The sequence below is a fragment of the Linepithema humile genome, chromosome 7 (genome assembly GCF_040581485.1).
Source record: "Linepithema humile isolate Giens D197 chromosome 7, Lhum_UNIL_v1.0, whole genome shotgun sequence".
Classification (NCBI taxonomy): domain Eukaryota; kingdom Metazoa; phylum Arthropoda; class Insecta; order Hymenoptera; family Formicidae; genus Linepithema; species Linepithema humile.
The window spans coordinates 9,567,539-9,711,717 of NC_090134.1; the positions used below are offsets into that span (position 1 = coordinate 9,567,539).

The following is a 144,179-nucleotide window of genomic DNA, read 5'->3' on the forward strand; positions in this document are numbered from 1 at the left end:
CATCGTACCCCCGCGAGCGGTTGGTAGGCGGAGATGAACCTGTAATGCACTTGAGAGCGTGGGACTGCTATGCGGGAAAAGTGCGCTCTTCCTTCGCGGATGAAATCGCGCAGAGAGCTACCGCGTTGTTAGAGACCGCCTCTTAGGCACGAGACCTTGCCGTCCTGCGCGAGGAATTTCACGTTCCAATTCATTCTGCAAAATCTACAATGATGGCAACATGTAGTTAGCATTCAGCTGAATATTTTTTCTCAATTGCTGAGAATATTTTCGTCCACTTCTCATCACATATGACGATAGAAGATCTCTCGTGTAATGATTATATAAAATTATATATCTGTAGGTTATTTCGCGGAGAAAAAACTCATGGCAATTTTATGCTAATTACTCATCAGACTTGTAACTGTGCATAATTATACAAATTTTTATCAGAAAAGATTTATAAAGCTTTCCAAAGGAGTCTTCGAATAATTTCAAATGTTCCTCGCTCGTTAATTAACATACTTCACATACTTGCAGTATGATGATTGCAATAGCTGCGAGAATCGCGTTTTTACCGTATCTTACGGAGAACGGGCAAGGAATGTGCGAGACTTATGAGGTTCCGAAAAAAAAAGAAAAAAAAAGAAACGAGCCCAAATTACAGAAAGCCGCACGGCGAAGTACGAGATTACCTGTGGGTGCCTGAAACGCAGAAAGGGGCGCGAGGGAGCTCGTCGTTGCCCCCCTTTCTTTCTACCTGCAGGTTCGCGTGATGACGGCGTGTGCCCGCGGGGGCGTTCGATTCTCTGAGAGGTGGATCGCGTGCTAGTCCGCAGCTGGAGAGTGGAAGAAAGAAAGGGAGAGGAGCCCGAGTCGGGAGTTTATCGCGGAGCCCCCGGGGGCCCGCGGGGCTCGTTCGCTACGCGCACCTTAAACGTGGGCGGAACGGCGGGGTGCCCCCGAGGTGTTTCTCACCCGCATACCTCACGTACGTGCCAGCCACCTTCTCATCCTCCCCTCGCTCTCCTTCTTTTCCCGCTTCGGCTCTTTCTGCTCCTCTCGTCCCCATTACCATTCCCGGCTTCTTCATCCTGTTGCTCCTTGTCTCTTCATCTTCCTTTTTAGAACGTCATCTTTTTCCTTCTGCTTGGCAATTACTTAGCGCGCTCGTGCTCGTATGGGATGCGAGTGTTTGATAAACATCTTTTTATCTAGCTTTGAGAATCTCTCGGGGTGAGAGATTAGAAGATATTTGTTACGAGGCTCGGATATGCGCGAGAGAAAGTAGGAATATAAAATACCGTGCCGCGAACACGTGAAATGCTATTACGCGTTTGACCCATAAAATTAGACGTTCGATGATGCGAATTACGTTCGTGTTTATGTCTCGCATATTTTATGCACATTCCAGCGGGATAGACGCAAACCGCGCCGATGAGGGTTAATTTTCACAGTTCTATTCAAGAATAACGGAGCTCGGTCGCTCGGGAGAGTCCAATTTGTTCACGGCGCGGAATCCGGCGTGAGATCCGTTATCGAGCGGGTTCGGGATTCTTTTCCGCAGACACGAAAGCCGCGTGATGCCGCCGCCGCCGCATTCCCGCGAAATTATTGCCTACTGGTAACTCTCTCGGACCTTCCGCTGCCGATGCCGGGTGTGCGCGATGGTGTCTCGAAATTGGCATCATAGAGGAGCGGTTTCAGAAATAAGCGAGGTGGAACTGATCCCACGAGGAGGAACAGACGTATCGAGAGAAACTATTTACATGGGCGTCGTGAGAGAGACGCGACGACGTAGAGTCTCTCTGGATTTCCGCGAGCGGAGAAACTTTCAGCAATAAATTAATTGAAATTACACAGAATTTATTTCCATTGATATTGGATGCAAATTTTCTAATTTATTCTTCGCATTAAGCAGAGTCAACCGTGTGAAGTGAATGACGTATGACAATAACAATCTTCTAAATAAAGACGATACAATTTTCGGTCCAAAAAGTCATCTCTGAATCAAGTTTTTTTGAATTTTTTTCGATAAATAGTTCTGATCTTTTAATGACAGATTTCTATGACTATTATTCCACGGCTATTATAATCAATTTATAATGATTTCAAGGAAACTGTGAAGATTGCACGGCGCGCAATCGTCCCCATCGACTCCGACGCGATTCTAATGAAGGAGCCTTAGATTTTAATAAGTTCCGAAGAAAAATTCCGGCGGCGCCGATGGCGATTCTACGGCTACGCGCGATCCCGTCGACCGTGCTGCCCCGAGGACGTTCCCATGAGTCGGGGGCGGCCACACCGACGCTTTCGTAGGCCTCTGGAAGATGCTGGACCCGAGAGCACCCGGGGGCCATGCCATGTTCCTCGTGAGCGGTGCGTGCAACCGCGCGCTCTCGCAAACACGTTATTACGCGAACCCTTAATAACCCACCTGAGAGAGTTAACCTCTGCCTTTCTTTCTCTTTCTCTTTCCTCGGTTCAAAGTGACTCTCGCTCGTCTCGCTTCTTCTCCATCGCTTCGACCCGGCTATCGGATTAGCTGTTTCTCCAGCGATGTACAAGGTAGCTAGTTGCCTCGATATAGCTCTGACGTCTATCGTGACTTCGCGGACATTATGGAGCTAGGATTTGCACTAGAACTATATTGTACTTGGCAATGGAAAAATCGAGCTTTACGTATCTTCTTCAAAGCGGAAGGGTCAGAGTGGAAAATAATTTTTTAGACTCTTAAATAATTTCACGTTTCTATCGCGATATCAATAGAATTGAAATCATCATTATTGCGTCTATAATAAAAATTAAACTTATTAACATTATTTTCTTTTATACAGTTTACTAGACTTCAAGATATTTTTGTAAGTTTTATCTACAAGCAAATAGAAAAAGATTATTTGTTTCCTAGAAGCCTTGACAATTTAATAAAATGTTTTGAAAAAACTTTTTAAGTGCGATAAAAGAAGTAAAAGAATTCTTTGAAGAGGAAGAATTCTTACATTTATAATTGTCGAACGCTTTTTATATACTTTTCTCATGAACATGAGAAATTGATTTCAGTGACGATAGCTGTATTAATTCGTAAAGCTTTTGCTTCACGAATCCTTATCAATGCTCGAGAAGCATTCTATTGAATTTCTATAGGAGCAGTTATTGTTCTTCGAATGGAACTTAGTTTAGAATGTTGCTGGTACGTGATCCAGACAGCAGGAATTAGGAGAATGCGAATAATTCCATTGCCGCATACATAAGTGCGCTTCGGCGCGTACGTTCGCGCCTCGGCGAATATTGAGCGACGAAGTCGCGAACGGATGAACCAGGAAGCGATGCGATGCAAGAAGCTCTTGACCTTGTTACGTCGCCAGATCAATGTCGACGGAAGGTATTTGCGCAGTTGTCACGTCATTCGTAACGCTTCCGCGAGATGAAGCTTCTCTTTTGTTTGAGTTTTTAAATTGCTATTGATCCATGCCAAAAAACTAACGTATTGACAATTCAATGTGCCAGACGAAAAGATAACAATTGTGTAATTTGTAAAGTTACGCGACAAATGCGGGCGTAATTATCAAGCTCGGCACACGTCTACTTTCCGATAAGATCTTATCGGCACGATAAAAAAAAAGTTGTAACACACAATCGAAAGTCGTTACTTTTACATCGCGTTAGAAATGCTTTACGATTTCTGCGTAATGTGGCGAAGTGCAATCAATGTTCGCGCGAAGGTGCGAAACTATTGATTTTCACAGTCGGCATGTTGCCGCTCGGCCAGTCTAGACGCGCTCGTCTTGCATCATGAAGACATCTTCTACGTCTGCCATTTCGCGAATTTCGTTATTAGGACCGTATGAGGCCGGGCCGAGTCTCGACGCCCGGGAGCGCCGCGACGACGGCCGCAAGTCCGCCGAGTCGGTGACCGGAACAACGGCTTCTCTATTGATACACACCGTCGCGTTTAGATTAGTCCGATTCCCGACGCGCCGAAGGTGTTTTCGGCTATTCGCCGGCCCGGCGAGATAGTCCGGCGGATTATCATGCACGTGCATGTCGACAAAGGAAGTTTAGCTTGTAAAGCTGATTAAACCTTAGTTAATCACAACCGAGCAGGCCGGCATGACGGAGATGGAGGTAGCACTTCGTCGGCGCGTCCGCACACTCGCTCTCCCCTCTATCGAGCATCCCTTCTCCGCAGTACGCATGGTTCTCTCTCCCCCCCCCTTCTCTCTCACTCCTCCGTGCCCCTTCCACGCGACAGATTAAATTCCTCGAGCACGTGCTCTCCCCGTAGCAGCTGGGGCGAGCGGGCGGTCCCGCGCGGCAAACCGGCGCGCGCGACACACGCTCCGCGCCTTTCATGTTCGCCCGCTGCGCGCGACATAGCAACTGAATTCGGTACTGCAGTCCGCGAATTCCGGAGATTCTACCGTCATACCTAACGGCCGCCGGAATTCCCCCCGGTGGCTGGCTCTTCCGCCTCCTCTTTTCCTTCGTCGCCTTGGACGTTGTCCGAGTGCGTGTTTCCTTTCGTTATTCCGCGTCCCCGAACGAAGCGCGTTAAAATGCGTAGCATTGTGAAGCTGCATCGCGAGATTACACAATTACATAAGTTGTCGGCTGACAATCGAGGCGTTATCTATCATTCGAATAGTTCGTCCTTGGAGATTTTAAATTCCGCAAATCGGAAGAACAGGCGCAGTGCGATGAATTGATGATTTCGATGTAACATAGGCTCGCTATAACGCTGTAACAATCGGGTCGTCGAATTAAAAGCATTCGGCAAAAGTGTTCTGATGCACAAAGCGGAGAATGAGAGCGATTCCTCGTACGCGTTTCAGCGCGAACACGCGGAGAAGCGTGGAGTGGGACGTGTAGAAGTGACGAAGAAGGGGGATATATGTCTGGCGAGAGAATGACGAAGAGAAAGATATCGGCAGAAGGAGAAGAGCTCCTCGAATAGCTGTTTTCCTGGCACATCGGCGCAGCGCCGCAGCGCCACGCGTCACGGCGAGCACCATCGCAACGCGCGGCGCCCTTACGCTGGCCATCGCGACGCGGCTACGCCGTGGCGCTTTGACTCCTCCCTGTCATCATCGTCGCGATGCTGCGCGGCGCAGACGCTCTTCTCCGTCGGCGTCGAACAGCGTCTAGCGTGCGATGACGATGGAACAGACAGCAATGTGTCGAGACACTTCAGAACCCTGGGCTGAATAATTAAAAAAAAAAAAAAAAGCGAAAACGACGAAAATGATCAATCTTGTGTTGCGTTATGTCGCGCAAACATTCACGTATGATTCGGGATACAATTATTTAATACAGGAAAAAATAGAAATCTCTAAAAGAAGAAAAAGATCATTACGAGTCTCTTGAGTCACACGTGCATGCAACGTTGATCAGATTCATTTGCAACTTTAAAATTGAAAATTTAATATAAAAAAACTTGTCTACGTAAGAAGCAAATTCATTCTTAATTGAAATAAATTCTCTTTCAGTGAGATAGATTTTGTTTTCGTGAGATTTTAATTTAAAGTTTAGTTATTGAGTTTAATTAATGAAAATATAGTTGACTCAAATTGACAAAGAATTGTACTTACAATTTTCAATTCAATACAGTTGACATAATACATGTTTAACAAAAGGCAACATTTTATTTCCTTTTGCTTTTTGGAATTTCTCCCTTTTTGGATATCAGATTTAAAAGACATTGATTCAGTTTTGCCTGTGCGCGTTTATAAAGCATTGAACGCCACCTTCTGGTCTAAGCATACACGAGCAAGCAGTAGTCATCAGTCTATCAGCACGTAAACGAACGCTAAGGGCGGTATTCATAGTCCGTTCTTATATTCAAAATCGTCTTAAGCACGGACTTATATTCGCTCTCTTCGTCACACATAGATTGTGTCTGACGAAGAGAGCGAATATAAGTTTGTATTTAAGACGATCTTGAATATAAGAACGGACTATGAATACCGGCCTAACAGTCAGTAAGATGTCTTCATGGTACGCGGCGAAACAGCTGATCTTCTTTACCAGCGCATGTTCCAAAGCTTTGACTCGCTGCTCACAATCAGTCACGTACTGTGCTGCTATCGTTAATAAGTAGCAGAGAATAGTAGTCATTTAGCATTCTACCTTCGTTGTTGATCGTCAATGACATCTTCACTAATGATACCAGCAATTGTACGGTCTTGCAAAAGTCGCGTACTTTGTTTGAAAGTTGACAGTTGTTGATAACTTAATGACACTCTTTAAGCACGTTTATTATATATATTAAAAAGTCATTTGCTTTATCGTAGACTTTAATATATTTGTCATATCATGACATTATCATTAATTTAAATATTGGTCAGTCAATTATAATTATTATAATAATTTTAATTAGATGTCGGCTCTTGATATCGTAATTCTTGGTCGTTTGTAAGGGAAATGATTTACTAAAAATTGTCTATTTATTTAAAAATTCAATGAATTACTGTATAATTGGACTAAACGCTTCTCATGACATTTATCTTTTTTTTTCTTTTTTTTTGGTAACTGTGCAACTTATTATGATATATCCCCGAGTCGAAATTTTTCTCCTATTTTTGACCAAAATGTTCAATCTAACACCTAATTTGATACTTTAGGCAGTCACATTACCTTATCTTGATTTAACCTTTGGCTCTTTACCTTATCTTGATTTAACCTTTGGCTCTTTACCGAAACTCTTCTTTTAAACCATAATAAGAAACAGTTCGTTTGCTGTCTATTTGAGGTACAAAATAGGAGCAAATACAATACAATACATATATATTCTTATATAAATAAAATCTATCAAAATCCTCCAGAATCCGTAAACGTGAAAAAATAGAGGTTGAAATTAGGAATAAAATTTCGACTCGGGCGGGTAGTCAAAAATTAGATGTAAAACATATAATCATTCTATATCATTCAATCCTGACAATTTGACAAAACTAACGAAGCGAACTTAATTTGATGTTATTATAATAAAAATGATATAAAAGTGTGATATAAAATTCAAAGTTTCTATCTTTGTTGCGTGCCTTCTGCGTCATTCTATTTATACAATAGAAAATAATTGTGATAATAAATTACATTTATGAATTAAAATTACATTTATGAATTTGTAAAAAACATTTTTTACAAAATATATTTCAATTCTAAGTTAGCGAGCAATAAAAAATAGGGATGCGTCTTGCTAACTATTGCTAAGTTAAAAGATCAACCAATCGGCGTAATATTCGAAAGTAATAAAAACGTGAGGAGAAAGAATACTGTCCCGTTTGGAATATATCGTGTCTCGATAAATCGACACACTTCTATCGTCGCACTCATTTCGCAACGTCCTGACAGTCCACGCAGTTCTCATTTAAAACGTTATACAGTTGGTTTGTCTTTGAGAGGAATCGATTCAGGATCATTCTCTAGAGCGACGCCGTTTTTCTTCGTCTGGCTATCAAGCGGGCTGTTCCACTTTTGCAACTCGCCGGTGCCGAAAATGGCGAACGTAAGTGCACCGATGCAATACGCAGCCGCCAAAGTCCAGAAAATGATGGTCCACTGCGTGTACGTTTGATTTTGGTAGGTTATGGCGCCGACCAGTTGGCTACTGACGAAACCGCCTATCGAGCTGAAGGTGTTGGCGATGCCGAATATAGTTCCGGAGAAATTGGGAGCGATGTCGAGACCGTTTCCCAGATAACCAGCCGTCACGCCGCCGTTTATCGTTAGGGCGGCGGTGAATATGGCAACTGATGCCGTGCGATTGCAACCGTAATAGGCTTGGAGCATCATGAGAATGCCGGGAGATAACACAGCTGAAAATCAGAGTTGCTTTGTTGATCGAAAATGAAATCTTCAAACTCGATTATAAGAGAATTAATAATTCATTTATATCGAAAGAATTCGATCGTATGAATCGACACAATAGATATAAAAAGTTGCAAAAACATTCGTGAAGATTTACTCACCTAATGTTGTGAAAATTTTGCGGATTGCGGTGACGGTCAATTTGTTCGTGCGACGCAAGTAATCGGCCAGAGTGGATAATAATACCGCGCAGATGTACTTGCCGAAATACGGCAATGAGGATAACAGGCCGTTCTGCGAAAATCAGTTTCATACTTGAGCAATGCATCAGAAAGAGAAAAAGAAAACGACGATATGGATGAATTTTATCCATTTTTTATTCATAATCCGTACCTCCTTAACGTTGAAGTTTAAGATGTAGTTCATGTAAGTTGGAAGCTGGTGGACAATAGTGGTAAAACCGAAGACGCTGCACGTGTGCGTTATCACGATGGCCCACACGGGTGCCGAGGTGACAATTGAACGCCATGGCACTGGCGAACGCTGCAATTAAGGTGCTGCATTAATGTCTGAAATATCGACAAGGTTTTTGAAACAAAAATAAAATAGTCTTTCGTCTTAGGAATGACAAAAAATGTGCGTGATAATAAATTACATTTATGAATTAAAATTACATTTATGAATTTGTAAAACACATTTTTTACAAAACATATTTCAATTCTAAGTTAGCGAGCAATAAAAAATAGGGATGCGTCTTGCTAACTATTGCTAAGTTAAAAGATCAACCAAACATATCAAACAAAGTTTGATACGTTTGAATCTATATGTTGCTATTCGCTTATTTTTAGAGCGGTTTTTATAAAAATAGATGAAAGCGAGTTAAAACAGACTAATAGAGTGTAACAGGCTGATAAAGGAGACTGTACGGCGAAAATAGACGCTTTCTATTGTGCTATTACTATCTTAGTGGTGGCGGTCGTTCCAATCGCGTCCTCAATATAGCGCCGTTCCTCAGCGCTGATGCGCGGATGCTGCGACGGCGAGTCGAACACCAGCAGGAACCATACCGCGCTCCATATAATGCCGATTGCGCCGGTCACGTAGAAGACCGACTCCCAGCCGAGCGAGGCGATGAGGAATCCGCACATCGGCATGGTTATCGCGGCTCCGAGCGATGAGGCTGCAAGTAACGATGCAATTTATAGCGCGGCGATTGATGACCGCGCATCCGCGATCATAAAGCGGCCGCGTCTATCTCGCATCTATATATAGTACGTATCACATTTTTCAAAGAAGACTCGAACGAAAGATTACGGCAGCGGCTTTATGCGATATGGTGTCGCGATCGCGCGGCAAATTGAATCGTGATCATTTACCCATCATGTTAGAGACGAATTTGCTACGCTCCGTCGGTGGAATCCATCGAGCAGTCATTGGCTGCATGGCAGGCCAGGTGGCACCCTGATTTTTGAACGAATTGATTTTTGAGAGATTAATCGTGCGATCGTTTGCAGTCATGCATAATCGTGCGTAAATATTTATCGATAACTGAATTTGCTTTACATAAAAAAGAAAGGAGAGACGGACGCTCGATAGATTCAGATGTCAGAATTTCACCCGTGAAATCACTCTCACGAAATGGACGCGCACATTTATCAGTGATCACAGTTAAAAGTAACAGACGAAAAATAGCGGCGTACAAGCATGAATCCCAGTATGCCTCGCGACGCGGCGATTGTAGCGTAGCCGAAGGTGGCTGCCAGCGGCGTCAGCAGGGTGATGAAACTCGAAACCAACATGCTGTAGCCGAAGACCCGTCTCGTGCCGATGATCTCCGCGAGTCGTCCGCCCGGTAATTCCGTGCAGATGTAACCCCAGAAGAAGCTACCCATGATCATGTTCACCTCGTACTCGTCCCATGGATATTTCGTCTGTTCTCGTTCCTCCTGAAGAGGTGAAATCGAAAATTCGCGGGAGTGGATTCGGGAAAGGAAGTATCTCGAAGTTGTTTAGAAAATGAAGTTCTACGGTTTAATCTCGGTGATCAACAAAGATAAGAAGAAATAATGATTTTGATTAAAGCGAAATCAATTTTTGCCAATTTATAATCAAGATCACGATTTTCGAATAGTATGAATAATTGTCCGGTAGATTTCTCGATGAGCGAAGGTAGAGCGTGCGCCTAAACGAAAAGTTCAAACACGATGTGTTTACTGTGTGCGATCACCGAGGTCATTAACCGTATAAGTTCGGGTTTATACAAGTCTTAACGAACCAAGTGCCACTGTGGGGACGCTCTTACGAACGTGGTGCCATTGTTCGTCTCGTTAACTCTATTACCGGCAACGTTGATCGGACTTGTCGATGTGAGATCGCTTGTCATCGTCGCTCGGGAAAAGCATTCATTCACCAACGATTTGTTGGAATGCGAATGTTGACTGCTACTGTTGCTCGGTATCACCATCGAGACGATTGCTATTGTCAGATTTACGCGCAGCATGTAATTCAGCATAAATCCGAGAATCACCATGATGTTCAATACGTGCCTGCATGAGAGGCGATCTGAAAATGCATTAGTAGTCATTCATCTTATGACTCGAAATCGGTAGGTTTTTGTGAAAGCAATCCTTTCTTATTATGAATTGTGGAATCAAATATCTATATTTTTGGTAACACAAAATAAAATATACACATTATAATATTTTGTATATTATATACCATATAATAATAAGGAAAAAAATATATAAATAAAAAAAAAATTATATATAAACGCACGATGACTATTAATATAAAATAATTTGCTTATGATGGATTATGTTTACAAAGATTCAGAAATAATATTTATCTCGATTTCCACGTGTATCTTATGTTTGTACTATTAGTCACGTTTATTTAATCTTATTTACATTAACATTGTTTCGTCTGACTACTCTACGATCTTTATTTATTACATATTTCTTATCGACGAAGCATGCTTGTTAAAAACAAGAGAGGACGTTAAACGCATATATATGTGAATAACAAATGGTCTGCGTTACGTTTCTCAAGTATCATAAACAATTTTTACGTAACCTAACCACGCAATCCACGTGATAATATATATTTTCGTTCGGTCCATTATCGATTTCAGCATGCCACGCTATCGTGGCTCATCTCGAGGTCATCATTGGAAATCCCGGATGTTTAAACGATCGCGCGCGATCGAGACCTTGTACTTCTTGCTGGTCGTAGCATTATACGTCGCATTATCGTAGTCCAAATTTCGAATTGCTATGCAGCTATGCAAATCGGAATATGTTTTTTGCTTGGAACTAGATATACAGGATATTCAAATTTAAAGCGATTATTTAAAAATATTTTGATTTACGTCTCGTCTAGCCGCGTCTGCTTCGCTTTGACGAGTCATCATATACATATATCGTCGGACCTCGGCCGTGAGCGACGGTCGACCATTTCCCTGTTGGCAGGTCGCCGAAATTATTTCAAGAATGAAGTGTGTGGGCCAACTTTCCCTTCTTTTCCCTTGTTTGCGCGCATTTCTCGCGATTTTGCAAGGAGAAACGTGGGGTGTAGCTCGAGATTTCGCGAAGTATTACGTCAATGGTTCGAACGAGTTTAAAAGCTCGAAACAAAACGGGCAAGTCCATATTTAATTGCGATGTAAACGGGCGCACCTCGTCCCCGATATTAATAGTCCGTTAAGCATTAAGTCGCCTTGGATCGTTTGTCTTGCACGTACATACTATGCCATACTTATGCCATACTTATGGTATTCAAAGTCGACTAGTTACTTTGCTTATCGCGAATTCGCGTTCGAGGTTATCGCCGATGTATTCGATGCTCTAATATACACACAATGAATCACCGTGTTTTTGCATCAAGTCACCGCTTACGGGCAAATCAAATTCTTCTAATGACGATTTCTTTGGCTAAATTGAAATTGATGATCATTTGATTGATTTTTCTTCAAACGTAAATGACGAGCGTTCTGTAATCTTCGAGTAATCGTCGGTTAAAGTAATCGATTGAATAATCATCGATTGAAGAAATAAGGTTTGATATAATAGAATCATAATCATAAGTTAATCTCAACTGGACTTTACTTCGACAAATTATTAACTTGATTTTTATAAAACTAATGACGAATTGCTAAAAGTTCAGGGTTAAAAAGGCGCTTCTTACGTCAATTTGTTCTAACATTCTCGGCTTTGACGCATTTAAATATTACAACAGCAAAGCGCGAGCCAAGCGACAAATAAGTCGAGCTTCGTTGCATAATCGCAACGCACGTGCTTGTTTTCAACGACGAAAGTAAGTGGTCATCTATCTGCGGGCAATTAAGATTTTTCAGATTTAAGTGGTATGCAAACGCACATGCAAAAAAGAAAGAAAATTCGGCACGGACAATTTGTGAATTGAGTATGCATTTGTCCGCGCTGGCTCTGTTGCTGTTGTTGATGTAAAATCGTGCTACTTTATAAGCACTGTACCTGATGTAACCGTGACCGTGAGGAAGGTCGAATGAAACTGCAGGCATTCTTATCGTGGGGAAATAGTGTGTGATTCATATCGGCCAATTTCAGCGATTCTATTCGAACATTCGTTAAAGCCATTTCGTTTTTCACATTTTTACATGCGACTCGTTGAATTTCGAATTGAATACTAATCATTTTCCATAGTTGTATGTTACGGTTGTATGCTATAGTTCTCAGCTGATTTGATTCGAATAAAAAAACGTGCAGTTGAAAGAAAAAATTTAATTATTTTGTAATAGTCTTTGTACTTATGCAGAAAACAAGTGTTTTTATCTATGTTAAAATAATTGCAATTCTTCCAAGATCGTTTTTTATTTGCGTTTCCAGTTAACGCACAATCATGCTCTCATTAAACGAAGAAATTTGCATTTCTATTGACATATAGACATTATCTCATTCCGCGTCATACGAGAAAATGTTATTATTAATTATTCATAGCGATACCAATTAAAAATAATTGCTCTTATTTATTATTTTTATTTTCAATTGATCTACGTGTATATATTAGCTCTCGTTCAGCTTATGCTGATGTGAATTTTTTCTTCCTATTCAATCTAAACAGTCGATTGAACGTTTTAGCGTATTAGCCATACTTGAGATTTGATCTTATTAGCCATATGACACTTTTTAGTTTAGCGTTTTGATTTTACGTACGCTCTTCGTGTATTTGCAATTACAAAGAGTGAAATTGTAGATGTAATTCGAAACTATGGGAGCGAAGTGCTCATTTAAAAGTCCAATCTGACTGATAATAATGGCACTCTCACGAACCGAGACCCGGTCCGCCTCGTACGTCGTGCTATCCACTTAAACGTTATTGTGACTATTACGCTCCCCGATCGTGTAACAACTGGGAGTTGGCCTTTTAAACTCAAAGGATACATCGTGTTTCTAGTATTTTAAATTTGTCAGTTTTTAGTACTCATTGATAACACATACGCATTCTGATAAAGCAACTTGCACTTTGCACGCGCATAAACTTGATGTTAAAAAAGTTTTCAAGTGAAATAGTACTCACATGCTAATTGCAGATAAATAAAATTTTAATTACTTTATTTATTTATTATAGTTCTTTATTTATTTATTATAGTACTTTATTTATTTATTATAGTTATTATAGTTATTTATTATAGTTTATTATAGTTCAACATAATTAATCGAATTCGCTTATTAATTAATTTTAATCATTATTTATTATAATTCATTCAAATAATTCATTCAAATAATATTCATTATATAGATAAATTCTAATGAATACTTAATTATTATTAGATGAGTCAATCAAAATAATGTTAGAAATTAATACAGAAAATTACAATTTGTTATTGAAAATAATCGCAAAAAAATGTGAAAAAATAATGATTTTAATTAATTATAATAAATAATGTAATGCCAATATTATTCATTAACATTTTATTTAAATAATAATATAGCCTTCTTTTGAATTATAACTAGCAATTCTGTTATTTCATTGGCTTTTATAAATTTGTGTAGAACTATGTTAATGTTGATTGCACATCATTTTGCGTTGGTATTGCGGGGTCAATCGTGAACGGTGCTTGGCGCCGCTAATCATAGTTTTTATGGCTAGCTTTATACTTCATCGTCAAGCCGGCTTGACTCGAACGTAGGGTCATATCGTCGATGACCTCGATATCATGACACTGGTTTTAACAGCCGGAAAAGTTGGCGGTGCGACATAATTTAATCAGTAGGAAACTAACCCTTGTGTTCGTGCAACCGGATTGAAATATTTTTAAATCCGTTTTTTTATTCAGTTTATTTTAAAAGAGATATATTACTTTGATTTACTTAATTTACTTAATTTACTTGAAAAAGATACAACTGATTGAAAATCATAAAAGTATCGTCTGATTAGCCGATTTTTTGCGCGGTGAGAATATTGACAGCTAATAAATATTTTTAAATTGCAAACGACGCACAAAGTACGTCAACGCAAATATTGAAGTGTTAAACTTTGTTTCCTCTTTGAAAAAAATTCTCGATCTTTTAAAGAATTAATTAAGCGAAACCTTAATCGCGACCTTCACCCAGAACTCAGTGCACATTTTCCCGCAAGCTATTTATATCGAGTGTGTCGTTTCGTCGTTTTGCGGAGCTTGAAACACATAGTACGCCCGCGTGCCTCATCGAAACCGAGTTTGATGACTCGCAGCTTTAATAATCGAAAAGCATTGATTCGAGTCAAGATGCGGGTTTAACGACGCAAGCGGTGTTATCAACAAACGCCGTTGCACAAATTCGCATTCCATTGGTTGAAGATTAGAGGCTGGTACGTTAACATGTGGACTATGAGCGACTATTAATATGCGTCTGCTTTTTATCGATAATACGCGAACGTTGCCGATGACACGTGTTAACCCCGGCAGCACTGGGGCGAGGGTTCGGGGCAGAAAGTGGCCAGGAATTTTCAATCGTGATAAACAGCGCTCATACCTCATGGTAACTTCATTCAGAGATTATAGATAATGCGCACAATCATTTCCTCTATTCATTTATGCTAGATGCCAGATTAGTAACGCGTTTTAATGTCTTTCCATTTTAGAAATGCATTTTCTTATACTTTATACTTAACATTTCATTAATAATATATCAGTAACGATAATAATCATATACGTGAGATGTTTTCCGATAAAAGATATTTTTTTGCACTATTACGTTTTGGTATTGTAGCGCTGAGAAATATATGTGTGACATCTATTTTTTAGGGTTGATATTCGTCAATTATTACACAGGAAAGATTTACAGGAAGTTGCCGTTTCTTATTAGTTTAAATCGCCGCCAACTTGAATTACACGGCTTCTTGACGAATCATTGCCTCTTCCCGTAATGAAGAATATATTAACGCCTAAGCGGAAGCCGCATTCATTGCCGCCCATCGTCAGGCACCTACACTTAAGCATTGTCTACATTTGATTTTTTTTCAAAAAGTTCGCGTTCTTCTAGGGAGAAAATTTCTTATTATTTTAAATATTATTACACATTGACACAATAATTAAGATAAATGTTACAAAACAATAATTAAGATAAATGTTACAAAACAATAATTAAGATAAATGTTACAAAACAATAATTAAGATAAATGTTACAAAACAAATGTAGAAGTGGTTTAAGCTGATGGTATTTGTCTTGATGTATACGCCTCGTTGGCTTATAATATAAATTTACATCTTAATCACGTACAATCTTATCCTAATAAAAAAAATAAACAATTTCTAAAAGAATCAGAGTATGTGAAAAATTATACTTAGTATTCGCGTATTATTTTATAAAAAAGTTTTGTCTAAAATGCAAAGTTAAAAATATGTCAATACTGTTCTTAGGAGTTGAAAAAAGGCAACGGGGATGCCACTTTTTTAAAGACCAATTTATTATACGTAATGCTTACGTGCAAAAATTGAAAACAAATTTAAGGAACTCCTACTGTTTCCATATGCAGAAAAAAACAAAATAATTTTATCAATTAAGTATTTTAATAATTAAAATTTCAATGTATCGAAATACTTCTTATCCACCAGCTTCAAATAAATTTAAAGCTTATAATTTTAATAAATGTTTTGAAAAATTTCTGTTTTGAAAAAGTTCAAAAATAGTTTCTAAAAATATTTTCTGTTTTGAAAAAGTTCAACAATAGTTTCTAAAAATATTTTTAAACAACTTTATATGTTTAATTTTAGTATCTATATATAGTGTCTACTATACCATATATAGTGTCTACTTAGTATCTACATATTGTAATGTGTTTTTCTCTGATAATAATCGAAGCTTAACATCGAAGTTGAATGTGAAAGCATGGGAAGCATGTAACTGTTTATTTTGATACATTACATAGAATCTGTATCCTACATCAACAAGACTTGGGTCAAGCAACATTCCAGAACTAAGATCGCTTACCCTCCTCTTTCAATTTTAAAGTTTCCATTTCTCTTTTAAATTAATTACACTTAATTTGGAAACAATTATTTTAAATATTGTATCAACTTGTAGCGTAATATTTAAAATTTCTTTTTACTGCATTCCTTACGTTCGTTTATAACAATTATTTTAAATTACTATGCACATGTTTACACACACACCGACACACTTCATATTTTTATTTGTATTATCCTGACATAAATGCGCATTTGCAATTGTTTTTAAATAATGAATGCTTCTAATTTAATATCTATCAATTCATATATATGTCAATGTCGATTTACCTAGCGCGCTGCGATTTGATGCCATTCCACCGATGTATTATGATGTATGATGATCACAATCCAGACACGCTCGCAGTAGAAACGAGTGTCAACTGGTTCTCTCGTCCTTCAGCTTCAAAGCACTTCTTCGCAAATTAACTCACTTTTCTCTTACTTTGTTACTTTCTCTATTACTTTTACACGGTGCAGATTAATATTTCCCCCAAATGCAGCTTTTCATCTCCACGCGCGAACTGTCAGATCACCGGAAGGGTGCCTTGCATAAAGCTCCGATACCGGGTTGACTTTCGGAAAAGCCTGTTTTCTGCGCGAGCTTTTTCGTAACTCGATTGCTTGTTCGTTCGTTCCTCGCGCTCTGTGTGTTCCGTTCTAAACGCTGCCAAAAGTCTTGCCGGCAAATCGCCGCGCTGACTGCTACCCACCGCTCTGAAGACGAAGACTAAAAGGCGGCGAAGAGAAGGCTCGTCTATAACGTCAGCATTGCAACACCGACATCTTCCGCGGACCGCGTTATTCTCCCGCTTCGCTTGGTTTCGTTGTAACGTTTCTCTGTGTCGTAATGAAGGCTGCGCGTGACGAAGTGACGAGGTGGTAGAGGCAGAAGGAAAGAGAGAGAGAAAGAGAGAGAAAGAGGGGCATGGCCACGCACGTCATCAAGCATACGTGCCTGTGTACAATGACGCGCTTTGTTCGCCGCATCGAAGAGAAGACGCGCCCCACTGCGAACGGCTTTTCCTACCCCCGTATCATCTATCTACTCTTTGACGAGGGGACGGAGGGGTAGATGAAAAGGAATGTGGAACATGAAACGATGAGAAATGCTTTTCTGAAAAGAAGACATTGCAAGAAAATTGAGATTGGAAAATTGAACTTTTGTAAACCTTCATTCAATTTAATTAACTAATAACGTGAAACAATAATCAGCTAGCCATAATTTTGTATAACTTGAAGAAATCGTTAAATTTAACCATTGATTATTATCTATATGGAAAATCATTGAAAATGTTAATTATTAATTCTAGACACATGCGGAATTATTAGTTATGTTAGATAGTATAATTAAGAGGTAGTATAATTCCATGCTTAAAATATTTCGTTATCATTGTAGGTTCAGGTTAGGCGATAGTAGAGTTGAGAAGTTAGTATAATTCCATGTTAAAATATCTCGTAATAGTTTCTCGTTCCGTCATTTCACGAGGAGATAAATCTTTCCGAAGCAACAGAAGATAATTGTTGTCCGAGCTAGACATGTGTAATGCGGCTCGGCGTTATCGTGACGTTGTAGTGATTAATCAACGTCAGAATTAATTCGCTGATCTATCTGCGTCGTAATGACTGTAATTGGCAGTTACCAGTTATGTTTAGTGCGCTACTAATGCTCTCTACGATCAATTAAACTTAAAATTATTAACTGTTGCTTCGATCATAGATTCTGTCGAGGAATTTTTACAAATTTTTCTTTTTCGTGATTTTAGATATGAAATTTTTGTAGTAAATAAAAAAACCAGAAATTTACTGTTCTAACTTTGTAACGGTAGGTTTAAAATTAATCGACTAACGATAACAAGGTTACATAAAGTTTTATAATGCAAACAAAATGATAAGACTTATTCATATGTACACATATCGCATTTGGTTTTACATAAATTCAAGACACGACAATTCCTTACGTAATTACAAATAAATTTCTCGTCTTTTTCGATGCACTTTATCGAATGCTCGCAATATTCGTTGCAAACTATAATTTAGTAAAATATGTTTGCAAAAGTCAATTTTTTCCTATTCATGTCGTCAATTTTTCTAAATCTTTTTAGATATTAGAAAAATGGAAAAAAATTAGAGATAGAAATATCTCTTAAACTACTCCATTTCGTCATCAAACTCTTAAGAAAGATATGTAGAAAAATATGTATATTCGAAATATTTCAATGCTAATCACGTGAAAAGATACTTGCGAAGACATTCTCTCTGTAAAACACTCTTCATCGGTATATAAAAATATCCTTTTAATTCATTTTTAGAGAGTATTAATACCAGTACGTGCTAGTCTTAAAGAGTATTGAACACGCTTCGTGTTGTAAATTCCGTGAACCATTTTATATATTTCAACTAGCAAGAAATAGTTCCTTTTCGCATGTAAACTTCGTTTATAGAGATTTCATAGTACATAGACTCTCACGCGCATAATGATTAAACGCGATACTCGCATTACATGCATGCGTCTCTTTCGAAAAAACGGAAAAAGCGTACGTAATGCTCGACGATATTAATCAAGGATATTGAGTTTGCTATTGGTCTTTCTTAATTGCGCTCGCCAAGGTATAATTTGGCCATCATCGGAATCGTCCTTGGTTGGATCGTCTCGTTTCTCATCGGTTTCGATCTTTTCTTCTTTCTTGGTGACACATGATACCGCAACCGGCGAAGCGTCCCTCTTTGGCTTCACCGTTGTTGTTTCGAATTTTGACGAAGACAAATTCGTAGCCACGGACGCCTGTGTATGGTTCAGTCTGTAAATTGATATTACGTTACGTTAAAAACATTTGCTCCGTTATGTTATAAATTAATGAATGATAAAGCAAATTGCATAAAAATATAACTAATATATTAAAAGACACTAAAAAATACGTAGAAATAGGAAAGAAAATTCTCAATATTTCTTCACTCAACAAGTATTCTGATAATAGCATATCTCTCTACGTACTCGACAAAAATATCGGCTATCAAATTTGACAGCTTAATCTTTTAATTTACATATATATTATTATGCACAGGCAGCGTATTTTGCATGTAACACAAGGCGGAGAAGTTTAAGTTCAATTACGACAAGGGGCAATTGTAATACTTGCGATAATTCGAGCACTTAGCTCCCTACATATGCTAGAAGCAAGCAGAGTTAATTCTGCAAAATAATACGGAGTGAATCTCTTCTGCGTAATGTCGCTGTCCGATTTAATTGTTGCTATATATTATTAGACATGTTTTATTGCCGTCATCCGTTCTAATTAATTCCAGCTTTCTCCACTTGATTAGAAGTTAATTAATCTTACCTCTTTTCCTCATTATCTTTTTTGGCGAGAAGCTGCCGCTTCCATGGCGGAATCGCTTTCTGCCGCCTCTCCTCATTTTCTCGCGCTATTTGCTCCTCGAGTTCCTTCTTCGCACGTTCTGCGGCTTTTCGTGCTAGCATTTGCCGCTTCCAGATTGGTATCACGTTCCCCGAACTATCTTTCTCCGGAATCTACACGAAAGTCAGTGAACTTGAATCTCAAATTAAATTTCCAACCAAATAAAGAAAGAACGGTTCCGAAAAAATTAAAAAATTGTCTGGAAGATTATTTTCATGATTTTTTAAATATAGATTTTTCTGAAAAGAATTCAAAGTAAATGCTTACTTGATCAACAAATTTCGTAACGCTGAATGCTTTGTTGATCTCCGACATGAGGTTCTGCTCCTGAGTTTTCTCGACCTGCGCCCTTTCCACTTTCAGTTTCTTGATGCCGGGAATATCCTTAGTGCGCTTCAATTCGGCGATCAGATCCGTCTTTTGCACGAAGAACGGCTCCGAGACTAAGGTCAACAATTTTATTGAAATTTATGTCATTTCATTTCCGAATTTTAAATAATTTCGCGTAGTTTGAAGATTCGTTATGTTTTATTATAAAAATGTATTTCCGAATAAAGCAGAGTAATCAGTAGAATATTAGCGAGTATATGGTATAAAAAGTTGCAGATTAGAATCTTCGGGAGGGCAGTAAAATCTGAAGCCTCGCGTGTTCGTCCGCAAAGGCGTAAAATTATTTGTGTATGCGTATCGTGGCATAACTTACCGTTAGTCATGGATACGCTGCGAGGAGGCGGAGCGGAGAACGTCTTGGTGGCATTCATCTTCGCGCCGGTCCGTCGCAGCTGGATACTCGTGAGGTCCTGAATGCTAATCGTAGCCAAAGGTTGCGGGGTCTTGGAGCTTTCGGACTCGTTGCCGGCGCCGGCGATGCCCGAGGCCTGATTTCCTCCTCGTGCTCGCTGCTGCAAGGGAGACAACGGCGGCGGCGGGGGGCCCGTAGGAGACCCCTTGGCCTCGTCGCTGCTCCTCCGCGCCCCCTCCTCGTCCGCCTCCTCCTCTTCGCCCTGCTCCGAATTCCGACCCTGAATGTCCAAGTTGTCCACTGACCTGCGAATGCAATTTTCGCATCGTCACGCGAGCAGAAAATTTGAAAATGGTGCTACTCGAATATCAATTTGTTCGCTCGAATAAGACAGATTCGAAAACAGAGCTTTCAAATTTGTCATTTGTTGGATCTTACATTTTTATAATGCATCTGAAAGTTTTAGGCGGTAGGCCTGTTGCTTGAACCGTGGAACAAATTTTACCGATCATTATTTATCAAATTTATTATATTTACTAAATTTGGAAGGAAGTGTCAATGTTTTGAGCACAAAGATTAAACTGATGAATCACAGTCATAAATATAAATAACAGTATTAAACGTTTATCACTTTGCGATCAAATATTTAAACTCACTTCTCAAGCGACGCATAAATATACACACATAAAACCTTTGTTTATTTAGACAATTTTGAAGTTAATTTAATTGAAAACAACGGAGAATAATGATTGCCTCCCGGATCCGCTGACAGCCGCGACATTCCACCCGCAAAAGACCATAAAGCAAAGACAGATAGACAGATAAATAACATGTAACGGAAAGGACACTGACCTCGCTTTCGACAGACTGTTTTTCGACGACGCCTTGCATATACTCTTCAGGTACTCCGACGGCTTGAGCAGGGTGTTGGAGTCCGCGTTAGCGAACTTGGGCGGTATGAACGGCAGCACCATGTGCCTGTTTACCAGGTGGGACGCCTGGCTCGCTTTAATTTCGTCCGCGTCCACCGGTATACTGGCGGGAGGCTGCACTTCCGGCTGCTGCTGATGCTCGCCGGAGGATGATACGTCGGACTTGTTGGTCGCTGTTCCGAGACCGTCGACGTTAAAGAAAGAAAGATAGAAACGAACGGAGAGATGGAGAAAAGGAGGGAGAGAGAATTGGAGAGGTAGGGTAAAAGAGGTGGGCAAGGAGAGAAAAAGAGAGAGAGAGAGAGAGAGGGTTCTTGTTATATCCTCTAGCGTTGGATGATGGTCGTTACCGGCGGGCAAGTGAAATCTAGGTAAGTATATTATATGCCCGGTGAGCACCATGGTCTAGTAAGTGAGGCTACCTCTGCCGAGTATGATCCGCTAACAGTTTAATTAAAGCTCGAGGCGCGCGTGCAGCCCAAATCGAGATCGGCTGGACGGACTCTCCCTCCCCTCCGCCTGATCGCGAGGCGACGAGCTGGCCCAATTAGGGCCGCCGCGCGGATTAACATCTGCGAATTAATTTGCAGATGTTCTCTCTCCGATTGTAATTGCCGGTCGTCGCCGTTGATTCTGCTAATTGTCTGCCGTGAAACGGCACCGCGACGACATGTGCACGCGCGTGAGGAGCGCGCCGAAAATGTAGGCGTAATTCGCGCGATGCAACACGCTCGGCCGACCGTCGCGCAATTACCGGTGTGATAAAAATACGGCGGCGGTTTGTGGATCTTACAACATCAAGTTGCGGTACTTCCTGATTCTTTCTGACAAAATCCACGGTTGACTTTTCTTTCCGGCGAGAATTGTCTAATTAGCGCAGATAATTGAGTTACGGTGTTGCGAAATGTTAGCTTAAACTTGACGATCTATTTTATAAGTATTTCGTAAGACAAATTAACTTATTAAGTGAAACTTGTCGAAGAACCGCTGAAATATTAGAATACAATAGCTTCGCATTGACTGGAAATCATTAAACGCGGACTAGCAATAAACCTGATTATACGCGACGTGATCTCTCGAGATGAGACTTCGGCACAAATAGTCTTTCTCGCTTTAAACATGAGAATTTCTTCGCAATTATTGCAAATAAAACGAAATTATCTATAATCAATATGTTCTCTTAATCCGCGTTTATAATGTTTCGTGACTAGCGCGCCTATCCTGAATCTCAGATCTTTCGAATATCGGCGATATTGCCGATTGGCGAGTAATCGATTTAATTCGAACGCGTTTTTCGCAATGCACGGAAATGTCAGGCGAATGAACTGCGCAAAGTTGAGCTGCAACTTTCACGTTCGCGGTAATTTTGCACGGGAGCGAAAGGACTTCGAAGAGGAAGAGAATGCCAAATGTAATTTCTCACCGGAGGATTCGCTTCTTCCATCCTGGCCGTTTCCTCGCGCGTCTTTCTTGTCGGCGGCAGCATCTGCGTTCGGCTTGGCGTTCACTACGACGACCACCACGTCGTCGTCTTTGTCGGGCGGTAACGGCGGCGGCGGCGGCGGCGGCGGTTTTGAGAGACTAGAAAACGAATATCTCGATTCGGATGTGATACTCGTGAAAGTATTAAGTGATATGATTGTTGGAAAATTATCGACTGATCGATGTGATCAAAAGTATAAACAAAATTGATAATTTTTATTAAGAATAATGCTTGAGCGCGAACAATGAACTTCTGCTTTTCTTTTCTCTTTCATGTGCTAGTGAAACTAGACAATGTATTTTTTATGAAGATAAAAAGTAAGCAAGTAAGTGTAAAGTTTTATTACAGCAGTTGGCAATCTTATATCTAATAGTCTTGTATCTAATAACGGTATTGAGATCTAATATCTAATTATAGGCAATAATAGTAGTAAAAAGTTCGCGGGACAAAAACATGGGGATTGATGGAAATAACTTTTGTCAGCTTTATAAAAACAAGCGAACAATCGTAATAAGAGATATGAGCACTTGATGAAAGACAGTAATGATAAATGAAGATGAGTGAAGACGTAGAAAGTTGAGACAAGAAAAATAATGAAGGTGTGTCTACTTCACTTCGAAAGCAACTTCTTCAATCAAAAGAGAAAGTTTTTTATTCTCGCGGGGTCCTTTCTGGGGTTCACATTCATTGACCTAATAGCTCACTCGCTTGTCCGAGCGAGTCGGATCCGGATTGTCATCGCGATTATCCACATTCGTTTTGGCGCGATCGAAGACGACTGCCGGCAGGAAAGCGGCTATCTTCCGCCCCTATAACGCGGCATGCATTATCCTATATGATATCCGAAGCGGAGCGAATGGCAAAATCGACGGCGAAAAGGAACGGACGTGAGGCGAATCGCGCGAAGTAGCGAACAATACTGCCGCTCGATCGACTTTCAATCGATCTTTCCTTTTTCTCTTATTAGCGCGGTTAAACCCAAGTCTCGATCCGGTATCGATCCGCCCTACTTACCTAGGTCCGCCGTTGCCGCTTGTACGGATTTCCTTTTCACTTTCCACCTGCGTGCTGGAGGAGTCCTTCCTCTCTGCGAATCAAAACAATATTGCGAATATTCGTCAATCGCGTTCTTTTTCGCGAATCTCGAATTAATCATCGATCAAAAGTGGATCTCGTTATCTTTCGTGGAAAATCGGCCAATTAATATATTAATACAATTTTAATATTCTTTGAATACGTCACACGATCTTTCACTTTGCGTTGCACAATAAGCTGCATTTAAAAGTTGAAACAAATTTTATTTCTTTCTTAAAAAATATATGTTAATTGTAAATCAATATTTATACTAGTTTTATTTGTTTATGCGTAATAGATTCTTTGACGTAAAAAAAAGAAAAAGTAGAAAGCACGGTAAAAATTTGAAAAAATCCCACATGTTCCTCGAAATTATTAAGCATCTTTGCATTCCGGCGTTACAGTCACTCCGGAAATATGCTTGATATTTTGTTTCACATACCATGCGATGCTTCCGCGTTTGTCCTGGCCGTCGGCCTGCTAATTCGCTCGTTGCTGCTGTGTCGCGACAAGGACGGCGTGGACGTTGTCGAGGATAGACCGTGGATTTCGCTGCTCATGTTTGAGGACTCGCTGGCGCTGCTGGATCGGCTGTATCGCCTATCGGTTTTTCGGGAACGACTGAAACGTCAGGAACGGTCTATCGACGTACCGCGAACACGCGATCGAGATTGCCGGGAATCGAGTAATTTAATCAACTCGCGATTGCACATGCGATTGCTTATCTGCGAGATAAACGACTTTCTTTCCGCAAAGAAGATAGCGATATATCATTGTTCCTCGTTTGCGCAAACGCGTCGTTCGCGAACAGCCGTCCCTTTGCAACTAAATGGCTCCTTTGTGATAAAATCAATTTTAATAATACGGCCATGTGTCGTTTTAGATGTTGATACTGTTGTACACCTGTTTTCATGGTCGCTTTATAGTGACTGATATTTTGTTATGCTGCGCTCATCAAGTTCTCTCTTTACAAGTTCGTCACGCGATTCGTGGTATCGAGAACAGTGTTAATAATATCTATCTGTGTTAACGAAGCATGTTTACCTTGCAAGACAGTTTCTTATACGAAACAATTTTTGTAAGACGAAAAGATAAATATATTTTTTTCTTTTTTAATTCTATAAATAGTTTCATGCTATTTTATAACGTATGCTTCTTCTGGAGCGGCTAATTTAACTTTAAATCGACAATAGTGTCCTCTTTTTGGAGAACTTGAAAACACAAGTTTGAATTATTTTTCCCAATTTAAGAGAAGCGAGTGAAGCACTGGATCTTCAAATTTGACAAACTTATATTCACCTGCTGTCGGAGACATTGTCCGTCGGCTTTTTACGCGACGACGAGCCCACGCTGCCCGTTTCCTCTTGCCTCACGCAGATCTGCTCGTAAGCGTGCTCTGCAGGTTCCCTTGCGATCTCGGAGCGGGCCGCGTGTCCGTTGCCGGGATGCGTTCGGCCGAATCCGTTGTTGTTGATGTGCACGTCCACTTTCACTGAAAGTCAAAGCCTTGTTCGGAATATACGCATCGCACACAAGAAAACGCAGGCGAAATGTGCAGGTGTTTTTCACGCGAAAACATCCCTGGAAATTAGTTTTACCAATTTCGACGCGTACAAGATTGGTACTTAATCGATGATTTCATGGAAAAATAATTTTTACGAAATGGAATTTGTATGAAAGACATACTTAATTTTTTGTATCATTTTAGCTTTAATGTTTTTTCTTCATTATATTAGCAAATTTGCCTCGATTAATCCGTTGATCGCGCTTCTTACTCATTAAGAGCCGCTGCACTGTAACGGCTTAACGGTATCCGCGGTAAATCGCGCGCGAGTCTTTAACCTGGTTTCGCGGAGCGCGCGTGTAGTTTGCGACGATATAGGTTTTTTCCATGACAATTATTTAAGTGTCTTTCCTTCTTCTTTTGCCTTAAGATGTGCAATATTTTGTGTACATTACGTGTCGCCCATAAAACTAGCGAAGAAACTTCATTGCTCGTAAAGTAAAACGAATGAAAAGGACGAATTAAGTTTTCATACATAGGGTGTCTTAAAATGGTAATTTACGCGCAATCTCAAAATTTAATAGCTGAGTGACATTTGTGAGCGAAAACGTGCATCCTAGTTTCTCGAAAATTAGATGTAATACATTGCTGATTTATGAAACGGAAGCAATGAAAGCAGATGGTCTCAGCGTTGCTTAATCAGATGCAAATCTTTGTAAATATCTGAGAAGAGCGAAAGAGAGACAGAGAGATCGACAATACCGGGTGCGAATTGAGGTCGCCCTGAAGCTACAACAGTTGTTGAGAGCAACATAACATACAGAGTGTCGAAATATTACTGTCTCGACTCAATTTGTTTACGAATAATTTGATTGACGAAATCTTTTCTTTTTTGAAAAGTCACACGATATTTTTTCGATATCTTTAAACTTTCATATTTAATGTTTCAATGATCAATTTTTAAAAATTAAGATCCTGTTAAATACGATCACTGTTTAATTAATTAATCAATAATAAATAACATGAATTTTATAATTTATGACTTGTAAATTTGATTTAATTGCCATTTGGGCAAAGCCCCTTCACTTTCAACAACTGTCGTCGGGGTTTTTCCTGAACACCGTGTGTATTACGCGTTATAACGTAGCCGTGAAGTATCTGGGACGTGCTACTTACCAGTCAGAGTCTCGTCTTTCCTCTCTGCCACATGACGCTGCTCCGCCGCGACGCCGTTCCGCGGCTTCTCGGCGTCGCCGAACAGCCGTGTGATCCTGGTGTAAACGAGATCGTGCGGGCTGTGCAGGTAGAAGGACTCGGTCGAGTCTTTCGGCTTCGGCGGCTCACCGATGTATGCGCTCATGGGGTTTATATAAATCCCGTCCCGCGGTCGGGAGCCCGGCGGATGTAGGAAAAACGGCTCTTGGAACATGCTGCAGCCGCGTAACGAGCACTGCAAACACATTTCAGCAATTTAGAGATGCGAGAACCGACATTCACATTTTCTTTTATTTTAAAACGGAACTTTAAAAATTGTAAAAAATATTTTTCGAGATTATTTCGGTGTTGATGTCCAGTGCACGTGTTTTATAATATAAGGCTTTGCAAGTGAAATAATTCGGAAATAAAAAATTGATTAAATTTTGCATAAAGCAACGAGTTCAAAAATTCTATACACTTTTTTTATCGACACGTAATAATATATAATAATAGTGTGAATATCCAAGTACACGAAACCTAAACTAACCTTGTCGATGGAACTTGCGACGCAACTGCACGAGGTGGTGTCGCTCATGTGGCCCGAATAATCCGACCCGGAGCGATCCCTGGCCATATTCGGGGTGACATTAGGAGGAGGAAGCTTGCCGGTCTCCTGCTGCATTCCAGGATAAACGGAAAACGATTAGAACCGTTTACCCGCGATCGGCATCGACCGCAGATCTATTAAATCGGAACGATCCTGATCCTGTCTGCGGAAAACCTGTCGCGGAAGCGCGATACCTCTTCCTTATTGCGAGATTAACACCGGCAGCGCTTAAATTTCTCTCTTTCTTTTTCATTCCACGCCATTTTTCTTATCTCTTTCTCTCGTTTTCTCGAGTATATATACCGCAATCGATTGCACTTGTTGAACGCTATGATCGCGGGCTCGCGATAATCTCCGTTGCTTAATAGCGATTACCTAAAGTTGCGCAAAAGTCTGGGACTGACCTCGTTCGTGTTCACCAGAAGTGTTCACTTTGAGGGGAGAAGGAGGGGAGAAACGCCAATGATTTGGCGAACGTCGCGAGAATGTCGCTATTGTTGCAAGAGAATGTAATTATTTAGAGACCTTGCATATGTAAGCGGCCCGTAATAAAGCGGAGGAAAGTAGAAGCGCGCAAGGTCTCAATTAATGCTACTATGTGATTTTTCCATCAAGTCATGCTGGATTTAGTTTCTTTCTTGAAAAATAGAAGTGAAAACGAATTAACATTTCATTATTCGCAGTATTGTATTATCGAGTATGTATAATTTTTTTACAATAAGTCATAACTCGATAAAATTATTACTTTCTATTTAACATATTAATTTCGACGGATCTGTGAAAAAACACATGTGCTGAATTTCTGATTTCACCGATTGCTCCAAATTAATAGTAAACGCTGTGATTTAATCAAAGCGATGATCAATCAGCGAGGTCGCGAAAGGAAAGCGTAATTAATCGACAGTTTCGTGTAATAGCAATAAAATACTTTGTTCCGCATTAATTTATTTCAACGCGACAAAAATTAATGATACTAAGTTGAATGTAATGAGTTGCACGAAGTGATAGCAAATTCTGATAAATGAGCAACGCGGAAAAGCAAGAAAAGCAGGTGTAGCAGGATTTTAAGACCCTGGCGGAACAATTTTACTTTCGTACGTTATCCGTCAGAAAGCGGAATTATTTTATAGCATTTTATTAGACTGACAGCCCGTTGGAGTGCTAATTACATTATACCGCACGCCGTCGGGCTTGTAACTCCCTTTCCGCATTATTCCGTATGCGTGGAAAACATGTACCGTTTCCCAGTCGCTCTCGTTTTATTAAAGGGAAACTGTGTGCCGACATAGCGCTAAATTTCGCATTCGCGCAGCCGATTAAGTCGACAAAATATTTAATTAAAAAGACAGATATTTTTTTACAGATATATTTTCTCGTTAGAATGAGTAAAATTTATTATCGAAATATTGTTTAAAGGAGAAAAATAATATTAATTAGAAAGAACGAATAAATGGTGAATTTCTTAGTTCCTCTTGTTGAGCTTATAATGCATTTAGCGTTGCGGACACATGTACGTCGCACTTATGTTGTTATGTAAATTTGTACGCGATGTACTTAACCGTGGCGCAATTGGGTCGCGTGACGAAAGAAGCCAACGAAAGAGGTATGCGCGATCGCATAAGAAGAGATTTGTCTCTATAATGTCGCGATAAAAGTGCGACAAATCTCGCCATGCTCGAGCATGCGGGAAAGTGATATTTAGATGATCGAGTACTCTAATTTCCGAACCGGCCGCGAAGAGAAATTCGCGCCTCGAGATCTCTCGCCTCATCATTCTGCTATCTAAATGCAGATCGATCAACTTCTCACAATTACCGTCCCACTAAGATTGCTGAAGAAATTCGTGCTATAAGTTTCAAAATAAAAAGTGTTTTTGCCGGATGGAAATATTTTGTGAGCTTGCGTTTTTAAAAATTAATGAGATGACATATAACGGAGTGGCTTTACACTCAGCTGAAATTTTGCGGAATTCTTGATTGAGATATCGCGTGAGACAAGATAACGTTACGGGTCTTTTTGCGAAGGTATGAAAATGTATCGTGACGGAGACTGCGATAAATCGTCGTGACAGCGCGATGTCACCGGTCCGTGATGGGCAACACCCCGGAAAAAATGTCCGTCCACGCGAGTCCTTTCCCCATGACGTGTATCTCGTTGCGTTACGCGCCAGCGATACGCTTTTCGCCTAACCGGGTGAAGGACGGAAGGTGGAAAAAATGAATTTATTTATACGCGTCGCGGATTTTTAACCGTAGAATTTAGGCGACAAGTGAAATAAGCTTTTCGCAATTTGTCTTCAAATTAAAATTTTTGCCGTTAATGAGCTGCTCGGGCAACTGCAGGAATGAATCCTTCGCGTTGCTTGCGGTCAGACGTGAATCTCTCTCCTCGATATCGATCAAATTGCTGCTGGTGTTTTAATAGCCGGTTCATTGCCCACCATAATTGCGAGTAACGTTTGACGCATTTTTCTTGCTCCTGGCTAAGCGACGGTTCTCCCGCTATACGTACGTTTACCGTAAATTATTGATCAAAGTAGGTGAGTTCGTGTGGGCGATGATGAACGTTAGAAAGCCCCGGATTTACAGTCGTTACATTTTTGTGGACGGATCAGTGGCTTTCGGACACGTATCAAATCAAATGTATCGGTCTTGAGAAAGTCGACAAAAAGTTCCTTCGTTTAATTTCACGTAAAAATAGTTTCACATAAAGATCAATTATCATGCTTATTACTGATATCAGTACATAAACTGTTGAAAATAAACTGCTCAAAAATGCTGAGAGATATTTAAAGAATAGCTTTTATATATAGAAATAAATTAAGCTATTGCCCTTTTCTTAAAATAAATAATAGATAAAATAAAAAAAAATAAAAAATTGATTTAAAATAATGAAAAGAAGCCAAGTTAGGCTTAAAAATTTCCGGAATTATGCGTTTAACGGATAATAAATATTCCGTTATTTTATATTTTTTCGTGGACTGCACAATTTTATTTATTAGATGTAGCAATATTTTGCTTGTTGCTAATAACATGATTAAGATAATACTTTATCGTGGCATAGATCGCATTAACCTCGTTGTATTATCGGCTACGAACTACATCATGAACCGTCTTTCTTATCTTTGCGAATATATTTGTAGACGTTCAAGGCGACACGCGGAGAAAGATTCGAGTCTCGGCGTAGAACTGACCCGCGCAAGGTCATGCGACCCGCCACGCTGCAAAATGCGACTCATGCGATACCATCACGATTCCGTTTCATTTACGACGTATGAATGACACATGCCAGTGACACGTGCCGATCAATTGAACGTAACAGCGAAATCGTGAATGAAAGTGTGCGTTTAAAAAAATATCTTTCACTGGATATAAGAAAATCTGCGGTAGAAAAAACTTTCACCAAAACTTCATTCTGAGTTTATCAAACAATCTCAAATTCGGAGAAAGCGCGTAATGTCTGTGGTATACTTTGCGTACTTTTAGCACACAATACAGTTCGCATCAAATATGTAAACTTGAACATTTTGAAATTAAGTCAAACGCATCTTGCATTTTATCTTTGACGTGAAATGAAAACGTGAAATCAAATCGCCATATGTTGTGCTAAATTTACGATAAAACGAATATGTCAAGGTTGCTGGCTTATTAAATTATAATAACCGAGGAAAATCTGACATTTGAACGGGCTGCAATTAATCATTTTGGATTAATCCTGCAATCTTTTACTTCGACTCAACGCGAAGATCTCTTGCGTTAAATGCGTACTTCCTATTATACGCATGAACGTTCGCACCGCTCATTATGAGTGAAAAGTAGCAGCTATTAGATTTGCACGCAAAACCGGATCGTAGAAACCGCGGTTCTCCGTTACAGTGAACCGATTTTACAACTTTCAAGACATCGTTGAGAGTCCAGACGTTAGCAGTTGAAATTGATCATAAAGTTTCGCACTTTAAATTATCGCTCCCTAAATCTGTTAATTAATTTTTTTTATTTTGCATCTTCATAAATATTTAATTTGAAGAAATTTCTCTTAAAAAAAAAATATATTGAGCAAGGAAAAATAACAAACACTACTTTACGCATGACATTTCCACGTATTTTTTGCATAGCTTAATATTTTTTCAACGTGAAATAACCGAATGCATGGCGTGTTATTTTAAAATGACATATCGAACCGCGAAGAGAATTTATCATCGCTAAACGTTGCCTGTTGGGAACGCGAAAAGTAATGCTCACGGCATTACGGTACTTATGAATTACGGTTCACTTACGTATACACCCATGCAAAACCGGATTTCACCGCTGGTGTGTAATGTCGGAAACCAAAAGCCTCAAATCGCCCTTTTGTTGTTCAAGGATGTCTGCTTTAGGAAAGGAAGAAGACTTCCGATCCCTCGGTCCATCTATTGAAACGCACGCTCCGCTGTCCTAGTTCGGGCCGAGACTCGTCAAGGCCGTTCATCCGCGAGTTTCCAAACGACCAGAGACAACGGTACTTCCGCTCTGCGGTCGGTCCTTCGAGCTGCTGATTCTTCTTGCGCTCCAGTATTCGCGGGACTCTTTGATTCTTCAAATGATATTAAAATTGTAATCCCGCAAAAATTTCTGTGGTTCTCAAGTTGCTATAATCATTCCAGATTTTTCAAATTTTCAGAAAAGATACTTGGTCCAATGTATTTTTCAATATGTCTTCTAAGAACTTTTTTAATGTGTGTACACTTTTGTTCTGTTATTCTGGAAATATATTCAGAATGGATCCAAAAATAATTGTTTTTCCAAAATGTTAGATCCCAAAAGCGATTTCTTGAAATACCAAAATAAAGATCTGCTATTCACGGTCACTTTGAATTCTTTTCACGCTTAAGAAAATTTCCCAGGACAGCTTCCTATTCACCAAGAATAAATTCTTCTATAACTTGCAATCTTTTTTCTGCCTCGGACGAATTTTCAGGATTTTCCAGTATCGCGGATCCAGATTAAAAGATTGTTTCGCAGAAGAAATTTCTCAAAATCCTCAAAGTTTTAACAGCCACTCGTTGCTGTTTCTCGCTGACTTTTGCCAGCTCGGCGAGCACGTCCGGTCAGTGCGAGCGGGTGCGCGACTATGACTCGCAGCTAACACCGGAGTCACGCGCGAGTTAGCACCTGCCGGCTGGCTGGATGACGCAGGTCGATTTCGCGACTGGAACCTGGTGCTCGCGCGAGTTCTCTTGCGCTTAGCGAGGCGAGGCGAGTTAAACCGCGCCCGCACTATTCAGCTCCAGATGCGTTTCTTCCGATTCGATTTTCAGAATTCGTCTTCGAAGAACAACCAGGCGAGCACACGCGAATGATCGGGAAAACGGGCGCGCGCGGGTGACGGTCGGCCAACGAACTCGCACGATGCCTCTCTGTCGGATGCCGATGCCTCCGGTGCGAACGCAGGAAGCGGCGGACCGGGACTCTCTCGCCGTTCTCGAGCAGATCGTCGAGAGCCCACCTGCTCTCGTCCGACAATCGAAGTAGGGATACAGTTCTCCGGCAATCCGTCCATCGGAGACTCGTCTCGCGGATCTCGTCCTTTTGCCTTTCCTCGCGCTGCCCTACTCCCGGCCCCGTCGTATCCTGCGGCTTTTTCCGCTGCGCTCCAAATTTATCTGCGTCGTCTGGTCCTCTTTACTTGCTGACAGTTTTAAATGTTTTTTTTTAAATTGTTCTCAAATAATTATGCATATTTCCTTTTTTTTGGTAATTTTCCTGAAATTTTAATAACATTTTAAATATTTTAGATTGTATCAACCAATTTCTGTTAAAAGATTTAATAGAAAGATTCGATTTATCGAGGAAATCCTTTATTTCCACTTTTCCTCATCAATGTTGATTGCGATGCCGATCGAACGGTATCTTTATCAAAACGTAGCATAGTTATTAGCATAAATTTGCATCTTTGTTTATGTTAGTTTTTATTAATTTGTCGCGAAGGCGACGCGCGCCTTCTTGAAAAGTAAGCGCGACCTAGAAAGCGTGCACAGGAGCGTGTTTTTTTTTTTCGTTAGCACATCTGCATTCCCCGTTAGATCTCTCTCTCTCCCGAGATGTAAAAGGAAGTCTTCTCTCGAACGAGGAGCTGGAAGAGAGAAGTCGTCGCCGCCGCGAGGTGGCAGCGCTCTTTCCTCTCTTAAAGACATCTTTTATCGTCTCCCACTACACGTGGATTTCTCGCCTCCTGCTCACCTGATCCCACTACATCTAACTGTAAAGAATGATCTTCTGCTGCTGGCGCCAGGTTGCGTCTCTTCTTGCAGGTACCGCTGCGAGTTTCGCTCTATACGATTTCGCAGCCTTCGCGACAATAAGCGTTCGTGAATAGAGATTCACGATTTATAGGATTATCGTATAACTTCCTGAGAATAATACTTCCTAGTGATTCATCATAATATTCAGTAATTTCAAATCTTACACGAAGAAAGCTAATCTTCCAGCGTGGTCTGTGCCTTTCTTTACCGGAATCACTTCCTTTCATCATAATAATGGCTAGTTCAGCACTTTTCTCTCTTTTCGTAACTAATTAATCGAACCAAGTGATGATTGGAGCGTGGAAAATATTCAAGGAACATTACAATTTAAATAAATTATTAAATACACTACTCAAATACGAATAGTTTGGAAGACGTTGGCTTGGATTATGAGAGATTAATTTAGTATTGATGATATCAATTTTTTTCAATGTTGCGATTAAATATTTCGAAGATTTTCATTATTTTACTATTTCAGTACAAAATTGCTGAATTTTAGATTTTTAATTACTAAAATTAATACTGAATCCGGCAAAATGCTATAATATTTTATAAAATTACGAGTAAAAGGTCGAAGAGCTCGAAAATAGTGTGTAATTACCCGTTAAACTTTTAAATATTCTTAAATCAGCTGTAAAACTATGTTGGGCATACATTTGTTTTTTGGTATTTCTGGTTTTTTTGCGATTGAAACTAGTCTAAGCGATTAAGAATTGACGTTGGTGAATGTTTAGAGAATTCGACGTTCTCCAACATGCAGCCGGTATTTTACCAAAAAACTCTGCACTGTTACTTCGAGTTTTGCTGAATTGTTGAATTTGCATGTTGAGAACTAGTTAGAGCAGTGTTGCGCAGTATTGAGCGTACTAGAATTTTTTATTGCCTTCTGTGTATATAAGAAATTATTTTTGCAAAACATAGTGGTAAAGAACACTTGAAACTTACAACACAACAACTCAGAATTTGAATAAAACCTGGTAGCCAAGTTTATTGATATAACAGATAGAATTTATTCCAGCATAAATTGACAGTAAATTAGCAAAAAGTAAAGTATTACATAAGTATTATCATTAATATCAAGTAATAAAATACCGTAAGTAAAACTACGTACAGTTTTATCAAAAAGTATGCAAAACTTTCTTTAGAACGTGTACTAAGATTTATTTATTAAAAGAAGATACTCTTCTACGTAGAAGCTGTTCTGCTGTCACGAACTTTCAGTATCGAACTTTTGTTAATTATTCTATTTGTTTTGCCGTGATTTGAAATCGTCACGCTCTGTCGGCTCTATCGATTTATTTTCAATGCAAGCGCAGCTCGTAAAACTGTCTGCGGCAAAAGCTGCGATTAGATTCTCATTTTTCTGCAAGATTGTCACTCACGAAAACAACGCGTGATCATATGCTAATTCGCCATGCATTTTAACTCGTGGTGATTTCCACTCCTTCGCTTAAAACGATTATATCGGGATCGATATGCAAAAATATTCCGCTGCATTCCAATCTTGTTTTGTTGTGCAAAACTGAAGAGTTGTGCGAACATCAATAGTGGCTGATTATGTGTCGTCAGTTAATGACTGATCCTTCCTATGGTGAAAGTTCTAGAATATGAAGCGCGCAATTATGGCAAATGCGTTGTTTATGGCGAGTGTGATTTTCTGCATTGCAATCACGCTTTTCAAGCGAGTTTAGTATTATTATCTGGAAATTTGATATCAATGTTGCAAATCGCCAATTAGTGCAAACACAATTGCACTGTATAATAACAAAATACTATTTGATTATTGTGAACAAATAAAATTTTTTTAAATTTTGCAATATGTAAAATAAATTTAACACAACATGGTATAAAACATAAATAAATTTTATTTAGAATAGTTACGAAAACCTTTTAATTATTACTAACGAAAAGTAGGAGAGCGGAATAATTAGCTAGCAATCTGAAATGAAGACAGTTTATGTAGTCGCTGTTTCTTTAGCTTCATTTGAATCGCAACGAAACGGACGGTCTTTGCTGCAATCGTGATTGATGGAAACTCGCGTGTAATTACGCCAAAGGTGCGAGGAGGCGTACTCGTTCGGCGTGACGCAAAACTTTCTCGCGGCCAACGAACTTACCGCGATAACCGATAAGTAACCATCAAGGTGAAAAGGATTAGATAAATATATAGAATCCTCTGACGAGCGCGCACGTGTATTGGAAAGCACATGCGATGCTGCGGACTTATTTCGTACATTGCAAAATCATCGATCAACTTCGACAAAAGACGAATTTCTACTATACTTTATCGTTCGAATAAAAATGTAAATATTTATCATTAATTCCCGCTCTTTGTAAACTCTTCACGAATCCATAAGATAAGATATATTATGATAAAACGAGGAGATTGGAAGAGCGTCTATTATTTTTTAAAAATTCAGACTAATTGTAAAAATAAATGTATACTTTTTCTCAGTATTCTATCAATTAAATTATTTATTTTTTATATCGTACGCGTGTAATTAATAATTTTATATAAAATTATTAATTATAAAATTATGACTTAGGAAAAAGATACATTTGCAACGTTTGAGAAATTTATTTCAAAATATCAAGGCAATATAAATTATTTATGTGATACAATTATTGAGAAAATAATATAATGATTTCATAAAATGATGAAACATATTGTACTGACGTAAAACCTAAGCTCGTGGTCTCTAATACGACATCGAGCGTAACAAACAAGTTGAGTTTGTAAATTTAAAAAAAACATTAAGCAAGCAACAACGCGCATGGAAGTGTGATATTTTTTTAATCGTACATACGCCTTCTGTGCTCATAAATCATCTCCGGAGATATGGAAGTGTATAAACACGCGATGGAAATCAAACAGCTGATTAGTATGCAATAAATACAATATTATCTGCAAGAAAATCTATATTCACATATTATTTGTCTCTGATAAAAACTACTACGTTTTAGAATTCTTAAAAAATTTTTATATATCAATTGAGCAGTCGATCGATCATTCAAATGTAAATCAAACGGCGATATAACGGAAAATACATGCTAATAAAATTTTCTCGTTACAGAAGAAACTTTAAGGAAAATGTTACCATTTACTTAGTGTCTTTTTTCTAAAAATAGTTAACGAATGTTAGAAATGAATTGAACTCTATTTACAGTGAAATTTATATCATAAGCCTGGGATTTGATAAGTAATCGGAGAAATTACTGAATTGCACTGTTAAATACATATAATTCCAGGCAATAAAATTATTAAAGAGATTACAAAGGAATCACATTGAGTGATAAAAGAATTTTCGTTGTAAAAATGTCTAAACAAAGGCGTATCTGGAATACTGTGGAAAATACCTGGCGACATTAGAGACTAATTTGAATACGAGTCACGCGGATCAGCTAAATCGACCCGTGATCAGTGGACTGATGAGCCTCGTGCCGCTGCGAGGGGCTCGTTTCGGTCGAGCCAGAGAGGCTCGGCGATAAATTCTGTAACGTAATGTGGAATTTCTGGCTTTCTGACTGGCTGTCAGAGATGGCCGTGCCTGTTAACGGAGTCGTGCCTACGTAAATAGTCGCGCCCGATTGGTCTGTGAGCAGATAAACATGTTTTTTGTATAATATCGATCTCGTCGATTGCGTCGTGTAAGGACAACCGCATTTATATAAAACGGGGGAGTGTCACAGAAAACACACTGTATTTCGTGCTGCGCCTTCAGAGAAAAGAATCGCTGGTGTCATGAAGGACGAATTTAAGGTAGTGGATTATTGATTCTCATAGAAAATTAAGTCTAAGGAAAGATTTTTTCGATAAAATTTTATGGATAATGGAATGAGAGATCGCTTAGATCAATACTTTTCAAGTTGTTTTACAAACGGCCCAAACGTTTCCATGTGATTTTACTTAGAAACAGTCTGAAAAGAGAAACGTAATATTGTTAATTAGTGTATTAATTTAATGGGAGAGGAATAATATGGTATTCTATCAAGTAATGATATCTTTACGTGCCTTATCTTCTCGCATTGTGCATGCTAGTATCTCACGGGATTCGGTTGCGAGTTCTCCAGCGAGGACGAGCGTTGTCCAGGGGCGCTACCTGTTGGACAGAACAATCCGCAAAAATGTCCGTATGGCCTCTACGCCGAGCAATTGTCAGGAACAGCGTTCACCGGTGAGTAAAGTCGCGTGCTTTGCTCATTTAACCCTTTTTATTATCTCGAAGCAATATGTCTAAAAGAATACTGTTCTTTGATTTTAATCAAAGCTTAGGAAATCATAGCTTCTTTCGGATCTAACAAATTATAAATTTATTAATCCGAGTAACGTATCTTTTTAGAAATTTTAGATCGTGAAATAAATTGAAAGCTTTTCCTTGTTTTGAAAGAGATAACGTTAATTTAGATGTGAATCAAACTAAAATTAACAAACTTAGATCTGTATCGTGATTCTTTTTACTTATCACATGATATTTATCAAATCTTAATAAGTGAGAAATTGCAAGACATTACAAACACTATTTAATGAAAACAAATAATAGTTTATAAGAACACAAATCACTTTATTTAAATTTTTCTTCTCGCTATTAAATTTTTATAATTTTTATTCTTGACATAATGTATTGTGCGTTGTTATTTTCTTAGTTCCACGAAGTCAAAATAAAAGATCATGGCTTTATCGGATAAGACCGTCCGTCGTTCACAAGCCATTCAAGCCCTTCACCAGATCCTACGATCTCGATTCTTATGTAATGAACGATTGGAACAATACCTCCCCCAATCCTAATCAGGTAACTTTCAATAATATATTGAAAGACAGATTCAATTTAATAATAGTCCAACTAGAAAAATGAATCTAGATGTAGTTTTCTCCAGAGATTATTTTTTTTAATTCTTAAAAAAGTAAATTAGATCTGTGCGCTGAATCTTATTCGCACATTTGGGGTTTCAATGATTTATCTGGAGCTATTTGCTCACACTTCAGCTAAGATGGAAGACGTTCGACGTCCCGACGCGACAAGATCCCGAGGTCGACTTTGTAGAGGGTCTTCATACTCTGTGTGGCGCCGGCGATCCTAAAATACGCCAGGGCGTCGCGGTGCACGTGTATCTGTGCAACGCTTCTATGAAGGATAGGGCTTTTTACAACGCTGACGGTGACTTTCTCATCGGTAGGTGGCAGTAAGAAAGTCACTTTTCCTGAAAAACAATATACGAACGGAGAATTCCAATTGCATTTGCAGTCCCTCAGCTGGGCGCTCTGCAGCTCACCACCGAGTTCGGCAAGATGCGGTGCGAGCCGAACGAGATATGCGTTGTTCAGCAGGGAATGCGATTTTCCGTAACCGTCTTCGGTCCGTCCAGAGGTTACATCCTCGAGATCTTCGACAATCATTTTCAGTTGCCGGAATTGGGGCCGATAGGTAATTGTCGATTCGAAAAACTGAGCGTGAAGGTTGTTTTACGTTTCTTTAATTAGAAATTAAAAAAATTAAATCCGAACTCAGTTCTCTTAGTACTAATAGCAAATTACTATGCTTTTCTCAATTGTATTTAATTTTTGAGGCGGAGTTTTTTTGAAGAATAATCACGGTTCAAATGTCGTCATGAAATAATTAATTTCTTTCTATTAAAAATTCGATGAATTTAATGTTTCCTTAATGAACGAATTAATGAGCGGAGCTAACGCACAGGAGCGAACGGCCTGGCGAGTCCGAGAGACTTTCAGACGCCGGTGGCTTGGTACGAGGATCGCGAAATCGATTACAAGATCGTATGCAAATATCAAGGAAAGTTGTTTACGGCTGATCAAGGCCACAGTCCCTTCGACGTAGTCGCGTGGCATGGCAATTACGCACCTTACAAATATGATCTCGATCGATTCATGGTCATCAATTCGGTTTCCTTTGATCACTGCGTAAGTAAATATCTTCACATCACGTGTAGATATCTAAAGAAGTTCTGAAATTTAAAAAAATTCTATGTATGTGTACAATCAAAGTTCTCGTATATAAAATAAAATTTTGCACGATACGAGATGAGCGTGCTAGTAATAGAATATTTATTTCGACCGATTTGAACTTGTTCAATACAAAATTGAGGTTGCATTTCACATACGACAAAAATATATGTATATGTTGTAAATTTCTATTGTTATTTTTTGCTCGAATTTTTTGAATTCAATGATGTTTTTGAATGAATAATTCAACATTTCCGTAGGATCCATCCATCTTCACCGTGCTGACATGCCCTACTAACAAGCCTGGAACCGCGGCGGCCGATTTCGTGATCTTTCCACCCCGATGGTCCGTGCAGGAACACACTTTCCGGCCGCCTTACTATCATCGTAAGTACAATAGAAAGTATATTCTTTTTGCGCTCATGCGCGCACGCGTCGATGATTAAACTAAACAAGGCTTTGGCATGCTCATTATAATTCTTTTAAGCACAAATGTGATGTTAATTTAAAAAGTCTGAAATTATTGTCGCGACTGCCATAATTTTCAATATTTTGCTTAAACTTAAACAAAATGCAATGAATAATATTTTGCATTATAAAAACATAGAAAAATTAGACGTTAGAAACATTTTAATCTTTCTGAGACGTTCTTTAAATTCTTGTGTCACTACATAATTGCTGTATAACGCATTTACCAGACACGATGTATCCCCGCGAAATGGCGAAACGTCCGGCTTTTTTCCTCTCACCGGTCTCGAGGGTCGATTATACGCGGTAGGAGATCGAGCGAGCGTTCTGTCGAACTTAACTCGGTAACGTCTTCGTTCCGGAAGAGCGCCCTGGGAAATTGTGCAACCAAGTTAGCTCGGAGAGAAAACTCGAAATTTTTCCCGTCGACCGGTCGCACAATGTTTCTTTCACCGGTAGGTCGTTTCACCGGCGATCCCGATCCGATCGATTACGAGACGAGGACGAGGCCACTTTCGTTCGATGTCGCGGTCGTCTTCGTCGTTGTGTGTTGTGTTTCGCTGTATTATTGCGCTCTTGTCGGGAAAGTTCGTTGCGTGCAAAGAGAAAGACGCGTAAGCACGATGCTCGCCGACGAGAACGCATCCTTACGAGTTAAGTAATTGGAAGCTACGCGACGACCGGCCGCTATCAAAGTCGTGAATGTTGCTTGTCCCGTTGTGCAGAAATTACACGCACACGCGTGCCAAATTATAGGATCGATCGAGGTAACTGTGACAGTGGCCTAGACGCGCGATAGTATTTTCTAGTCGTAAAATTAATGTTCATTATCGGGGATTTCGTCGAAAGCCGACAACGACGACGCTTCGATTAATAGCTACCACATACTTATAAGGAGAAAGTAATTATCATTTTTTTTGTTCTCTCAGCAAACACCTTAAGCAAATACATGTTTATACGATCAGTGAAAAATTCATGCATTAATCTTCGCGGAATTAGTGAAAGATGATTACGAAAAGCTGATTAGAAATTACATCGTTGTGAAACATTACAATTTTACTGTCATAGCAGATAGTTTATGAAATAAATTAAGAGTGAAATCAATAAATTACGCCAAATGAATAAATTGTAACCGATAAGATAATTTTCTATTCAATAGCGACTTTAATTTTATGACTACAGATTTTTAACTCCGATTAGTTTTTATTTCTTGAACTTTGCTTTCTTTTTTTCTGAGAATTGAAATTTTTCTTTTCTAGAAGATGTGTTGCATTGATATTTGCAGTTTTGCTTCGCTAATATCAAACTGCGCAATACGCACAATGCGTATCTCAAAATACATTCGAACGTTAGTAAGAGTAGTCGCCTGCTTTCTCTGAGATTTGATAACCGGTATAGCGGCGCGTTCAATGCGGGCTATTCTCCACGTTAATGAATAAGTCGACAGCGCGTGGAGAGCGATAATATGCAAAACGTGCGGGATTTCCATTGCAGATCCCCCCGGTGCGTTTCATTGCGCGATCGTGATTCGACATGACGTGTTATGCGTTCGGCTCGCATGCCGACTTGTCGATGATGATATCAATAACGAAAATCAACGTTGATAATTTAATATAAATGATTCATTCGGCATCCATTTGCAAGCACACCGAGTGTTATGCGTTTCGCGAGGATTTCTATTTCAAATATTGAAATACTTATCAAATATTTAATATTTATGAAATTAAATCGTTTATCGACAATTTAGAACTTTATTATCTTTTTATTTAATAACATGCAAATATTTATTTAGTTTAATTTGCATAATCAACGCAGTAATAAAATTCAATAGTGGTGTTTTGAAGTCAATCAATTAAAATAATTTATTCCGAAGGAAATGGAGCGTATAATGTGTTAGCTTTGAAGTATCATATGATGTACTATTTTATTTTATTTTTAGTTTCTTTTTTTGTGTTTTTACACACCGTATATAATTTACGTTATAGCAGTATTATTTTTGCGTCGAGAATAATTTATGCAGTCGATTAGTTTTCTTCAGCGAACTGTATGTATAAAATTCATGTAATATAGTGAATATTGAGGAAAATAGAGAGGGTCCTAAAAACTTTCGCTGTTCGATCTTCAGGAAATTGCATGAGCGAGTTTATGGGGCTGATAAGGGGTCGTTACGAGGCAAAGGAGGACGGTTTCTCCGCCGGTGGTGCATCGCTGCACTCTGTCATGACTCCGCACGGTCCTGACAGACAGTGTTTCGAGGCCGCGTCCAATAACGAGCTGGTGCCAGAACGGATCGCTGACGGTACGCAGGCATTCATGTTCGAGACCTCATACAGCATGGCCGTGACAGAATGGGCCGCTAAGCTGTGCAACAAACTGGACGACAATTACCACGGATGCTGGCAGGGTCTACGCAAGCACTTTAATCCCACCGATTAGCCGGTCAGAAATTGCTTACAATTAGTACGTTTACGTTGATACATTCAAGATTGATTCAAGATCGTCTTTGAGACTTACTTTCGTTTAACTCCCCCCAATGTGTTGAAGCTACTAAGGCCATTATCTTTAGATGACACGTATTTTAGCGTCGACTATACGTCTTCATCAAGAAAAGAAAAAAATGTATTTTTGATGACCGATGAAAAGTGAAAAGGCAGGAAAGAGCCTCTTTCTTTTCACCGGTTTATTTTCCCTTTCACTGGCGACTGTGTGTTTGAAAGAGATAACACGCCGGAGTCTTTTAAACACTTTTCTTCCATTGGTATTTTAATATCTTTTCCGTCGAGGTGGTACCGCGCGCAATGCGATCTTTCTCTTCCGACCGTCAAGAAACTTCTACAGCGTATCGCGTCCGAGAGATATCGTGCAAAACTGCAAAAGTTATCTGGTGCGTGCAGTTGGGACTATGAATTCGCTATATCGACATCACGTTCGCACGTAGAATGTTGCTGGGTGCAAGGAACTTTTAATAACATCTACCTTCTACCGAGCTTATCACGACTTTCGTAATCAATGCGATGCGTGATTCGACGAAAATGTGTTAGATAAAGATGCAGTATTACACGATGTTTCGAAACCGTTGCATAGCGAGGCGAATTGTATCGAATTCATTTGAAATCTTAAATACGACGTTATCGTTAATTACTTCGATTAAATGCAATTTCTCTATTAAACTGATAGGATATGTTTAATTACTGAATAATGAAATTTTTGTTATTCCACAAGTTCATCGAGAACCAAAATATTGTATACAATAATCTATAAGATTTGTTTTTAAATTACAACAGGTTTCGTAATTATAAACAACGTCATGTGGCAATATTGTAGCATAGCTTGCAATAGAATAAATTTCATCCTATCTGAGATCTGACGTTTGCATAAATGTTTATGAAATCGTTTCTTCGATTGAGAATATAAACAGGAATCATGTAATTTTTTATGTCGCAACATGTGCGATAAATTTGTTATTTAAATGTTCGTTTGATACGTTTTTTAGGGGCTGAGGTGTCTGGTGGCGTTTCTTTGGTTTTTTGAAAAATAAAAATATTTATAAAATAGGAAGTGACAATTTTCTTCTCTCATTTCAGTTTATCTCACTTTTAATTCCTGCAGTTTCAAGCTTATCAATTTTAAAATTTTTTATCTTGATTCTTTATCTTATCGGAATTTCAGGAAATTTATCTATGCTCTATAATTAATTAAATAAAACAATAAAAGAAAATATACTCACTGTCGAGAAAAAGGATCGATATTTCGATGTACAACTTTTTTCCTTTGTCTTCTTTTTGATTTATAATCGTGTCGCAATTTTTCGCTTACGCGCTGACTGACTCAGATGACTTGAGTCATCGATGATCCGCCTTGTAGAGACCGTTCTTGTCGACGATAAGCGACGTAAGCAGTACCTGTCAGTTCCAGCAGAGCTTTCCTCGCGTCAACACGCAGCTGACCTCATATCCGATGAAAATAATCGTCGCTGTTTGTGTCGCGTGACTTTTGCGTTGTTTCGATTCACGACGGAGCATGTAAATCGGTGCGTAAGATGTCATTCAGTACTGTGAGTGCCTGAGTTGCCGTCGAGACTCGGTGTAGTTGACATGTTGAGGTCAGTGACATGTGTAACCTATCGAATGTCATGTATTGTTAAGTAACGCATAACCTAAAGATGCGTAAGACATTCCGCAGCTTCTTCGTCGTTGTCGTCCTATGTCTCTTGACAGGACGTGCCATAGCCTCGGATTGCTATCCGAATTATTGTCAGAAATTGGTAAGTGTCTTATCACTGCAGATTGTCGATTCACAGGTATTTTGACAGTATGTCATTGGATGTATAACACGCGTCTGTCCCGAGAAAATTACACACCTTTTCCACTCATTTACTCTTCAATGAAATTAGATTAATTCTAAACGGAAAATAAATTGTAAAAATAATTTTTTTGTATCTTACCTTAAGGTTCTGCAGTGTAGGGTTTTTAATGCTGTATGTTATTTTTGAAACAACGTGTATATTTTGTAAAAGGAATATATACAGCAGTGTTTTATATGATTCTGAAAAATATTATTTAGTTAATTATTAAATTATAAATTCGATTGTGAACAAATAGATAATAAATGGCGAATAACTCTTGCATTATGTAAGCTGATAATAAATTCTAAAATAAAAATTTATCTTCTGTCGTCATTCGAACAGCACAATCTTCTTTTTCCTTGAATTGATTATTAGTATTACATGCTGATACACGTGCAGTTCTTTGTAATAATTTTATAAATAATAATTTTCTAATAATTTTATTATTGTTCTATAATAATTTTATTTTTATTTTGTTTTCTGCTTTATTTAGACTGACCCACCAACATCGGGTTATTCATGCTTACTTACAACGCCAGTAAAAAAGGGGGAAGGTAGGAATCGATAGTTCAATTTAACAAAGAGATTTTTATGATGTCATAAAAACTCATTGACTAATAAATAATTTTATAGATTGCGCGAAGCAAAAATTTGATAATGTCAAGTTATCGAAAGATAACGCCGCAACTTTCACATTGTATGTATATGTAACAAACTTCGAGGAACAAATAAAAGCAACTGCATTTAATTTATCGATCTCAGACATCAGTTTTAATAGTAAGGATATATTAGACAAATATTTGATGAAATATTTTCACAATTGCTTTGTCGTGCATTAAAATATTTATTTAAAATTAGGTTTAACCATGCGTTATCAAGAGATCGCTAACAAAAACGAGAATGCGTGTAGACACATAGAACTGTATGGAAATTCCAGTCATCCCGCGCCTAAAGATTTGTACGTCTCGTGTCCGTTTAACGACGCTACGTACGAAGGTGCCTCGTATCGCTTGGAGTGTCTCGTAATCGGAAAAAATTACGTGTATACCAAGAAATATATTTTTTACGTGCCGTGGCACAGATTTATCGGTGAGTTTTTTTTCGCACGTAGCTGCTTTATCGCGTTGTTCTCATTGTCACTATCTGTGAATCTTTCAGAGAATGGTGTCGACGTTAAAACGTATACGCCTTTTGTATATGTTGATGTATCGGATTCCTCGAATCTGGTGTTAAACGTACAACAGCTTCCATCGAGATATAATGTAACAGAGTACAAAGTGTGGTTGATTAAAAATGACACACAGTTAACAATTAGTACAATCATTCCCGCGGATAAAAGTGGGAGTCATGTTCAGTATAACTTTTCCCTACCCGATGGCATTTATTATGTCAAAGTCGCGGCTTTACATCGCGAATGCGGCGAACATGGATGCGCGAACAGCACGACGCCGTTTATACACATAAGTAAATATAATCGTTTAACATGTGTCTATATATATATTTTTTTTACTTTAAAAGCAACTTTTTAAACGCCGTTATTTTCGCATTCCCAGACCGAGTGTCCAATCGATTGCTGATTATGATAATCAGTTTGATATGGATACCACCTGTTGTAGTGTTCGCGCTGTATCATGCGTTTAAGGTTTACAGAAAGAAGGGTGAGGATTTTTTCTCCGCAAATATCGAATTAAATTTAAACTCGTATCTCGACAAGTAATTCTTTTACACGATTTGTTACAGTCTTGAAGAGAATGGCGATGAGGCCGAATTGTTTGCTGATATACTCTCCGACGCATCCGGCGCACGTAAATGTAATGGGAGAGTTGGCAAAGTATCTGCGATGCTGCAACATCAATGCCATGATAGATATGTTCGATATCGCGAAGACCGCCAGCAAGGTGAGTAATTAATTGAATTATGCTTACGATATTATCGCGGTAATTGCCTTTAAAATAAATCACGAATTAATTACGTTTAATTAACCTAATTAGTGAATTTATACGGGCGAAAGCGTGGCGCAATTTAACAAGATAACTCTGTTACCGTAGGATCCAGGTCTCTGGTGCAATACTGCGTTTCAGACCGCGGATGTTGTGCTCGTCGCGACGTCCCCGCCGACGTCCGCGAAATCCGACACGACGATTATTTATCGAAACGTGGACAATCACCTGTTGCGACTGCTCAAGGAGAACTATCCGCAGAGGAATAAGAGGTATTACGCGATACATCTGCCGTATTGCAAGTCGGATCACATACCGGAGGAAGCGCGGCTTTTCAAAAAATTCCACATGCCCGAGGAACTGACGAAGCTCGTAAAGACGATTTACGGTATTGGCTGTCTGCAATACTTCGCAGCGTCGGACGGAGAGTTCTTGGAGAGCATTAAATTTGCCACAATAATGTTTGAGGACGAGCCGAGCGCGACGAAAAATATCGAAGAGACCGGTAAGTAGCATTGTTTTTTGTTTTTTTTTTTGGTCCGATATTTGATTTTATTATCGTAACAATAGCTTTGCTCTCTCTTCGGATTTTTTTACATGTATTTTCTTAATTGTTGTATTTAAACGAAATCTACTTTCTTTTTGCACATTTTATTTGTTGCATTCACTAAGGTTAAAGTCAAAGCTGCAAAATTATTATTACTATATTAATAATTTTACATCTGTCTGAACTTTCTTCAGACGATTTATTACCGGCGATCGTCATACAAGAGAGTAAAGATTGCGATGCCGATCGGCCGATAAAAAATACTTCGCGATGTCCCGACACACCGGATTGCGACGTCATACCGCAGTCTTTCACGACAAACATCGACGAGTTGAACCTGCTCGGTGAGATTGGCGAGGGAAAGTCCTTCGGCTTCAATTCCGCGAGGAATGACTGCGAGTTTCGCATTGATAAGTTAAACTTATGATTTTTTTTACGTTGTGCAAGAATAGTTCGTAAGATATTTCTAGAAAGTTTTAATTTAAGTTTTCTATACCGAAATTAATTGCATGTGCGAGATGAAGTGATATGAATAAAAAATATTTCATAAGTTTTATTAACTCGTATCAAATGGGGATTTACGTCGAACCCACTTTTACATCCTTTAAATCCAAATCATATTCTTTTTTATTAAAATATTACACTGCAGCCTGATGAAAAAATTCTCGCACTATATTTCTCATAGATCGCCTTATACTAAGTCCGCATAAAAATTTATCACAACACCTAACGATGATAAAATCAAAAATTGTTCCTTCTCATCCTCACTTTCTCTTTTTTTTTTCTTACTAACTTTTTTCTTTTCACTTTTCCTCATCTTTGGAAAGATTATTATTACAATGACACAAACGCTGCTGAAAATCAGGTAAGAGTAATACAATTAAATACAATATTCCATTGTGGAAGCATCTTTTTATATGTTTTGTAATATATTAATTACAAGAAAATAACATGGCACAAATGTAATTAATCAGTTTGCAACGCGCATACTACATATCGTTGTCGTTAACGCGTCGAAGAGTAACAAAAAAAAGTTAAACGTGGTATAAGGTTGAAATCATACGCAGTTGTAAAAACTCGTACGACAAATAACTAGGCTAATCGTGTGGAATGTGTTGCATTTTATACATAAATACAAAAGGGACGATTTTGTTCACGGTGAAACACGGCAAAACAGTCTTCGTCTTCAGATATGATGTCGTACTAACCGGAAGCTCACGCACGCGTCTCGCAAATTATTATTCATACACTTCGCTCATATCATTTCGACGTGCGATCAGCGGTATTGTATCGAAAGCCACAAAAGCTAGTGCGACAATAGAAAGTATCTCGTTTCAAAGTAAGCGTGATGATGATTAAGTTTCAAATCGATAGTGCCGTGAACAGGGCGTCCTATCTGTCGCACAACTTCGCGGAAATTTATCAAGAAAGATTTGACAGAAGATTATTTTAAACATTTTAATTATTTTAATTTAAATTATTAGATATTTCAGTAATATAATCTCAAATTAAGTTAAAGCTAAAATCTATTTTACAAATATTTCGTTATTCATTAAAGCTTAATTTAATGAGATAAAAATTATTAGTAATAATTAGGAAATAATTTAGTCTTTGTAATTTAGGACACTCTGTACGCAGCATTCGTAAATTCTAAGCTTGTCGTTCTCAATGAGCAACACTAACTTCATCACAGTTGCATAGTGTGACATACAGATTTTAAAATGCTGATTGGAAAACTTTGATGTGGTCTTTTCTTCCAGAAATCGCACGGATGATTATAATGCATAAGTATTATTATTAATAGTAATAAAAGCGGTCTTATCAATAGTGATCAACAGTCGTACGACTTTAAGTACATAAAAATAGGACAAATTAGTTACTAATTTATATTTGGTATAGTGATCGCTTCGCGCGATATAGTTTGCTCTTGATTTTCTACAGAGCGTTTCGTTCATTCGGTCATCTCAAAAATTGTTTCTGCGTATTTCTTCAATTCGCAGCTGACAATTAGTCAACTTCGCAAAATTTATACTCGCTGCTGCAAAGAGTCAGCTTCAGCAAATCTGCATCCATTCAGCACATTTTCATTTTTACTTCATCATTGTCATTTTCCGCAATTTGTGCAAAATACCGCCCGTAAAAATGGCGCTCAGTATCCCATTCGAATCATTCGTTTCCAATCGCTCGCTCACAGTTTTCTTTCTCTTTCATTCTCTTGTTAAATAAATATTCACCTCTCTCGCACAATTCTTCAATCGTCATTCACTCCATCATGCAGCTTTTCTTCCATTTGTCATGATAACGAAAACACGCCGAGACTCAGACAAGTGGCATGTTACGTCATTTTTTAAATTTTCTCATTTGTCAAAGACTCGCTGCGAGATTACATTGCTCAGTTCGTCACGTTATTGTCGCTCTTGTCGTCATCCATGCTGTTGAATACCAGGAGGTCCTCCGTCTCCGTAGATTTCCTTCCCTGCATGTCGATATAGGACTGAGGACGTTCGTTAGGTGGTGTCCTCAAATCGTTCTCGCTATTGCTTGTCACACTGACGTTCCTCAGCTTTATAGGACTCTCGTAGTGGTTGGCGTTCAGGCTCTCGGGTCGGTCGTTCACGTAGGGCGACTTCACGGGTTCTTCGGGGAAGGACGCTACAGTCGGTTGCCAGAACGCCTGCAACTTGTCTACCTTGTCGCACTTGGTGACCGGCTCGGAGGAAATCCGGCCCAGATAGTTGACGATGTCTGTCTTCACGGTATTGGCGGTACCGTTGCTCAATTGATCGTTGCCAGTATCTAAAAGAATTTCGACAATTTCAATACAAATCGAATTATTTCAAAATTAATTAAATATTATAAGTGTTTTAATATTTTTCATTGCGTTATACAGCATTATATTATTAACACAGATTATTGAAAATAATTGATTTATAAAATTTTAAAATATCTAATATCTTGCACGCCATCGAATCGATTTATTCCACTTACCATTCGGACTATCTAAGACTTGCAGGGACGCGAAATAGGCCTGATTGTGGACGGTTCGTGGATTAAGATCGAGATATTCGACGCCATCCTCCAGCATGCGTTCCCAATGCATAGTCAGTTCCTTGAAGGACGGTCGCATGGCAGGCTCTTGGTGCCAACAGGACACCATCAGTTTATATCTGAAAAAAAAAAAATATTTTACAGTATAACCCAGTCTAGATTTCCCTAGAAGTTGTAAACATAAAAAAGTGACTCTGATTTTCTGTCTGCGGAAGAAGAATGTGACTTGTAAAATGAAAGAATGTACTTTTACGACGAGCTTTACGAGCCAAGGAGGTTAACCTAGTTTATTTTACTGGCATTTTTCCAGTGTCATAGTTTCATCAATGATAATTGAAAATATCGCGCGTACGCTACTGTTTGAAAGCTTAATCATCTCTGTGTGAATTATTTTTAGCCGTCTTATCATACGTATTGCTAATTTAGTAATACATGAGGTTGATAATATACGGTGATCTAATCTTCGCGAAGATAAATATTTCATATGTGACATTAAGTCACGCTACTGTGTGATCAAGAACTCTCTTTGATAATAATTGCGCAACGAGTCGCTCGTAATTATGAATATCATATGACATATGATGGTCGCACGCACTTGATTTTATCAGCGTCAGTTTGCTGCAAGTTAACGCGTATGCTAATTACAACCAGTCCGGAAAAGCTCTGTTTAAAAAAAATATGAATTTGTCGAGAGACGTAGCATAACTTTTTAAAAGATAATTGCAAAAGACAAGCATGGAATACAACTGTTATATATTTGAAAGGCAATTTAGATAAAATTAACTTTTCTATAAATGCATTTGGCAATAATCTTTAGAGGGATACTTAAAAAAAGATGACGCGATTGTCGAGCACTCACAGCTGTTGCGAACAGTTGGGCGGCTTCTCCATACGGTAGCCGGCCTTCAGTAGATTGTAGAGATTATGTACGTCCACTCCAGGGTACGGCGAGGCTCCTAACGTGACCAACTCCCACAGGAGCACGCCGAAGCTCCAAACGTCCGATTTGCTGGTGTACACATGGTCGGCCAGGGATTCCGGCGCCATCCATTTTACGGGCACTGCGGGCAGCAATCGTAAAACCTTGAATAACGCGCAAAGTAGTACGAGTCGGGCTTGCGCGAGTCATTAAAAGTGTTTTTCCCGCGAATCCGCCGAGAGAGAGAGTTACGAGCGGATTACTTCGTCGCGGTTAAATTAGGGTCGTTGGTATCAAACTAAACTGCTGAAAAAAAAGCATTATTTGCGACTTGCAAAGTCGCATTTAATTCTCTTTTAAAAAATTACTTTTAGTGCTGCACTGTTCCGATAAATTGCAAGCTTTGTAATTGTGTAAGATTTGTAATTAATTTTTATCTATTATTAAACAAATACTGAAACAAAAACATGAAATTATTAAGTTATTATCGAATTATTATTATATCGATAGTGATAATTCAGCAATAATAATGTAAAAAAGTCTGCAAATTTTGAATTGAATAGAGTGTTAAATTAAGTGGATGATTATCTACTAATTAATACTATTAATTGGTGAATCAATCTCACCTCGTCCTTTGCTTCTCTTTAAATACGCGTCGTCCTCGTACACATCGCGAGTTAGACCAAAGTCCGAGATCTTGCAGACCTTGCCAGTTGCGAGCAAAACATTTCTCGCAGCGAGATCTCGATGCACCAACTGCAGTGCGGAGGAAACTTTGATTAATTGCTAATGACTTGACCGAGTTGAGACATTTCTTAACTTTTCCGTCCGCAGAAATGCAGTCGTGATCCGCATGCTTTTAAATTACAATACATTAAACAAACTAGCAACGGTGGTTGGAATGCCACAGGAATTTCTAATTTATTGATTTCTGGTTGATAATTATACTTTAAAACAGATTTAAATGTTTCGGAAATAACGAGAAGAAGTTTAATAATTTGAAAAATTTCAAATAATTCGATAAACGCTCGGAGGAGATTTTTCATCGTACCTTAATATCGGCGAGATACGTCATTCCTTTGCTGATTTGCCAGGCGAATGAGAGAATATCTCGTGGCGTTATAGTATAGTTTGATGCATTATTATCGGTGCATTGCGACTCCTCGCTGGCATTGATCGCTGAAGTGGAAAGCAGAGACGTCGAGCCGGGTACTCTGTCTTCCGTCTCTAAGTGCCGGCTGCGTCTCAGATAGTTGCTGAAATTACGTGTAAATTTATCCTATAAGCGAGCAATATCCGGGAAACTGTTGGTCAATAATCCGTTAGCTCTCGAGAAACTGGATTACAATGGCGGTGAGCGCCGGTATGTGCCGTATCCGTGGAAAAATTTAATTACCAGCTGGCAACTGGTTTCGCAAAGGTTATTGTCCCGGCGATGGTAGAATTCCACGTGACGGAATTCCGCATCGCGGCAAATTCCCGGAGTTATTTCCGCGTTTGTAAGCCCGCGTTCGTTGCAATGCGTTCATTTAGACGCGTGTATGGGGATATCGTAGGTATAAATGAGATAAAATTGCGCGGCTTTTAATGCCATTCCTGAATCATAACGAGACAATGAAAATACCAGACTACAAATACCGACTCAGGAGCGTTATTTATTCATTACAGGCACTTACACTTTAATAAAAGAGAACCTTTCTTTTTAATTTTCTAGGATAATGCACTTCTTTTATTCTATTAAGAAGGGCAAAGGCTCGTTTTGTTGCAAACGATGGTGAGAATAAAAGGCTTGTTCGAGCCGGACAGCGGAATTGTTTGCGATTATTATTTTCCGTCTATTTTCGCACAAAGTTTTCACAGAACATTTCTCTAATGTTTCTTGTCACATCTCATTACAGTACATTACGAAAGATAAAATCGTCATCGTAGAAGTTAAAGCCAGAAGTTTCGATAAGCATGATGCACGATTCAGTCGCGTCGATTCACTTCCAGTAGTTCGTAGTCGGACTTTTATATCGATAAGACCAGATGCTCGCGTAAAGCGGAAAGGTCATAAATAGTTCCAAGACAGCGGTCGAATATATCACGGCGCGTACTCACCGTAAGGAGCCGAATTCGGCGAATTCGATGATAAGGTAGACGGGCGCGCCTGGCGGTGTCGTGCACGCTCCCAGCAGCCGGATCACATTCGGATGCTGCGCCTCCTTCAGGAGCTGATATTCCGATAGCAAATCCGCCAGTTCAGACGTGCATGCATCTTCCTTCAAAGTTTTCACAGCGACAGTCGTGGCACCGGGCATTCCGCCGATATTCATGGCTTTGGCGCGCAAAACGCGCCCGAACTCGCCTTCGCCCAGCACCTGCTCGATCTTCAGAAGTGATCGCGGAAATTCCCACTTCGGATCCGGCTGAAAATTCCACGTGAAAATTCGAAAGTTAGATATTTCCATTTGCGCGAAGCTACATTCTACAATTAATACGTGACAATTTTAATTGTCTAATTTAATTAAAAGTCAAAGAAGGGTCTTTGGCCATTAAGAGATTAAAATCTTGATATCATATTACTTTTGAACATTTATACTTATTAGGTTGAATTAATTTATTTATTTATATTCAACGACGCCGGTTAATTAGATTACCCTCCCACTTTAATCTCCGCGAGTTTTCTTTGCAACATACGAAGAACGCTTCGGAAGATTCGGAGTGAGAATGGCGAGCGCGAGCGCCGATTAATAAATCCTTTCGTGCTAGTTACGATAAAAGCTCTACTCCCTCTAATCCGACGTCACGCTTCGCTGGAACGTGTTTCGTGTCAGACGATATCTGCTCGTGTTACTTCGCACGAGTTGCTTTGCAAAGGACGCGAGCGGATATCCAATTAAACGACGGTTTGGGAATGATAATGGGATCACGTAGTTAATGAGAGACACCGCTTTTCGAATTAGCAGTCGTTTGGAATTTAGTAATATTGTAACTATATTCACTGAGAATTTTACCACCTTTGAATGGGTGCCATTAATCTCGCGCAAGGATTAACGTGGATGAATAGACGCCGTATGAATCACCGAGCAAAGGTTGCGCTTGAGAAAATATGCATATTTCTCGTATCTCGTTTTATTTCAAATAACTGATTCGAATAAACTGATATATCACGAAACTTTATCTCGCGCCAATATGATAGAACTTTTTCGCATTTTCCAATTCACTTTCGATATATAAATTTTGTAACACCGCAATATTGACTCGTGAAAGTGAATCGCGTCACTGCCGACATCTTCGCATTTCCTCCATCAGACAGCGGAATTTCCCTAGAATTCGTATCTATTCTTTGTCACGATGACGAAAATGCGTGGGCGCGGGTCGTCGCGAAATGGTATGATTTTGGCGTAGCGTCTTTCTCAGCAATTTTAACCAAGATAAATGTATGACGGCTGACGTAAATAAAGAGATAATGTGATAGCACGACCAAGTCATGTTGCGAGTAAGCAATTTAAGGGTTGAAATTATTAGAGTAATTAAACGTGGAAATTAAACGTCGAAATTAGAATAAATTTAAAAAGATAGAAATCAAAATTATTATAATAATTGGAGCATTAATTTTGCTCTCATCAGGCTCTTCTCGCAATAAAAATCATTTGCTTTTAAGATCTAACAACGAAATTTATACGACGTAAGAGTGGTTGAAGGGTTCATACGTGCGTTACGAAAGAGTTTACGTGTTCCGTAAATCCACTGTTCGCTGAACTGAACAAGCCGTGTTACAGTCACTTTCGTTTCAACTTCATCGAATAAAGGCGACGACTTTATCTCGCTGATGTCGCTTCAAGGAGAACGCACCTCGCAAAGAATAGAACTATCGTGAATTCTCTTCGCTGACGTTTCACAGCGTTGCTTGTCTTTTTCATCGACATTTTTACCGCGTAAAACCTCCTTCATTCGATTGTGGGTGTTCCGAGCAGCGATATGCGGTTGCACCTCTCTGTCTGCTCAAAATATGAGAGGAAAGTTTATGTAAAAATATTACTTCAGCAATTCAGAGTTTATATTCTAAACTTTATAATGACAAGATATGAGTTATAAAATGTACGCGTTTTAGAATTTATAATTTTATCGTCTTTTTTGACGATGTGTGATCAGAATTTGCATTTCAATTAGCTTTGAAGAGAGAAAAAAATTGAGTCAAAGGTTTTTTTATTAATTAAATTTTTTTTCAAGAAACAAGTGTGGTATAAAGTAACATAATAAGACGTTTTACACAGATTTTGCGATTGTCTGAAAAATTCTGGCGATTTCCGCAGACGTTTGTTAATTACGCCAAACAATTTCGAGAATTGTTCCGAGATGCGGGAGCCGAACTTTAATTTCGGAGTAACTCTCGGTGTAAATACGAACGGTGTGCAAAAGTTTCCTTAATCGGGGGTTGCGCGCAGCCGTCGGATAAGACTTCTTTGCATATTTCGTTCAACGTAGAGTAGACGCTCTACGTGCCAAGGTCGTTATTCACGGCTGCAACGCGAGAAGCACGCGGTAAAACATGCGATCGTCCAAGATATCGGAAATTGTTCGTGATACGAGGAATGACAGGATGAGAAAAATTTGCTTCTCTGAAATAGTAAAATAATAAAATCGATAAGCATCTTCTTTTCGCATTGCCATTTGCATAATTTGCAAATACCACGGAATTGCATTTGTTCTGAAAGACAAACGAGGATTGTCAAGATATTTACGACATTTTTTAGATCTGCAAAATTTTTCAGCTTTCCAAGATTTTTTAAATGAAATAAAATTTTTTTTAGATATTGAATTTTAAATTAAAGTGAACTTATTCTTTCATCGTCAACTTGAGCGCCGCATACGCGATCTTTCCGAGAAAACGCAACGTACATTTTAAGGAAGCGTATCTTTTGCAATGTAATACATTTCTAAGAGATTAGCGATCGAAGAATACGTGCAAACAATGGCGTTAGCAGACAAATATCCCAGATGAACTTGAAGACCACGTGAAGCTTGACCGAGTTTTCCTGTTCTGTTTAGATTCCAAGAAGCGACTTCGCTTGCGAATTTCACGTTTCTCCGTGCGGAAAGCTGAGGGAGCTTACGCGCTTTAGCGCGTTGCTTGCGGGATTATGCGGTTGCAAACATGCGAGCACGCACGTACAGCGTGTCACGTGCGGGCGGGTGGTTACGGAGAAACTCGCAGATCGTATTGCGCAATTAGAGACGCAGATGCATGAAGAACCGATTTTCTTTTTTGGAAACATATAAATGTTGAAATAAAAATATTTTAGTGATGAAAGTTTGAAGCAAGAATCTCTGTGCCTTAAAAAAATTAGAAAATTTTGAAAAGACATAAAAAATACTCTTAGATATAACAAACATTAAAATAATAATTTTATTTAGGATTGCAAGATTAAAAATAATTAGTTTCGAAGATATCGCAGATAAATTTAGATAAAATTGGTCGATAAAATAGTTTTATTACCATCAAAGAATGATTAAAGAACGCCTTTTTTACGTCGTATCACTCTGGAAAGTTTCAACCTTGCGGCGGCTAGATAGTATCGATTTAAAAGTAACGCTAAAAAGTGGAGTAATAAAAAAGTTTCTGCAACTTTGTAACTGTATTAACATTGAATCAAAAATAACATACCGGGGATTAAAAGCAGTATATCAGCGAACTTAATTTTTGTTATTATAAATATGAAAATATGTATCTCATTCTCTAACTGTTGTATTTCTGTATTTTCACGAACAAACATCACTTGAATTTTTGTCGTGGACATTACTTTTATATTTATGTCGCAGATAGAATCTCTCAATGAATTTTTCAATACATTTTCGATTAAATTATGCCGATTGTCACTGAAGAGCTCAATGTAAGAATGAGTCCATAATTTATAAATTGATCTCACACTCTTACATTGAATTTTTTAATTTCTGGTTGATATTAGTGAAATTGACATCTTACCGGACAAGTCTTAGGCAGCAACAGATGACGATTTGCCGCCGTGAAGGTGTCTAGACCGATCAGAAGACCATCACCGCGATCGATGTAGTCGGACGGCAAAATACCAATACCATTTGCCGCATCATCCACCCTGTGTTTGCATTCCCGTCGAGCGCCCTTCGCGGCCATCCTGGAACGTAGAGTATTGCGATGCGGAAGACGAGCTATGTTGGTTTATGAAGCCATCTTGGCTTAGAGCAAAATGAGATAACTTGGAATTAAGCTAACGATGCCATTGTTAATTATGGCAGTGTAAATTAATTTAGAATTCTCCACGAGAGCAATTATCAATTATCACAGAATAATTGTGCGCTTCAATTCAATTGATATAAAAGAAGAAATTTTTATAGCATTTTATTGAAGGAAAAAGATTAATTGATTATATTTTATTTCGGAATAAAATGCGTTTAATATTTTTTTTCTATTCGATTTGAATTATATGACGATATATTAATGCAGCTTAGCCAGAGTTGGCTCATTGTGGTCAATGGTTACTTTCAGAGAGGGATTCTAATAAACATTGACCCAAATTCGAAAGTTTAGATAGCTTGCGGGCTGGCGAGCAAGATACTAAGCGTTGGTTTCCTCTCACTAATTTGATAAAAATTTGGCAAAAGTTAAATTTTTAGTCTTCAGTTTTTTTATAATTTTACTGTTCTCTCTAATTTAAAATTGCAATGTGAAAAAAATTATAAAGTTATAACATAAGATAACGTGTGCGTCTTAAAATGTATAGCGGAAATAAAAAAGTGATTGACTGTGAGCTGCGTACGTAAAAAGACGTCGCAATACGCTGAAACTTCTGCAATTTTGTTCGCTGCGAAAACTTTCGCCGACAAGTTTGACTTTATTTTTGCGTAACTCAAGCAAATGTATTCTTTCCTCTTGTGAAAAATTCTTTGGACTTATATTCTTGCAATGAATTTCACGATTTGCAAGAAGCTATGAAATTTAAACATAAATAATATTAATGATATATGAAAATATGAAATATTTTGCTAACGTGAAAGTGATGCAGACTTCAAACAAATTGACACACGGTGCATGGCGATAAGCCTATCGTGCGGAACAATCGAGATTTTATAGACTATCGACCCGCGGTATCTGCGTACTCCCTGATGTTTGGATGACAGTTTAATGTTTTTTTTATTCTAGAAATATGAATATGCATTCATTTGCATATTTATTGGCGTATTTAAATTTGGTAACAAACGCAATATCTAACCAAATCTTTTGCGTTTTCTGCATTTCACCAAGTCGGGGACTAAGTAAATCATATTCTAAATCCGAGTTAATCGCAAACTTTACAATGTCCTTAATTCCTTGTAAACACGAGCTTTAGACTGATAAGCTCTGCATAAGCCACTGGTTTAGAAAGCGATAGCTCACCAAATCCTAACATCCGTCCAGAGCGAAAGACTTCTAACGTGATATTGTCACGATTCACTGTCTTACATCATGACGCTATTATCTTTCTCTAAACAAAAGCTTCAATCTCTTCTAATTCTTTCGTTACTAAGGATTATAATGATATTTTAGATCGGGTTCTTTACTGTAATTTAGTAATAAATTTTAATAATAAATAATTTTTATTATTAATTTTTATGAAAGTGATTTAAAAAGATAAGTTTAGCTACATATCTGGATTCTTTTTTATGCAAAAAAAAAGCTTTTTCATCAGATATTGTATGATTTTGAAAAAGGCTCCATGTTAAAATTCTTTCGCAATGTTGAACGAAATTTCAAAATTGTATTAAAACATTATTTCATTATTATATAAGTAAGACTTCCTGGTTTCTTACCGATATCTCCACGTGACGAATGACCCCAGGATCACTATGAGTACAAACAGACTGGCTCCAATGACGCCTATCATGCATGTAGGGCCGCACGGTCCGCTGGATGCTACAAAAGCGTAAAGGACAAAGGTTAATATTATATAACGGAGTGAAAATAGACTCTTTGATATAAAATCACAAGAGAAAGGAGAAAAATAATTTAATTTTCTTATTTTCAAAGAGAATTCGAACTAAACTGAAAAAAATACGTTTGATGCTTTTTGTATCTTTGTATTTCAGTATCTACAATTACTGTAATTAATTGTACCACAACAACTCAGTTCAGTATACGCTTTACAACTTGTATTTGAGACAAATAACACGAGTTGCGTCGCGAGAGAGAGAGAGAGAGAAACTACCGACCTTTGCGTGCGCCCGGCGTGACGGTCCCATTTTTTTTGCCTCCGCCTCCAGATGGTTTCTTTGGCAAAAACTCGATTCCGCACTGACATTGCCCCCTATCATCGCAGGCACAAGTACTGAGGCCGCTCTTTATGCCGCGGTCGCCCTCGTTCATGTGGGCCAGGAAAACTTCGGCTGAAAACGCGAATACGACCGCTCTTAGATCGATCGAGGTGTCTCACAGATGAAGATCCCTCTTCAATAGCCCTTAAAGCTCTTTCGATGAGACGACAGTAACGCGAAATTCTTTTTCAAGAGAAATCTTTTGATATGAGAAAAACCCCAGAGTCCTTGTATCAAAATTGAGATGTTTCAAACATAGCTACACGCTTGCGATCTTTCGACATATACATTAAAAAAATCTCTTAAATAATAAATTTAAAATAAACTTCAAAATTTACTTTTTTGTTCAAAAACATCTCGATCATCACTTTTCGTCATTTGCCAATTGATTTCACCGACGTTATATAAGTGATTCCATGCAACACTGTAACATTTTGACACGACTGGTTTTGTTGTGCTAAGCGGATCGACTCACATTCAACGGTGCAGTCCTGCGGACATATGCGTGGATCGCTGCGCTCCAGCTCGTCGCATTCGTTATCCGGACAATGAGTCAAATCCGGCGAGCAGGTAGAGTAGTATTTCGACATTTGACCAACGCTGGACCGATTGTTACTTCTCCACATGCATCGACTCACGAAACTGTCGTTGCTACACACAAGTACATTAGTAAAGCCTTTTTATAGTTATGCTTATTGAATAATGGAGAGAGAGAGAGAGAGAGAGAGAGAGAGAGAGAGAGAGAGAGAGAGAGAGAGAGAGAGAGAGAGAGAGAGAGAGAGAGCAATAAATTTATTGCGTTCTAATTGATCCATTAGCTTCAATGAAATGGAATTCATCTTCGACAAAAATTTTTATCACGAAAGCGAAATATAAATGTTTGATTCACAGTAAGATAACAAAGAATTAATATATTTTTAAGAATATTTTTCTCATGGAAACAAAATATAAATGTTTGGATTAATAATATAGTAAAATTTCGAGGAAGGAAAAGAAGAGAAAAGAGAGAAATGACAAAAAATTGTATTATGATAAGTTAGATGGCGAGAGATTGTCTCTTGTAGACAATTTTAATAAGTTATTCTGCGCATTATTGAAATATTACGTACATTGGTATCTTCAAGAGATACGGAATAAAATATGAAAAAGCCTGCAACCGTTATTTTCTATTATAATAAAGCAAAAGGAAAAAGTGGAAAAAAAAAGAAAAAAAAAAACGATAAACTGTCAATTACTGCCTTTTACCTTATCACGTCAGAAAACGATTGTTATCGGAAGGAACAGGAAAAACGAATCGATGAACTCTAATGGAAAAGCCATAAACTCGGACGTGCCGTCCGAAATAGTCATTACGATAAAATTGAGTCTCATGGCGACATGACGCTTTTCTGGGAAAGAGAAGGAAAATAATGATACGATCTCTTCTTTTATTTCATTGTAGAAAATCGCCAATTCCGAGGCGCATGATAGTGTAAACCCAGTACTCGGTATCGAGATTTACTTTATCGCAGAATCGTTTCTAAGTAAATACATTTTTTTTTAAATAATAATTTCCTTGTAAGTTTTATATACAAGTTTAAAATCTATTAAACTGTACATAGTACAAATGTTCGTAAATGTTCTTGCATTTTCCGAGCGATTTAGCTGTCTGTTTTATGTTTTTCAGGAAGTAAAGGCTCAGGTAAGAGCCTTCTAAAAATTCTTGACACACGGAAATGAAATGGGATTTTGCGCCATTCCCAGCGGCGTAATTATAAGACACGCAACGTTTGTTTGTTAGGTAGAAAGCACACTGCAGAATGCGCTTTTGGTGTAATCTCATCAGTATTGAATTTACACCACTTGGAAATTAGATGAAATATTCCTCTTGAAAAATGAAAAGAGAATTATGCGATATTTTTTCTTGTTTTTTTGGATGGCAAACGATTAAATCTAAATTGCAATTCATGAATTAACACGTAAACTGCATAACTCAATTATTGCTTTGCTCTGTCTATAATCGTTAGCCTAATGTCGATTCTAGTATCGATTATTTTAAAACTATATCATATTTATAAGTGAAAGATTAAAACAGTCACATTGATTATTTAAGAAATATTGATCTCACAGATTCCGATAGAATTCTATAGTATCCGCGAAGAAAACTGTAGCTGTTCAAGGATCTCTCGTGAGGAAGAACTTCATTGTGAAATAAATAAGTGAAACGTACCTGAGGACTCCGCTGCCAGTTCCACAGGACTTCTCGCAATCTTCCCGCGATTCCGCGTTCGCGCATGAATGCTTCTCCTCCTGAATAGATTGCCCGCACATATCGATCTTCGACGACGGCACTTCGATCAGATTTACTTGCACCGTCATATTGCTATCCGCTCCGGTCCATTCTAATTTCAGTCTGGTGAACAAGCCGATATTGTGTCATGTTTGTGTGACAAGAAAATTCGCCCTGAACCGGCGAAGTGTCGATACTCATCGAGCTAGCATTTTCGCATGATAGAAACAGGCATCTTCTTATGTCAATAAGAATCTTCGCTTATAATTTCACGATGTTCATTAAATCGATTAAAAAATTCCGAGAGGGTAGACATTAATATTTCTATTAAAATTAAGATTAAATTGAAAGAAAATTAAATGCAAACTTAAATACAACATAAAACATCCGAGTTTAAAAATTAATTGCTCTATGTATATTCATTGAAAATACTAAATATTCGACAAACATGTTTTTAGAACACTTGAGAAATAATAAATACGATGTTTGTGTACATGTTTATATCAGGCCATATTCGTATCAGGTATTTAAATATTTACTTTGCTCTGAAGAATATCGATCGAAATAAGTTTGACATTTAGGTCAGTTTGTCATATCTGGTTCTCTTATAATAGTAACATGTGAATATATAATCATTGTAGTTTTTATGCATGTATATATAAAATTAACTAACCGAGGATATTTAATTTTATTTATGCTTCCCGAAGAATATATTTTGAAAAACGTTTGTGGAACAATTAGAGATGATTGTCTGATAACTGAAAATAATTAACTTTTGCGCGATGTCGGGCTATTTATGAAAGACAAGTGAACTTACTGAATGACGTCGCGCTCGGATCGCAGTTTAGTTTCGTCGGATACGTAAACGATGCCGTCCTGTCGGGTAACGTTAAAGGCGCTCGAATTATGCAGGGTAAATGTTACCGAGGGATGAGGCTTCGAGGAGGGTTTTGCCACGCGAAGATATTTAGGTGAAATCCGAGCGATCTTCACACTCTTCGGATATGAGAACGACGCCCGGCGTGTGGCAATTGACGGCGACGTTGTAATTGGAGTTTGATCTACCGGACCGTTGAAAGTTAGGCTGATGTTTATCTAAATATAAAAGAAGACACATAATTATTTTTCTTAATAATAAATAGTATTAATTTCATTTCGAACTAAATTATTATTCATTATTTTATCCGTCAGCACAAAGTCTTCTTATTTCTTATTATATAAAGCTATTATTCCAAATTGATCTCTTTTAATGTCATCTTTAAAATAAATTGAAAAGGCTCCATAATTGAAAGATTTCCTTGTAACAGAGGCTTATATAATGATTAATGGTACAAGAAGGATTATGATTTATCAAAAATTCAAAAGAAACGAGAATATATCGTTTTGAAGAAATAGTTTGTTTTTTCTTCCTATCAATAATTTTGTTAAAATAATTTTATAATTAGTATAATCTTTCTTTTTATGTTATTTATTATTTTTTTAATATTACGTTTTATCGAAGTATTTTCTTATGAGTTGTATAAGTTTTAGAAGTAGTTAAGGAATTTTGTGCCATGTTTTAAAAGAGCGTAATGAATCGTTACGTAAAAAGAAACTTGAAAGATTTGCTGTGAGGAAGGATCTTGAAAAAAACTTAGCGATATGTTTCCACGAAAGATCGATATTAAATACTGCCATGAGTGCAATTGGAACGTGACGCTCTCTTTATTAGAATTTATCGTCCATTCTTGGTACACCCATGAACGGTAATAGCGAGAAAAGTCCTTGGTACTTAAATGATGTACCAATCTTTTCTTAAACAGCGTGCAGAGCGAATAAATTCTTATCTTAGTTCGAATCTTAGAGCGAATAAATTCTTATCTTAGTTTATAACTTGATTATACTACACACACATACATTTTGCTGCAACTCTGTGCTTTATAAAAATCTTTTTACACGTTAAATTATATTCGTGATTTTTAAATATTCCTAAAATATTAGCAAAATCTTGTCATAAAATCTATATTCTACACTTCAAAAAAATTGACAAAAAATTCTAATAAATATAGATCTAAAAATTATCAATTTTTAAAGTACAGCTACTTTTAGTTTAGCATGAATTATCCGTGAGACTTCGAAAATTGACTTAGGAAATGGAATACATGCGAAAGAATCTTGTCAACAAATTTTACTTTGGGAACACATTAACTATAAATTTGGTGAAAGATGGATAGGTCGACCAAGGTCTCTTCGATCACATTTAAATCCAAATAGCTTTTATTTATAGAGTTACTTAAAATCCACAGTTTATTCTGCGCCAATGCAGAATGTTCAAGAATTGCAACAATGAATTTACAAAACGTCGTCACTTTTAAATAAAAATGGAAGGAAAGGTAATTCAAGAGCGTAGAATCGAATAGCTCCTAACATTCTTAATGAAGATAGTTTACAAGGATATATTATATCTTTATGGCTATAGATTAATATTTATAACTAAGAGAGTTGTAAAGCGTCGCGTTCGCGCGGGCGAGGAAAGGCGAGATTGCCCAGGAGGACCGGAGGATACCTAAGACGCGTCTTGGTTAAAGGGACGCAGGATATATATCAAGAATGGGTCGCTGAGGTCGCTGGGTATCGGCGTCAAGATTTATTTCCTCGCGTGGTTTCAATTTAAGCACCTAGTCGCGCCCGGCGCGGATGATATAGGGTATCCATTAAAAGTGCAGGATGAGCACGACTCGAATTAGAACGAATGCCACCCGATTATTATCGTGTTCACGGACGATCATTATCTTCTTTCCGCTTACATATTCAGAGTGACATACATTCCGCATTGTAGTACATAATACAGGCTGCATTTAATTTCGCCAAACAGCGCATCTATAGGGTGTTCGGCGATCACATTAGATAGATTACAAAAGATTTCTCGATAAATCTGTCGATTGTAATAAAAATTGAATGCAGCTTTAATATTTAACATCAATTTGGTAGACAATTTTTCATAATTTGATATTGAAATTATAAATTGGTTGCATTGTACAGCTTTGAAAAATCAAAGATTTAAATTTCTCTGCATTGATAATTATAACACACCCTGTATGAATTGGATATAAATTTCCTAGTGTGATTAAACATTCCTATCGTGAAAGCTGCGCGCAAAATATTTGGGAATTGCATTCTGCGATGTGTACGCGGAATAATGTGTTTATTCATGCGTATTACGCTTTGTTTCGCAATTGTCAAACTTCCTTTGCGATTCTCACATTCGATCAAGTTTTCTCGATTGTGCGAGTGAGAATTACTTCTGGGTATGGAAATTTGCCGAAAGAATTATTCTTCCTTTCGTAAAAATCAACGTTTATTCTGTGTTAACGACAATTGCATTATTCGACACGAAGCTCGGCAATAAGTGACCTCCACCCACGCGCCATTTTCAAGTGGCAGATGCGGTATTTAATCCGCGATTAGCCGCCTCCGTGAAATCAATGCCGCACCCAAGGAACCTCTAACAAGACGAGATTTCACCACCTAATTGTTTAATGACCTTCGACTCTACCGCGAAGCGAGAATTACGGACGCAAAGCGACTAATGGCGAATAATGAGTCTCTTATCTTTCAACTTCCTCGATACAAGTCCGACTCGATGTTGCTCCACGCTGACGGGAAGTGGGCCCGACATAAACGAATGGATATTTGCATTTAAGGCAACGCTTGCATTCAGCGAAATATGAAGCTTTTAGAATGCATCGGAATACATTGAATTCCATTTCAGAATAAGTGGAAAGCAGCGGATTATTGATAAGCGTTTTTACCTGAATAAGAGGCCTTTTCATTTATGAAAGCAGTTAATTGATTATATTGTCATATAGATTTATCTCTCTCTCTCAAAGCTGACTTGCTATCTCGCGATAGCAATTAATTTCAGATTTGGCAATTGTATTTATCGAAGAGATCCGTATTTGCTGTGTAAATGAATAAATGAATATTGGATAAAATATTTGATAAACTACCACTCTCTGTAAATGACCGTAGACTTCAGAGGGGAAAAGATTAGAACGAATCTTCAGTGATATAGTCGGCGTCTTGTTTTTTTCATATATTAGATCAGGAAAGCACGAGTTATGAGATCAACATGGCGCACTTTCGCTCCAGTTTTACTCGCGCCGTTCGTAAATGACATACGGCGGTGAGATATCGGAGAGCTTCTGCCAATATTGCGAAATTTATCGCGCACAGGGCGAAGTTTTTTAATCGGACAACAGATTCCCGGCATGCTGCGCTTTTTGTTCATTTCGATGAATGGCCAGTGCATTACGAAGAGAACTGATTTGTTTCTCCAATAGATCGATTAATCAATTTTCAACAAATCGCGGTGTTTTATCAAATCGTAAATATTATTTTTTAAAATAATTTTGAGCTTTTGAACTATTATTGATAAAAATTTAATTCTGACTCTTAAACTTTAATATGGAAATAAAAAGCTAGTCAACGTCAAACACTGAACTATATGCAATAAAAAAAAATTAGAGACAAAGTACTTGGCATACTCCGATCCCTAAAGTGCTTGGGGAAGTTAAGAAACTTTGCTCTCACTGTATTAGTATTATCTCACTCGAGATCGACCCTTAACTTGGCCGGTGCCTTTTGACAGCGCTGCAAATGGAGCGAATACTTCAAGTAGTTTGACAATGAGTGTCGACGACGTAGAATCGATATTGACTCACCGAATTCGGGCCGTATCCTTCGCGGAGCGACTCATCTGTAATCTGAAGGACCACGCGGTATGGCGATTCCGGTAGCAGCGTTTTCCGTCCGTAGATTACTGGAAAACGTGGGAGGAATTTACGATTACAAACGGATATCGATCAAATGAAATGAAATACGGAATGAAAGCCATGACGGATATATACTTACCGGGAAGAATGGCGGTGGAAGGCGCCTGATTCGGGTACATAGCATGCTCAATTGGCATAATCTCGTAATGCATGTTCAACGCCTTGTGAGTATCGCCGAGCAAGCGAACGTTGTATTGGTTGCTGGTCACCACATCCGCATCCTTCAAAACGATATCTTTCCCATCCACTAATCGGTCTCCCTGCAATTGATTAGAAAAAAACGTTTATTCTATCTAATCTCTACATGCCTTGTTGAGATGAATAAATATTACACTATATTATAATTAATATCATTGTTTTTTTTATGCTTTTAATATCTATCTCATAATATTTGTTTTTTTTTTTTTATTATAGTATATATTAATATCTGTTACTATTCATTTTTATTTTTCACATTATTGGACTTTCACAATATACTTGGAAAAGCACGCGAAGAAGAACATGTTTAATGCAATCATTTTTCGCTGTCTTTAACAACATGAGATTACAATAACAGCTTTAACTTTTTTTTCGTTGCACTTAGCCGAAGAGACGTGAGATTTCGATTAACCGATTGAATTTCGCCCATTAAAGTTTCCAACTACGTTTGTAAGAACTTCAATGTTTCGAAATCTTGAGCGTAACAGTCGTTTTTCACGGGATCGAGGGAATGAGCGATGAAAGGTAACAGCTGGAAAAAAAGTAGAAAAAAGTGATGTTTGCCGAAGACTGAAAAGTGTGAAAGAAAAAGGTGGTTTGACGTGTTGAAGGGTGGGACATCCCTGCGGGGTTTAATCAGAATCAATCCCAGAAGCTGTTCCTCTTGTCGTTCGTACACTTCATCATTCTCACGTATCTTTTGTGATGCTCGCTACACTAGAGGTCTCTTTTTTATTACGCGCGTTGTCCGCGGTAATTACGCGAACAATGAGAGCTTGATTAAGTCTCGTTTCCGTCACCGCGGTTGAAAAACGAAATTCATTCGCGGAGAAACACTAAAATTTACCCAAATAGAATTTCGGGAAACCAGAGACGCTAGATGGCAAAAAACAATTAAAATCATTTGTCGAAATATCGTGGCACAAATGTAATAAATTTTTAAATGTAAAAATATTTTTCTTTGAATAATTCTTGTTGGATAATTTTTGTTTTTAAAGATATTTTTTTCATTTTTGTAAAAATGTAATTTAAATGTGTCTCTTTATTTCTAACTTATCATTTTTGTAAAAACGTAATTTAAATGTGTCTCTTTATTTCTATATTCTCACTTTTTATTCTATATATAATAATAATTTCATTTTTTTTTAGAGAAATAGCAAGTAAGCGAATATTATCACGAAGATAAGCCAGAACTAGGCTGCAGACACCGGATAGACTTTCGATAGAGATCAATGATGTGCTTATATTCGGACAATAAATTTGTGACTTTCTTAATACTAGGAAGTTAATTGCTCCCGAGCTACTAAAATGGCTGTAACAAGCATTAATTTGCACCGTTGGCTCGATTTTACTTCTTGATATCGTAAAATTACCTCCTTGAAGCCTTGAAACTTTACAACGATGGAAGTGTTGCCTTGCACTAAGGGAGGATTATCGTCCTCATCCAGTATATCGATGCTGAGAATGTTCGTATGCGTGTGCTGCAGTCCAGTCTTTTCATCCCAAACGATACACGTCACCTGGATCTTCGTGCGAGGTCCAGGTCCTTTGGGAGGGCCGATTATATCTCGATCTAAAGATGCGTTCGCGAATAGTTTTCCGTCAACTATGTGAAAGTACTCGCTTCCTGAAAGACGAAAATAAATCTCCTCTTGTTATTTCTATAGCAATTTTGTGGTCAGTATGCGTTATAGCGATCGCGTTATCCAAAAGTGACACATAATGGCTGAATGTATATCATTAGCATAAATTAACATAATCGAAAGGATTTCGGGAACAATAGTGCAGGCGCCAAATTTATCAGATGTGAATCTAATGAAAAAGCGTTGTCAAAACGCTAATATACATAATAATAGATAACAATACATATCTAATATAAAACAAAGTAATATTTTGATATAAATTATTATTTGTACTGTAACATTTTATTATTGCTACCAATCTTATCATTAATAATATTATATTAATGTATCTGTAAGTAATCTGTGTTCATATTTTATTGTAAATTAATGTCTTATTTAGTATTTTTTATATAAAAATTTAATTCCACTATTGTTAAATTGTGCTTTCTCCAAAAACGCCACATTTGAAATATGGAGCTTGTAACGTTTTCCCGGTAATTTCTATTATATTCAGCGGCGGAAAAATAAAGTTTAAACCTTCGCTGAGATTTAGAGATTTGATATATGGTTCGTCGCATACAAAAGGCTGCAAGTTTCCATCGCTACGTATTATGTCACAGTAGCGATAGTAGCGATGTCTTCAGCGAATTTTAATGATGATAACAGGTTGCGCAGCTTTCGCATTGCTCGCTGCCTCGTGCGGCAGCAGAATTTGTATTTTATATTGAATAAACCCCAATCAATCACCGTTTCGCAGCTTTCCCGGCTTTGTCAGTGAAAAATGCTCGATCCTTGACGAGGGATTTATTCTGGCAAATAGGAGTTTGACAAAGGGAGTGAGATTCGATGAAAATCACCGGAGCATTATCGCGATACACACATCGAACCTACTTCAATTAGGAAAGATAAAAATTTTAAACGCTAAGAGAATTATGAGTTATTAATATCTGTCACGAATTAATTTTACATTACGCTGAATATTTCAGAAATTTTTGAAAAATGTTTACATAAAATAAAGATTTCAAATTTAAATTATTATTATAATTAATAAATATTAAATTATTACAAATCTTGATAAGAAAACAAAGCGTAAAATTTCTGAAATTTATGTGGATGAGAAAAAAATTGTATTCAAATTAAAAAGATTGAGGTGTCAAGATACTTGCCATTCAATAATTCATAGGCGACGCGAAATTCGGGACACAGAGAGCTATACGCCTCCGGGCCGAACGTGCCAATCATAGTAACTGGTTGATTCTCGTAAATCCTGTACCTCGATGTGTTCCAGAAGCACATGTCCTGTAACACTAGAAACCTTGTGGACCGACGCCTCTGACATGTCTCGATATATTAACAATCGGATCTGTTTATATCACAGAGTAAACAAAAGAAACAAATCGAATATATTTCTACAACTTTTCGTAATATTTGAACGTTTATCGATTGTTACAAACCAATGCGTTAATACAATATTATGCAATCCTCTCATTATCTGGATTGGTTTTTATTATTTATGCGCGATAATGAATTCTAAACGATGGCTGCGGCTAATTAATGGGCTAAAAGGATTGCTTCGTGCAGAAGGAAGTTGAGATTTATCGTGGCAATTTACCTGTACGTAATCCGTGCAATTAATAGTTTTCACCGGTACCGGTCGCACTTTTATCTCGAGCACCGCTTTGCCGAAATTCTTCTCGGTCGCCTTGACGACTATAGTATCGAGAGCACCTTAACATAAAAGTTAAAATTCTTCTAGACAAAGCGATATATCATCTCATTTTGCAATATTACATTTAAATGAAATTCTCTTGGAAAACAGCAAATAGACACAATGCACCTACCGTTTTTTGGAAGACTCCGTAGCAAAAGGTTCGAGGTGTTCTTCTGATAAATTACGAACTTCTCCTGCGACGGGAAGATCTCGTACCTCACATTTTCCGGTGTGGAAGAATCGTTTCGAAGGGTTCTAAGGCCAATTAATTTGATCATTGGACTGAACGCTCTGTCTCGTGCCAAATAAGGAAGTCTCAGCGTAAAATTCGATTGCGGGAAGTAGAGTTCTAAAACAAAAAAAAAAAAGAAGTACATTTGTTAGGTTCTTATCGATGACCTCTTTGGAAAGGATTTTTGGATTGCGCCTTAGGCTGATAATCCGGATATCGTTCTCGAAAGTTGTCGCGCTCAAGAACAATGGTTCCTCGCTCGTAAATCCTCCGCGTAACGAACTCAATGGCTCGCCGGAAGCGTGGGAGGGCGCGGCCGAATTTCGGGAAGCTGCGAGTGGAGCAGTAATGGAACACACATACATACAGTGGTGTAGTAATTCCAGTTTCGTCGATTTTGCTGGCGATTTCGCGTGCACGTGTCGCAGTTACTTGGTATATGGAAACGTCACGTTTCACGCCTCGCGGCTGTTTGCCAGCGTTAAAAATTGACAGGTGCATTCTCGGCAACAGCCGAGAAAATAAAAATACCAGTGATGTCTGCTATTAAATTACTATCTAGTGTGATAACGACGCGATTCAATTTTTACTGACTACGCATTTCTTCGAAATAAAACGCCTAACACTTTTTTTCGTTACCGAATAAATGGTGATTTCAAAGAATATTCCTTTCCTCAAACGGCATCGTTATAAAGTAATTTGCAAGACTTACCAGCGTGCGCAATCGAATGCGCTTAATTTTGAATTGAACAAGTGCAAGAAAATACGTGAAAATCAAATGCGCAGCTAAATGGAAATCCAATAGTGCCGCGAAATCTTGCTTAATGTTTAAATAAACGAAAGCCATTGTCTATCAAAATCCAAATCTCCAATTTCGCCGCGTTTTATGCGCGGGAGGAATAAATTATTTCGTAGAGAAGTCTATCTCTGATGCATATTTTATAGCCGCAAGAAAATTTGCATTTTTGCCGAAAGGCGAATATCCAAGCAACAGTTTTTCGCATCCTCGTCGGCTGAAATATTACGAAACCAATTTCCTGGAAGGAGAAAGAGATCTGACCAGGTATCTTCTCTTATTCGTAATACCGCAAAGATTCCTGCTGCAAGCTTTCCTAGGATAAGGACTCTGGTATGTGCATGCAGTTTTGCGTTTCCGAACGTGCTCAGCCGCAAAAATGCACTCCGCTGAATAAAATATGCCGCGAGACGATCTAAAGTTCGTCTGGTTCGAAGCTTACGATCCGATACATGTCGAAGCCGACCGACCGACGCTTTCCACGTTTGAGCTTACCTGAAACGCACTCTTGAGATCGTCGGTGCCACGTTCGACGAATAAATTATGTCGCGAAAGGCGACTTTTCCTTGTCATATGTTATAAATTACGGAGCGATAAGCGGCGCGACAGGAAAAAGCCTTTCCACCGCGCGCAATTTCAGATCCCAGATACAGAAAAATATTATAGTCTGATGGAAGTCGTTTGTTTCAGAAGTGATGTAGGTTCAATCTTGAGACTTATAAATTTCAGAAAGATATATAAATGTAAACAGACGCGATGTCTACTTTAATAAGAGCGCAACTATAGCTAGTATACAAAATAAGAATATATTGTATATTTTTACTTTGCAAAATATCTACATAAAAATTATAAAAACAAATATTGAAAACATGTATTGTTTCAACGATAATAATCATAGAAAAATATTTTGCCAATATCTATGCAAGAAACTATCAAGTTCTAGTTCTGATTCTGTTTCTTATAGTTTTATTTCTTCTTATTCGGCGAGCATTTCCAATTTCGACTGGAATAGATATTCGTTGATAGTCTACCCACTCGACGATAGAGTCTGTATCGATTCGATAGGTCTAGCTGTCTAGGAAAGTCCGTCGTCCTCGCGGAATGATGATATTGCTCCCCTAAGTGCGACTGTCGAGGGATTTAAAAGATGGGACAGCTTGTACATTTATACAGAGTCGCCTTATATCGAGAAGATTCTATAAGGTTATAAAATTCTCTATCTGATATCATATTCTTACACCACTTGATGTTCCTAAACTTATATAAATTGCATTAATTAATGTATAAATCGCACTTAAGTATAATATTTTATTAATTTCATTATTTTATATTGAGTTGGTCAGAAGGTTTCTTTGGATTTTGCTTTTAATTTGTATTGAAAAATTTGAAGGAACTTTCTGATCAACCCAATAAATTACACATTCCAAAAAATTATATTATAAAAATATATAATTTTGAATTTTTTCAAAGAATTATATAAGTTTCATTACATTTCCTCCTCATTTTTTGGTGTAATATAATTTTAATCCTATCTACTTACTTTCACCAAGTTAAGGTTAATTAAGAGGATTACCTGTAGGGATTACTAGAGAATTATCACAATTCGAATGTCTAGATCGTAGTCAGCTCGGGCTTTCGGCTTAATCTTTGCAAAGTGCCTTCCTACGAGATCGTGTTAAATGCTGAAACAACGATCCGATTCTCCATTGGACGGTAGCGTCTAATTTCAGTATTTACGTGGGGAGGTTCAATGTCGAAGAAGGGAGGTGTTATATAGATTCTCTTTCTCCCCCGGAACCTTCGCGTGCGGCCAACGTCGTCGACGGAGGAACGAACTTCGGTGTCAAGGTGAGCGTGCAATCAATATACGCCGAGCGGCTGTTAATTTTAATCCGTGGATCGCGTGTGCAGTCTGATACAGACGAAACGATTACGAGCACTTTTACAATCCGCCTCTCGTCCCACGCAAGTTCCTCGACACCACCCTTTCTCATCAAGTATCTTTCGGACGCACACCGCTGGATACAAGATTTCCACTAGAATCAACGTTAATTTTGATGACAGGTCCATATTTGATAATTTGGAGAAAATATTTTTCATAACTGGAATATCACAAGATATTAACAGCATATTTAAATTCAAATTAGTTCTGTCACATTTTGTTTTTATTTTTACAAGTATAGACCTTTTTAATTTCATAGAATTTAATTTTCTAGAATGTTCTGGAATAAAATTGAGATTTTTTAGAATTTAATTTCTAAACATCTTGAGATTTTATTTTTTAAATATCTGCTATTAAGTGTTAAAGTAACAATAATGAAGGCAGTCCTCTAAAAATTTTGTTTAGGCAGCAGTCGATTTTTTTATATGTAATCATGCTTAAGGTGTCTATTCAAATGCTAATTCGTGTAAGCAATGCGTTTAGATCACCATATGTTCCATCCACTTTCTTGTCCTTCTACTGCATTGTAGACACATTCAGCATGAGCCCTTAATTTGAATAATAATTTCCTATCTCCATATATTGGAACAAGAACAATTAATTCTGCGATTCGTGGGTAAAAGAACGAACGTTCCATATTCTCACATAGAACATTCGCCTCATTATCGAGCATGTAGTAAAATGGAATTGGTTCCTTCCAAGATGTATAATAGATATAAATTTCAGCGAAATCAGAACGCTATCACGAAATGTATATAGTAATCCTACAAATGAATTTATATATAATTAATTTTCAAAGCTGCTAATTAATTAAATGTTATGAAATATCTCATACATCTCAAATATATATTTATTATAAAATTTCAGTAAATTTTTGAAATGCAGAGTAGCAAAATGGTGCAATATAAAGAAACTGCGTCACCGAATATATGTATAAATTCTATTCTATCACAAAACGCATACTAAATGCACTCGGGTACACCCGATGCAGGCACGGTACCGTTCGTATCCCAGGTGCGATCGACCGTAGGGAAGTTGTTCGCGTGTTAAGCGTCGTACGGAGTAGTGTTTGCATATTCAAGAGCGGATAACGCCGCACCAAGGCAGATACGTCTTGCAGACATCTCCTTCTCTCTGTGTCTTTTCGTGTAATTAAATTCTTAGCGCCGAATGTCAGACCGCCTCATTCGAATACTTGGACACGGACAATTTATTAATATTAATATTATTCGGGGCTCCTTCCATTTTATTTTAATAATTAAAATACTTAACACCGTGATCTGTGGATATAAGTCGTATAAGCCGTATAAATTGCAGATGTACAAATACAAGATAATAATACATAAGTTATAAAGGATAACAATAAAAAACAAAAATATTTTTATTTTAAATTTTTAAATAGAACAAAAGAATATTTTTAAATTTTTATTATTGATAGCAGCAGTTTCGCAATACGTGTTATTATTTATTAGTTTCATTTATTAACCCGTTAAAAATGTAGGTCTTGCATGTAGTGCACGCGTACAGCAGATTCTGCTCAGAATGCTGCTGGAATTCCGCGTACGAGCGATATTTCCGCGATGGATGAATTCGATTTGCGCTTATGCGCGTAATAAATTAACTTCGGAGGGTCAGCTGTACGAAATAAGCTGCTTTGATGAATCTCCATTAATAATCAGACGTTATCGCTAAGTACAACGTCATGTTCGACGCATTGCATTTAGTCCGAACAGTGGCCATTCGTGACAGGCTTCTCCTGTAATTGTGGAACGTAGTTTAATGGACTTTGGGTGCCACATTTCTCTCCGTCCTTTTGATTCAATCGATTGATTCAACAAGATTTTCTGGCAATATTGGACGAGATTTGCATTTCAATGCGGTCATTAAGGTCTATTCATACAAATGTAGCCTAAAAATGGCTTTTATTATGAATGTTATTGTATTTTCACGTTCCACAGCAAATAGCACTATAAATATAACTTTTTTTTTCTAAATATCACACATTTTGTAATTATTATACGCCATTTTTTTTATCTGATACAGCTATAAAGTAATTTCTACGTGGGTTACTTAGGATAATATAAGACGCACCAAGGTTTACATTTAGTTAAAGCATCATTAATCTCCATCGGCCGCTTCCGCATTCTCGTTGCGTTTTTTAGGTAAAACGAGCGAGCATAGTTTCGAGGGGTCGTAAAAATAGCATCGTCGACGGCGTAATTTTTCGAGGTGGCAATGAAAATAAAAGGGGCTTCGTCTAATAGGTGAAGTAGGTGCGCGGTATTTCTTACCGCCTGTCTAACATAATGACTCTCTGTAACTCCGTTTTATTGGTGCGATGGCGGAACGTTAATCCTAGGGATTCTCCGCGCGAATGCACGGAATTGTTTATTCCACAGTCCGAGCTCGCCCCGACACACAAACGACACCGCGGGTCGTTTATTAACCCATTTTGCCCGACGGTGTCCGTGGCGTCGTCAGTCTCTCGCCACACGCTCGTCCTGTTCCGGAAAACCGAGATCCACCTGACTTTCGTCGGGGATCAGAAATGAGTTACATTCATTGCTATGCAGCTGGAACGATCGTAATTTTACTCTGTCATACACGTTAAAGCCGAGGAGCTTAAGGAAGAGATATCGATAGTTTTTTAATTAAAAGCAGTTAAAAATGGAAAAGTCTTTTACGACAAGTTGAAACAAATTTAGAGAGACTTTTTATGTAATATATTTTTTATAATACATCAGCGTGTGTAAGTAATTCGTTTTTTCTCCTCGAGCATTATTATAACCTCGGGCGCGAAATTGTATTGCTCAACTTGCGAAACATCAAAGTTATATTATAAAACTTTGAACGTTAATAACGTCCGATGGCACGTGCGCTTTGAACTACTGGCTTTAACCGACCACGATGATATGTCATTGTGGCGAAAGAAAAACCGATCATATTCATGAAAGGCTTTTTCTCTTTAAAAGAGTTTTCGCTTGAAGAAAAAAGCGTTGCGGCGTTCATATTCTTAAGTGCTTGGTTGTCGACGTGAGTCACGGGACGGGAGCGCTTAGGGCTTTCGACACCGTGCGATGAAAATGGCAGATGAGCTTAGCTTATGCTGCTTAAGATTTTCTACAGTATGACACTTTATCATCGCAACGTCGAAAGAACTTATATTGAGCGCCAATTCGTCCGAATGATTTTATACCAACTTCCGATAGCTCATGAAATGTATATTACGTTGAAGTCTCTGCAGCGCAAACATTCATTGTTATTGGCTTGGTGAGAAAATTTCCCTGGTGGCTTTCTTTCGGCAGGTTAGCATAATTGAAAAGTTTATTTTCAAAGTACTTTAAATCAATATTTTTCGCAAATGGAAATTTTGTTTTCCATAGTTTTGTAATTTACAATATTTTTTTTCGAAAAAAAATGTAGATTTAAAACGTTTTGAAAGTAAACTCTTTCACTGAAAGTAAAATATATGATTTTGTGAAATCTTATTCAAATTGTGTTTTTTATATAAATCTTTATGTCTTTGTATGGAAATACAGCCAGATACAAATATTTTCTCTTGCACTTTACTCGAGACACCCCATTGTGTGTATCCCACGAGAGACATCTTAACGTTCGCGCACTTCATCTTCTTTACTGTCTCACTGCTCTTATCAGGTTTCGTCTAGTGTCGCTATAAAGATGCCACAATAAACGCCGCAACAATGAAACAGCTATAAAGATGTATTATTATCAATTTTATTTTAATGAAAGAAATACGATGCACTTTGCATTTTGATCTCGACAAATAAATCTAAAGCTGCAGTTGAGAAATTATACATGAAGAGTATTATCTAAAATATATTTTTATTAAATATATGTTTTATTACCTATATATTGACATAATTCACGCATCTAGCATAATTCATAAATGTATCAAATTCCCTGCACTGATATTACAATTGGTGCAATATAATTTATTAATTGCAGTACTGATAATATAATAATAAATAATTTTATTACTCAAATAAATTTACTTGAATAATTTTATTGTATAAATGAAAGCATTTATTTGGAGAAATCTTTAATACCGAGTAAAGACGTTTAATTATTCGAGCAATATCTAGATAGAATCTTACAATCCAGGAAGGAAAGTTAAATTGCTTAATGATAGCACTAATCGATGCTGTAATAGAACTTAAAACAACTGGACAGACAAACAGCGTTAATTTGCTGCACGAAATTCGGCGATGCGCTATCAGTTAATAATCCTCAGCTAATGGCTACTGCAAGCCGACTTTGTAAAGTTTGATCTAGGCAGGTAATTACGACATGTCGAAGTTGAACATCGAATCGGCGCAACGGCTTAAGTTCGGTGCATAATACACAAGAGATAGAGTGGGAGAATTCGTTTAAATCGATCGATGCAACGTATGCAGTCCATGCGGGCGATACGCTCGAGCTGCAAACGTATGCATGCACGCACGTACGCACGTATACGCGGAATCGTTAGACGTAGAAACCCTGTATTTGCACATCAAGTTACAAGTTTCACGATCCCAAAAATAAAGACCGTGAACATGATATGTGCAGCCATACAAAACGCCGCGCGGCCCTTGCTTTTCGATCTCGAAGGTCCTGTCACCCCAAATCGAGCCATCGCGTTATCGCAATCATGCTGATAAATGCTTTGGTGTGCTCGCCCTTCTAGCTGCACGCTTCTAGAATCGCTAAATAAAACGTTCTTTTGCTATGAATAACATTTAAAATTTTAATAATTTTAATAATTTTAATAATTTTAATTTTAAATTTTGTAAATTTTTGTGTTTAAACAAGGCATTCTTTTTTTTAACTAACAAAAATAAAAATATATAAATTATTCACGAAGAATTTCACGTCAAGTATCGTTATGCAATGTTATTTTACTTCATAAAACGAGAAGAGTGTGTCATTGTTCGCTCGGCCACTCGTATGTAAAAAGATACACTGAGAATATCCTGGTGTTTAATATTGATGATCTGTTAAAGCCGACATGTCGATGCGCAGACGGCGGACCGATGTGATAGCACACACGTGTGTCAACAAGTTTCGAGGTGAGAAGAAGGAGACTGTCATTGTCGCGACACTTGGCAGGGAGAGATCCTGCACGCGACTGGCGCAAAACTATAGAGACACGAGTAGGTGCTATAGATCTCAAAACGGAGACATCTGCGTGCATACGACACCGATAAATAACGAAAGCCGTCTGTTAACCTGCCTTTTCTCTGCCACGTTTCCCTCATTTTCCAGCTTTTATCCCGATAGTCGACCCCTCCGCTCCGAAATAAGCTAACTATATTTAGGACACTTCGACACGGCTCCATGGAAAACTTCGTGGTCGTCGAACATCCGCACCTTTTAGGAGACGAACTTATGACCCTGTTAGCATCGACGTGTTAATACCCAGCGCGGTGTGTCGTAATGTACTATACGTGGTGAGAAATCATAAACATTCATGACTCGTTATTACACTATGAGATAGTCTCCTTCCATTTGCTCGGGAAAGTGATTTTATGTATGAGAAGGGTGTTGAGAAGAATATCATAATTTATTACCTGCAAATGCGAGCCTTTCTCAGACTTTTAGAGATCTCAATTCTTATATACTAAATTACTACAGTATTAATTTATTTATCATATTATGAATATTAATTCAATATTAATATTGTATAATAATGTATATTAATTAAATCAAACTTCTGAAATGTTTCTAAAATTTGTGGCAATCTACTACACATAATTTATATAATAATTTTATCTATTACATATCTCTCTCGTGGTATTTTGTTGCAGAAAGCAACAATTTCGAGCTAATTATTGGTTGAAATGTCGGCTACCAGTATCTATTGCGCATAGTTATCCATTATCTTCATAATTTCGCATGACATATTTCTCTGCTTAATTGCATCCTAAACAAATAATCGATAATCTGGCTAATTAAACACTGAGTGGGTAACTATTATGAAATTTTGACAGTGGAATTGCCATATAAAAGTTGAGCTCTTAAGTAATAACACTAAAATATATATAAAAAATTGTCAGCTCATAATATAAAATATTTTCTGCAAATAATTAAAACATAATAATAATATATTTTACGTTTAATTAAATTACATTAAATCTGAAAAGTTCAATAGTTCTATTTTAATGCTTACTTCAACAAATTATAATAAATCTTATATTAAAATATAATTATTTTTCTATCAATTAGACACACATTTCAATTACTAACGAGCATATGTAATAAAGGTCAGTACATCTATAAAAATGCTCGTAAAGCAGAGAGAATTATTAAAATAATAGAAAAAGTATCCAATATCGTGCGCGCATGAAAATAATGCACATGTCAAGGAAATAAAAATACCTTTTATTTAGGGTAGGTAGAAAAATGCGAATGCAGAATATTGAAAGGGCATACAGCAGCATCGTATAAAAATACGACATCAAGTTTTGGCTTCCGAAATTCGTAAACAATCACTGCGGTATATCGTCAATGTCACGCGATGTTTTTTGTGTACGGCTTTCCTAGAATCTGAAACTGAATACTAGCCATGTATGTACCTTCCGTTAAACCCTACGATTGTCCGGCCGTGTTGGATTTGATCAGAGATAGAACAATGTTTCATATTTTCTCGTAGCTTGCCAAAAAACGTACATCAGATAGCCCAAAGTAATTATCTTTATCTATTTCAAACTATATACATTTTGCTTAAAATTTGTTGCGTTGAAACTTGCTAAAAAAATGTTAATTAAGTTTAAGCCGTGACATTTGCCATAAATGAATACGAAGTAATTGAAATTATAATTATCTCTTTATATCTGCATTAATTAATTTAATATTACCTATCTGTTAATTTGAAAATAAAATTGCACTGTTTGATAACTTTTTATGTTGTTTACCAACATAAAATATTTATTAGTTGGAAGTTAAACAATTAATAATGTTTTTATCAATTTATCTCAAGGAAAGTCGCGTTATTAAAAATTTTTTTCTGATAAATTACAACGAATAATAGGATCGCGTTTTATTTCAAGCAGGAATTTCTACGCCGCGTAGCGTTTGAAACTGCATACTCACTGAATAAATTTAATAAATTTATTAAATGCATTTATTGTAGTTTTATTAGTAGAATATTTTAATAAAGTTATTATTAATGATAAAATGCATGATACTAAATGAATAACATGTAAAAGTGCTAAAAAATCTTTCCGCGCGTAGGGATTATTTTGCTCCGCGTAGTAATATGAAATTAGCCAACTAACCGTGACGTCACAGATGTAGCTACTTTACCAATCAGTTCGCGCTAAACGTTCCCGGAAAGAAGTCGGATTGGGCTGGTGTCGTGTTTCTGCGTCTTTTTTGTTTGTTTCGAGGAAGTTTTGTATCTTAGTAAGTATCAAGATAATTGAATGTAGTGATGAGTGATTGTTTTGAGGCATTATTTCGCCGGCGCGATCGCGAATGCGCGCGAGTTCGTTTTTTGTTGTCCGAGTCATCGCTTCGCGTCGGTCGGCGGTTTTCGTTTTTCGATATGGATCTTTCGTGTGTATCTTACGCCGATTACTTTAGTGTTGCGAGTGTCATTCAGCGTCAGAAACATCGAGGAGCATCGGAGAAAACATCGGATAAAAGCATCGAGGGATTCATCGAAGCAGGTAATGGAGTTTGCTCTAATATAAGTATTTGCGTGGGTCAGTGTCGCGTCCGCCATGACAGTTCTGAGATTTTTCCGTTGATCAAGAGCTCGTCGTCTTGTCGACGCGTTACAAGTATCGAATAAATCTCAATGTACTAACTAATTCGCTCGATCGCGATAAAATGAATTCCGATATTTGTGATTCATATCGATCGCGATCTGTTTGGACCGCCTTTCGTCAAAAAATAGCATATTTTAATAAATAAGAAATATACATTTTTTTGCACTTTGAATAAAGTTTTTTTTTTAAATATTCAACAATTTACATTCTACATTTGAAATTACGTTAATCATTTGTATAGAGGTAGTCGACGTCGTTTTTCGACACTCGTTAGCCGCAGCATTAAGCTCTAATCCTTCTGCATCCGCGAAATAATATAACTTGGAGGGATAGTAAAGAGAAGGATAAATTTCAAATTTAATCCGCTTATAATATTTTTTCATTTTATATTATGTTATTGCAATTGCAACTAAATCATTAATTTGAAGCAGAGGTAAGAAATAGTCAATGAAATAAGATAAGAAGTAATTACTATTTTATTAATGTAAATATATAGAATTTTTTGAATTTGTGGCAATTTATTCTATACATAATATTGTTTATTTAATATTTTACGTAATATTTATTGCGAAAAGCAATAATTTTGAATTTCTCGGGTGAGAAATCGAATACAAGCAATCTATAAATTTTGCATAGTTATCTGTAATTCCCTAATAATACCATACCGCTCATTTCTGTGTGTAATTATATCTCTAATGAATAATCAATAATTTGATTAATAAAATATTGTATATATAATTATTTTGAGATTTGAATAGTAAAACTTAAATTACTAAAATTATATACACACATTTGATTTTTTGCAGAACATCATATTAAGTATTATTATATTACGTATATGATTTATAATTCTTAGTTTACAATATAAACCATTTTTCGTGAATAATCAATAGTAATAATCACAGAAACACACTTATTTCACATCAACTATAATTTAATAATGTTATTTTATTAAAATTATTCTTTGACTTATAGAATTTATAGAATTATTATAAAAACTTGTATAAAAACTCATAATTACTTTACTATTCATTAGCTAGATTTCAATTATTGATGAGCGTAATATTCTGTTGAGCAAAATTGGGTCAAAGGATGTTATTAACTTTACATCCGCGTTGCTAATCGGCCTTATCTATAGTGAATAATACTACTGACGGTATTACGATGCCGGGCTTAAGTAATTCGCTTACCGTACACCATGCACATTAAATTTTACGATCACAACAAACCGAGATAATAGTGCGACGCGCGACAATGCGCTTAGCTGCATTTCACGGTAACAAACTTGCCGAAGAACCAAATTTCCGCGTGCTACGAAGTAATAAAATCATTGCGGAAATAAACAAGAACTTTGAGAAGGACTCTTCGCAAAGTAGAAACTGTACACAATTCCTTTTTTTTTTTTTGTTCACTACGCGCCGCAATTTCGTTCTCGCGACGAGTTGGTTACTTATTAAAGGGAAGTTTTTACCTTTTTATCTCGTCCTTGTAATCTCGCCTATCTCACTGCCCTTCTCTAACATCTGTTTCTCGCGGCATTTATTTTCAGTCGACGAGATAAAATCGCATGGTGCAATTTTAGTTAAATTTAAAAAAATGTTGGATGATATATATTGTTCGGGATTTATGCTCCGTTATATTTTTTCTGCACTATTTTGCGCTACAGTGTGAAAAATACAACTAAATATTTGCACGAGAAATATATAAAAAAATAGTAAAATAAGAGAGAGAGAATCGGTGCAATAAATCAATGTAATTTGTGGATAGATCGAGATAATAAAGTTCAACTTGTTGATTTAATCGTACAGTCACCGCGGAAATATCTCTGATGAAAGTGAAATATTCTCACGGAAATGTTTAGAAGGAATACTTTTCAATTAACATATTTAACTTCAGACCAGTTGCAATTCTATTTTCCCACAAATACTTAGATCACACTGTTTTCTAATAGTCGCAAAGATAATGTTAGCTTTAAATTTTGCCGATTAAACTTGCATGCCAGGCAAGTCTCGGTGTTCGTTAGATGCGCAAGCCGATGTGGCGGGCGTAATTTCTGCCGGTAGCGGAACTAATTCACGATGTTCTCGTGCCACGGCGAATAAATTAAGCGAATAAATTATGAACAACGATTACTCCCGCGGAATGCGTTAATCCGAATCGGGTCGATTGGACTGCGGCACATCGCTTTGATTATCGCAATGAGAGTTTGCGCGTGATATGTAGGTGTTTCCCGATGATCATCGATTTTTCCTCGCCCATCCCTCTATCTAACGGACGGGATATAATTGCTTTTAACTGGACTTTTATGTTCCATTCTTGGCTTCACAGCCAAGTTAAGTTTACCCAAAGACCGACCGCACACCGACGCGCTTTTACCGGCAATAAGGTGCCGAGAACTTAATCAAAGTCTCGGTAAACATGGCCCGGTTTTCATATCGCAATCGCCTCACGACCAACACGCGACTGCTTCCTTAATTTTGCCTCTTCGTGTTTAGTAGATGATTAATTAATTTTATACGTGGTTCTATGTTAATTTTAGTACATGTAAAGTCTGGGTTAATTGTGCTTTTACGTAAATAATTATTGATCTAATTTATATCTTCATAATGTTTGCGTTCTTAATCTTTTAAAGTTGGCACGGTTTTGTTGATAATAAACTTTATCAAAAGCCGTACGAACTTTGTTGGTTATCTAATATAAACACATTTTGTTTGAATTTTTATTGTAGCATTTTCAATATTATAATGGAACTAAAAAATGAAGTTTAATATTTTACACAATGAACAAATTATATGATCTTTTTTTAAAGAAAAGAAAGCTTTTGTTTTCTTTGAAACACATTTATTTTAATTGAATTTATTTGTAAGTATCGCAAAAATTTATAATTGATTTACTTTTTAGTAACATCTCAGAGAATCATATCAACCTCGAGCAAAGCTTCTCGGAAACTTTTCGTTTTATGCGTAACAAATATGTATCCATAAAATGTTACGTCTTCTTATTGCTGTTATGCTTGTTGAATCGAAACGTGTGCACATAAAAGCCATCGATACATGATGCAATCGATGCTTTGCAGGAAGCGATATATTTTCTACATTTCGTTAGTGCATACACTACTTTACGTATATGCGCTTCAATCGTGAAAAGATTTTAATTAAAATCAGACTATATATGACATAAATATTAAATAACGTATGGCAATCAAATATTGCCAAGAAAAGCTAAATTTCAAACCAGTATTTCCAGAGTATTATAGAATTTTTCTCATAACAAATCAAACATTAATTAAAAAAACACTAAGCGTATTATTATAAATATCTGTGTATTGAATATTGTTTACCCAAATAGTATATGCATATAAATAAAATAGGAACCGGTTAAAATAATAAAATATAAAAGATATACAATAATATTATTATATGTATATTCAATATAATATTGTTATATAATCAATGGTGATATTTTATTTACAGGTAAGAAAATGCGAGAGCGAGATATTGAAAGGCATTATCGTACAAAAATATAACGTGGTAAGTCGTAACTTTACGTTTTCTAAAAATTACCGGAATACGCGTTGTTAGCGTGTGTTGCGTTTCGTACGTGTTTTCCTGGAAATCGAAGCTCGGAACTCGAGATACCAGCTGTGTCTCCCGTCGGATCGCTCGGCCGCATTACATTATATAAGAGTTAGTTATAATGTTTTATATTTTCTCGCGTTGTGCTTTATTAAAGATTAAGGCGTACATCAGATATAATCCGAATTTTATAAAATAATTATTTTATTTAAGATTGTATCATTGATCAATAATCTTGTTAATATTTTAATAAATTGTCACATTCATCAAAATTTTTCTGCATGGAAACGAAAAGTTAAATAAATCACATAGCAGAATTTTACATTGTTAAATAACTGAAATAAATACTGCACATTTTTTCAATATATAATATTTATCAGAATTAAATATCTATCTAGTGGTGTGGTTTAAATTTTGTAATTCAAGTTTTCAATGTAACTTTAACGCTTTTATTAATATATTAATAAGATTTTGTGTAAGAAAAATTTTAAAAGATTTTGTGTAGGGAATATTTGTTGTCCGCGTAAAAAGTAGCGTAAAATTAGACGAGTAAACACATACGTTACGAATTTTATTCATTGCTGATCAGTTCGCGTTGAGCGTCCTTGGAGCTAAGTCGAGTCGTGATTACTCCTCATTTCTACATCTTATTTTTTTTTGTTTCAAACGAGTTTTGCGTAATAAACGAGTGTCGGAAATTCTGTACTTAGCGACGAGTAATTATCTTGAGTTATTATTTTACTTGCGCGATTGCAATCAACGCGTTAATCGCCAAGTTAATCGTCGAATTAATTTTGCGTTTTGTCATAAAGCTTCATTTACAATCAACATTTACACAATCATTTTCCATTCAATACAACATTCGTACTTATTTCGCGTTATTCGCTCATCAAATGAGTGTCGCGAATGCCTTTCAATATCAGAAACATCGAGAATTATCAACGAAAGCATCGATGAACATCGAAAAAAGCATCGAGGGATTGTCGCAACGGATTCATCGAGCAGTCAGTGCGGACATCGACTAGACAGTATTGAAAATTTTATTTTTGTACTATTCGCGTGTGTGATCGCGTGTCGGGAGTGTCGAATAAGTTTACGGACGATCGTTTTAGTGCATCAATTACGTGATAACGATGGACTTTGTCTCGTTGAGTTGTTATCTAGAAGATTTGTCGAAATCTTCTCTAATTTTTCGTCGTTGATATTTTCGAATTTTTTTTACAGTTAAACGCGCATTATTTATAATAAATCGGTATGTCGGATGAATCTATCAAGCGTATTGTCATATTTCGCGTTGTATATTTGTTCGAAATGCATTATATCGGAGTGCGCGGATAAATAATCGTCGGGAGTGTCGAACGAAACAACGGGCGATTCTCGTGTTCACTTGATTGCGTGTGCGTAATTACGAGTGATTCGGAGAGCAAAGCTGCGATCAGATGCAAAATAAAATAGAGGAGCAGCGGAGCGACAATACACTGGCAATGCATCGACTGGTGAGTGAATTAATTTTTATTGCAATACAGATTGTTCAGAAAATAAAGGTCAATCTCTATTTTTGGAAAAATAAAAAAACGATTATATTGTGTACGCATATTATTCAGAAATACAATAAATTTATGAAATATTAAATTAAAATAGTAGAAATAAGTAAATATAATAATGTTGGAAAATGCTAAAACAATTAAAAGTTTTGAAAAAGAAGGAAATTTGTGAACAATACAAGAAAAATTTTTATATATAAAACATTCGTTCGTCAAGCAATATATAATAATAATGTACAAAATTAATATTTATTTTATAATAATTAATAACGAAAGTGGCATATAAAACTTGGATAGATTAAAATTGATCATTATTTTCTGAGAATAATCTACTGTTAAATATTGCATTTATAATTTTGTTAATATATTTATCTTCATTCTTTATCGAATATTTATGCAATATATTTATATATAGTTATATTGTTTATTTAAAACTTATATGAGAGTGAATACTTTAAATTTGGCTTGGATGCCGCTGCTTATGCCATCGGTGCACTTTGCGTGATCGTTAAATTATGCTGCGTTAAATTATGCCTCTTCATATCATATAAAATCTTTTGTCAAGCTTCCTTAATTAATTCACTGCTGCAAGTTACATATAAAATCAGAGATAAAAAATATTTCAAGCTTATACTATCGTAAATATTTGAAGTAAGAAATATTATTTTATATCTTTTTTGCATTCCAAATTAAAAAAAATTTTTAAGCGCATTTATATTTTATATTTTAAATCGTATTAAGCACTTGCGGTTTGCGATATAATTCTATTTAGTACAAAATATTAAAGAAAATAAATTAAAAAATGAAATCTATATGTTTGGTGCAATCTGTATTTGAAGCATGTTTTTGCAGCATTTCGCCGAACCTTTTACATAATATAGCGGTTGCGCTTTAATTCGTAACTCATCGCTACATATTTGTCCGAGTCATTCTGTAGGCGTCGAAAAACAAAACGTTGTTCGTTCTCAGAATAGCAGATGTAGACAATCGACGTCGTTTGAATTTTCCGACGTTCGTTTTTCCGTGGTATTAAGCCTTAAATCCTCCTGTATCCGCAGAATGACAAATTATATTACAAATTCGAGGGAGAATGAAGAAAATCGGTAAATTATCCGAACTTTAAATTTAGCCTGTCTATTTTTCCTATTTTGCTTTGTTCCATTTACAGTTGAATTTTTAATCTGAAACTGGTAAAAAATACTAACTTGAACACAACCTAAAAAACAATTATTATTTTGTTAACGCGCACACATAATATAAAACTCTGCAAATATTTCCAAAAATATTGCAAAGTTATAAAATAAAAATGGAATTTTCCTGTTTTTAAAGGTTAGGCATTACAAGCGACATTTTTCTTCTTTAAAATTGTAATTTATATTTAGTATAAACTAAAAGAAAACTTTCAATATCTTTCTGCTATCAAGTAGCAATTTGAGACAAGCGGAACTTTCTTCGTAGTTGGTACAATTGGAACATCAAAGTGCATTAATCTGCGGCGAAAAGCTATCTCGGGATGCAAGTTGCACCCCGAAGATATCTTTTCATGTAAACGAGCGTGTGGCAGTCGGTTCGGAGAATTTAGTTTTCGGATGCGCGTGCAGGTTCGTCCTCTTTGTGGTTATATCGAGTTGGACGGATATGTCGCAGAATGATGTTGACAGACCCGGGAGGTAACGTATGCGCGCGACAGTTTTCTGTTTGCTCGTGTATATACGTTTCGAGCGATAATGTTGCGGATGCGCCGCGAAAATGATACAGTCAACACCGAGCGTATGACCATGCTAATTTAGCTGGCATCACGCCCGTGTCAACGCACCGATCGGAGTGGGATCGAACGGACTTAATTAACCTTTTCTAATACTCGCATGATAAGCAATAGCTATTTATAGAAAGCTTTGTCTGTTTTTTTTTTTTTTTTTTTTTGACATATTGTTTCAAGATTTTAATTCTTGGAAAATATTTTTTATAAATAATTTTACAATAATATACCTAGATAACACAAGATGGAATTAATATTTTTAATAAAATTTTACATTTTTTTGTAACTTAACAGACCTTCTCAATGTTTTATATATTTGTCTATGTTTTTATTGAATATGTGGCACTTTCTATATATACGCTCTTTCATTTCCCGTTCAAGTCATAAATAGCAGTTTATCGATACACGCGATAATGTAACGATGTTTCCGCGTCGATATTTAGAACGATTCGTTGATAGTGCAAGGGTCAGCGATTACATATCACTGATTAAAATCTACGATATTTTTCAATCCTACTGCGTCGTTGCAATTTACCTAATATAACTTGACACATTTAATATTAATTTTTAAATTTATTATCTCATTCTTTATTATCTCTTTCAATTAAAACTCTTGATATATGCAAAAGCTACAACAGAGAAAATGTCAGAAGTGAACAAAAGACAAATGTGGATAATATCACATCCAAATAAATAATTATACACTAACTTTATATATCGTGTTGCGCTATATCATATTAGAACTATTTTTAAGCTTTAACATTCAGGAATAAAATATTCCACGCAAAATACGTCAAACATCTCGACGAGCTTCATATTTATTTTATCTCATATTTCTTTTATTTCGTCAAAATGCAAACGGCGAGCGTGCAGTCGCTTTCGCATACGTGCAGCATTCGAAAGTGCGAACATTTTTGTCCGTTTCGTGATTCATGTCTATTCGTTCCCGCGGGCACGGACATTCGTATTTACGAATGAGATTAATTCTCGTTTGCTTCTCTGCGTCCGCGCCGCGAGATTTATATCACTCCGCAGTCAGTAGTGTGAGTCGATCTTCGATCGGACGTGCGGTGCCATTTGCGACTTCGATATCGCCTGCGTAAATATTAGAAAGATGTGAATTGTTTGCGTTACATATATAACTGACGTATATACATGCGGCTTATCGCGGATTTTTCCAGCACGCTAAATCCTTTCACTGAAAGGAACGACATTTAACGCTTCGGGGATGTCTCTTTCCACCAAAAATGCTTGCTATACCTCCATTGAGTGGTCCCTTAATATGTTCAATCCTTCTTTTGAGAAGAAAAGGATTTAAAGAGATCTGTCGTGTTTTTCTTGTGATTATGTAAACTATTTCCACCAAAAGAATAAATTTCGTGCCGAATGTATCGATTCTAAACTCAACTCCAAATAGTATTTTATCATATAATTATCAATAGTATGATTATACAATTATTATTATTCTCCATTACATTATACGATTAATTTTATATTATAATTGTTGAATTGACAGCTTTTGATCTTGGTTAATTTAATCTTTCAATTTGATTTTGATTTGATTAATTTTGGTCAGCTTTTATAATTAATTAATTTTCCTCGATTTTCATATTATTATAATTATTATTCCCTTGTTACTATCCTTACTGCAATGTTACGTGTTTATATGTATATGTAGGTAACCCAGATTGCGCAAACTTTGTTCGACATGTATTAGGTCACCAAAGTGTTGCCGTGTCTTTTTTAATCACTCTGCATGTGTCGGCCGAGATACACGGCTTGTCGCCGTGTCGCGTAGCACGAAAATGGATGATTTCCGTTGGGAAAACTATACAATAAGTGTAATATGGGCACAACAGCGAACTGCTGAAGAAGCCTGACGAAGAAATTAATGGTCTATTATGAAGCGCATGACAGCCGTGAACACTCGTGGCTTAAAGGGATTTAGCGCGGAAATTCTCGAAGATAGAGTCTGCGATACAAACAAGATACAAGATGATCGAGAAAACGTAATTCCAATTTTACAAATAATTACTTAACTTATTTAAATGATGCAGAGAAATATGTGCAAAGGAGTGAACTCTATACAACATACATGTAATTAAAGTATTAAAAATGGCGAGAAATTAGTGAAATATCTGAGTTGCGTCTTTGACACTCTATGCAGAAGCGCCAGGTGGAACATTCAGCGAGAGAATTCTGTTTACCTCTTAGGTTGGTCCCCGCATTTGCATAGACGCCATCGCGTGAAAAATACAACGGCGAATACATTTTCATACTTCCCTGTATCGTTTTTCCCGTCCGGTTGTTGCAGGCTCGAATCACATCAGACTTTTAGATTAGAATGACTTTAAATTCATCGCTGCCGATCCTACTGTTTGAACAGAGTTCAGAGCGTATTTATTATGAATCGTTACATTCATCATCTATATAAATTATCGCATCTACATTTAATCGATTAGACTTTGGCTATATACGTATTTATTAATTTGTCATAATTTAAGCGAAGCACATACAGTGGGAAACTGTTTCCTGCTGTTGACCTTTCATTTTTTATTGACTATCGATGCAGACATCGTTAATCTAAATATAATCTAGATAGTCTGCGAAAAGTCAGTTGTTCGATTCGCGGTTTGTCCTTGTCGCGCTTTAACTTATCAACTCATTTGACTATTCCGCAATGTTCCATTTAAAGCCAAGACGTACGGCTGTCCACTTAAAGGTCAGACGTTATGAAAACAGCAAAGGTTATCGTATTTTTCACTGATCCAGTTGAGATATATCGCGCGCGATATCTACACAATTAATCACATCTACCGCATTTAACTTTGAAATCCTGGGCGAAAAAATTTAAATAGATACTGGGAGCTTTACGTGACTCAACTGCGGCTCGCAGCGAAATTTTACAGCGGTATATTTAGCTGCTAAGCGCGATGCATTTATCAGACCCGCGCCCGAATTTTATCTCCACGTAAGATACGTACTATCGCAGTCGTATCGCACGGGGAAATCTACTTTTATACACGTGAAACCATCTTGGATATTGTACACAGTTAATTAGCGACAAATGTCAACGGTCAGTCACCGTCATCGTCGTCGTCGTTACACATACATGTGTCGCATGTACGTTCTCGATATGTAGGTTACAGGGTGTGGCGAGAAACCCTCTCTTGTGGGACCGACCGAGGATAGATTTTTACCTACATGTGTGTCTTTGGTTCTTTTTACCGGGGCGGCGATATTCAGATTAAATTACAACGGCGCGTTGTAACGAGCGTTCGTGCCGCGGAGGCGAGTCCCTCGATTACATTATCGCGCGGTCCCATTACATCGCGTTAATAATACCGTATTCATTATGAGCAGCGGCGCGACGCAAACAATGCTCACTTGGAGTCACGTAATCGCCGTTACGTCCGTCGGGCGTGTTCTCATAAAGCAGACGTTGTTCTTCGCAAAACGTTCTTTTATTCGGCGCCCGGGGCTTCAATAACGGCCGTCATAACGATTCTATAAAATATTAGGAATTTTCGACGAGACGATTGCATCGTCTCGCGATACGCGCGGGGGAGAGAAAGAGAGATAGCGATACCGTAAAGCTTTACGTGCCCGAATCGCTCACGCTATATCGATGTCAACACGAAAGAGTTGGCGATAATTGGTGTCGTCGAAAATATTGAGTATTTTTAACGCCCTTTTAATGCACTATATAGATCAGAGAGATTTATGTAAAAGTTACGCCCTGCAACTCTGTTATCGCTGATGTTAACTTTAGAGATATCGACTTACCGATGTAAGTCGGTTGTTCTGTACTTATCAGATTATGCCGCACGAATAATAGATGAAGTTCATACGTTGTGAGCTACGGTGAATAGAGAAAACAGCGCATGTAATCACGTTAATAGTTTAAAAATTAATAATTTTTTTTCAATTATCGTGTAAGCTATATTAAGTACATTCTCGTTTCATTAACTGATATTTTTATAGTAACTAATGAATTAATTTACGCATTAAAGCACAATTTCTACAAATCTCACAAGTTTACAATAATTTTGCAAATTGTAAATTGTGACTTGTTTTGCCGCTGTATATCGCAACAATATTTTATAAGCTTAATTTATGTTTCTTCTTTATTATTGTTTATTTGCTTTTTGTATCATATTCATTTATAGAAGCTCGGTAGTTACGATATACAAGATCGCCTTTCGATAACCGCGAAATTATACAAGGTGCATGTAGACGATCGTGCGTGGATTCTTGTTGGTGCTGATGCCATTGTGTCGAACGTACTCGTGCCACGTCTTCGCTCGTTACCGAGCTTTATTAAATTAATGAACGTGTTGTCTTTGTGCCGCCACGAGGACATAGATTAATATTCCTGGGATGTGCACAGCGGCGAACTTCGAGAGAGGAAGCGTTTGTGGAAAAGATAGGAATCGACATTTACGATAGTCGTAGCCATAGCGCGAAGGGTATTTCATTTCATAAACGCATCCACCGTACGTCACACACGAGAGATCAGCACTCGCGATTATGCTCAGTGGACACACGTGACCATCGTGTGTAGGTGGCATAGTTTTACATTTCGTGAAATGTCACGGGAAGGCCAAGGTGCGCGATGGAATCCTCTCTTCGCTACTCGTCTATTATTTTATAGCGCGATCAATTCGCAGGCTTAATGTTGTGCCTATAACTATATATACGTACAGTTGAAGTGGTGTTGTTCGATTCTGAGTACTATTAAATTATAATAATAATTCTGCAGGACTCGACGAGAATTTGATCGGGAAAGATTAGAGATACGAGGAAAAACGAAGGACGAACCGGTCGGGGTTAAGGCCAGGCACTTGCATGCCTCGAAACAATGGTCCGAGCTTTATTTTCCTACGAGCTATAGTCGTAGTATAAAGTGTGTATGTATAGTGAATGTGCAGGATATACCGGTCGATATACGTCCATATTGTGCGGTGGCATAATGGTCCTAAAGCAATTATTTGGTTTACTCTGCACCGTCAATTCTTCCCCCAACACTTTGCTTTGTCTCATTTTCTGGTTTGCTTCATTAACAATGATTAATCAAGCTCATAAAATGTTGTTTCAATTTGTAATAGCAGGACAGTTCACAATTTATAAATTGCAAAGTTCAGAGAGATGTAAAAAATTGAAAAATTACTTTTATATTTTATTTTACTCCACTTGAACTTTATTTTTGGTATTATTCGCTTTAAACGCTCTTTTTTAGAATTTTTCACTGTCCTTTTCACATTTTCCTTGACGTCGCTGAATGCTTTTATTTTTAGCAAAGTAATAGCCTGTTTGATTTTGTTGCATTTAACTGATTAAATCTTCTACACAATTTTTTTTCTTTTAAAAGAAAATAAAATAAAAAAGTGATATTTGAATCATTTTAATAATGAAATAGGGTTTTATAAAGAACAGTATTTTTCTGAAAACTGACACATTTTCGTGATATGAATAATTCTAACCCAGTTTCTCTCGAAAGTATAATTTGTCGCACGTTTTCTCAACATTTGTTCCGTGATGGAGTTATTAATTTGATTAAATGTCACACTCACACTCACACTTTACCATTGAAAGCGTCTTTTTTTTACTTAGCGAATTATTAAATTACCACGCAATTTTCGTATTACTTAATGCGCGTTATTTCGCGTGTTTCGCAAAATAGAAAGCGCGGAAGTAACCACCGAATAATCCGTCCGTCAACAGCACGTAGGTGTTTTTTGCAGCAATTTATCTGCGTAAATGGAGCATGTTGAGATATTTATGCAGAGAAAAAGTTTGGAACAACCTTTATACACACTCGAGACTCTGATGCACTTTCTTCTAAGACTCGAATCTCCTTTCGTTGCTTCTGGCCATTAGTTCGCTGGGACGGAACAGTTGTCAGGCAATGATTCATAGGCAGCACTTCAGAACAGTTCAGATGGGAAAATAGCGTGCAATTTCGAAGAAATTTCGTACTTGCAGGAATGTTGTTTGCTTGTTTCATTCATCTTCGAAAACTCAAGTGTTCGATACAAGGAATATTCTATCAATCACTACCTGATTGAACAATTGATTTCTGTAATAAAACTACGACTAAAAAATATTTTTTATAAATAAATTTGTAATTGAATATATCGTACGAGAAAACCAGCGGTTGAATAGGTGCTAATTTTACCGATCCTAAAATTTTCAACTTTTTTTTTCAAATATTTTTTATATACTTCGTATTTCCACTAAACTTCGAAATTTCTTTAGGCAAGTTGCCAGTTTCTATTAACCAAACTTGATCGCCGTAACACCTTTCCTCGCCGCTGAGTGCTGAAAATCGACCCGTACGTGCGCATAATGCACGTGCGCTCTTTGATTAGGCTGCAACGAGGGTGAGGGCTGCTTTTAGGATCCGTCTTGATTAACGATTTCGGTGCGACACGCGATGTTTGATTTTCCTATTTTAACGTAACTGTCCTGTAGTTGTGATGTGCATTAATTTTCGATCATTGTCTGTCAACGATGATGACATTTATAATTTAAAATGCTTATGCAGTAGAAAGAAACTACCGCTGACTTCGTGAAGCGCTAATATATTTATAAAATTGATAACCAGCATTAATTATTTTTTGCGATTATAAAATAATGCGGATTAATATATTAGTGTACGCAGCTGTGCGTCTCGTTAAATAATGAAATGATCATAGTAAATTCTTAAAGAGCTCCCACGCTTCAGAAAGGTTATCCACTTGAGAGCGTAACAGCGGTTTTCCTTTTGTACCTGGTACCTGGCAACCGTAATGCCGCCGTAAAATGTATCGCCGACAACGAGTCCGTAACTTTGCGGTGAAGAGACCCAGGCCAGACGTTTTGCATCGCTGCGTGTTCTGCCGCGTCATTAATAAAAGAGTCTCGCCGTTCTCATTATTATTCATGGTATGCGATGACTTGACGCGCGAGTCCAAACCTCTATTAATACAAAAACGGAGAAAGGTTGTTATACGCTACGTCTGTGATCATTAAAAATATTACATTCCATACAAGACACCGTTATACCGTTATTATATTTTAGTCCAAATATATGATTATAAATCGTATAAGTTACATTAATCATGGAATTATTAATAATAAGTCAATTAATGAAGAATAAAAAGCGGAATTAGTATTCCATTGGATTATTTCACGATTTATAACGAATCTAATTTTAGTTGACATTTTCATCGAGAGTGCTTTCTTAATGACATTTTGCAATTCACGCTCGTATTGTCTTCGGCTCGACGTGTCTTTTTTATTCCAAAATCGCCCATCACGCGATAACGTTCATTAATTACTCGCATAAATACCGACAGGCGCGTGGGTGTCGTTTACGTCAGATTAACATTCATTCGCGACGTTTTATCGTCGATGCGGCAGAGTTTCGATTATCGATTCCAGGCCAGTTCTCAGTGGCGGTTACGGATACGACATCGCGGATACTATAGTTCGGTCCGCAAATAAAAGGGCATTATTGCAGCTGGACGATAAATGTCGGGCGCGAGTGACGCGCGCGCTCCAAAAGGATTCACATCGCTCGACGATTTGTACTTATCGACCTTTCACGGCGCTTTTATTGATAGTATCATGAACGGGCCCCTTTCAGAATCCCCGTCAACAGTGGACGCTATTGTGCGCGACCGCGCCTGAGATCTAACGTTCTAGTTTCGGCACAGTTGCGCTAAGAATTTCGCAAGATAGCAAGATCAGTGAGGAATGTCACGCGAAATTACGCCGCTCTCTATTTTTGACGTGTGAAATGTTGATACTTGTCCCGCGACAACGTGTTATCCCTTCGCGATAAGCTTATCGCAACCAAACGCTGCGCCCATCTTTTTGCGTCGGTAGCTTTATATTTGTCCGGTTGCCCATATTTTCTGTATTTTGCGATCCTATATCATGTCGGGCAAGAGTTTTATATGTGCACTGCGAATTTTATGTATATTTTTCACTGTAATACTTCGCGAGCTCATCATGCATTGCACGGTAGTTTTCGATGCACATCGGCTCGTGCATCTGAAGCTCTAAAAAATGTATATTTTTCTCTCTGTCTTGCGAAACGTCATTAGCCCTCGTGTATCTGACTTCCACGGCGTTCTTCGATCGCGTGCGTTCGCGCTACTAAATTACATCTTCGCATGGTTCTCGCTAATCTTATAATTAATCACTGACGCGGTATCTCGTTAATTCGTCGCGAATTTTGATGCGACACACCAGTGGCGGCCTTTCATTATCTTAGAGCGCTCATTATTTTCCGGGACGAAGATAACGATAACAGCGGTCGCCGGTTAGAGAGACAGATTGAACTATAGCACCGCGACCTCAATGTAACCGCGGAAATGCAGCCAAGGTCGCGCGTTGCCACTGAATGGCGCATTCAATGTCAATGAAACTCGCGACGCAGCTTTCTTCGGCGAAATCAATGCCAAATTTTGCTGGCAGACCGACCGGCTCGCGAACGCTAGCGTGACGCGAGCAATAAACCGGCGCAGTCTTGCCATGCTAGAGTTCCGCACAGCGTCGTCGCGAGTTGCGTGGGGTGGGACCAACCCTGCCGCATTCACCCTCGCCGTATCCTCCCTTTAAGTTAATGCGTTGGGGCCACGGCAAGAAAAGAGTAACAAAAAGCCACATTTGCCGGGGCCGTCGATACCAAACATAGAAAGATACTCTTGATGGAGCGATAGTATCGAATAGTATCCGCAACGCGAGCCTGGTATCTTGGAAATTGAACTTGATTAAAAGAAGAATTGCCTTCTTTTACCCCACAATACGTTTAATCAAGACTTTTTTTCCTGTGTACAATGTAGCTAATGGATAATTGTGCAAAATGTTTGCTTGGACAAAGGTTTGGAATTACGACGTCACTTTTCAAACATTCGTTTCAATTCTAAAGACACGCGGCTTTTTCAGAGGATTTTTTATCCTTGTTTTTAATATTCAGACGCAGTTAAGCAATTAAAAAATAAGTATGACGTTATTTATATCTTTTTAAAAATATAAATCCCGCTTCAAGTAGAATTTTAAAAGCGACTCGCTGACATTTAAATGTAAATGTTAGAGTTAAAATACTCGAATGTTTAATTTGAACTTATTAAGTGGAATTATTAGCTAGAAAAGGTTTGCTCTTCTCTCGTAATGCTGTAATTTATTTGCAGGTCAAGCTATTCTTGAAAAATAATCATTCTGTAAAAAGAATAATCGCGATAAGCCTGTACTCAGAACTGCCATACGGCTCAATCTTGTCACGCATGACATATTGGTTCGTATTGTTAGCAAAAAGTGTGGTCATACGAAAGGCTGGTATCGATTCTCGCAGTTCAACGGAGTTATGCACGTGAGAGTGCACGAATTGACCGGTCGGCACGCGACATCGCGATCATTGTTGCATGGTCAAGCGTGAATGTCAACCGTCGCGTGGCATTGTTACGAAATCGCTCGGAGAAAGCATGCAGTTCGTATATTTCACATTGATGCACTCAAAACTCGGTTTAGAATCATTGTGGGTTCAACAAGTCTTTATAAAACAACATTCTATTTCATATCAAACTGCACTCGTATTGTAAAAATGCAAATTGCTTTTCGAAGAATTTTTTCTAAATCTCTTTTTGAAATTGTTAGATCTATTTTATTAATAATGTTGAAATTAAAAATCCTTATTTATTTACAATCGTCGAAAAGATTATCAATTTTGTCGCTATACTTTGCACTTTGTACTCTATGCATAAATATATATGTGCATTTTGAGCTGATTGGCGATTAATTATTAGAACGTGATTAGTTTAATTCTATTTGTTACATTTGATTTCGAAATTTCTTTTCGAACGGTCTTAGCTAATAATTTCGTAAGGGTCTTATATGACTTAGACGCATGTTGTAAACACCGTGCCTAACGCGACTTGTAATGCTTGAAGGGCGAAACGACCCTGCTGGTGCACCTGGAGCCGCGTTCCGCGAACGCGTTATCGTCAGCCCCTATCAATGCACCCTGCCCCCCCCAAGACCCTTTTTCGCAGCCGTGCGGCTCTGTTCGCTGTACACGAAATCGATAGTCCCACAAGCGTGCGTGAGAAGTCGAGCAAAAACCGACGGACGGGACCTGTCCGTAACTTGCGGCGTTTGCAGTGCCTACCGCCTTCCGCATTTACGAAACTCGCATTGTCTCGTGACGTGTGCTTCCCGGAAATTACATGTATTCCGTAGAGCACACGGGGATAAGAATTGAATTAGACCGAGTTGCAGAGAGATATGTTCTCTCGGCGTTGGGCGAAAAGGCGATTTAACGTCGAGTTGTTAAACTCAGAACTAAATGCGAGTTTACCGTCGCGCATCGCTGAACGTGTCAGTGAAACATTGTATCTTGTCGCTTGGCATATATGTTGCAATCATAATAATTAGGCCCGTCGCATAAATGCTACAACGTTATAATGCTACAATGCTATAATTATAAGCTGATAGTTACAACTTATAAACGTAATTATAAACTTAGAAGGCTTTATATTATAAGAGATTGTAATAATACAACTATAGAGTCGGCTGTAAAATAGATTCTTTTCACGAGCGGCACGAGCCGGGGATAATTGGATGAGCACGGTGGCATCGATGCATTAGGAAAACGCGGCGCATCTGCCACGCGGAGAATTACGTTCCTAGTGCAAAGGTTAATCCCGTAGCCCACCCTCTCTCAATTCCCGTTCTGCGCTAATTAGGGATTGGTGTAATAGGGTGACTTTAGATCAACTTGTCTGTCATCTAGAGCTACGCTTTGTATGATATAATCGCCATTAGCTCTTCATAATTCTGATTTCCGATAGCATTACTCTGAGACGCGGTATAATTGAATCTACACGGGGAAAATTTTATATCAAAAGTTACTATGCACGGCAGTAACCGGCAAAACCAAAATTTTTACCATGTTTTACATGTGAAAAACATAGTAAAATTTTTTATAACTCCTTCCGCGGCTACTATCGTACATAGTAATTTTTGATATAAAATTTTCTCCGTGTAGGAAAAGAGCGATTCCACAAAATTAAATCTTTACGTGCAAATAAACTTTTTTGTAAATTGAAATTACATTGATGACATCGAACGAATGACCTTCATAAATGACTCGTCATAAAAAATTTCGACATATTTGTAATTAATATTTAATAGCACACATCTGGCAAGATTTTATAATGGCGCGACTGCTGATTACTTTCATTGCGTCAGCTTTTTGATCTAACAGGTCACAAACATTACGCTACGGTGTTTACGTATGGGATTGCAAATGAGACTTTTAATACGGCATTTTAGCATACAATGATGGGAGTTAATTAATTAATCATGGATCTGGTGAGGCTTAGGCGATTCGGTCACGATGTCATATGACGAAAGATCGCTCATCGACTCGCTTGTCGTTTATTTTTGTTTTAAAAATTATTACGTATTGTTTTTTGTTACGGTTTCCAGCTAGAAAATCAATGATGACTGTAGAATGGTCAACATTCAGAGGTTTTGTTGCATTTGGATTTATTGGTTACGATATTAAACCATAAATTGCAAGTATGTTTCTAATGTCTTCATAAATTGCACACCGGTATGTATATAGGGTGTCCCAGACCAATCCATTAATATTATATTTCTAAAATCATTTAAAAATAAAAATTTTTATAGCAAAAATGTCGAAGCTACAGTAATTTTTAAATGCGATGTGAGATTGATCAAGATTATTAAAATTTCAAGCATTCAGGCATAGTCGTATATTGATTTACCATGAAAAACTTAAAAAGTCCAGTAAACGCGTGAAATTTTGACATTTTAATTGGTTAACTTTAAACACTTTCCATTTTTAAGAACTGTTGTAGCCTCGACATTTTGAGATAAAGATTTTTGTCTTCAAATAACCTCCGGACTGCTATTAACGGGTGATCCCAGACACCTTGTATAAATTATGATTTTATCTCTCATTGTTTGATAATGAGAGAAATATAGAAATAAAACAAAAAAAAATATGTTTTCTAAAATGAAAAATAGTCATTGAATATCTTGCAGCTATCTAGCTTGTAGCTATAAAAGTTATAAGTTTATCGATTAACAAGCTTCAATCCATCGCAATTAGGATAATAATGCGCTAGAAAATATACATAGAAATAAAATGGATATATTTTAATGATAAAATTGTCAAAATGTTTTTGAACGTACCACTTGAGACCATCAATATCCTTATCACCATCAGCAAGGACAACAGTAGAGTCGTGAACTGCAATCTAGGGCTCTGCATGATGGATGACGCACGTTCGTCGTTCGATCAATTGCAAAGATCACTCTGACATAGTCGTCACTGCGTCTCGAAATTCCACCGGTTCGGTGAAGAAATTTTTCTTCCACAACAATGCACCGTCGTTTTTCACATGCGTTTCTCTATCTGTGAACTTTAAATTTAACTATCGACGCGAAAGTCGAATCGAGACGTTTAAAGGGATGTCGAGATCACATAAAAATATGTTTACATCTGAATTTATCTGAATGTATTACAAGGCCGCGGATTTGGAATAGCATTTTTAATCCCGCATTCGACTCGTGTAGATTAAAAATGGAAATAATAATATATTCGTTGTGTGACTAACGTGACATTGATCAAACTTTGCATTGATTAGGCTCCGTTTTCCTTATTAGTTTCTTATGGTTTGTTAATTTATTGCGCCTCTGATACTGACGAGATTTTTCAAAATACAGTCTATATGTTAAATAAAATAATATTTTATTAAAATTACAGTCGACAAAACGATGAAATATAATCGCGTCGGACAATTGTTGCTTCGCGAAATAAAACGCGACACGGAGTTCATAAAAAAAAGAAAGAAAAAAATAGAACGACCAATTGATTTTCGTGAATGCTAAATGAAAGTGTTTCTGCGTTTTGGCGCAGAGATATACAGGGTGCCCCGTCGAGGAATGTCAATATTTTCGGAGATAATAGCGGTGACGATCTTGGGTAAAGAGAACTGTATAAATATGCATGCAGTTCTTGCAGATTGTGGATAAAGAGAAGATAGAAGTCTTTTTCTTATAAAAAATTTAATATACAAATTAATTGTGCAAGATAAAACACTGTTGTTTATCACTTACAAAAAATTTTTAAATATATTTCAAGTTTCGTGGAATCTTCTTTTATTTGTACGTAATTGCGCAAGTGTTTACATTTATCCTGTCATTTAGGAGAATATTGGCATTTCCTTACGGTGCATCTTGTAAATATCGCCGATGCATCTTTACGCAGTTGTAAAAACGGAAGCTGCGTGATCGGTCATTTTTTGCAGCGAAATCGCGACAAAAATTAATATTAATAACAGAAACAGCATTCAATTAGCATTAAATCCGATATTACACAGTACCTCCACGCGAAATTCGCTATACTTTCGCTTTCGGCCGAGCAACAACCGGAGCAACATCGAGCGACGCAGATCTCGGACGACTGAGATGACTTTTTATTGCAATAAGACGGTGTCTCATCTTCCGATATCGCACTTAACGGTTTTGTTTAGAGACATAAATATCGTAGAGAGAAGAGACCGTATCCGGACGTCGCGACGTTACGGCATTGCAGCCGATACTAAAGCGATGTCGGGACGCCCGCCGTTATCGGACACAATTTTCCACGCGTGCGCACGTGCCCCCCTGGCACTGGGGGCGGCTGAAACAACGTAGGGTAACGCGGGGCGCCGCGGGGTGACGTGGGGTGACAACGTCGAGGGAATCCCCTATGGCCGCACTGGGAATAGGCGCGACTCCTCTTTTGCACATTGTTACGTACTTTGATAATTACCGCCTCAACATGCAGTAATCACTTCGTTGTAAGATTTTAGAAAGTGCGGGTGCCCGAGTTTACGTGTTTCGATTTAAAGTAGAAACAATTGGATTAAAAGCATGTAGGATTATTTAGTTACTTTGGATTTGTTTTAAGAATTAATTATCTTGATATAACAAGTGAAAATTTATAAGCAAATCTAAATCAAATTAAATAGCAAGTAAAATAAAAGTTTAGGATATAAATACGTAAAATAATTAATGTATTATGAAGTGCATTATTTATGATATAAATAAATGAGTTGAGCTTATATAAAAAATTGCCAAGGTAAGAATACGTTTAAGATGATAGATAATATATTTTCTCGCAATTATTTTGAATTGAGATTATTTATAATTAATCTTGAATAAAATTACGAAATAAGCAAATTATTACAAATTCATATATCGAAAAAATACCTAAGGTATTTAAATGTAAAAGGATGCTATATTTTTAAAACAAGTTTTTCTGTCAACTCATAAATTACCATTTTATTGAATTTCTCGCATTTTCGGCCACTCTTTATATTTATTTCATTTATTCCATTCTTTATATTATTTCACAAGTAGCAAACGGTTTCGTATCGATCGCAACTGTCTCATCTGCGATAAGTTGCATTATTCGTCGTTTCTTTTAATTTAATTAGCATATTGATTTGACTACAGGTTCGTTCCGTTTCCACTTGATCTCGTAAATTCGAGCACTCGTGAAATCGCAGAAGCCAGTGTGCTCTTCAGTGTACCGAGTCTGTAGTTAGGGATGAGGGAAATGCTGCTTTTTTCTTTTATTTTTCTTAGCGCAAGCTTAGGCACGTGACACATGTTTGATTTACAGCACGACGTTTAGACGCCGCTCGTTTTTTCAGTTTTACGGACGTTTTATTCGCAACAGAAGACATCTTTATGATTTAGCGCATTTCTCGCCGACGAATACACTTAACTAAATGCTTTTTCTCGCTCAGTGTCGTTCTTATATTTTTTAGAACCCTTTAAGCATCAAAATAATTCGCAGTTTCTGTTATATGTATTATTTTATATATTTATTTTACTCTTACAAAGGATTATAAAGAAAGTAATAGATAAATAATAAGTTCGAGAAACAAATTATACGATAGGCGACATATTTCTTGTGGATATTAAAATTAAAATTTGTTAAATATTTGTTTCTTTAATTTTATAGATTCTGAAAGCTTTTCGCTAATAAGGCTTAAGTTTCTTATGACGATTCCGCGAAGTACGTATTTGTCTCCCGATTTCTTAAGTTTAGAGACGTCACTGCAGTTTTCTCCGTAAGACGTGTGTTTTAGCAAAGATTACGCATCACTGCCTTGCTTACTTGCAAAGTTTGCGTAAAAAGTTAAATCGACCACTGCGTCAGAACCAACGTTTGACGCGTGATTTACAGTTTATGCAACCAAGTTGTCGGTGGTGACCTTTGAGTGATGCATTTGCATTCGCGATATGCATCTTGCCGTCAACGTTGACGAATCGAAAAACCTATGGATATGAAAAATTTAATGCAATTTATCGACGCATTTTATTCTTGAAATGTGTTTACGACAAACTGATATTTGTATTTTGAACGTGACAGTACAATGTTAATGAGCTTTCAGACGATAAAAAAATTCTTGCAATTTTTATTAATTTATTATGTTATTTAATTATTTATTTTATTATTGTTTTTAACAATATTAATGCACAAATTAATTTGATGAATGGCGTCACGAGAATTACGTTACGTTTTGCAAGTAACATTAAATTTCTACAATGTACTGGATATATGCAAGGATGTGTCAGCGGAAGTCACGCACTTTTTTCAAATTAGAAATTTTTTCATTACTTTTGCTTTATTATCAGTAAAACATTTTTAAACATGGATATCAAAATAATCTTATTCTTATTAATTTAGTTATGTGGTTGACAAAAAAAAAGATTTCTATAGAGATACCATGTAAATAAAACGCAGGTTATTCTGCTGGGAAAAATAATGTAATGACCAGGTGGATGGTTGATTGATTCTGTATATTCAATGGAACCCTCGCTGTAGCAGAATAGTTGAGAGATTAGAGCCCCCATTGCGCATAATCTACATGTTCCTGTGAGATTCTTGCCATGTGTGTCTACTCCATCTAATTGCATTCCTACGTAGTATGTATATCGCAAAATGAGGTACAATTACAATTAAAAATAGCTTTGCTTTTTAGTAAAAGGATATTAATTATTTACATAAAAGAAATTGTTCATAAAAATTGATGTCTTGATGATCAGATTATCATATTTTTAACGTCTCTCCTTTATGTATCTCCAATTATAATTTTCTTTTCTTCAAAAGTTAAAAGCAAATTAAATTTATATTCATGCTATTTTCAAGTCTATTTTATTGACATAATATATAAGTCTTATAATTAAGAATTAGGTCAGCAGTTTTAATTAATTAATTAAAATTTAAATCTTTCTTCGTTCTTTTAAAAGGGAGATTATAGATACCTTTCACAATTTTCTCTCATTACGCTGTACATTTCAGCATATTCAATACTTGAGTCATCGTTCTAAATATTTGCTTCTTTCCTTTTGTTTATTATGTTCGCTGAGAGCAATATTTCAGAATTAGCGCCCAACATCCATGCAATCTCAATGCTCGACACGCTATCGATTATTATATTTATCGATATAGCGGGCGTAATACTTTATTTGTTGCGACGTCGATGAGAGCGCGAACGATACAATAGATACATTATTGCACCTCTATCTTCCCACGAGCGAGAGACGCTACAGCGATCGCGTCATGAATTTATCTATATGCGCGTTGCACTAACGATAAAGCTTACCCTGTGAAATAGACGTGGAGATTGTAGCATGGTAACGTTGTTTGCCATCTGGTATTACGCTGGTCAAGTCACGGCCTCGCACCATTGCCATATCGGTTAGCAATCCAATTCCATTTCACACATACAGAAAAAATATCACCCATTAGAGAATATCGACTACGGGCACAATTTTTTGTAATAATCTTAAAGTTGATAGTTTCTTAATGAGATTTTCAAATCTTAATTCTTCTAAACGTTCTTCATTCAGCGTTTTATATAACAAAGCTTTGTTAAAATTCAGAATAATGGTAAAATTATATTGCATCATAGACGGAATTATTTTTTCATAAATTTCAAATGCGTAAAAGATAAAAAATGTAAAGATTTGTATAAAACTGCTCGGCCAGTATTATAATTCCATAATGGCAGAGATATAAAATCTCGCCAGAATCGTTTGCGTCATTTTAAATCGCGCGTTTCGTAAAGTGCATGCAAACGCAAATGTTCTAGCTTGAAGAAATATCATATTCGAGAGGAACGTTTCGAGTGTAAGAAAATGGTATACCCCTTGCATTGTAGTAATGGCCGGTCTGGGATAACGCGCGCGAAGGGTGCATTTCAATTGATCCACCGCTATCGCGAGGAGGGTTCGTTGACCAACATTATCGTATATAACAAGGCGCACGCGAAGTCTCGGGGTGCTCTTGTTTCGGGTGTCCTTGCAGAGCAATCACTTTCCCATTAAGGTCGTCGACACATCAGTAGTCTTATTCTGATTATATTAATCATAATTGATTTAATATAATATGAACAATGAAAAGTTAATAATTTTTCTCGACCATTTCCAAATTTTAATCGATTAAATAATACATAAATTAATTACGTAATATATGTAAAATTTATAAAATTATACAGCTTTGCAGCAAAAATTTTATTAAATTATCATTTTTCTTTCCCGCAAATTTCTTAACATTCTGTGAAATAAAATTTTGATTAAATATGAAATCTTTCTTATCTTTATTATTAAGAATGACGATATGCTAAAAATTAGATATGTTAATAATATTATTATTAAGCTATGGTTATATAATATATAACTATAGTGTTGTTTTGGATATCATTCTAATATAAATGTATTTATGTTTTACAGATAAACCTTGTGCGTGTAATCGGTGCTACGAAATATATTCGTTTCATCGTAATATAATAAAATGCGCGTCGGGAGTGTCGTTTAAAGTAAGTCGCGCGATTTTCGTATTCGGGTACGCGCGCGAGCAAAGCGTGCGCCGCGAACGCGTGTGAGTCAGTGAGTGCCTCGAAGAACCGCTAAGAGGAAGGCCTAAGGAGGCATCGGACGACAGCAGAGCGATGATACGGTAAGTAATTTATCATAAAAAATGCATTATTTTAGTGATAATAAAGAAAACATACATATGTATGTACGTACTGTACCATCAGTCTTTTGCTCGAAGCAAGAATTTCCCGTGCTTAATGGTCGGAACCGGAATTTCTGAAGGGTCGTTCGTTTATTTTCGCCATTCATTCGACGAACGCATTAAACTGCTCGATTGTCCATGGAAAAATCGATACTTAGGAGATGACTTCTTCTTTCTTATTGTACTTTAATTGCTCTTTTCCGTGATGTCAGGATTTGTCCGCAGTGCTGAGTAGTGTTTTCAATAAACAGAAATTATTTGAGAGTCTTTTACTTTCGTAAATTCATAACATTGTCGAGTTTTCTGTTTGTTTAATGGACGAAAAAGATATGCGATTATTAAATCGACGCTGTCGGTGTAACAAAAATTATATTGCAGGCGGGCGAAATTTTTTGCGGATCACTAAAAGCCCCCGAGGGGTCGTTAGTCTCGCTAATCTCCGACGCTGCGAATATATAGGGTGGATACAAATTATTGTCGAGAACCGTTAATTACTACGCTAAACTAATTACTGTGTTTTACGCGATTCGTTGCGAGAAGCTTGATAAACAGGACACTCTCCGATGTATCAGGTTTTAATTCTTCTACGAATAGACTGCCCATTATTTCACCCAACTATTTTCCACAAAATTCACTGTTATTTATTTCACAATAGATATAGCTTACGGATGCAGAAAATTAACTTTCATTATTTTCTATTTCACTTCTCTTAATTTTATCATTTTGTGAATACTTTTTGGATTTACTTTGTTAGCTCTTTTCCTCGCTTGCTTGTTTTCGTTGAGTTTTAGAACATCTGTTTCAGAAAATAGTTTCTTTATATTATGTACATGAAAAATTATATTTATCGACCGTAATTCTATATGAGCATATGTTATGCATTATTAGGCAAATGAGATGAATAACGATGCTTGCTTTGCGGCTGTGACTGGCAGCTCGTGATTTATTGGAAGATCGATGTGGCTGCAAGAATACATGTCATATGCTATTGCTTTGCTGTGTACGACACAATGTCCCAGCGGAAGATACGCGTTCTCGTTGTCTGGACCGGGAAATCCCGGTGAGTCAGATTGGGTAGAATCATCCCCCGAGAAGAGTAGTAGTAGCTCGCCATACCCTTCACAACAACCACAGTAGGAAAATTAATCCTTTGATGCTTAGTATAAAGAGGATAAACCGTACTATTCTAGAAAAGACGAGCGTTGTCATGACATCTTTTATTATAATTTTATTTATATTAATTTTTAATATAGTTTTTTTAGATACTTATTAAATTATTACTAAACATTAATTACATGTTACGATAGTTAATATATTAATATTATAAAATATAATTTTTAATTATCTAATTATTTCAACATAAATTGCATTTATTTTAAGTCTTTTTCATTAAAAGAATTTCTGCAAAATTTTGGAAATGCAAAATCACAAAGAAAAATGATCTGAAGATTCTAATTAATTAATTAATTATAATTAAATTATATTTTTCACATTTTAAGTATAAAATATAGACAATATTGTCGAAAATTAATTTATCGTTACCCGCGAAAGCAATAATTATTTGGAAATATATAAAAACCCGAAAAAGATCTCGTGTTTAGCATCGTATCCTGAAAATATTTATGGATAGATATAAGAGATAAGTATGCGTATAAATTCAGAATGTGTGTGCGATGAAATTTCCGGGCAATATATTTTCATGTTCCATTCTTTTGATTTGAGTATCGCGATTCTTCGAAGTTTTATATACACTGTCGGGTATTCACTGTCAGTAAAATAATATCTTGAAGCGATGATGTACTTCCAAACATTGCATCTTCGATAGATTGACCCACTTTTCTTCTCTTTACAAAATATCCTTTGTATACCGAGTTCACTTTATTGCAAACAGGATCAATTACCAACTGCTTTGTCCACACTATTGGCATTTACAAGTTAAAGATATTACTCCCTTAATGACCGCGGTGGTATAACGTCAGTTTAATTTATGATTTGTAACGCCGGACGCTTTTACGATATGTCATATTAACTACAGATCTTTTGATCCAATTTTGCGATTACTCCTCTAACATCGTAAGAAACTTCTGGATGTTCAACGGCGTTAGTTGACAATCCACAGAGAAATATCGTCTGATTTATCAGCAGATGTAATTCGCGAAATTAGACATCAGCAAGGTCGGAGCAAAGCGCGCGTAGGCTGCGAACTTCGGTATTCTAATTTTTCACGCCGCTTGGCATTCTCGGAATTCCGCAATGTGCAATTGGGAAACGCTTCGGTTACGCCCGCGGTCAAGTCGGGATGATTCGATATTGTTGTCGGGCCTTTATTACATTCCGTTGATGTGCTGCAACGTCTTTTAGTTCAATAAGAATTAATCAAATCCACTGAGATTTCATTGATATTCTTCTTTTTATTGTTTTTAGAAGGCGTAGATAGTAATAATAATAATAGAAAGAAATAAAAATAGGCAATTAAAAATAGTCAATATATCAGTGTTATTTTTAGAATATTTAGAATATTGTTTTTATTTTTATCATACTTTCTGCGTACTTTTTTTCATCATTTAAATCGCTATATTTATAGGCTGCAAGTTCGTCGATTGACATGTCACTATTCGTTCGCTATGTCCTTTGGCTAGTAACGTGACGCACATCATCCGAGTGAGCGTAACCGCTAGTAATCGCTATCGACGATGGAATCGAATATAATTTGGGCTTAAGGGGAACAGCACGGGGATGGAATCGTCGGCACGTATAGAATTGATCGACGATAACCAACGCGTAACATCAGCAAGCGCGTCACGACGTCACGTCATCAGGAAATGATCCCCCGATGGATCTCTCGCCGTAAGACAAGTTTACCATATTCGCGATTAGGTCGTGCGAGACGACAGCGGACGCGGATCGATCGATTGCGCGGGCGAACGCAGGAACGGCGAATACGAAATCGCGTAGCAGAATAAAAATGCTAATTTCCCGAACGACAAGGTTTGTTGATGGCGTCCGCGTGCATTGTTTCGGACAAGTGCGTTACTCACGATGAATTATTCATAGCGAAATAGCGCGAGGGCGCTAAGCTTAATGCCGCTTGATTTTACTACGGATAAGACTGCGGACTCCATTTCACGACTAAGAGGGTTGTAACGCGAACGTAAGAATGCGCGCGAATATGTTCGTTCGGCGATCTAAAGTATAGTCGAGGCGCTTTCGCGAAATAAAAAAGAAATAAAAAAGAACTCAATATTCAAGAAGTTGATTTCGTTACAACGTAACTTTATGATAAGATGTCTAGTAAATAATTGTTTTAACTTAAAGATAAAATTTTGAAAATTTAATTTTATTATTTTACGAACAATGATATGAAAAATAAAAAACAGTACGCTAATATTTTATTAATATAAAACTTCCGAACTTGTTGCTTTAAAAGTACTATTTATTACACGTGCAAGCTGCTTGAATCGATTTATAACAGATCGGCAGAAGGATAAATTGAATAAGAATTTATGCGTAACTAGTTTTAAAGTTCACCCGAACGCTTCTCGAATGAATTGTGGAAAGTTTCACAAGAATAAAGTTGCTTCTTCTATGGAAATTTTTTTCTTCGCGAGAAAAAGTCTGCCGAGACGAATCGCCGCGTCAGCTTTGTGTTATTTTTCATCTGGTTTACGCGGTTTACTATGTCCGTGGTGAATGGGTTGACTTCTACTCGCTCTGGCATTGATGCAAGTGTTAAACAGCACTTTCCTTCGAGAATTATATTACAACTTTTTTTCTTTTGCTTTCTTTTATTCCGCGAAAAGAGACGCCGAGATGAGAGAAAAAAGGATCAGGGCGGGATGGTTATTCGTTTATCTTACTCTTGGAAATATTTCAGCGAAAATTAAAACGTGATTCGTGCGCGAGCTTCTGCAGTTATTATAATCTACGTGCATTTTGCCTTGATGTTCCATCATCAAATATTCACTCGTATTTCCACTTTTACCGCAACAAATGCACTATATATGTATATTAATGCATGTATTGATTTTTTAGTATAATTTTTTTATTTTGAGAGTCTTATGATAACACTAATGTTAAATGATATAATATTAATTAAGTTTTTTACTTTTTTTATTCTCTATTGCAATATGTTAAATTTTTCACATATCGAGAAATAACATTTACTAAGAAATATAATTGACTATATGACATGGTAATTGTAATTCTTTTTACGCATCTACGATAAAATAACGATACTTAGAATTGGTAATCCTTGATTGAGCCATTAATATTGTCCGTTAATTATATTTGTATATATACATATATGTGTGTGTTTACACAATTTATTGATTACTCACTCTGCAGATGTGTCTGAGAGTTAAACGGTTTTACAAGAAACTAGAATCTCCAGAAAATATTAACCCTCAGCCAGTAATACAATTATGTCATTAGAAAAATGCAAACATTTTTAGCAAGACGCTTATTGATCCTTGTTTAATACCTCCATTTGTATCCATTTTAAATTAATATTACATTGTATTGTGTGATATATTTTTAAATTTGTAAACGGAACGTATTCTCGATATAATTTGTATATGCAGCGCTGCGCCGAACAGCTGCGGCATTTACCGGCAACGTTGAGAAAGGGATGTGGCTACGTAGTTCCAACTTTAAAATGGATGCAGACAGCGATATGAACAGGGGTCGGTAAGCATTCCACGAAAATGCGCCGGGATAACTGCTATTAGGCTTCTCTTCGATATTGTAAGGGTGAACGATGAAATAGAAGCGGATAAAGTATCGATAACCGGTACTGTGAATACATGAAGGTATCGAGGGTGCGAAAAAATATCAATATTCGATATCCTTTTGTATTATCTACGAAGTAAGCGCGCTGCATCTTTATATGGTTCACATCAGAGAGGGCATGGAGGGTACATTTTGATATTTCTTTTACTTATCATCTGGTGACAAAAGAATTTGGTAAAAATTATTCCAATTTAGCATTTATAAAGTTAATTATTGCATGTTTAATAGTCGCACTGATTGCATAACGATTTACCCACATTATGCGTTATAGGCCGTTTATTTTCCGAGAAGCGAAACAACATGTGAATAATAATATCCACGCTAATTCACATTTGCATTACAGTTGACGTACTCACGTACAAATATCTTCATTCGCGATGTATTTGCCTTTAATTAACGCATTTCATATTGCGATAAAATATTAATGAGATACCATGATTATTACATGATGCTAAAATGTGCAACATATTAAACGTAACAGAGATTAAATGGAAGATAAAATTGCGTAAGCGATCGATGATGCGTTGCTTAAATTGCGATGTGGGGTGAGTCACGTAGTTCAATATATAATTCTATAAAATAAACATATGTATAATTATCACGCATAGTTGTCTTCTCGAATTTTCAAATTTACAAATAACGTAAAATTCTTGCTTATGTGTAATTAATTTTGTATCATCAAATAATTTATTAGTATATTTAAACAGAATGATGCATTTTTAATATATAATTAGTTTTTAGAAACAGGCTTCATAATTATATTTAAAATACCGTTGTATAATTATATAATTGCAAAAAAATTGTACAGTTTGAATCTTATAAGAAAACATTCAACATACTTTGCTTTCTCGGGATGTAATTATCTGAATTCCGGTTCTTGAGACGACACTCGACATTAAGCCAGAAACATACGGAAAGCCCTTAATCCCGGGGTGGCATTAAACATTCTTTGAGACCGCGTTATCCCTCGAGTCCCGAAAGGGTTAAGTGACGAATAACTGTAAGGCTTACGCTAATTCCGCGGTGGCGGCGGTCCGCTCTATATATCGCGCGATTGCGCCGAACCAGGGGAAACCGCGTACAAGTTCGGATGTTTATGCTTCGGGCAAAACCGAGTGGTGCAGCTCTAGTAACTCTTACCTTGCCACCGCTGTGGCAATAAGCATGCGTTATATGGTTCCCTCATGCATATTCGGCAAAGATAAACTTTATGGCAAATTTGCCTGCCGGCTAGTTTCGCGCACAACTAACTAATTAACTATTGCACCCAATAACTTTCGATAACCGCGATTGCCTGCGTCGGGGTTTCGGAAGCTTACATGATACGCGTAATCAACCTGTCGCCGTTATCCGTATAACGCGCGATGCTCGCGCAGGTTTGGCGCAAGTCTCGTTATCAGGCGACGACGAGAAATTTTGAATAATTCCGAGTGAATCGAAAGCAAAATGTTTTTCAATTCAAATGCGCGTTCCGCAATCTCGCGGATGAAAAATAGCTTAATCACGAGGATGTAAAATCTGAAAATAGAAAGGTGCACGAAGTGCAGGCAAAATAGAAAATATTTTTAGGACGAAATGGAAATGTAACGGAATGCTTAAGCAATTGAGAGAGTTTAATAGAAATTCTGAACATAGAAATGTACGTAGGAATGCTCTGAGAATAAATTTCCGCCTCAATGTTTTGATATGCATTTCTTTTTATCACATCATCGCGTTGTACAATCGCATGCTATGTGCATACAAATAACGATAACTGTTTAAAATGGTTATTGGGAATAATGACGCTATTCGGTAAAATGGCACTTTTGTACTTAAAAAAAATATCCTACATTACATTCGCACTTGCGTTTCTTCTATTTGGCCTTCATAAACTTTTATGAAGGAAGATTCTCACCGTATCGTAATGTCGAGAAAGATTTCTTTAAAGAAGTATAAGAAACGTTTTTGTGAAAAACAAAAACATTAATCACCTCGTTCTAGGAAAAATAGAATCGATCCAGGAAAAATAAAAAAAGAGACAGTCGTAGAATTTTATAAAAAATGTATGTTTACTTTTTCTGTAACAGAAAGAGGGACATATTTATTTACTGTATCAAATTTCTTACATTTTTCTAAATTTTGTCTGATAAATCGTTTAAAAAAAAAAATTACAGCCCAATGAAAAGCCTTGTCAAGCAACTGTACGTGTGATTAAATTTTTATATTCTTGGAGATTTTCTACAATATATTTGTACTATCTTTTTCTCATGCTTTCGATGTGCTAGCTTCAGCAAGTTTCTTCGACGATTCTCTCACGGGTTGCGGAAAGAACAGGGATACGAAGAAACAGGCTGAAAAAAATAGAATAGAAAAGAAATTAGATTTAACTATAGAATCATTTATCTAATTTAATTGACTAATGTTTTACGAGCGGCACTGTGGCGTTTTATAAGATTTGTGATATTCTTATAATTAAAAAAAAAATTAATTTTTGACATACATTACATTTTAAGACTTTCTGCGTTAAACGTTTGATTAAATTTATTTTTCCGAAAATAGTAGTGTAAATCTAATTCACGAGATTAATGTAGAATTCAACGTATCGGAACGATTAAATCGCGACACGTAGCGTTGCGTTAATCATACCAGAGAAGAAGCAGCCCAACCCCGTGAAAGCGATGATGCACTCGGTGTTCAGAAGCGCGGAGAAAATCAAATTGCCCGCGATAGCGGCGAGATTTCCAATGTTCGTGAGGATGCTCGTGCTCGTTGCCCTGTAACGAAAGATTCATTTTCGTCGCGACCGGATATATTTATCTCCCGCAGCGTATCCTCATTTCTCGCGTTAACGAACGTGGATTCTGATAAAGCGACGAATAGGGAATTGCACTCAATAAAATCTCGAGACTGGCGCCGTCGGTGCGCTTGCATGACGGTGCCGCGTGATGCCAATTAATTTCCAGAGTTGCACGGGGATGCGCGAACGGGAGAGCAGAGGATACGGCCGCGCGTGTCAAAGAGATGCGTTTATATTCGCGCGGCATTACCTTAATGGGACGGGAATAACGTCGACATTCACCGCGGTAACGATATTACCCGTTATTCTTGTCGTCACGAGAACCGCCGCCGCCAGCGTCAGCATGTACGGCGGAGACTGCGCCCAATTTATTCCGAAACTGCTTGCCACCGATATCAGGAAGGCCGTAACTGAAACAATCGTTGCTATATCCGTTAATTCACGAGCTATTTCCGTCGCGCGAAACGGAGCAATTTCGTTCTCGAAGACAACGCTTAATCGCTTTTAATCCGCAAACCAGAGTATGCAAAAGGTATAGAAATAAGATTAGTATTCTTGTGAAGAAATATTCTTTTGTTGTAACATATGCATAACATTACGCAACATATTTTGTTGCTCGTTTAATGTGAACTAATTGACAGATAATTTCCGTAGAAAATTATTGTTTAATAGAAGAATGACATGATTTAGTAGAAAAATATTATTTCTCACAGAATAAATATGCAACGATGCGAAATCTTACGTAATATGATCTGCTTTCGAAGCTTAGTAGTCATTATAAATCCGACGAGGAATGAAAATATAACAGCCGATGCCGCGATAATGGTGGAATTTCGATAAATCACGGGACGGACAGTCCACTGGAAAAGTATTAAAACGGTGTAATTATTATTACGTAAATTCCACTTATTATTAAGAGAATTAATATTAATGAAGTTATTCTTGGCGGATCAACGATCAGTCCAACGAACGTTAATTAAAAGTATTACGACTTTAAACGCACATGGCTTTAAATGAGCATTTAACACATTTTATAAAAGCCGTTCTTATATTTCTTATTTTCAGAAAATTTAGTTCTTATTCTTTTTATTTCTCATCTCGAAAACAAATCAGCGATACATTATTTTTAATTTAATTTTTGATGCATTGCTTATTTATAGTAATTTTTATTAACTTTTAATCTTACTGTTTTCCTCTGTTATTATATAAAAGTATCATTTTTAGCTACTTAAATAATTAATTTATTTGAATGAATATTGAACAAAGATATTTTTTCTGATTTAAATATAATTTCGATTTAAAAATAACTTCACGACATTTTGATACTTTAATACGTTAATTGGATCATCGAAGAAATGCCTCGTTGGTTTCGCAATTTTTACCAACCTCGATGCACATGCTGTCAAAGTTCGAGCAGTTCAAGTACCGTCTACTTGGCAAAGCCGCGTGAGGATCTAGCATTTCGCATATAGTCGGTTTCCTGTCCTCTGGTGTCCAGTTGTCCGCGTCGAAGTTGTTGATAATAATGAAGAGATGCGGTATCCACAGTCTCATAGTGTGAAATCTACGCAGTCGCGTGTGCAGCGTTTGTTTTTCGTTTCGACGATTGTCGCATCAATTATTGTCGCGTGAAAAAGCGTTCGAGGAAATGCCGCGAGTTACCCAAACTTACCCGAGCATACTTCCAAATTGAAGGAAACTTACGAAGCAGAAGGCGGGCAGGTTAGCCGTCGTCGTCAGCAGTAGCTTCGTGTTGTACAACGAGACGCGCATCCTCTCGAGACTCGCCTCGAGCACTGGACGCGCCAATTGCGTCTTTTGCCGAACGAGCAGCGCTTTTATCTGCAACGAGAAAGAGGCGACGATGAAAGGGCGCTCTTTCCGCGGTTCACCGAGTGAATTATGCGTCCGATTTGTGCACCGCTATCTAAATGCAGTGCCGGCGGCTGTGTAGAATACGAAAGCAGACACCATATACAATATATAAGATAGGGAAAAAAATATACGACATGTAAAGTAGAGACGAAATATGAATTTGTCATCGTTTCCATTATTAAGATGTAAGAATGATTGTAAAATGGAGATTTACCGTTGAAGGGTTTTGTGATAAAAAAGGAGTGCAAATTTAAATTCGCTCAGGGGTGCAATAACGCCCGGTGCCGACCTTGCCTTCGTTCGTCTGGAAAATGCGATTTGCGCCTTTCTCTACTTCCGTTTCCGCTTTACTTCGCTCTCTCGCTCTTTTTCTCTTCGTTGCGGACGTGCCGTAAATAAAACGTGTCGTTTGTATCTAGCAGAGGCGCTATGAAGTCGCGGAAGATATCTCGCAGCCATTTGTTAGAACCCGAAACGAGTTTCGCTCGATAAGGCGGTAAAAAGATAATAACGTCCGAATAATGCAATATCGTTGTTGCCGCGAAATGAGAATAGATCTTGCTGGAAAGTGCTCTGTCAGAAAACAGACAATAACGGGCGCAGATTTATGACATTAATTCTTAAATCAGAATAGTTTCCGAGTTTCAATCTTAATTTAATTCGCTAATTATACAATAAATATACATTGAAGAATTAAATTTGTATCATAAAACTGTGTTTTAATAATCGTAAGTTATGGATTAACTAAGAAAACCATTTTTATAACATTATTTTTCAAAGAAAATAAATATATATTGAGAAAAAACCCTCAGACATCTTTTTAATGGGATATTTTTATATTTCGGTTTAAGATTAATAAATCTGAAAAAGAGACTTAGGAAAAAATTTATCGTGCGTTAGACTTACCGGGAACGTTTCCGAAGGTTGTCTCGTGTTCATGCAGTATATCCTTCTAAGCAATTTCAAAGCAGCATCTGATCTGCCAATTGCCATGAGGTACTTAGGGCTTTCCGGCAACATGGTCGCCGTCACGAGGCCGACGACAGGTGGTATCGAGCAGATTAACAGGTATATACGCCAGGAACTGTAGTCTCGGCCGAAGATATCGATGTGCCAGTTTAACGGCAGTATCGTGAAAGCCAGAGCTGTCGAAACGGACACATTTAATTATCGGATCTACGAGAACATCTTGTGTGCGATTTTGTATTAATTTTTTTGCCGGATAATATCAGTTAATCGGTTTTTACGTTTTTGCGATATGCAACAATAGGAAGTTTTAATTACACGGAAAATTAGTTTCTCAGCTTAAATTAATTGATTTATTCCTCGAAGCTTCGTATCTCGCGCATTCAGCTGGAACTATTTGGTGCCAATGTGATTCGTCCTATGCGTTGTTAGGCAAAGTTCGTTGGTTATTACACACAGGACGCAGCGATAGTGACACGTAATCTAGTTTCGAACTAGTTCCGCCAACCTCGGGGCGACTGAACAAGAGTTGCATGAGATCGCTTCTGAATCCTTTTCACACAAGGCACCCTCTGAATATTATAATATCATCGTTGCAGTCAGACGAATTAGAAATATATATGATATAGTAATAATATTGGCAATAATTATAATTGGAAATTTATCACGAGATTACGTAGATATATATAAATTTTATGTATTTTATAATTTATGGTTTTTTTTACTGTAACGCATGAATTTTGCTTTTCATGTATTCTTACGCGCGTCATTTATTTGCTTTTGCGGGTAACATGTTGTTGTTGATAAGTGCGATGCATTAAACGATTTATCGCGCGATCGCATGTCTACCTGCTGGCACGATGTTTGCCACGACGAAGAGAAATCCCGCCCATGTGGCGAAGCGGGGCTTGTACTTCGCCGAATGGAATTCCGTCAGGTACGTCATCACCATCGCCAACGGGCCGCCTGCGCTGTAAATCATAGATGCGCGCGCGTTACATCTTATCGGACGTAAAATCGAAGGGTGGAGGGTTATGGTGAACCTTAGGAGAAAATGATGTATTTTTGGAGAAAAAATTCGCCTAGAAATCTCTATTTTATCACTCAAAAATTAAATTCTGATATTAAATGTCGTATTAAACAGAATCTTTTAAATAAAAATTCAAGGTAAATTCTTCGTCAACGCGTTGAATTTTTGATATAAAGTATTTTCTTTCGAGAATAAATAAAATAGCCGTAAAATAGCACGTGTGCTTTTAGTATTCCAAATTTCTTGGAGAATATTTTTGGTTGTTTCTTTAGAAGAATACTTACAAGATCCCGCTGACAAATTTGACTAGTAGAAATATGTAGTAGGATTGTACTCCGCTGCTCACGATGTTCAAAATTGCGTCGCCTAATAATGCGAGAATGAATAGCGTTTTCATGCTTACGTGAGGTGTTATGTAGTCCCATATAAAAGCGGTCGTTGTTATAGCTGTAAAATATCAGCAATTTCAAGGTTTAGAACGTAAACTAAATTTTGCAAAATAAAAGGATACTATACCAAAAAATGCTTTTCGCCAATAATATCAAATTAATCAAATAATTGCAATATAAGCAATTTTTTAGAAAATTGCTACAACTTTGTAGTGAATATTAGCATTGATATTCTCTATTAAATTAGCGTTATCAGATTCACATGATTTGCAATTAGTTTAATTAATTCGAATTTGTGCTCCGTACCTATGTAAGGAAAGGCGACAAGGACGCCTTTACGGAAGAATGTAAGTTCAAGATCGCACTCGGCTGATGCCAAGATAAATGCGCCGGTGGTAGTATCGAAAACAGCGGTCCACGTGATCGGCAGTGCCGCCAATAACAGCAGCACGTTGAACAATCCATAGCCTGAGTTAATAAAATGAGATAAAACAGTAAAAATCTTTATTTTGCATTACGTTAAAAAATCTTACCGGTTGTGGAGATGGCTTTGTCGAAGTCGGTCGGTTCATTAATGTTAACGTTGTCTGAAAAACAAGAAGCAAGTGATTTCATGAAACAAGATATGTCTACATTTGGATTATATAATGAACGGTGTAGTCAAAAATATATTGAGGCGTTTAGATGCAAAGGTAACTATATGTGCGAGAAAATGTTTGGTTATAGATAAGAAATGAAAAGGAAAAAAAATGAGGAAGGGAACAATATTTAGCACTTTCTTTTTTGAAGTAGCTACGATGTGTAGCTACGAGTTAATCGTAAACGTGACTTATCTAGACATGTTAAAGGAGATATAAATATTAAATATACGAATATCTACCTGTGTCTACGTGCTTAAGCTTCTTTTATGAATATATAAAATTCATCTAAAAAGTTCATACATAATATAATTTACGATAACTAAATCTGCATCACTTCTGCGACTTAATATGATATTCAAACGCGAGATAAAAATTCATGTACACATGTTCATATACGTATACATAAATTTTGACTTGCTTTATATTTTCTCTCGATACATGTTGTATCTCACTGCTCGGTAATTTACTGACTCGAAAACTACTAACTTCAAGCACCGAAAATTTCCTTGTTTGTGCACCACTATTACATCCACTGTGTATACAGAGTTATTTCGCCTTCAAAGTATATCTAGGGGTTAACACTACCGGATGTCACGCAAGAAGGGCTTTGAACTCTCACCGGTTATTGTAGCGATCTTGTCATTGTCTCGGTCATTCGCGAGCATATCCGACGCGGCGAACTGAAGACACGATTACGTGGTGGAGTTAGTCCCGCTTCTCAGTACGAAAATAGAAGCCCTAGTCACGTTGGCCGACTTTGGTGACGATCTCGTGCTTCGTCAGGTGCTTCTTGATTCTCTGGGAAACGGAATCAACTGTGCCGTCTGTTCAAATGTCCGTTCACTTTGAATAAACAAGTATGTGCGTTTTGCAGGAATACGACCAGATATACATTTTTTTTTATTGGCAACGTCAGAGTCAGAGAATGATTCTACACATCTGATTGCAATATAGAACGCAATCTCGCTCTAATGAATTTCCCACTCCGTAACTTGCCAATAAAAAGGGGTCAAATGATTCAATTGTTACGAACACATCAGCTGTTTCTCATTAGCGAGCAGAACGTCTTGAGAGTCGCAATATCTTCATTGTGCTGTGTATGTTTACCGTAACATTTTTACTTTCTGCTCTTGATTGGAAAAAAAAGAATAATTACACAAAATAAATATCGATTTTTTAAATTAATTAATTTTTTTAAAGAATTGTGAATTTTTGAAAAATAATAAATATTTAAATTATATTTATATTTATTCGTTTACATTTTTATTTTATAAAGATGAATTAAAATATACACGTTATAAAATTTGATATAAAATTTGTCAAGGATGTTATCTGGCATTCTCATTAGCAGCAAGATATTTAAATATAATTATGGTTTTGAGAAAAACGACGATTTAAGTATTATATGATAATTAAGCAGTTGGTTTCGTTATCTTTATGATATTTGTTTTATATTTATCAGTGTTGCAGTCAGTAATTCCAAAAAATCAGCTACCAGTTAAAAACAGGACCATCGCTTAGAAAAACTAAGATGGCTCAATGTTTTATTTTAAATATTAATATGATTTCTAGTAATTCAGATTGATCCCGAAACACAATAGTTCAAATTTTAGAAACCTTAGCATGATTAATGACGCGATTACCAATTGCGCGTTTGTTTAAAATTATTATTGAACGCATACTTTTATTTGTATGAATTTGAGAGAAAATGATTATTGTGGTAAAATAATGCAGTAAAATGAAATATTTTTATTTTATAGCGTATATAATAAAAATAATTTGAAAAGCTGAATTAACGCAAATTTACATATTAAAAATCAGAAGCATTATTAAAACGCATCTACACGACTTCCTGAATTTTTATAAAAATTTTTACGGAATCAATCGCGAATATATGTATCATTTGTTTAAACATTTACATCTAAAAAGAAAACAGGTTTACGTTAAAATAAATGAAAATATGGAAAATAGAAATGCGAAATAACATTAGAAAGAAAAATACACAGGACTCGGCAAAATTCGCTCACGAGAGAAACACATTGCATTGATCGACGATTCCTGCTCGCGAAGCATCACTCTCGCTTTCAATTTCTCGCGATAGACTGAAACTCAGACAGTATCTTCCTTATCGCAATTAACATGTCACATATCATACAGTTATTACGTAAATACACTTGCTACTGATGCCGTTAATTGACACACGTGCCTGTGTTGACATGCGTTCATCGCGGTACGTTTCTTAATTATCGCGATGCGATCGGCGACGAAGTGCTCCCAGCGCGCCATTGTTACACATGTTTGTTCATGGACATTTGAGTGACATTTGAGTACAACTTTTGCTAATTATATTACGAAGATGCTACCATTATCAATATCATGGTGTCATATGTTTGTGTAAACTGGTCTTTAATTATTCTAATTGCTCTTTTATTTAAAATTACGTCAATATTTATTGTGTGTGAGTGTGTGTCTGTGCCTACGAAGGGACAATTTTTTTATTTTATTATTTTGCTCACCTTTCAACTGCACAGCACACTAAACACTGAATATTATATATTTTAATATGCACAAAGACAATGTACACTGTACAGGCAAGTATATCTCTCGGCGGCTGGGTGCATACGTGTATGAAACAACCGAAAGCGTTGTCGAATGAGTGAGACAGGACACCACTAACCAGCGGTATGACATTTTGTAATTCTTTCTCTCTCGATCGTCCGACTTGCGCTAAGGATGCAAGATCGGAATGCCCCCCACAACTTTTTCTCTCGCTGCTGATTTTGCTACGAGCGTCCAATAACACGTAAAATATACGCTTCGTATCTATGCGTGTGACGCTTTCAGATGTTTCATACACGTATCGGCAAGTATCCTTTGGCGTGCAGTTGATAAAAAAATGTCATATGCAGGGAAAATAGCGTTTAATCGATGAAGTAGACGACTAAGATTTCTTTAATGCATTTCAATTTATTCTGCAAAAAATAATAAATGTAATATTAACAACAATAATTAGTATTAAAGAAGATTCAATCGATTCAGTATATAAATTACAAGCTGTTATATATTTTATCGCATTATGGTCTTTACCGTTAAATTTCAAGGCACAGGATGCTTTTTGAAGCGATCATAATACATTTTGCTTTGAGATACACCGAATTAGATGTACTGAAAGAACGATTTAGCGTTACTAATTTGGAAAAGAATGCCTCAGAGACAAAAAGCTAGTTTTCACATTCACTTTTTTTCACCGCAAAGGCGGTTGTGTCATTTCTCTTCGTAAGCCATGCAGACGTACGCTTTACGTCAGCAGAAACGGAAATGGATATTTGATCCGGCGGTGTTGCACTGGCCTTTGGTCACCGGCCAGTTCTCTCAGTGATGTCCGACTCAGTTGACAGGAACACGAGAGTACTGCACCGAGCTCAAAACGGGTTCAGTGTAGTTTCTCTCCTTGATTCCCGACCGATGATTTTCGCTCACCGGCAAGAGAACTATACACACAAATTGCTGGCACGTGGGAAAAGCCCTTGTGTAAGACGATACTAGCGTTTTCATCGTAATCGCGTTTAGCATGCCAGGCTCTGCTTCGTACTCGAGCGTGAAAGTATCTATTCGAAAAATCAATTAATTAAGTTGAAGTTATTTTTATTTTATTTTTGTTTTAAATTTAATTATTTGTTTTTTTTTTTTTTTATTAAATTGAATTTTGCAGCTCTGCAATTTTATGTTTTATTATATATCGATTTAAATCAAGAGAAAGTATTTAATAATTTTCTCTACAGCACACACATCTCGTACCTTTGAATAAATATAAATCTAATATATTTCACTTTATTTGATATTTTTAAAAAGGATATTTTACACTTCCAGCTTTTCAGTTCTAGAATTATTAAAATATAAATTATTTAAACTAGTGATTGCGCGGCACAGACGCGATTATGACTTTACATATCAGCAGAATACATTGATATTTCGTTAACATTGATATTTCTACCTCAAAAGTATGTTTATAGCATTTGACAAATGCTCGGTGAATATAGATGCAAAAATGATTCCGATAAAAAACATCGCACGCCGAGTTCTGACAGCTGATAAAATACAGCGGTTTTTCGATGACGCGGTTAATTCGTTGCAAAAACTGCAACTCAGTGGGCTTTGCGCGCCCGTGTGCATTTACTGTCATATTCGTTCAGAAATCACCGTACGTGCATGTGCATGATGCTGGAAAACCACGTACTTGCATCGCATACGGCATATTAATAACAATAGCTTCTGATACCGCAGCGAGCGATAGTAATTTTTTCTCATTTCTAGCAGATTATCGAAAAAAGATGTGCTTTCTCATTTTTAATCCTTAATTGGCACGGCGGGAAGAAAGCTGTTAGTGAAAAGTATGAGTTATGCTAGCGTCATCTGAACGCAAGAAAATGTTACATATTTTTTAAATATCTGTATATATTAGCGAATTTATTTAACAGTACAAAAACAGTAAAAAATATAACAATATTCTACAATATTGTAAAAAGATAATAATAATCGTTATTTATATCAACTAATATACATAGATATAAACTGCACACCGATATTTGTGGAAAGAAAAGCGTACTATATTGGCCATTATAGTTCCATTTACGAACTTTGATCGCTCAGAACATTTGGAGCATCAATTTTCAATTTGGTAATGCTTTCTCAATAAACTATGTTAAAGCTAAAAAAGAGTCGAATTTAGATGGACTTTTATTGAAATAAAAATTTCGTGTGCATTTTATATAGATATAGATCAATTAATGTTTTCTCGTTTATTTTGTCTTTTTTGTACTATCTGTTAGATATCTGTTGTTTTATTTTATCATCATTATGCAAAATTTTACACGTTGCACGTCTATATGTAAGAACTGTTAATCGTAACTAGTTAGGACTGGAAATAGCAGAGTGATTAGAGAGATAAGACAATGCGAGGAGTAACATAAATTATCTCGGTGCTGAAGTTCGACGATAATTCGGGTAATTTCGAAGTCAAGTGCAGTTTAGCCAGACAAGCGTAAACATGCACTTATTGTTAAGCGTTTTCGTCGCGGAGCGAACGACGTAAACGAAGCGGCCTCGTAACTAGTCGGATACTTTTGCTGTAAACCGTCTAAAGCCGGGCAAACAGCCCTCCACCACCACCCACACGTCAATCCACCACGCCTCATCCCCGCGCCATTCTCCTGTGCTCGCTCGCTAGATGGGGCAACTCACTTAATGAGTTTCTCGGGGTATTCGATGCGGAATGCGGGCTCTATTCAAACTTGTCCGGCTTTCGTAACACGCCGGATTCTTGCAGCGACGCGGCACTGCGCCGAAAGAGCGGTAACGATATCTCGTTTCTCGAGCATCTACTTAGCTTTCTTGACTTGCGACTCATATCGCCGAGTTCGTTCAAGTCGCTCCAGTTGCATGTGAAACTTTGATATCTGGGACGCTTTAATGCATTGGATGGAAATTGTATAAATCTGAAAGTAATTTGGTACTAGTAATTATCTCTGGTATAAGTGAGATCTTCAAATGAAATTCTTGGGATTTGATGTTGGAAAGAAGTTTTTAAAAGGATGAAAAAGGCTCGAGGATTCAAAATAAAGAGTAAAAAAGTGATATTACACTAATTCCTTTCTTTTGATTTGGAAAAGCGAAAGATAAACTTTGTTTTAACCTCCGTCAATGAGCTCTCCCTCCTCAGATCGGCGAGTTTGAGGAAGGACCAAATACTAGTGAGCTTTCAGGAACCGTGATCCCGTATTTGCGAGCGAATTTGCGCCGATCCTCCTCCGCATCGACCGCTCCGGAGGCCGAAGGAAAGGAAAATAGAACGGAAAGTTTACGCGCGCGCTCGGGCTCTGGCGAATGAAATGAAACTCGGGAAATCCGTCGCGCGGAAAACTTATTTCCGAATGGATTACATGAGGAAATGTCCTTCGATGACATCACGTGAACAAATAGAACTTACAATGTTTGAGATAACTCATTTTTTTTCTTTACGCGTTCAGTTATCATAACATTTATCAATTGCTATTGCCGAACCCTTATCAGCAATTTCCCGAGAAATTTTACGCTGAAATTTCCAAAGCAACTCGTTCGCATAATGCACACGAAAGCCAGTGTTTGTCGTTACGTAATTAATATCTGCACAATGGGATTATCTCGCGAGTTTGCCGATAATGATGTTGGCAATGTTTAAATCATGCGTCTTTCAATTATGCAAAATGATAATGTCGGGTACTCACCTGTTCAAGCAAGCTGAACTAGGGTAATTGTAATGCTAGATTATTTGCAGCACTCCGTTCTTTGATGATAAAACGATAATCGTCGGAGAAATCTGTGTATTATTCAGCTTCATTCATAACAGCCTGATTTAAAAACTATTATTAATTTGGAATTAGTTTTCTGAAAATATTATCTAGAAGAGGATGTAGGAGAACGTGTTTTCAGAGGAGATATATTTGTCATTTTTTTCTCTTCCTTGATAGATTGATTTTGATTGTTTAAAAAAAGAGATGAAAACTATTTGTTAGATTTATTATGAAAAAAAAAGAATACGTCGTATATAAAAGTATTCTATCTTATTACATAGACTCATCTGTATATTTGACTTGCACGGTTACTTTTTTCTGTGAATTTCTCGATTCATCTTGTACAATAATATGCACCCTCACGGAAGCTGGACGTGGCTTCCGCTTAATCCATCAATTCCATTAAATGACGGCCCTTAGTAGGTATACGAGAGAGCACAGCCGGATGCCGTCCAATATCTGCGTGCCCTGCGTGAGGTCCCACGATCCTTGCGGCATGTGCACTAACCGACGACTTAATGGAGCCTGGAACATACGTTGCCATGTGCCGTCTGTAATTTCTATGCGGCCACATACGTCGATGTTGCATCATTGTGTACCTAATATACATACATATGACGAGGAATATTTGTAATTTGTGTAATTCCCGAAATAGCGAAGATGCGAAGCGGGAGTATGAAAGTGATTAGCACGGGGATTTCAATCTATGGCGATTTAATCTAGCTTTAATTAGAAGCAATTAAAACTTAGAGGCTTTGTTTAATTTTCAAATAGACTTTGACGCGACTTTAATTTCAAGATTTATTGGAACATTTAACGTTAAAAAGCTGCCGTGGAAAACCGCTCACGGATTGCTCCATGATTTCTTCGTTAACATTTCGCGGCGGGAGATGCCGAGGCTCGCCAACGCTAAAGTATAGGTCACAAGTGCGGGGCTGTGAAAAAGGTATGACGACGATGAAAAAGTCAAAGCCTCCGGGCCTCCCGACTGCGCGCGCTCGTAAAAAGGCGGAAACGTTCGAAAGAGGCCACGTACGTGCTCTCTTCAGAACGGCGATATACCTTCTCTCGCGGTCGTCCACGAAACTCGTATGTACTCGTGTACGTTTCAGTTACTCGGTGCTCTCGGAGAATACACCGGGGTGACGGTGCGGAAATACGAAGTGCCAGCCTTATGTCGTCTATTACAGTTACTATCACTAGAATTTATCACTGCGATGGCGGTTTCGTACGCTGCCGCGATGTGTTATGCACACATTCGCCAAATATTTTGAATGTTTTTAATTCGGTCATGCGTAATTTTTTTTCTTCAAATAAATTCAAATAAACACAAGCTGTGCGATATTCAGGAACAAAAAATATTATATATATCTGGAACATTATGCATGACAAGCTAAAATAAGGAAAAATTGAATTTTCTGATTAATTTTGGTTAGCGTGTAACACTTTTTAATGATTAACTCTTGTTGTTTGCAATATTTGTTTTTATTATTTCAAAATTGTTAAAATAAGTAATTTTACAACAACTAATGATTTTTGAAGTAAATGAGACCGAACATAATTTGTTCAAGAACTATTTAAAGGCGATATGTTCCGCTTGACGCGTAGAAATTAATTGAAAGGGTTAAGACGATTAAGATATAAAAGCATGAAGAGAAGGATTAAGATATAAAGGAGAGGTATATCCGATTACTCGCGCTCTGTCGTTGACTGTTATCTCAAGTCGAGCCATGGAAAATTCGATTCCGCCGTGAAGCTCGCGGGCGAGTTCATAAGGCTAACGAACCGACAGACATCGAATTATGGCAAAGAGGAAAGAAACAACATAGAGTAGATCTTCGGCAGGATCTACGGACAAAATTGATTTACGCCAGTGGTAAACGTGTTTCGTCGCCATCTAGGACTGACGACAGAATGTGACTATATTCAACGATAAATATAATTCTGAAACACCTTCGACTGCTTTACGAAGAGAGATGTAGTAGACAACCTAGTTATTTTATTCCGCTCTTGAATTTATTTTGCTTAGATTGTTTCCCTCCGCTTTTCGTTGAAAATTGTAAAATATGGATTGTTTAAATTTTAATCAAACTTGATATTATCAGAAATTTAATTTGAAGTCCACTGATAACGCACTTTATATTAAAAATGAAAAATATGCAACAAGAGGAAAACAAATCAAGTTAATTGTTAACAGAAATTCAATTCTTTCAAAGATTTCAAAATACCAAGATATTAATCTTGAAGAAAAAAAAATGCGATAAAATATTCTCATTAAAATTTCAGTGAAGCAAACTACAAACTTAATTTAGGATCAACTTACCAAAATGTTTAGCTTCGAAAATTGAAAAGGCGCGACAAAGATTTTCATTGGATTTTCACTCAAGCAAAATTTCATCTGAGAGAATTGACCGTTCGCGAAATAGTAATTGCGCGAACACCCGGTACAATACAAACAGCGGACAATGATGTGTGCCGTGTCTCAATTTTGCTTATTCTCCCTTTCGGGGCTGTCCAAATCAGTGGTGAAGCGCCTTAATTGTCTGACGTAGCCGGCGGACGAATGTAGTGGCATGGTACGAAACGGGAAGAAACGTGGGGGAAAAGCAATCAGCGGAAATTTCGCGAGCGGAATTTTCGCTTTTCGAGTTCCCGGCCTGGCCGTGACTCCCGCGGGATTCTCCCGAGATAATTGTTCGGTATACAACGCGTCCTACCTCGTAACCGCTTCGCGTGTACGAACCGACACGGCGTTGCGTGCGAAATAATAAATTTCGCGCGCTAATTGCGACAGCGGAGTGTCCTTAAATCATGTATGCCCGAAGCATGTCGGTTTTTCGAGCAAGATCGTAATCGCGACAATACATTATAACAAGGTGTTTCATGCGCAACAACGGAGTTGTTGTTCACAAGTTAATCTGTAGCATATAAAGTACATCTAAATTATATAGCAGCGTTTAAAATAATTATCACACATAATAAACTTTCACTCATCTTTTGTGCAAATATCTAACAAAAGAATTATATATTTATATTTAATAACCATAAGTATTAAATATTGCAAATTTTTTACCGAATATTTCAAAGTTCTTATGTGCGTCACACAATATATTTTATATATATATTTTATGTGCAATATTTGGCAAATAACAGAAATAAATGATCACTTTAAAGCTACTCTGCCGGCGCCCGATGCTTTTTCTGAGCTTTCTTTTCCTCTCCAGTCCTTCTCACAGTTCTTCAGGGCTGTCACGCGTTCGCGACGCGAATACAAAAATCACGCGATGCTAAACGGCACTCTCGACGCGTACTTTGTCACATAAGGACAAAAGTAAAAGTTGCACGGATTACATGTTCGATACTCTACCGCGTTCGGAACAAGTAACAACGGAAAAAAGTGAGGTCGAAAACTACGAGAAATAATAAGGATAGTACTATAAAAAAGGATAGACGTGTCGATACGAAACGATCGACCCCGTAGAAGTGTCACCGTGAAAATGATAAAAGTGCAATAAACATATCAAGAACAAAGTCGCGCCGATTCCGATTTACGAGAATGCGGGAAATAGGTGCAAAAAAAAACGCACGATACATAACGAAAGAGAAAGAGAGAGAAGAGATATAGAGTTCATGCAGGTTAATGGCGAAAACAATTCCATCAAACTCCGCGAGTCGGTTTCAAAACTCTTAACGTTAGGAGATTTATCGAACATTTATCGAAATCGAATTGAAATTGAGTTTAAACTCGATTTCGATACATATATTCGATAATTGTTCTAATATTTCGAGATCGACTCGCGGGGCTGGTTTCGTCATCAGCTTGGTATGCGCGACTCATATCTCTCTCTCTCTCTTTCTCTTTTTCGCGCTTCTTCCCTATGTATCGGCGTAAACATTGCTCCCCACTCTTTGCATTCCTTTAATCCGTAATCGGCGCGACCTTCTGCTTGTTATTGTCCTGTTATTCGCACGGCGGCACTTGTACGGGGCGAATTGCGGCGCGTTATCCTCTTCGTAATACCTTTATCACTTCCCACAATTTTCTATCTCATCCTTTTTCGTCGTTACCTATTGCGTAGAGTGTCGAACGCATATTCCGTGCGATAATATTCGAGTTATATCTTTGTCCTAAAACAAAGTACGCGTCGGGAGTGTCGTTTAAAATATCGGGCGATTTTCGTGACGCGAGTGAGTGCCTTGGACTTGGAGGGCTGAGAGGGGGAGGAGGCTCAGGAGGAGCATCGGGCGCCGGCGAAGCAACGTTTAGGTAATTAATCATTTATTTGAAAATTTTAATTCTTTGTTTAAATATAACGTTCAATGTGCGCAGTAATTATTTCACAAATATTAATTATTTTGAAAAAGTACTCTAATCTGGATTTACTTTTTTATTTTACAGATCAACTCTGCAGTCAAAAAACGATAACTTCGCTGCTGCGCATCGTGCCGGTGAGTACAATTTGCCGAAAAGTTCAATTTGTTTTACTATTTATCATTGATTCTTTTCATTATTGTTTATTTTAGTGATAGATATTAAAATTTTTCGAGTGTTCTAACGCTTTTTTCTTTTATTGTACAATATTTAAATATCTATTTTACTTTTAGTATTTTTCGTATTATTATCTATGAAAATTATAATTCACACACACAAAGCTATAAAAAAAGTAAAAGCATTTTTTTAACTTCGAAATTAATTGAAAATATTATTACGAGTTACCATATAATCGCAGAACTAGAATACGATAATTGATTGATACATTGATATTTTGATATTTGATATTTGATATTTGATTTTCATTGCTACCGTTTTAGCATGATTGCAATTTGATTACTAATATATCATTATGTAAATTACACACTTATAACATATAGTACATGTTTTATAATAGGTATTTAAATTTATAATAGGTATTTAAAAAATATATAGTACAAAATTTTTATTCGAAAATGAGAGAGCTACAAATTTGCTTCGGTTGCGAGTTTATTAAAAAACCTTTGAAGCGAGTATTATATGACTTTTGGACACGGCGTAGGCAGATTCATTATCGCGGGCATCGTAGTATTCGTAAAGTCTGACGAGTAATCCAAATTGCAATGCGTTAGGCGTGCGTGCGTGTGTGTAGCATTACGTCGGCAAATTCGCAGACTCCATTGATGTAAGCAAATATTGGAAACACGTCGGCTTTGGTGCTAACGTCAAAAGCTAATGATACAAAGACAAACTAGTCGGGTGCTAATCCGTTTCCGCCTCCTCTTCGCGGCCTCCAAAACCAGATCCCGCGGTAATTCACGGGAGCCATAAGGATCCATCCGGATTTCTGTCCTCCCTTTGGCTGTAACGTAATCGCGGATATATTTGCGAAATAACGGTTGCACGTGTACGGCGAACATTGCGGAATCTACTGCCATAAATATATTACATTTGACATCCAATCTCACGTAGAGACCGTTACGTTTGTATTTACATGAATTTACACATGCAAAGTTTTCCCCTTTCACGCTTTATCGAAGCTTCTGATAATGCTGATAGAGTCACTTTAAAGCGCTCTGAATTTTATGTTTTTTATACAACAGACGTGTAACGCACAAGAAAAGTTTGATACAAATATTATTCAGCGTTTAAATATGTTTATATTGGTATATTTTTACAGTACTTTCTGTTTATTATTACTCCATAAAAGAGCGATTTCATAAATTGTGTTTTATTTTACTTTTATGGAAACAACAGAGGAAGCGGCGTGTGTTGCTTTTTCGATTGCGTCGGTAGTCTTTTCTGAGTCTTTCTCAATCTCTTCCTTTATTTTGCTCTGTTCTTTGTCTTTCATCTTCAATCTTTACTATTCAGTATCTAAAAGGAAGCTCTTACAATGCAATATCCCACTGTTTGTTCGTGGATCTTTTTTAATGGAATTTATTATTGCCTACCTTATTGAAGATGCTTCACTTTCAGAAACAGCACTTGGAAACCTTCTTATTTTCACTTCCCATTATATGCGGTTCGCAACCTGAGCGTTTAAATTTCTGTTTCTCTACTTCTAAAATAATTTCATACATCTTTCTTCAAATTATCCTCTCAAATTTTTTTGTAAACTCTCTTGATAAAAGCACAATTTTTCGCGTACTTAACTGTAATAATCAACGCACATATGCTGATTATTGTTAAGAAATATTTAAACATCTTTTTAATATCAAGACGAAGAAAAATTCTGAATTTCCTTTAAAGAAAAATATTTTGGGGACGATTGAGATTTTCAATCAAATTTTCTGGCTGAATTAATACGTGACTTTATCGTTTTCCCCTGCAAAGTCGCATAAATCGTTGGGATTGGCAACTTTGACGAATACGAGCGGTTATTCAGAGGAAAAGCTGTAAAGAAAAGTGAGTGAATGGCGAAGGACCGCTCGAAAGAGGAAATTCCCGAAGATCTCTTTCGAAGATGATGTCGCCGCGGTAACCTACTTTACCAGTCGCCCTGTGCTAGCTACCTTTCCTCTTCTCCTCGTTCCTTAAATTCTTCCGTTTGTTTGCGTCGACGTGTATACACGATGTATACGAGATACGTCAGAGGAAGCACGCGCGTTACACTTACGACGTTACACGGAGAACTCGCTGAACCGAGAGATATTCGAGGTAGCCAATTTATTTTCTCGGCTGATTCTTCAAAGAACCTTCTTCGGCTGGTATGTCGTCGTCCTGAAGGATGAGGAAGTCCTGACGCCCTGCGGACGTTCCCGCCTTAGAGGCATCTCTCGTACAATAGTTGTGCAGTCTTTCCCTTCTTTTCCTTCGATAAGGGAAGAGTCCTTTTATCGAGGACATCGGTATTCGATAAAAATAATACGACTCGATGATAAAGAATGTAAGCTTCTTATTATAATAAAGAGTGAAAATACTCTTGAGATATTCGGAAATATTTTGATACTTTGACTGCTATCTTTTTTTTTCTACTTATATATTATAATTAACACTAGAAAACTCTATAGTTATAATCTTAAAAATATAATCAAATATTCTTTTTCTTCAGAAAGAGAAATTTTTTTATGTTTTACATTCTTCAATTAAAACATCACCTTTTCAGTTAAAAATAAAAGAGTTATTTCTGGTTGAGAAAAATCGCACGATATGCTCGGCACGCCGTGTATATTGTATACTATAATTTCAAAAGAACGGGGCAATTTACAGTCCATCGGCGCAGTAATGCCGTTATTCTGACGAGGACTAAAACTTCAATGGGACATTATGCCGGAGACGAAGCGGCGGGGTATGAGGTGTCGTCGAAACCGGAGGAAGAGTAACCGAGAAACCCTCCGGAGTGCGATCTTTCCTCTCAGAGTTTCAGTCGTCGACTTTCGTCCGCGAATTTACATACGGGCCCTCCTTCGTTCAAACCGTGTAAGAGTTATTTCAACGATGTCGGCCGTCTTTCGTCAAGTACTTTACTAATATTCAGAGCAAGATAAAAATGTGAAAAACGCGAATTATTTCATGTTGATTCACGCGAATTATTTATGTTTTATTTACCCGTTTATTTATATAAAGCAAATGTTTTTCTATCAAACACGTGATAATGTTTATCACGTGTTTGAAAGCAAGTTACAATTTAAATACAAATTAACTGCAATTAACATTCGACAATTTTTAGTATTCTTTATGAAAGTAGCAATCTGATCTTTAGTCACGGAATTAATTATTATTATTTGATGATTACAATTCTACATTCCAATTGAATAAAATGTCCAAAACGAAATGTAATCATTTCGATATAATACCTAAAATCGTAAGCTAATCGTATTCTCAAGTAAGATCAGATTCTTTGGGCATACGCACTTTTCAAGGTTTCTTCAAAATTGATTTCTATTTATGTTGCCGAAGGAACGGTCCTTAGACTTCCATGGGCTCTTATCTCTTTGTCTTCAACCTCTTTTCGCTTTTCCATGATAAACTACGGAAAAGGTGGAGGTTGAGTTTCGGATCGATGCCATGAAACCAGCCGGAGTAGGAAAACGAGAAAAGCACGGGAAGAGAAGAAAGCTTCTCCCTTACTTTGTTTTCTGCGGGCGTGCCGTAAGCGTTAATTAAATTACGTCCTCGTAGAAAGAGCGACAGGGTGGAGAGAGGAGAGAGGAAAGAGAGAGAGAGAGAGAGAGAGGTTCTCTTTAAAACTCACCGACCAGAGTCGGGCGGCCGTCGTTTCGCGAAAAACTGAAGGAACTCGTCCGTCCCGTTTGATGTCCCGTCGGATCACTTCCCACGGGAGGTAAGGAGATGGGGCCTAAATTAAGAAGTTGAAATTTTTCCGACGCCTTCTAATATTTAGAATCCGAGACGTTGCGGATCGGCGCGACGAGATGCGAGATCGCGTATCGTCAAAGAGAATTTTTCGCGCGCGCGGTAGAAGCGTTATACGGCATCATCGATGAGCACGTAGCGTCTTCCCGGGTGTATCGCCACTTTCGAACGTGACGGGAAAAATACTTACATACTTTATACAAGTGAGTACTGGCTTGTCCGTCTATTTCCCTTTACTCCCCTTTCTTGCTCCATCGTTATCTCTCGTTCATATTTTACGGCCGCGCGCCAGTACATCGAGAACACAGTCTCGTGCTCATGGTGGATGCTCGCACAAAGTTTTGCGAAAATATCACAGTATAAAATACAATGCACCAGGCACCAGCAAATTTTCTCGGCATTAAAGTTTACGGTTTTGGTGGAATTTATCGTATATCGTGTCCACATCTTTCTAGCGGAGGCTTCACGATAATTTTTTTCATGATTTTTTTAATTTAATAAAACATTTTTATCCGTTTAAATCAACTTCTAGCCAACTTGTAATTTACTTTATTTTAACGAGATTTGACAATATTTAAGAATTTTATGTAATTCGCAATTTTACAAGTTAATAGTTTTATTATCTATTTACAAAACTCATAAATCTTCTGAAATTAATTTCATTTGATTAGTTCATCGAAATTAACTTAATTTTGAATTTAATTTTTGCTCACACAATTCTTGTTTTTTTATAACTGAAAAAGCTATTGATATTGCATTGAAGAAGCCATTATTGCCTTTAGTACTTCGCGAAAGTGGACGACTTCTAAAACATCTTGCGCGCTTCGACACACAAGCCTGTGTCGGAACTTCTCCTTTTTCCATAGATCCTCTGTGTCTTTGCCCAGCAATTATCGTAACTCTCTTTATCTACCGACGAGTCCCGTCCATTTTCCCTCGATTCAGGACTCGCAGGAGCCCTTTTTTCCCACACCGTGCCGTAGAATCTAGAGCAGTCCCTTCTTAGATAGTAGTGCACCGCTCCCTCGAGAATGACGTTCACGCCGTTTGCTATTGGCCCCGGGGTACACCATGAGGCTAATGTTCCCCCGTAAAGGGAAGGAATCGTCGTTCCTTTCGTCGTAGACGAGCTCGCGCTTCAGGAATTTATTTCACCTCTGTTCGCAGACTTTGTTGGGGTCCGTCTCTCGCCTGGCGCTAATGCCTTGACAAGGGAAACATAATTTAATCAGCAATTGAAACATCAATTGAGTCATTTCGCGATAACGGATTATACTACACCTATACAATTTGTTTGACATATAATACGCAGTAATCAATCAATGAAATCAATTTTATTGAAATTACTTTACAATAATAAATAATAATAAGTGGAATTTTATAATAATATTTGAAGAATTATTTATAAATTAGTATTATTATTAACAGTAAATATTAAATACTAGGTCATAGAAATAATATTATATAGAATCTATTTTAATTGATTGTGTTAAAAAAATACTGTAAAGTATTTCAAAGATAAATGATAATATAGAAAGCAATAAGAGTCACAAGTTTTAAAGTGTAATGATACATTAAATTATTTTTATTATTCTTTTTATATGTATTTTAAAAGTATTTGATATATCAAGGGTAAAGAAAGCCCCTTTTTCTGTTTGTTCAAAATACCGGTTCACAGAGTTACACCTCGGTAACAATCGCTAATTTGATTAGACACTCGTCGCCGTCGCGGCCACGGATACACTCCATTCGCTTCGATGGTTCGTATTCATGTTTCTCTTTGATTCGTCGGTTTGGCGAACGCGTATGCTCAACGGCTCGGAATTAATGCACGTACACGCGAGACGGTTTCGCGAGATGTGCACGTCTCTGCGTTTCGTTCTGTTGCGGCTCGTTGGTAAAACTGCGCTTTATTGAATTAGCTTTTACCTTCAGTTTATACGCATCGTCTGTTAGTGGCAGCTCTGTGTGGCGCTGAGTATTTTAATTTTAGACTACTGAAACTAATGAGGTGTACGTGAATTCAAACGAAGTGGCATAAACTCAATTATTCATATCGTTACGTTTTAGCTTATTTTTCGCAGGAATAACTTGAATGATTCTAGTCATTTTTAGATCTAATAAACTTGCAAAATAAAGAAAAATAATTAAGAAATACGAATGTTCTAAATACAATAATAGAAAATATATATAGCATTTCAAAATTTCCGATTTTTATTTTAATATTGTAATTTTTCTCGACTTTATTGATAAATATTTTAAAGCGTATATTTTAATTTAAATTTATTAGAATATTTATTAATCCAGAACAGATAATATGCGTTTGCACAAAAATCCGATGTTCTGTTCATATTAAACCCACTATAAAGTTATCAGAATGTGTCTATCTCAGCAGAATATATTTTGTTGGAGCAGCTGAACTCTCGGGCGTATTCTCGCAATCTACTGAGCGTCTGAGCGTTCGTTTTCCGAGTCCCTTGAAACGAAGCGTGTGCTCGGGACAAACGAAGATTCGGTTCTCGCTTTTTTTTCATCAATCTAGAATATCGCCACGTCGGTCTTTTCGGTCCGATCGCAGCTGTAAGTCACGATGGTATGGGAATAAGATAGTGCGATGAGGTCTAAACCGGAAGAGAAGGCAGCGTGAAATTGAAAGGGCCTCTAGCTTGAAGACGAAACAGAGATCGAGTGGGGGAGCGGGGTGAGCAAGCGAACGAGCGCGGTAATGAATTCCTGGCACCTTTCGGCGAGAGAACTTCCCTCCCTCCTCTCTTTCTCTCTCATCCGCCGAACGGAAACTCGCTTAAGAGAATGGAAATTCTCGTGGAATCGCGCGATTCCTGAATATTCCGCGAGGTAGGCTCTCAGACTCTTCCTCGAACTACGTCTTGCTTTGAGTACACCGACGCGAGTATTGCACGCCGTTGCATTCGAATCCGTTACACGACTATGCCTTGAAAGTTAGCGTATCCGCTGCTGTTTGGTTATCCCGTATAGCGAGAAATTCTCACAGAACCGAAATAAGAAATCAGTTAGTTATTTCTGTTATATTTTTGATTTTTATTTTATTCTCTCAGTTAAGATTTCTTTTTATAATACTATATTTTACAATTTGTTTTGGCTGGCTTATTTCGCATAATTTTACTAATCTATAAAATTTTCTAGCTCTTTCTTTGATAGCCTCCTAAAATTTAATCGTAAAATTCAATAAATTACAAAAACTTTGAGATCAGTTTGAGGTGATTGACCTCGTAGCTTAGCTCTTTATGTCGCACTTCATGTACTTGAAATATTGAGACATTTATTTTCGTATGCGAGGCATAAGAGGAAACTTCCGAGCTCTTTATGACTCGCTTGCGGCCGATGTATTCAAAGTTACACGACAGCGAGTTTACACCGACAGAATTAAGCAGGTCATCGGACCGTTTCTGCGCACGGCGACCGAACATTTTACGGATGGTTGCATAAAACTCGTGCGAAATGGGGCGGCATACATGGGCGAAAACGGCGACGCGGCGTTACATTTTAGGGGGGCCGTTATTCTGCGTGCAACACGGCCACCGCATCGCCATTTGATGCGCTTTTCCAGTACGTCCTGCAAAGATGGCAAACGTTTTCGTGCAGCCTTACAAATGCATGCGTTCCAAATTTCCAACCGGCATTTCCATTGTTCTAAAATTCTCATACATTGTTAATTCCCTCATTTATCCGAAAAACCTTAATTTCTTAATAATATAACTTGATGGAATATTAATAACAATAAATGTTTACGAATTAGTGGATTATATCATGGATTCCTGCAATTATTTTGACCAGTCTGTAATAATACGAGCTTGATCACTGCGGTAATTGCAGTGTATATCTCGTTAAACAGCGGCTCACTCGTGTTTCGTTGGCAAATCATTATTCTCCTCTCGAATTACAGTCACAACAACCGGGTATGATTGTGAATTCAATTTGGCAGAATTTCTACGGTCATTTTGTTCCATCGTGAGTCTGTGGCCAGAGAATGTTTCCTGCTTTGAGTCGCGAAACGAGAGATCCTTCAGACGTCTTAAGTATCTATCTCGCTCGAGTGCCAATCGTTTTTGAATAGTTTCGACGCTCGTTCAACTTTAATTTAAACTGACCACGTACTAGATCTGGCACACATCGTTTGTTTGTCAGAATTAGGTGTTATCAAGCATTTCCTCTATTTTCCTTTCACAAGAATAAGATAAAACTAGACTAATGCGATAATTGCGTTTTATTTAAGATTGCCAGTTTCAGCACTTGTATTTATCAATAAACTAAATTTTTTAATTTTTGATACGATTAAGATTGATTACATTTGAATAATTTTTAATAGGAAAATAGTTAATTATTGTTTTGTAATTATTTTTAGTAGCTATTAACATAGTAATTGTTATTTTCTATTTTTCTTATAATAACTTTAATTGAGAAAAATATTGCAATGTTAATTTTATTATACCGTTATAACTTGTATCTTTATTAGTTATCTTGAATTCTTTATAAATTGTCTTGAAATCTTCATCATCCAAACATTCCAAAAATTGAAATGGAAAAATAACAGTGCAGGTGTACTCGTGGAAGTTGGAAGTTTTTTTTTGGCACATGCGTTTCGGCGGATTTTCTCGGATACAGCGGAATTTAGCACAGAATCCGTGCTAGTTCGTGCTATATATTTTTCCTTGTTTAACAGTGGCTAAATCCAGGTTGTAAAGTGAATGTATAAAGCGCGAAGGAAATGAAATTTTTTGACAGTATTTCCGTGAGAATAAAAATTATTGAGAAAAAAACACTAGAAAAAAGTGAGAGAGTTAGTTTACAATTTTTTTAAACATTTATTTTTTAATAAATAAACAGGAGCGATTCATTATAATACACGGAGGAAGCTACGAGAGAAAAGATATTCTTTCTCAGAGAATACAAATTTACTTTTTGAAAAAATAACAAAAGAGGATTTATCGCTAAAGCTTCTCGCAAGCCTTATAAAATGCTTTGTAAGAAGAAACTCATTTCGTGAGGTGCTTTATGTTTAAAGCATCGATACTTTCAAAGCATTAGAGTATCGTTCGGCGCAGATGATTCGCGAAATGTTGGGCGGCAAAATGAAGAGTGTGCGCCACTCTCTTCGCTCCCCAATATCGTTCACCTTCTTTTTTCGGAGACGTAAGAGGCGCGTAATATCGTGCAGATTTTCCATTACCTCTTCCGCTTGAGCAATCGCGCTTCTCTATCTTCTACTACGCGAATTCCATTTCTTGCGCGCCCTGAGGCAACCGGGAAAGTGAAAAAATGTTAAATTTCCTATCCTCGTTTGCGTGAAAATCTCCTGAAAATCTCTCTTTTTTTTTTATTGAAGTTCTTTTTCGCGAATATTTTAACAAGTTGCATGTGTTATACGCGTTACAATTATGCTATGATTGTTTGCAATATGATTAACGCGAAAACAGTGATATTTACTTATTGCATATTTGTACAGTTATGTACACAGATATAGTTTCTGCAGCATCACGTTTGTCGTAAATGGATTCGGCGCGTTGAGCGGATCACGACGTCAATGCTACACGCCAACACTATGACTCTCGGTGTCCATTTACATCTTTAGCATTTCTCGCATTACATCAGGAATCCTGGCTCAGAGGATTGCCATCGCGTTAGGATCGATGTCCTCTGACGGGTCCGCCGACGGTGTAGCCTTTGCAACGCATCCCGAGCTCGATAGAAATGCCGTCCGATCTGCGGCTCTGTGTAAATGCGCGTATCGTCCCTGTGTACACACTGTGAACTCTCGAGCGTGGCGGAATACATTCGATCGCGCTCACGCGATAGTCGGCCCCGGCTCTGGTCAGTGAGATCCGTGGAAGCTGAGTAAACAGCCTCCCCGCGAGGGTGCTAACTGTTCCCGCGGGCTCATCGATAAAGCGTGAACGCGGTCAGAGATTATTGAGTATTCGCCGCGAGTCGCGCCAACCGATTTCCGAAACCGAACCGCGATTTCTCTTGTAGCACTTCACCGACGCGGGTTAAGCCTGTGACATGAGATTAATTAAATAGCACAAGCCAGCGTATGCACTGTGGATAATACATTTCAACTAAATTGATTAATTAAACCAAATTTATTTTTACTAGAATGAGAGAAAAAGTCCCGTGTTAAATCTTGTTTTATGAATTATTACTGGATTTTATATTTCATGATTTTACAAATGTTTTTATTTCTCTAAACGAGAAACAAAATGTAAATTGATATTTTATTATTTAATATTCAATTTGTGTATTATATTTATATTAAAACTGTGTATACGAAGCTTTTGCATTTTTATGAATTCATTCACGGTGTTTATCTTTTATTTTCAATTTTTTGTTTCTGAAAGAATAGATATTGTCAGCTTCAAACTTTTTACAAGATCATCTAAGAGTTTTAGATTTAATCAGCTTTTCTTGTGATCGCACTCATGTATTTACTTTTAAGAAAATACGCTGAGAGAAAATTCAACATTAAGATTCACGATATCGATCCAGGACTTAGTGTCGCTAACAGTAAGTGTTCTATTCGAGGGTACGCGACTGGATACTAAGCAATTTGAATAAACAGTATGCGGCGCCGAGACGTCCCCATTAGATGTCGATATTCTCTGAAGAGTAGGGACGGTAGGCAACAAGGGTTGCCACTGGAAAGCATTGAGAGAGAAGTACGGAGAATACGTGGCTGTGAGACGCAAATTACAGAAGACGAGCTATGGAACAAAGGACGTGAACTAGAAAGCGAACACGGGATAAGATTCACTCGGACGTTCGTATTACATTTACCGCGTTTGACGATCGATCGTTCGATACAGGGTGTCTCGAAAGTGCGGAAATCGATTTTAAACATTATGATGATTTAACAAACTTGATATAATCAACGACAGAGAAAATACTTAATTTACAAATAAAAACCTTTAGTTAATGCTCAAAATTACGAACACTAAAAATTAAAAAAACTAAAATTTTATTTTATATCTAATTATTAAAATATTTTTGTGGATAAAAATTTGCCGCAATAAAGATATGTATATGCAGCGAAATTTTCATTAAAGGAAAATTATTTAAATCGATCGAAGTATGCATGTGTGTTGCGCTTTTTTTCATCGCGCACATAAGTAGAATAGATGTAAGCAATTAAGCGGATTGCTACTTTTTTTTCGAGTATACTGCAGATTGAACGCCATTCAGGATCGGGCGAATCCGATTAAATCTTATAGCTTCTCGCGCCTCCTCCCCTCCCGTTAGAAAAGGGCGCGCACGTTTCATTACGCCGCTCCGACGCTGGATAATGCAAATAAGTCGAAAGCGGTATTACCGCGGCTCCAGGCGTTGTCCGAAGCAACAAATTAAAACAACGAGACAGCGCGCGATGTGGGAGCCAGGAGCGCACAAGATTTAAGGCAGTTGCGACATCCGATTCGCTTGCGCTCCGCGCGCAGTCGACCACCGCATTTAATATTCCCTCAAATTTCGTTTCATTCTTTATGTTCCGCATGCTGGATGCTGCGACATTTTTATAGATTTAAGAGGAAATTGCATGAAATGTTGGCAGCAGATCACGTTACTGTAATATGTCGAACTATAAGTTATTATGTTTCTTCTAAATTCGCGTGAACGTAGGACGAAGAAAAATAGCAGGAAGAATTATGCACTTAAAACGACGCTGTAGTTCAAGATATCCTATATTTTGTTTGAATTTACATATGATGAAAACTGCTCGTTCGCGAGTATAAAATATTACATTTCTCGAATTTTTCTCTTATTCAACAGAAATAATAATTTGACTTTTCGTCAAATTATTCGAATTAACTTTTTTTTATTTAATTATTTTTTATAAATTCTCTTTCTTTTTATTGATTATTGCGTCGAATAAATATAGATGTTTTTTTTTTTTATTAAATACATAATTCTCCAATATAATTTCATAAATATCCATATTAAACAGGATTAAGCATCAGTGATACCGAATGCTTGAGAGAAAATAATAAATCAGACGGGGGAAACGGGTGGAGAAACAATCGGGAAATGTTAAGGGAAAATTTTACGAGCCATAAAAATTAACGTTACACCATGTGCTTATAACGGAACTTGCCGGCCGCAAGGCGATTCTTCGCGAGAGTTACGACTCTCATTCGGTATCTAACATAGATTTTACTTTGTATAAAATTATCGCAAAACGCGATTAATTAATTGACGAATATTTATAGGAATTTCTGGCTGTAAAATCGAGAAGAAAGAATATATTAACATAAATAATCATTAAGAGATTTTTAAAATCAAAGATTAAAAGACAATTTTTATTCCGAAAATATTTGTTCTCTAAATATTTCTCTGCTTATATAAAACTGTAATGCAAGATCAATGAAAATAGGTTTCTTGTGTGAGACTAACCATTTATCGACGTGTTAAGCACCGATTATCCGATATAATCGATTCTGCGCGCGTTTCACCCAACTACCGAAATTTCCGGTGCTTGCTCCAGATATACGAGTTATAGACTTCATAATTAATGCCGTCCCCGACAGCCGCGCGTTTCGAGGCGCAACACACAGGCGGATGCGCGTCGTGCGCGGAATCGGTGTATCGGCAAGGAAACTTCGGCGTGGAGAAGTTCTTCGACTCGAGCCGCAACTAAGTCAGGCCGATAATACAGCGGTGCGATGCGTAGAATACAAACAGCGCGGTAACAATGATGGACTGAGACATCTTTAGCACCTAAGAAGCGATAAATCTGACTCCGATAAATCGAGAAATTATTTAAATTAATTAAATTAAGCACAGAACCGAACCGAAAACTGAAAGAAAATTATAAATTTAAGGAGAAAAAGGCAAACGAGTAGAATTAATTTAAAATCTTATAAGTCCCGAACATTCTGAACTTACAAACTTTCTTAATACCTTTCAAAAGTTAGTCGAATTGTTCTCAAACTGGTTACAATATTTTTTTTTAATTCTCTTTTATTCAATTTATTCAATTTATTTTTTATTTTGAGGATCCTTTAAATATAAAGTCCAATTGTTTAAATATAGGTACAGCACAATCCATTGCCAGAGACAAGAACAAAGGCGTGATGTTATTCGTGGATGAAGGAAGCGGGTAGGTGTTAGAAAGGGTGGCGATTGAAGAACCACGAAACTCGACTGCGAAAAGGATGAAGTGCGGAGAGAGAGAGAGAGAGAGAGAGGGAGGGAGAGAGAGAGAGAGAGAGAGAGAGAATAGCTGAGAGTGAGACTCGCGAAGGCAGACGGAGAACTGTCAGCAAACTGCATTTACCATTGTTACTTCAAAGACGCGCTCGGCATTGTGCCTTCCGCCTAGCCTAACTTTCCTTAACGATCCTGCGGGCCCGCGCCATGTTTTCCCTAAATACGACGAAACTCGGAGATAAGTCGAAACCAGTTAAGGCATCACGTGAACCTCTCCCTCCCTCGTCCTCAATCCATCTCCAACCCATCCCCTACCTCGCCAGGGCAGGAATCGTTTAATCTCGGCGAAAGGAAGCAGCACGAAGAGTTTGCTAACTCCTCGACTGTCCGGGATACCCAATTCGCGCTCCTTCACTATGATCTTTGAGCACTTTATCGCCCCGTGAAACAACGCGTGAGCTTGACCCAGTGTATTTAACTGAGAAGACGAAACTTTAAGAGATGCGTTAAAACGCGGCTTTCTAACTCTCGTTGTTGTTCCCGAAGACATACTATTGTTATCTAGTGAAGCCGTTCTAAGGAAGTTGAGTTAAAGTTCGGTAAGTGTGTGCTTGAGCTCGAAACACCACTTTCACATATTTTACAATAAACGACAGAATATTGAGTTAAACTTGTATAAAAAAATTCTGATCGCAAAGAATAGATCTTTGTAAAATGTGAGACGTTTATCCGTGAATAAAATATGTCCGTTGCCGATACATTTGATGTCGACGCGATAAATAATGATGATCCGGCCAAATTGCGTAACTTTAACATTGAACAAACCAAACGTGGAATTAAGTGCAAGCTTCGTGGAAATTAGCGGAATCGCTGGGATTCGCCGCCGCTTGCGATCCGTGCCGTTTATTTCCAGTCGTAACTTCCGACGCGAAAGTTTTGCAGCGAGTACGTCGTTAAATTAAACGCCTGTACGCTCGGCCCACGCATAATGGCGGGCGTTCGATGGAAATCGCCCGTGAGATAGCCTACGCGCCCTACATCGGTACTACCGCAATTTCGCTCGCGTAACGAAGATGGAGTTAGGAACTGTTATTGTTTCTCATATCATAGGAATCGTAAAACTTCTCGCTTGCGCTTTTCGCAAATATTAAATAAATTTGTGAAGTGCACATCCCAGCGGTCTTTCTCGAAAAATTTGCTTTTTATTCGCATTCCTTTCTACTTTGCGCTCACCGCGCTTCTGCCGCTCATGGTTGCGGCATGATGCACATTCAGCAGAAGGGATTGATACGAATTCCTTTCGCGAGGAGATTTTACCGGGATACAGCGAACTTTATTATGTTTTACGCCATCCCCGTTTTCCTTTGCCCTTTCCGCGAACGTTACCTTCCCCGTATTCGCGCGCGTGTGTGGGTACACTTTGATGCTATTTCTCTGATTTACAGTGGGAAACGGACCTTTCACGAACCTTGGTTCTCCGTGCCGGTTTAAGCAAAAAGAGGATACTTCGTCCCTTCGTAACGGCTAGTCGGATTACGCCATATCGTTTTGTAGGTGATTACAAAGATTACCTCGACTATATTTTTTTACACGGTCGTATAGGCAAATCAATTTACGTTCCCTGCAGAATTACGCTTCTCTATAGATATGAGCGAAAAAATAGACGCAAAAAGAAATGGGCCATCTTTGAGTGGAGTAAAAAAAAGACGAGTGGTCCGCGAACTTTCAAACTCGACCAAAAGCGTATTTGAAGTTTTCTGTAGGGAAGTAGCGTATACGGCAAACGTATTTGAATAGCGTAATGCATTTGGCTCTGCAGAAGGGTCCGTCCTTCTTTGAATAAGCAAGAAACTCCAAAATAGGTTTAACGTAAAACGACTTGTAAATATTTTGGAAATGCAACTTTATTATTTAAGTTGCATTTTCTAATATCTTTGATAAATAATTTTGTTTTCGGACAAGAAACATTTGCAAAGTGCTGTTAATCAGGAGATTTTTGCAATTCAAACTGTTTAAATTGTCCTCATACGTGTAATTAAAGATGTAAGACACTCAAGCGGTGTTGCACGTAATGCGAAAAAAGGTGGTTAATTGTCCCAGTTGAGTGGATGGTGAGATTCTCGAAACTTGGCACGCGAACGTGCCAGGTCGGCGCGACGTTACAAGGATGACGATGTAATGGCGCTACATTACGCGCCGCCGCCCTTTCGTCGCGCGATTTCGCGCACGGAGGGCGCGCGTTTAGAATTCGGCGCGCGGCGCGTGCGATATTATCCAAGAGAGACAATTAAATTAGCCACCGCCATTGAAATTGAATTATTTCGAGCTGGCAATGTAGAGCCGTGCGCTTGTTCGACCGCATACAAAGTGGTGAGATTTCGGAGACGGTGTCGACACGTCCGATCAACGTCCGCGTTAATTAGACGGCCGACGATGCGACGGCCGATAATTATGTGACGCCTCTTTAACGAGAATCGTTCGGGCGTCCTTTTGTTCCGCGTTGAGCTGTTCCGCATCAGACAATTCTCGTAGGAAATTATGTTGGCGTGAAAGTCTTCCCTTTC

General features: G+C 37.4%; 8 protein-coding genes across 15 annotated transcripts in view; 3 read left to right on the forward strand and 5 right to left on the reverse strand.

The window, feature by feature from the left end:
* Nucleotides 1-6,403: 6,403 nt before the first annotated feature.
* LOC105668478 (sialin) lies at nucleotides 6,404-17,115 on the reverse strand. The gene is made up of 8 exons (XM_012360896.2): nucleotides 16,538-17,115; nucleotides 10,058-10,344; nucleotides 9,483-9,728; nucleotides 9,159-9,243; nucleotides 8,742-8,962; nucleotides 8,176-8,325; nucleotides 7,944-8,076; nucleotides 6,404-7,790 (listed from the first exon to the last, which is right to left on the reverse strand). The coding sequence occupies exons 1-8, from the start codon at nucleotides 16,560-16,562 to the stop codon at nucleotides 7,351-7,353; spliced, it is 1,587 nt and encodes a 528-aa protein (XP_012216319.1). The 5' UTR covers nucleotides 16,563-17,115; the 3' UTR covers nucleotides 6,404-7,350.
* A 983-nt stretch (nucleotides 17,116-18,098) lies between these two features.
* On the reverse strand, nucleotides 18,099-32,738 carry f (forked). Of its 2 annotated transcripts, XM_067359107.1 has the most exons (13): nucleotides 32,023-32,738; nucleotides 31,481-31,943; nucleotides 27,145-27,273; nucleotides 26,577-26,850; nucleotides 25,196-25,388; nucleotides 24,339-24,517; nucleotides 23,837-23,909; nucleotides 22,763-22,920; nucleotides 21,260-21,512; nucleotides 20,369-20,712; nucleotides 19,933-20,108; nucleotides 19,588-19,778; nucleotides 18,099-19,047 (listed from the first exon to the last, which is right to left on the reverse strand). In XM_067359107.1, exons 2-13 carry the CDS (start codon nucleotides 31,490-31,492, stop codon nucleotides 18,804-18,806), a joined length of 2,226 nt encoding a protein of 741 aa, XP_067215208.1. In that variant the 5' UTR covers nucleotides 31,493-31,943; nucleotides 32,023-32,738; the 3' UTR covers nucleotides 18,099-18,803. The 2 variants fall into 2 exon arrangements, with proteins under 2 accessions (XP_067215208.1, XP_012216328.2); XM_012360905.2 differs by having other exon boundaries at nucleotides 31,481-32,738.
* A 4,380-nt stretch (nucleotides 32,739-37,118) lies between these two features.
* On the forward strand, nucleotides 37,119-43,465 carry hgo (homogentisate 1,2-dioxygenase). The gene is made up of 8 exons (XM_012360840.2): nucleotides 37,119-37,244; nucleotides 37,524-37,659; nucleotides 38,129-38,274; nucleotides 38,469-38,655; nucleotides 38,728-38,907; nucleotides 39,178-39,401; nucleotides 39,704-39,830; nucleotides 42,037-43,465. The coding sequence occupies exons 1-8, from the start codon at nucleotides 37,227-37,229 to the stop codon at nucleotides 42,345-42,347; spliced, it is 1,329 nt and encodes a 442-aa protein (XP_012216263.2). The 5' UTR covers nucleotides 37,119-37,226; the 3' UTR covers nucleotides 42,348-43,465.
* Nucleotides 43,466-43,591: 126 nt separating this feature from the next.
* Nucleotides 43,592-47,299, forward strand: LOC105668447 (uncharacterized). 2 transcript variants are annotated; one of them, XM_012360838.2, is made up of 9 exons: nucleotides 43,592-44,175; nucleotides 44,750-44,810; nucleotides 44,890-45,033; nucleotides 45,115-45,345; nucleotides 45,415-45,720; nucleotides 45,810-45,914; nucleotides 45,997-46,154; nucleotides 46,305-46,701; nucleotides 46,938-47,299. In XM_012360838.2, exons 1-9 carry the CDS (start codon nucleotides 44,074-44,076, stop codon nucleotides 47,168-47,170), a joined length of 1,737 nt encoding a protein of 578 aa, XP_012216261.2. In that variant the 5' UTR covers nucleotides 43,592-44,073; the 3' UTR covers nucleotides 47,171-47,299. The 2 variants fall into 2 exon arrangements, with proteins under 2 accessions (XP_012216261.2, XP_012216262.2); XM_012360839.2 differs by lacking the exon at nucleotides 44,890-45,033.
* A 336-nt stretch (nucleotides 47,300-47,635) lies between these two features.
* Ret (Ret oncogene) lies at nucleotides 47,636-100,889 on the reverse strand. 5 transcript variants are annotated; one of them, XM_067359089.1, is made up of 20 exons: nucleotides 100,661-100,889; nucleotides 99,468-99,690; nucleotides 69,765-69,983; nucleotides 69,536-69,651; nucleotides 69,090-69,222; nucleotides 67,675-67,928; nucleotides 66,183-66,363; nucleotides 65,993-66,090; nucleotides 62,107-62,384; nucleotides 61,230-61,412; nucleotides 59,496-59,671; nucleotides 58,919-59,092; nucleotides 58,520-58,622; nucleotides 56,679-56,847; nucleotides 52,811-53,118; nucleotides 51,762-51,966; nucleotides 51,337-51,466; nucleotides 50,651-50,852; nucleotides 49,732-49,910; nucleotides 47,636-49,539 (listed from the first exon to the last, which is right to left on the reverse strand). In XM_067359089.1, the coding sequence occupies exons 2-20, from the start codon at nucleotides 99,544-99,546 to the stop codon at nucleotides 49,136-49,138; spliced, it is 3,591 nt and encodes a 1,196-aa protein (XP_067215190.1). In that variant the 5' UTR covers nucleotides 99,547-99,690; nucleotides 100,661-100,889; the 3' UTR covers nucleotides 47,636-49,135. The 5 variants fall into 5 exon arrangements, with proteins under 5 accessions (XP_067215190.1, XP_067215191.1, XP_067215189.1 ...); XM_067359090.1 differs by having other exon boundaries at nucleotides 99,468-99,697; XM_067359088.1 differs by having other exon boundaries at nucleotides 99,468-99,709.
* Nucleotides 100,890-112,166: 11,277 nt separating this feature from the next.
* On the reverse strand, nucleotides 112,167-118,948 carry LOC105668423 (synaptic vesicle glycoprotein 2C-like). 2 transcript variants are annotated; one of them, XM_067359113.1, is made up of 13 exons: nucleotides 118,853-118,948; nucleotides 118,439-118,662; nucleotides 117,712-117,765; nucleotides 117,485-117,646; nucleotides 117,074-117,236; nucleotides 116,609-116,730; nucleotides 115,700-115,938; nucleotides 114,591-114,760; nucleotides 114,305-114,482; nucleotides 113,661-113,778; nucleotides 113,169-113,328; nucleotides 112,768-112,895; nucleotides 112,167-112,472 (listed from the first exon to the last, which is right to left on the reverse strand). In XM_067359113.1, the coding sequence occupies exons 2-13, from the start codon at nucleotides 118,482-118,484 to the stop codon at nucleotides 112,387-112,389; spliced, it is 1,626 nt and encodes a 541-aa protein (XP_067215214.1). In that variant the 5' UTR covers nucleotides 118,485-118,662; nucleotides 118,853-118,948; the 3' UTR covers nucleotides 112,167-112,386. The 2 variants fall into 2 exon arrangements, with proteins under 2 accessions (XP_067215214.1, XP_067215213.1); XM_067359112.1 differs by lacking the exon at nucleotides 118,853-118,948 and having other exon boundaries at nucleotides 118,439-118,771.
* A 2,542-nt stretch (nucleotides 118,949-121,490) lies between these two features.
* LOC105668201 (uncharacterized) overlaps nucleotides 121,491-144,179 on the reverse strand; it is a 71,405-nt gene continuing 48,716 nt past the window's right edge. The window contains exon 5 of the mRNA XM_067359138.1: nucleotides 121,491-124,673. Coding sequence (XP_067215239.1) covers nucleotides 124,551-124,673 — 123 coding nt within the window. The 3' untranslated portion in view covers nucleotides 121,491-124,550. The remainder of the gene's footprint in view (nucleotides 124,674-144,179) is intronic.
* LOC105670189 (UPAR/Ly6 domain-containing protein crok) overlaps nucleotides 128,548-144,179 on the forward strand; it is a 123,926-nt gene continuing 108,294 nt past the window's right edge. The window contains exon 1 of the mRNA XM_067359141.1: nucleotides 128,548-128,597. The gene's annotated coding sequence lies outside the window, so the exon portion shown is untranslated. The remainder of the gene's footprint in view (nucleotides 128,598-144,179) is intronic.

What these genes read in the sequence shown, in the direction of transcription:
- Ret (XM_067359089.1), bottom strand. Translation starts at nt 99,546, where the DNA reads ATGCAGAGCCCTAGATTGCAGTTCACGACTCTACTGTTGTCCTTGCTG. An exon ending in TCCGAGCGCGACGTCATTCA is followed by an intron (nt 61,413 to 62,106) that starts GTAAGTTCACTT and finishes CTTGTTCACCAG; the next exon opens with ACTGAAATTAGAATGGACCG. An exon ending in CGTATCTCGCCGATATTAAG is followed by an intron (nt 51,467 to 51,761) that starts GTACGATGAAAA and finishes TCCGCACTGCAG; the next exon opens with TTGGTGCATCGAGATCTCGC.
- f (XM_067359107.1), bottom strand. An exon ending in GAAAGACGAGACTCTGACTG is followed by an intron (nt 25,389 to 26,576) that starts GTAAGTAGCACG and finishes TTTGACTTTCAG; the next exon opens with TGAAAGTGGACGTGCACATC. An exon ending in TTACGAAATTTGTTGATCAA is followed by an intron (nt 19,779 to 19,932) that starts GTAAGCATTTAC and finishes ACTTTCGTGTAG; the next exon opens with ATTCCGGAGAAAGATAGTTC.
- LOC105668478 (XM_012360896.2), bottom strand. Translation starts at nt 16,562, where the DNA reads ATGGCATCAAATCGCAGCGCGCTAG. An exon ending in GCATACTGGGATTCATGCTT is followed by an intron (nt 9,244 to 9,482) that starts GTACGCCGCTAT and finishes TTCAAAAATCAG; the next exon opens with GGTGCCACCTGGCCTGCCAT. An exon ending in ATTCGTCTCTAACATGATGG is followed by an intron (nt 8,963 to 9,158) that starts GTAAATGATCAC and finishes CGTTACTTGCAG; the next exon opens with CCTCATCGCTCGGAGCCGCG.
- LOC105668423 (XM_067359113.1), bottom strand. Translation starts at nt 118,484, where the DNA reads ATGCTCGCGAATGACCGAGACAATGACAAGATCGCTACAATAACCG. An exon ending in CAAGATCGCTACAATAACCG is followed by an intron (nt 117,766 to 118,438) that starts GTGAGAGTTCAA and finishes CTTGTTTTTCAG; the next exon opens with ACAACGTTAACATTAATGAA. An exon ending in AACCTTCGGAAACGTTCCCG is followed by an intron (nt 114,761 to 115,699) that starts GTAAGTCTAACG and finishes TTCTCGTTGCAG; the next exon opens with ATAAAAGCGCTGCTCGTTCG.
- LOC105668447 (XM_012360838.2), top strand. Translation starts at nt 44,074, where the DNA reads ATGCGTAAGACATTCCGCAGCTTCTTCGTCGTTGTCGTCCTATGTCTC. An exon ending in GCCGTGGCACAGATTTATCG is followed by an intron (nt 45,346 to 45,414) that starts GTGAGTTTTTTT and finishes TGAATCTTTCAG; the next exon opens with AGAATGGTGTCGACGTTAAA. An exon ending in GAAAAATATCGAAGAGACCG is followed by an intron (nt 46,702 to 46,937) that starts GTAAGTAGCATT and finishes AACTTTCTTCAG; the next exon opens with ACGATTTATTACCGGCGATC.
- hgo (XM_012360840.2), top strand. An exon ending in CCTCCCCCAATCCTAATCAG is followed by an intron (nt 38,275 to 38,468) that starts GTAACTTTCAAT and finishes CTCACACTTCAG; the next exon opens with CTAAGATGGAAGACGTTCGA. An exon ending in TGACGGTGACTTTCTCATCG is followed by an intron (nt 38,656 to 38,727) that starts GTAGGTGGCAGT and finishes TTGCATTTGCAG; the next exon opens with TCCCTCAGCTGGGCGCTCTG.